Source organism: Solea senegalensis, linkage group LG14 (assembly GCF_019176455.1).
Source record: "Solea senegalensis isolate Sse05_10M linkage group LG14, IFAPA_SoseM_1, whole genome shotgun sequence".
In the NCBI taxonomy this organism is placed as follows: domain Eukaryota; kingdom Metazoa; phylum Chordata; class Actinopteri; order Pleuronectiformes; family Soleidae; genus Solea; species Solea senegalensis.
Genome location: NC_058034.1, coordinates 8571176 through 8715354, shown reverse-complemented (window position 1 = coordinate 8715354; position 144179 = coordinate 8571176). Strand labels below are relative to the sequence as shown.

The window sequence follows — 144179 nt, the reverse complement described above, 5'->3', positions numbered from 1 at the left end:
TGTGCAAGTGGATCACTTTTTACGACATTGTGCCAGAGCACATGTATCCACGAACCTCTTTATAGATGTAAACGCACAATATGTTATTAAGGACTGATATACCAACAGCAATGAGTGAGAAGTGCCAAAGCTAGTGGGTCCTCAAAGGTATAAAAAACAGCAGCAGTATAAATAATACACAAGGATAATGTTCAGTGTTGCATGTTGTTTCTATTGCACTGACCATTTCATTGTTCAATGTACAATGTAGATTGAATTCTATGATGATTATATCAAATTTATTTCAGTGCCCATATCCATGTCATGTCATCCAATTCACTGTTGTGTGAATTTTGTGAATCAGTGGAGTGCACTGGTGCTTTTAGTCTTTTCATGAGGCAATTGTTAGAACGATGAGTGTTACCTTCCTTATCCTATGACCCGACCGTATCTTTGAAAGACGGGCAGAGATGTGAAGATGGACAGGAACACAGTACACCAATATTTTTTTTTTCCTGCTCACCTCCATCCTAAGTCTTGAGTCTTATGTAGTCATGAGTCGAACAATAAAGAGCAGTGACAGCCCGTGTCCTCAGCCCAACGCAAACACTTCAGTATACACACATACATACACACATAAACAAAACACTGCCCAGCACCAAACATCACACCCTTTTCCCCTCTCCTTGCTCCCTCACCCATCCGGGGCCCACGTTCTTGCTCCTCTCTCACTGCCATGAGGCTGACACTAATGTGACACTCTGGAAAATAATTACCAACAAACGCACTGCTGACTGCAAACAGCTCGCTCCCCTCAGTGGACTGTCACTAGTCATTAGTCTGAATCCTGGGAGAGGACAGGGCCACAGAGCGGGGGGCGGGGGGTGAGGAGGGCTATACCATGTGTAGACGGAGGAAATTAAAGTACGGAGGAAGGGAGACCTGACAGGTGCAACACAAATAATCTGCTTAGCAGTTGTAAAACATGTAAAACAGTGTTGTGAGCTTGTATGTGTAGGTGTGTTGACTTGTCTTGGGCCAGTCTACATCATTGGCCCCCTCTGGTGGTTTACATTATATTGACTGTGGTACAGCGGTAACACCTGGCCCTTTGTCCAGGAACCAATATGCTGATAGTGCTACTGTGTTAGCACAATATTGGTCCCCTAGTATGGGAAGTGCCCCTCTGATTTCCCTTATAAGCAGCTCAGTTGAAGGATTTAAAGTAGAAGAGGAGGTGGAGTGTGGCTGGAGAGGACACAGCGCTCTGTGGTCCAGGTAATCAAAGACATAAAAAAAAAGAAAGGGTGCTTAGCCTGAAAACTGCTCAAAGTGGCAGCAATTCCAACACAATTATCCAAATGCCACAGGGTACATCAATTCTTTGGACACCAGCCCCCCTCCTGAAGACTATTATTTCAGTTGCCTTGGGGTGCAGCCGCGCCGGTAAGAGATTAACATTTTTTAGAGCTCTCACAATAGCCAATATTAAAATGTCTGAATACATCTGCGTGGCTATTTTGATTGGTAACTTAACCCCTGACTCCTCAGCAAAAAAAAAGTGCCTGTTCTCTGAGCTACTGTCAGCAGGCAGGAGTATAATTCATGTATGATTCAGGCTAATGAGCCGTTAATAGGTCCTGTGTGCGTGTGTGTGTGTGTGTGTTTGAGAGAGTGTGTGAATATATGTATGTATGAGGAGGAAATTACAGTGTAATAGCGAGAAGAAAAGGAGGGCACTTGTGGAGAGGGGGTGGAGGTTTCTTATTGTTCAATAAAAGGAGGCTGCGAGCGAGAAACTCTTCCCTTTGTTTAAATACACAGCTTTCATTTAATTGATGACCATCTCCCACATACAGTAACTCGGCCAATGTGATTGAAATAAGTGTTCATGCTTCTCACTCTCAAGTCGAGACAGTAACAGAGAGCGTGAGACAGGGAGTTAGAGAGAGAGAGAGAGAGAGAGTGAAAAGTCTTTCTGTCTGTGTCATCCCGCCAATGGCTTTATCCAGCCTTATCCTGAACCATGAAACCATAGTGCATGACACCCTTCTATGCTCTGCACAGATATGGCTATTCACTGTTAGCACAGAGATTTGACAAGCCAGGCTGCTCTAACTCAACAGCCTGGGTCAAATGGATGACTGTCACCATCTTTTTTTATCTTTCTCTCTTCCTCTCTCCCTATCTCTCTGTACACCCTCTTTTTACTCCAACTTGCTGCCAATCTCCCAACTTTGCTTGTTCAAATTGACTAATTCACCCAGCTACAAAAGAATAAATGAAAGAGAGCGCTCTGGGGGATAATATTTGCGGAGGGAGAGATCTGGTTGGCTGGGAGATGGACAGGTGAACACATCCATCTGCTATTAACAAGGCTCTGCAATTCACAAACATTTGGATGTTCTTCAGAAGCAGAAATGTGTTCAATTTAAACATATTCAGCAATTATACAATACAAACTCATGGAATGCCAGCAGAATAAGCAACAAGTATTGAAAATTCCAAACTTTAACAAACCCAAAAAGCCTTGGTGTCCCTCTTAAAAACGTCGCGACCAGAGAAGAAGAAAAGGGAGGGTCTGTAGTGACAACTGAAAGTTGAGGCGATTGACAAACCAAAGACAATGCTAGGGTAGACACTCTCACTGTCAGTTAATGTATATCATGTTTTTACAGTCTGTTATAGTCCCTGTTGTCTCCGCTCATCATGAGACAGTTCTACACTGCTGCTCGCTGCTTTCAATCTCTGCCTATTGCTAACACATTATAATTAACCAAATAGGTTCAATGTTTATCAAAAATGGTGGGATGTATGTAGATGTGTACAGCATGTGCATGAACACAATGTGGTTTTTGTATTTCTGCAAATCTGGCAACCTACTTGAACCACACTCATGCCATGTTTTGAAAAGGATTGCAGCAACCGCTGCCACGCTAAATGTCACTGTTGTACATATTTTACATGTGTCACCTTTAAACATAATGACCCATAATTGGTTGCTCTTATTTCTGAAATTAGTACAGGGCTTTCTAAGGCTATAGGGACCCACTAATATATAACATGTGACTGAAACTACTTATTTTTCCGTGGTGGTATTGTGTTCATCATTCAAATCCATGCCGAGCAAATGATGTTCTCTGTTTCCCTTGTCTTCCCCTCCTCTGCTGCGGTGTGTCACCTCTGTGTATGTCTATCCACCTCTAAGCCCCATGAGGCCCTTGCATGCAGCCTGTGGTTTTGTGTGTGTCAAAATCCTAATCACCACATAGTCGTCAACCCCTCCACACACACACACACACACACACAAAGAGGGAGAGACAGAAACACACACTTGTGCACACACAGTCTATCGGTGTTCAGTCAGGTAAAGGTCTCTCAGTCGTGCTCTGTGAGTGGCCTCTACTCAAACAGATCAATAGACACTGGCACGTCCCTCCACCAACCAAGAGAAAACAATTAAAAGCCATCGATCCTATGCCAGGCTCCTCCATGAATATGCATGTGTCCTTGACCTTCCCTTGGAGAGGAGAAGAGAGCGACAGACACACTGATAGACAAGTGCAAGTGCTCTCTTTTTTTCCTCTCAGTAGTAACATTAACTGGTTTCTGATTTCCCTTTGTGTGGCCTTGTGTTGCACTATTCTCCACAAATCCACTTGCATCAAATCTCGTACATGCCTCTCAAGCTCAAATCGGGGCACATCGTCGCATTAAGGCCTGTGAAACCGGTTGCTCTTTTATAAGCCTGTTTAGAGGCACACATTGCTCTTTTCCGAGCTGCGTCGCATACAGAGATCAAGTGGTCCCACAACAACTGTCCCCTCTAGCTCTCCCGCTGCAGCTGCCTCTTTTCCCTCTTTTCTAATTACAGATGTGTGACATGCACATGGGCACGTCTCCGTGTTAGCACATCACTGTGCCTGTCCTGACACATCCTATGGTCACAACAGTCGGGGGCTGCAGGGGACAGCCCTGTCCTGTCCCCCGTCACCGGGGATTAGCATTAGCATGCTAAAAGGACGCCCAGGGGAGCTGTGCTAAGGGTCATGGTGACAACTGTCAACAGCCTGCTTTAATTAGCTGAGCCTGGTAATCAAGGAGCTACTGCGTCGCGGGGCTGACTTTATATTCAAAATTATGTTTATTAAGAACATATTGTGCAAAACTGTTTGCACAATCCCTTTAATCAGTTAAATTGGTGGTAGCACGATACAAGTGGTTCCAGTCTGTGCTTCAGCACATGACTGTTCTATATCCTCTGATCAGTCATTCATCATCGAGCCCCGTTCCCTTTGACCTTGTCCTTTTCGTGATTGTTTTAATATTGTACATCACCTGTGTGAGTGCTGGCGTGTCACACTTGCCAGCTCCTAACCTGACAGTATCAAGACGGTGTTGTCACAGGCCCGGAGACGAGGTGAGAAGCAGAGTGTGTGAGAGGTAGAGTGTATCGTCAGTCAGACAGTGCATTATCCAGCTGTTCTGTGGCTGTCTACCTTTTTCTGTGGTGGGGTAATGGGAGTGTCACACACTAGTAGACAGTTGGAGTCTCACTGTTCAGCTGAGAGGCCACATCCATATACACTGCCTGCTAACTGACTGCCAACGCTGCCGAGGCTGTCCTGTCTGCCCCACAATGACTGTCAGCAGCTGGCTGGCGTGACTGTCAGTGGCTGGTCACAAAGCATTTACCTGCTGACAGAATTGCAATTAGTCGAGGGAATGTTGTTACTGGGAGAAAGAAAAAGAGAGACAGAGGGGAACCAGAGAGGAAGGAGGCAGGATGGACAGGTATAGGAAGAAAGTGAAGGAAAGGGTGGATGGGTAGAGAGTGAGAGGTGGGTAGATAAAGAGGATGGTTTTGGGAGACGTGGGGGTGGGAAGACATGTGGAGACAGCAGTGATGGAGAGTGAGAGGTGAGATAGAGGGAGGTAAAAAAGAAATGTGAGCATAGACAAGTTTGATCTCTGAAGACTGTGTGTGTGTGTGTGTGTGTGTGTGTCTGTATGTGTGTATATATATATATATATATATATATATAACAGGGGAACTTCGCAACATAAATCAATTCAAATTAATTTGATTTGTGTAGCACAAAGTCACAAATGATAGCCTTCTTTAAAGGGCTTTACAATCTATACATGAAATGATATCCTCTTGGTTCCAGTAAGACCCTCCAAAAAAAAAACACACAAAAATTGACAGAAGAAAATGGTAGCAAACCCAGAGACATGAGAGATCCCTCTGTGCAAGAGAGAGAGAGAAGAAAGAAAGAAAGAAAGAAAGAAAGGAAAAAAGAAAACTTGTGTTGTGTTTTTCAGCACCATGGACAGTTCTATGTCTTTTCTGAAATTTGCCCAAAATACAACACATCCTCACTTTCCTGGCACAACGATTCCCACAGCAGCAAAACACACTGCTAGCTTGAGCTAAACCCGTGTCATTCTGCTTTCTCTCAAACTCTGGAGCTCATCACCATCCACTAATGACCTCTCTCCCTTTCTCTGCAAGCTAGTAACGCTCCCCTCCCTCCGTTCATTCCCCTTCTCTCTCAATTGTACACACTCTTGGTGTGTGTGCTCTCTGCTTGATAAGAGAGTGGCAGGGGCTCCTCCCTGACCCCTAAGGGAGAGACAGAGCGTGACCGAAACCGTAGTCCCAAACCAAACACAAGGGGAAATTGGTCTATGGGATAGGATCAATAGTGAATTAGCCAGTGTGCTGGTTCTATGGAGGCTTGCTCAGCTCTGATCTGATGATCCATACTAAAAGGCCATGAGTGGATACTTGAGACAAGTGCAGAGGCAAAGAGGACTTTGCGGTTGTAATGGGGGCATCCAGTATCCAGTGGTGACCTACTCAAATTGAAGTATCTCCTACAGAAAATGTTGTGCGTTGAGGACCATGAATATCATCCACAAGAAAAATCATCAATGTTTGAAGTGACTTGAATGCTTACATCGTGATATTGTCTGTCTGTGGTGAAACAGAGAAACCTCTGTGGTGCAGCATTTTGTCTCTGGAGGTAGTCTTTGATAGGTTCTCTGAAGTCATGGTCGTGTCCACAGGTGTGTTGTGTCACCTGGCACCGGTGACATGCTTTCTGTGGTGCAGCCACGAGAGATTTTCTAAACCAACCCCACTGCCTGCCCTGATCCTAAAGGTGTGACTGTGTGCGTTTGACCGTGTGTGAAGGTGCATGTGTGTCTGTCTGGTGATTAATGAGCAGCAAGTCCTGATGGATTGTCCTGATCACAGAAGGGACACCATGTTGAGGAGACACACAATAAGTGGGGATAGGTACCAGTTCAACACACACACACACACATGCATAGACATATAATATACACACACGCACCCACACACATTCACATACACGCCGTGTCAGGCTTTGTGCCAACATCTGTCAGACTCACTATCATTGATGTACATCCTACACCATTACTTTTTAAATTTAACCGATGTGAATACCATGTTATTTTGTGTTGAGAAGAGTGGATTATTGTTTGCCATATTTTGAGGTGATGATATGTTGATGTGATGTGTGACACCCAGTGATGCTTTTACACAAATGAAATTCCTAATGAATTAATTCATTTCAATTAAATTGAATACATATACAGTACATATACATTATATACAGTGTGTATGTTCTCACATTGTCAACTCACTGCCTCACATAGTAAATCTCCATCAGTCCATTGACTCAGAAAGAGCCAGCTCTAATACGTCCCTCTATCTGTCGCCCCGTACACACACACACACACACACCTGCACCTGGCCAAGCTGACAGAGCAGAGATGTTTTCAGGGTGAACATGTGACCTAAATGGGCAGGCACCATCACCACCTGCACCATCACCACCTCATGTCTCTTGTGATGTGGCCATAAGATGAAAGGATTTTTTTTTTGTACAAGAGCAACTGAGACACAGAAAACAATAGAACACACAGAATCAAGCAGGTAGCTTTGCTTAAGTCTCAGCCAGGCTGTTTCTTTGCCCAGTAAAGTGGGTTATTGGGTCTGACTCCCCTTTTGTGACGCTTACCGTCTGACTGAGTTCTAAAGGTGATTTACATTGTGTGAGTAGGGCTTAGTGCGGTCCAGTGAATCACATTTGGTAGATCCTGTTTTGCAACACAAACACATGCAAAAGTGTGGACACATGCACGCACACACACACATACATATTCTCCCCCAAGCAGTCTGATAAGGTTGTCTTATCAGAGTAGAAAAGGGAGGGAGGAAGAAGCAGGGTTGCCGTGTGATAATGGCTTTCACCAAATCCCTCCTCTGTCACAGATTAAAATGCCTGCTTGGAGAGCATTAGCAATCTTTCTTTTCATCTGTCTCCTCTTTTTTTTTCTTCTCCCCACTGTCAGATTGTGCCATCGGATTTCTGGGCCAATCTATTGTCACAGGCCTGCCACGCATACAAGGAGAAGTCAACCTCAATCTGATAGGCCATTGTCTTATTCTCCCCATCGCTGATTCCTGCTCATGGTATTGATCGCAAAGCTGTCCCCCCTCACATCTCATCACATTGCTGTGTGTGTGTGTGTGTGTGTGTGTGTGTGTGTGTGGGGGGGGGTTATATATGTGTGTGTTTGTGCCTGTGTCAGTCAGTCTGATGGAAGATGTGGTCAGTGTCCCATTTGAAGAATCTTGCCCCATTGGGAGAAAGTGCCCAAATTAGAAGTCTTTTCTGTAATTGCACAGATCTATAGGTGTCGGGATCACCATGCTGGAACAGTGTAGAATTGAACCCACTGGACTCCCACTTAATCAGGTCACTCCAGGTACAAGAGATCACAGAAGTGGAGAGAAGAAGAAGCCACTTGAAGCTGACAGCCACCTCAGACACCGACACAGAACCAGCACCCCCCCACCTCCACCTCCAACACCTTCACCTCCTCCACCTCCTCCTCCTCGTCACTCTTGCGCCTCCTCCACCATGCCTCACAGGCCCGTCTGTCACCCCTCTATAATTATGAGGAGTGAGAGTAATGTGTTTCAGTATGAATAGGATTGTCGGCCTGATTGTGATGTATAGGCTTTCATTACCATGTCCAGGCCTGTGCCCTTCGCCATGTAGGAAATCCTATTTAGGCCCTAATTTGGGAGCCTCCCCGACCGTCCCGCCTGATAGCAATCACACACAGTAATTGTGTGCTGGGGCAACTGACAAGAGTGGAAGCTCAGACATGGAGAGGGAAAGAAGGAAGGATAGGAGGAGGAGGGAGGAAGAGGTCCTGACAATGATATATCTGCATAGTTTGGTTTTATTACTAAAGCCATCCTCTGCAGAATATGTACGTTTTTGTGTAAGTCTGATTATTTTAAGGTGTTTTTGTTTTTTTTGTTTTTTTTGGAATGACAATTATTTAGCCGCAGTTAAAGTAAAACTGGAGAAATTCTTGTGCAGGATTTGATGTAATTTTATAATAAGCAATTGAGCTCCCCTCGTTCCCCTCTCTCATTCGACTTCAACAATGCTACATAGCTAATTGGGAGGCGAGATCATGCTAACTCAATAATTTTGATTTATGAGATAATCTCCACTGGATATCACACGTTCTCACTGATTTGACGAGAACATGTAACCAGCCCTCTAGCAACAAATATTTGTACATTTTCCATGTCTTAGTTGTGAACTTTTTTTTATATTTCATTAGTTACTTTCTAGATGGAGTGATTCTCTGCACCAACATTTATGTAGATCTGACTCCACTTATAGGCTTGTAGATAATGAATGTCTAATTGACTCATTTAAATACTGTTTGCCTGCAGGAGAGCCTTTGCATTAAATGTTTGATTGCCCTCATATTAACTGTCATTAATCCCCTCTGCTCTTAATAAGGACTTTATGAGGCTTTCTTAAAACTTCTCAGCTACCTCACTATTCCCTTTGCATAATTAAGTAGCATATTCAAAAATATGGAAATGAAGGAGCTCTGAAAGATTTGACTAATGGTCCTTGTGCCACACAATTCTAATTATAGGCAAACCTTTGCATTTTCTGTTCTGCATTGGGTCATAGTTCATTATCCTGGGTCGCTGTGGGTCGATGCAGTTAACTCTTTTGTCTATTGTTTAACTCGAGACCACTTTTCACTCCGCACACAGGGTTTCATCAATGTAAAGAACCTCCAAAAACCTGCTGTGTTTGCTGACACGAGAAGTACGACACATTCGGGCAGTGTGGTGTCTTTTAAAGGAAGATGTACAACACACAAGGAACTTTTGACAGCCATTACAGACTGTCACTGCGCCAGAGTGGGTGAGAGAAGTTTGTACTTGTCTGTGTTTATAGCTTAACTGATCCTCTTATTCCTGCTACTCCTCCAGTGTCTCTGCTCTGCCCTAATCTCTCTGGGGGTCTTACTGGCCCAGGATGACAAATGGGAAGGAGAGGCCAGCCAAGCGTGGGCTCTGTGGAGAGGCTCAGGTCGGGGGCCTCGCTAAGCCCCCTCAGCTCTGCCCTGGATCATCTGTGACATGGCCTGCACTAACCCCAGGAGCGAAGACGCCACACACACCACACACAAACTCAGGTACATGATGTACACAGGACCACAAATATATAGTTCCATTGCATCCACACAAAAGAGGAAATAAACCTCTGATCAGAGCACCAGATTGATTCATCTCATGGACACTCTATAGCTACCTCACGTTTGAGTGCACCATACACCTACAACACTTCAACAATCCAGGGCAGGTATGTGAGTGTCAGCTCAGAGCTATTGTCAACAGATAAAAACCAGGCCAGCTCTATTTTAGTATACACAGTCGAGCTCAATAAGAGCATGTACTAAATGGCTGCAATGTAATGAGTGGCTGTGTGGCTGCTCAGAGCTGTGACACTGACAGCGCATGAGAATGTAATGCATTGAAGCTTCCTTCTCTTCCCCCTTCTCTCACTCGCTCCATGCTCCTCTGCGCCCCACTGCCTCTCAGCCACGGGATCAGCTGCAGGCGCTAATGAAACGTCAGTCAGGTAATTGAGGCTCTGGTGGTGGCAGGCCAGCCAGGCAAGCAGTCAGCATGTGTGGGTGATGACACCAGGACGCTAGCAGCTACAGGATCCCTGCAACCCCCTATGGAGCATCACAGGAACTGCTCCAGGACCCAGTGGGTTGGAAAAGATTGCATTTATACTGACAATTCCCCATGTCTTCCTTTTTGTGTTAGGAAAATGTTTGAGTGATGAGTTGCAAGGTGTGTCCTGTGAGTTGAGTCGTCAACTCAAGCAAAGATTATTAACTAGCTGGTGAAAGCTGGTGTTGGTGAGGACAATCTGCCAGCAGCCCACGTGATGGAGTCAGAGGTTAAAATCCTTTGTTATTACACCCCAGAGTGATGTTACCATCCTTGCCATCCACTGACCTGCTCAGCACCCCTAGTGAGTTATGGGTAATGTTTAATTCCCTTGCCGTGACAGCTGTGGATCCGCATGGTAAATTGGATTTCTTTCGCTCTTTTTGTTAGAATTGCGCTTGGGCAGGTAAAGAGAGAGCGAGAAAGACCGTCACAGTTTGGCGAGGCAAGTCTACCACATATCAGAGGCTTCTCTAGCTCCCACTGACCAATCAAATCAAAGTGGTTTGTTTCTGAGAGGTTGATGGTGTGAGGCTGACCTGTCCAGCCCGGTCTTGTCAACATGCAATTACTGTACTGACCTAAGCAGGCCACGGTCTAACAGGGTCACTGCTTATCTCAGTGTGTCCCTTTGTTCATCGTGCACACAAGAGAGAACATTATAGGGTAAAAGTCAATTTAAGGTACAATTTAATTACTGTGTCCTTGACCTTCATTTTATACTCTTTGTGGTATTGTATTGTCTGTGTTAAATGTTAGTTTAGTACAAAGTGGTCTGTATGGATCAAATTATTTATAAATAAATAATTTAAAAATCTCTTATAAATTCAGCGTGTATCAGAAAAGTAGTACTCCTCAAATGACTTTTTCTCTTCGGTCACTACCAGCCGCGTTCCTTCCCTTCAAGGTAGGACACCTTGAAAGACAACAACACCTGACCGAGGAGATGTTCCAGAGAGCAGCACAGTCCTTGGAATAGGAAGTCTAGATTTAGTCCCACACTCTCTGCTCTACTCCACTCCACTCCCCTCTACCTCCCCGGGGCTTTAATGTGGAGAGTGGACAGTGGGGTTAATGCCTAGCTGTAAGCACTGCTTAGCACCAGTGATTGGGTCTCTCTTGTAGCAAGCTTTCCCCCACTAGCAAAAAAAATCCAGTGGAAATGACTTCCACTGTCCAACCCTGTGGGCATTTGTGATTTTCCAACCTTCGGTTTCAACTCCCCTGCTCTTTGTTGCAGCTCGCTGTCCCAGAGGGCACAGGTGAATTTGATGTGGACAAATGATTAAAAGTTTTCTCCCTCAAGGTGACCTGAATGCTGGGAGAGGTGAAAGTCAAAGTGAGAAACATGGAGATGAGAGAGGGTCGTGGAGGCGGAGCTCTGCTTTAGACCTTTGTTATGGTCCATGTAGAAGGCGCTCAATCCAGAGCCCAGTCTTTGCACTGCTTTTGCAACATCCCTGCCTCTTTCCCTTACAGCAATCAGTGATTGTATGTGACATGATGGGTATAAAGCGCTGTGCCACAGAAAGGAGGCATTGACAATCTAATCATTGTCACATCAGCGATTACCTCAAGGTGTGATGTATTTGAAGAAGACTCTATCACATCTGCTATTACCTGCCTCTTTCTGCCTTATGTCCGTCAGTACACACACATCCCTTCCCTTAACTGTGTGTTCAATCACCAACACCAGCTTCGGCTGTTGGTGCAGCCAGGCGACCCCTCGACAGTGACGTATGCCAGCGATTAGCCTGGATACAGTTCAATTATGATAAACAGCCAGTGCACCTCTTAGGTTGTGATTAAAGCCTCAGCCTGGCCTTGATAAAGAGATCCCATCTCAATGCCATCACAACCACATTATAAGACACTCTGCTGTGGTGTTCTGCTTCATGCTTTTCACATCAGTGTTGCAGAACGTACACTGTGGCCCGGATGAAGCTCGTGGTAGATGGATGTAGATGGTGGCTCCTGGGGGTCTTTTTCATTCACACATGGCTAGTGATGCATCACCGCCAACCCATTTTCAATTTAGACTACTATTTATTAATAACCTCCACCTTCTTGAAAGCTATCTTACAACATACCTGCCAAATAACTTAAGACTGGCTTAGATACAGAAAGAGATAGAGAGAGAGAGGGAAACTCCAGTTTTGATAAATGGTTGAGCGGTGATGAAAAGAAGATATCGGAGGAGCATGAAAGGAGAGAGGGGGAAGAGAGCAGAGCATTAATCCTACACCAGGCTGGTAAAGAGGGAGCGAGAATGAGAGACAGAGACCATGGGGAGAGAGAGGGAGAGAGGGGAGGAGGAAACGAAAGAAAGATAGCCTCTCGGCTGTGTTCTGTCAAGGGAGAAATTACACATTTACGGAGGTTTTTTCAAGCAACGACGGGTTCCATAGATCAAACCACTGGATTTATGAGCCAATTTTCAACATGAAATATAGACACAGAGAATCCATTTTACCCATGTTTACTTGCCTTCTCTCACTCTTTCTCTCCCTCTCAATCAAACAGCGTATAGTGGGACTCCTAACCTTAGCGGTGCTAATTTGGTCTGATAATAATGGTGTTTTGATTTTGGTGATGCTGCTTTCAGTGGCTGTTATTGTGCTCTCATATGTGCCAGTTAAGTTAGGAACCTGCTGAGGTTGGAGAGGATCAAGACTAAAATAAAGATGAGGGAGTTTAGTTGAGTGTAGCTCCCCTGTCTTCATATAGGACCTCTGCGCCTCAGCCAGCTCAGGAAATCTGAAATGCAGAGATTTTTTTTTTTTTTCAGAGACAGTTCTGCACATTGACATCCTTAGACCTCATGGCTTGTTTGTTTTGCTCTGAAGTGCACTGTCAACCTTATGTAACCTCGTCTTCTTTTAGAAATCAAGTGAAGTCAACTGAGTTCATCACACATGTAAACATTACAGAGTGAAGTGTTGAGTGTAATACAGCAAGTACATATTCAAAGCTATGGAACAAACTTGCAAAAATTATACAATATAATCCAGTTTTTGATTTGTCCTAATTCATCATTTCATAATGATGTTTTTTTTTATAAAATACTAACAAGGGCTATATTAAAAAGAATAAAACTTATAAAAAGACAGAAGTCAAACTGAAATATATTAGTAAGCAGATTTTTGAACCTGAAATCTTTATATTATTTTTCTTAATATCTTTATAGCTATATCTATTCAGATACCATATATAAATATTACACACATTGTGTGTCCAGATAACGCAACCTCTTTTGGGCAAACGTTTTCAAAATTTGCATACAAATTAACGTATAAGTAGGCTAAACTCTATAACTGACACGCAATTAGCAATATTATGGGAACGGGACCTAATGAAGTTTCATTGGCTGAGCCAAACGGAGAATGATTAATACTTAATTATCATATTAATGAAGTCATTAGTTGTCACTTAACTTAAATGACAGGTAAGACAAGAATGCCATGATCCTACAATTTCCTCAGTAAATGTGTATTCAACACTAATTACCTCCACGTTAAGATCTGATCTGAGAAAGGGCTTGCAATGTAAAAGGGATAATCACCGTGGAAGAAAGACGCATAAAACAAAGCGAGAAAACAAAGTCAGTGAGGTTTATTGAATCATTGACGAAAGCATATTCAAGGTCACCTGAGGACAAACGAAACAAATCAGCCTCACAAGTCCGACATAAAACACAGGCAGTAGATAGAAATGGCATCTCTTTCCTCAGTGGAGATGGAGTCAATTCTGCAGACTACAACAAAAACACATTTCCAGTAAACACTAAGGCGTGATTAGGCTACAAAAACCCCTCAGATGGGTCAAATGAGCATTGAGGCTGGAGGTCCTCCCACTCACATAGTCTCTTCTTTCATTCCAATTCATTTCAATTACCCTGTAACTCCCACCTTCTTGCCGATGTCCTGATTAGCTCAGCCTGGCAATTTACAGTTGATTTTGCCTCATCTATGGCCGAGCAATGGTGGAGGCAGGAAGACGAGCAGTAATGGAATGAAATGTCACTCAGTTGTTGCCTTTGTCACAAAAATGCTGGGCAATCCAGATGGGGATGGGGTGGAGAGGTCTTGTTTAGAAGGTGAAAAGTTGTGTGTGTGTGTGTGGAGTCAGTGGTGCTTCTCCACTGTGACTAGAGTAACTCCACTATGCACCAGCTGGTGCTCTCATCTTCATCATGGCTTCTTCATCTTCTTCACCGATGATGAGCTAGATGCAGATTCTCTCCGTTTGCGCTGCAGCGGGATGTACAAGATCACATGAGTGTTTAGTGAAGCAGTAATGTTTTTGTAGTTCGAAGTTCTGCATGTTTCCAAACCACGGACCATTGTTATGAAAAAAGCAAGTCACTAGGACAGCAAAAAGGAGTGAAATTGTAGAATCAAATTAAAATCGAAAATCAAATAAATTGAATTTCTCAAAGTCCCAGTGAATGTGATTGGTAGTCAAATAACTACTGCATGTATACCTTCAGTTGGACCAGAGTCTAAGTCAAGCTGGCCTGGGTGCTCTGTGCGTACACCATAGTTCCCACCCCAGATTTTAACCCGCAAATAATGGAGGAAGACAGTGACAAAAAATCCTGGCTTTTTTGGACTGAATTCCATCAGCTTAAATCAGTTTAAGCAGTTTATTACAAATACACTGGAAACCGCTTGATACTAACAAGCTGAAAACTAAGCATGGAAAATGTCTGATGGCGCTGAGCTGGTGCAGACCTTACCGAGTTAGGGGTTAGCGGTGCTCCTACAACATCAATGATCTGCTCCTTGGCTTCCACTTTGATGTCATCTACACAGGGCCAGTTCTGAACATCGCCCCCTGGGGTGGATGTTGCAGTGCTGTTGGTGGTGTTGAGCTCACCGCCTTGTGGTAAAGCGAGTAGTCCTGCCCCTGCAGTTCCACACCCGGCTCCACTGCCGACCTTTAGGAGAGCTTCATAACGGTGACGCAGCATCTGTTGCTCATATTCACAATTGCTGTGGGCCTGCTTCAGCTCGTAGAGCAGTACCAGGTCACTACGTAACTCATTGAACATCTGTACGATTTCTTCTGTAGGCATGGGGTTGAGATCTAAACACACAGAGGTGAAGATGATTAGACATGAGGTTTGACATTTGTCATTTTAACCCAGCAGATGTAGAACACATATACATTGTGTGTTATGATACATTACGTTGACTGACAACTTTTAAAATGTTAAACTTTTGCATATTATTCACACTCACCCACTCCTTGCTCTACGAGAATCTGTTCAATGGCCTTGATCTTCTTCTGGCCAACAGAGCTTGGCAGTTTCATCTGCATTGTGCACGCACACACACACACACACACACACACACACACACACACACACACACACACACAGTGAGATATACACACACGTCAACACATTCAAGTGTGTAATTTCAGGTGCTGGAGATATTAGGATAAACAGCTCCACCTCAGGGTTTTTAATTCCTATGAAATGCACTTCAGTGAGCCAGATCAAAATGTCTTTATCCACTGAACTCTGTCTGACTGATTAGCTGGAGGGGCACTCCACTTCTTTAGCAGTGCTAATGCATTTTCCATAGAGAGCGGCAGCTCCTCATCAGTCTTGAAGATGAATAAGAGTTCCCTTGCTAGATCTTACAGATATGAGATCATCACTAACAGAATTAATCATCACAGTGCTAATGAGAGATGGCCAGCTGAAGTCAGACTTTTTGGTTCCTCACATACATCAACTGCAGGTTCAAGCGTCACTAAAATTTGTTTTGATATTAATAGTGGTTCAATTAAATTTTACTTTAGTTGATTTTCTTAAAAAAAGGTGTAACAATCCAAGCATTTTAAAAGTTTGATATGCATTTCATGACACACCCTGACGCATTGGCAATACTTTTCCTGATAGCACTCTTAATTACTCTAGCTTCAGTTTCATTGTTTTGAATTAGTATTATAGGTTCCACACTAGTGTGGGACAGCCAAAAAGTTGTGTGTGTGTAAAATACTATTTTTAACACCTAAGAAGGATCTACATATACTCACCCTCTGACTGCGTAGCGTAACTCCGGCTGATTTGAAATCGGGAAACTTGATGCCTGCCATCTCTGGAACAGCCTGAAGGAAAATAAATGAACAATAAGAATAATAACCAAAACTAGAGAAGGCAATTTCTCAAGACAACGCAGTGGGATTGCTGCCTTCTGTCTGAGCTGAAGCCTCTCTGACATGCTGCATTGAATTGATATGAATGAGAGGCTGAAATGATGAATTCAAGTTTCTACTTCAGTCACTGAATGTTTAAAAAGAAGTTGAAAATTTGTGAAAACAATCTTAATATGTCGACTGGGGCTGTCACAGTCATCACAAAAATGAAATACCACAGTATGAACAAGACAATCACAGAGGAACACAAGATTATACAACTACACCTGACATCACCTCGTATTGAGGCTGCAGAAACAATGGGCCATTGCACCGGTGGCTAAACAGGAGCCGTGTCCCTTTAAGAGCACCATCGATGAAGAGTTGACATGCTGTGACAATGTATTGTGTCACTCTGTGATAGGCGTTGTACTCTGTCTTTTACCGATCTTTATGACAACTGACTTTTGCTTTTAACTACTGTGACTATCTAGTGTGGGAATTTTTGTGTTCAAAAGTGGGGAGGTCAGTTTATATTGAGCTCGATGGAGAAGCTGGATAGGCTAATTTCAATAGATTTGAATGAGAAATTGAAATTGAATAATATCCTAATTGAGCTGGAAAGGTGTAGATTTGAATAAAGTTTCTAGATTCAAGTATACGGAATATGAAAATGTGTGTTTTGAACAATCCAATTAATTTTAATAGGGGAAAATGTGCAACAAAACGTTGTACATTTCGGAAATTATGAATTAAAATGTACAATTTTACTATGTTTATTTTTTGTGACTTAATCAGTGGGTAAACAATTGTCGTGTATCGACGGTTGCCTCATGGCTTCTTTGCTCTTTTTGTGGGAGTGCATGTCGTACCGGTTTTTCTGTTTCTCTTTTCTGTGGGAGTTTCTTCTTGGACACCCTCTTTTCAGCCCGCCTTAACTCTGTGGTTGTGTCAGCTGCTTTAATGAGTTTCTGCAAATCCTGAGCCTTCTTCTCCCGCTCCTTCTTTCTAGTTTCAATCTTCCTTTGCTCCTGAATTAGGTATTCCTCTTCTGCCACCTGCAGGAAAAATGAGAGTGGTGCAATCTTATTATTTAAAACGTTGAAAAACAATTTAAAGGTTTGATAAATATTTCTAGCATTTATTAATAAAGGTTTCCTTTCACAAAAAGCACAACTACACTACTAGTTGCAGTTTTATTTGGCTTATGAAACAACCGAGTTAGATGCCAAATAAAAAGACAAAGTTACTAACTTGTTCAGGTGTGCGATTAAAAAGCTTCTCCAGTTGTTCTTTACGACGTCTTTCATGGCCAGCATCAAAGATGTAGATCTTGGGCTCTGTCCCTGAAGCTGCACGGACCTTTGTCAGCTTACCACAAATATTGTAATACCGTTCTTTAAGGTCCTCCACTGAACGCTTCTGAAGAAAACATGGAAGAAATGTTCATTCATGTTAAGTCACGGGGAGTTAGATTAAAGAAAATGTGGGTACTGTGGGTCAGTAACAGTGATTACTCTGTATTGCTGGTGGTCGTAGCGGTCATGGACAACTGTGAAACGCAGGTCAAAGCGCTTGCTCAGGTCGAACAGATGGTCTGTCTCTGCTTTAGTCCAACCATCGTCATGGAGATGCATCTGATACTCCTGCTCTGAATACACTGGTACCTGTACTGTCTATGAAAGCAGGCAGAAGGAAAGACTGAATTAGGACAAGTATTTAAAAAAAATAAATCAAGCATACCTGGAGGAGAGGATGTGACAGGGGATGGGCAGCTTTAAAACACATGTGTTGTTTGTGATTGGACTGAAATGAAGACACTAGAAAACCCTACCTTATTGAAACGGGCAAAAGGGTAGTCCTTGCCTTCCTCTGCTACACGTCTCCAGTGGTGGAAGATAGCCCCATCCCTGCGAGCGGGATTAGTAAAGGGCATCCACTTCCAGGGACGCACCTTTTTACAGCCCAACTTGGCTTTTACTGTCCTGTAGCCCTGAGTAGTATCACTAGGCAACAGAGGGGGTGCATCTCTGGGGGACAACAGGAAACACATGTCTTTGTTAATATGATCATTTAATGAAAATCTGTTTTGTTAAAAAATGATCTACCTGGATCAATTAGAACATTCAGTACACACACAAAAAAGTGACAAAAGTGAACATTAAAGTGAACATGTGTGAAAGATCAGACAGCTAGAGGCAGCATGTAAGAATACAGTATAAGAACTCTTCTTGTCTGAATTCTCAAGTGAAAAACATTACCAGTTGTCGCTGCACTGATGCCCTGGTAATGCAACTGAAATGCTTTAAGAGTAACTAAATCCTGGAACATGTTACAGAAAACTTTGAAACAAAAAGAGTTGGTCTCATTGAACACTTTTAAGGGGATGACCTGGAGGCAGAAACATCTGGCTGTAGATGTTTTGCCTGAGGCTTTTTATTACTGTAGCTGACCTTGAAATGTTTGTCATTTGGGATGCTTAGTGATTTTAATGTTTATGTCCACCTTGTGTTTGCATGTATGTATGACTATGCTGTCATCACACACATTTTAAACCATAACACAACAATTCAAGATAAATGATTTAAAAAAGGACTCCATACTTCTTATCTGAGTAGAGCAGAGCATAGACCTCTCTGTGCATTCCCTCCGGTCTCTTGAAGGTCAAAGTTTCTGTTGATTTCTTCGATTTTTTCTGAAAATGTGATGGAGAAATAGATTATTTTAAATCATTCATTTGTGACATTGTCAAGCACAATTTTTTGAACTAGAATTAAAAAACAAAACAAAAAAACATATAGATATATATACAAATAGTTGTGTGAGGATAATTACTGGTGACAGGTTTAAATTATCGTCAGCGTTGTTGTTTTGGGTTATCATTTCTAAATAGATGCAGAAATGATACATACAGTTCTAGTTGAAGGCAGACAGATTGTAATGTGTGATTTATCTGCTGCACTCTTATCATGTCTGTTTTGCAGAGCTTGGCAAGGCTTTTTCTGAAGAGGTTTTAATGACAAATGTGACAATTAATCCTTATGAGAAAAACACCTGACCTACATTTATAATAATGTTGTATCTATGATACTGGAAGTGCGTTGGTGTGTATATCAGCAGTAATAGATATATTGTATCATTTATTAATATAGTTATTATCTTCTTGTAGTCTCATTATAAGTAAACAGCATTAAGTACATTATACATTCAGTAAACAGTACTGTGACGGTTTACTTAAGATACAAAGTAAATTATGACATTTAAAATGTATTCTTTATTACATTATTCTGACAGCCTCTTTTCAGTCATATATCAGCGTATCATGGGATAACTGTGGTCCCCCAAGTTAACTTTAAGTTACTAATCAAACAGTTAGTCATGTTTCGACCAGTGTGGACGGACTGAAATGCATCACTGAGGATATTTTCAGTTTGTTTCTCACCTTGTCGGAGTTGATGAGGTCTTTCTTGCTGATAGGTCCATCATTATCTCCACCAGTCAATTCCAGTATATCCCTTACATCAGCGCCTGTAGTCATTGTTTACTATGATGTGATTTAACGCTTCTCTTCAGAATGTCAAGCGTAAGTAGTCTTCAGTCATTTACTGGCGCTAGTACAATACAATATTGTCAGCTAAATGCGCTTCTATGTAGAGGCTAACGCTAACAACATCATTTTTAAACTACACTAAACTGATGAGAGTCGAGAACCGACGAAACGCAGTTTTAAGAGGTTTGTTTACTAATATTTTGCGAACGCGTCTAATCTACGTCAAGCAAAATAGAAAATTAATGAAGAATAATAAAAGCTATTGTGGGAAAGAAGGATAGACGAGTAGCCAGCAGCAACCGGGAGAGCAGACACTACTTCCGCTAACTGCTATCGTCTCTGGGGAAATTTGATTGAGATACTCAAATATTCACTGTCGCCTCCGCGTGGTCTGGGGATGAACTGAAGTTTTTTTTTTCCTTTTTTATCTTCGCTAAGAAGTCATGTTTTTGGATATGATTGTTTGAAAATATGACATTTTCTCGGGATGTAGGTTATGACCAAAGGCAGAAATGCTCGGATTAATGGTTACCATCAGATTAGATTGAGTTCATTGACAATGAGGGACCTTGAATTGCCTTACCAGAAATGTGTGTTCTGTGAGTGTTTCCTCTAGTTCAGATTTGATTAGATTTAACTTTATTGTCATTTATAAAACAAACACTTAGACAATGGAATGCAGTTTGGCATGTAACCAGAAGTGCAAATAGCAGTGTATTAAAGGGCAAAACAGAGTAATACAGTAATGGCTATGGAGGTATGTACATAGCAATGACCTGTGTGATACTGATCGTATTTACAGTATGAAGTGTATATTGTTTAATGTCCAGTCCAGGCACCTGTCTGTCTGTGAGGTGGGGTTGAGTTGGTTGTGTGTGTGATTATCTGTGTGTGTGTGTGTGTGTGTGTGTGTGTGTGTGTGTGTGAAAGAAGCTGTTCTTCAGTTTGTTTCTATAGCAGAGATTCCTGAATCTCCTTCTGGAGGTGAGGATTGTGAACAAATAAAATAGACGCAAGAAATGCAACTGAACATGATACACCACCAACAGAGTAGACTAATTACTGTCCATCTGTCTGCCTGGTAATTGCATAACTGTTCGATGGCTCACTTGTGAGGCAATTCAAACTTGGCAAGGGACTTATTAAGTGCACCAGTGTGTGCAGTGCTGACTTTGTTTAGCATTCAAAATAACTCAACAATTCATGTATCAATAGTCAACAAAGTTAGAGGGTTAAAACTATAATATGATGTGATATGTTATGATATGATATGCTATGAGGAGAAATGCAAAGCAGTTGTGTATAAGTATAATTACTTATGACCTTATACTAGGCGATGAATTTATGTTAATTCCAACAGGACGACATTATGCGCAACCTCCCAGGAAGACAAACCGATTCTCCAAGTCATTTTTTCCTTCTGCTGTCATGTTGTTGAACACAGAGCCAGCTTAACTTAAAGGGTTAAGTGCAATACACCTATGGGCTTTATTTATTGAATTTATTTATGTATTTATGTATTATGTATTTTTCACTATTTTTTATCCTGTGCAGTTTTTATTCCCTGTATTTTTTTTTTATTTTTTTTTTTAACCTTGTTTTTAGCCCAGTTTGGCTCTACATTGTTGGATCTTGTATTGTGTTTAGAATACAGTGCGTTCTCTAACATATGCCATGTAATGTTTCCTCATGCACTCTGGATTTGTGTTTTGGTTGTGTGTGGAGTGGTGAGACAAACAATTATTCACTCTCACATTCACACCTGAGGTCCATTTAACCTTATCATCAAACTGCATATTTTTGGAAAGTGGGAGGAAGCCAGAGTATCTGGAGAAACCCCACTAGCACATGCAGAACATGCAAACCACACAGAAAGGCCCTTGGTCTAACTAGCATTCAAACTGGTAAACAAACAAAAATACTACCTCAGCCAACAATAGAATCTGTAAAAGCAGAAACATGTTTATTTAAATAAATATGTAGTGCAAGCTTATATGAAGACTGTTCTATGTGAAATGTGTGTACATAGACAAAATGGACTTTCCTGCTTTTAATATGTCGTCTTCATTCATTTTCTTCAGGAGAAACAATGCAGGAAAATGTTTAATATCCCAAAAGTATAAAAAAACACACAGACACAAACAAAGACACAACAAAAACGAAAATAAAACAACACACATTCTTTAAACAAACACAACAACAAATAAGCAAAGCTCAAACCCTTGAACACAACATTTGTTGAAGTGAAATAAACATGAATCATACATAAATTAACTACCCCCACAACTTCACCACCTGTAATTTCATAATGTACCACATGTAAATAAAACAATCATAAATAAATAAAAGAGCAAATAAGCACACAACTATTTTTTTTGCTTTCTATAGTCAACTCTGAACAAATGTATGTAGATGCACTCTGATTATATCAGGCTGATTATATCAGCCTCTATAACACAAATTGTTGAAATAGATATCTTCAAAACGTGTCTGAAACTTGAAACTAAATACTGCCACAGCTTATACAACAACAACGTGGAGGTGACGCAACTCTACAGTAGGTGGCGGTAATGCGCCATTTGCTAAAAATCCGCCATCAAAAATAAAAGAAGAAGAATTCCGTCGCTGCCTTTGATCTTCCCAGCATTCTTTGGGGTAGACTCGAACGCTCTCACCGCCATTTTCAGTAGCTGGTGTCGCAGGAGTGGTCTCTGAAGTCCCCCAGCTAGCCGTGCTATTTGTTGCTGATATCAATCGTGAAAACCCTCGTTTTCGTTATTATTTGTGATAGTGTTTTTTTTTAAAGAAATAATCAAACTAGCGAGAGAAGATGTCCAACGAACAGGGCGAAAACGCGACTGAGAAAGTAGGCCAGCAGCAGCCGCCGCCGCAACAGCAACCGCAACAGCAGCAGCAGCAGCAGCAGCCGGGGTAAGTCCATTCATCCAGATTCCTTTGTTGACTCTTAGGAACTAGTTTATGGTTATGATTATATACACGAGGAATACATTTTATTGGCTCTTATGTGTTGAGAATCGTTTGGTTTAGTGCGTCCCCTTAAAAGGCTTTATTCACAACAATTTCACGACAAAGTGTTACATTTCGTCTGTTATGGCGCGTGCTCGAGGCCGTGTTTTTTCAAAGCTAATCGGCCCATGTGGTCATTGTAAGTGGACCGATTGCAAAAGTAGTGTTTTTAAATGTGGCGTTAGCAACTTAAACGGATAATATGGTACATTACTGTACGATCAGTCAGTCCAACTACGCTCTCAGAGCGGCCTTGCCACGCCACATTAACCTAATCGTCCGATTTGCTAGCATGCAGTAACATGTAGCAAATGTATCGGTACTCCTTTTAAGTCGTCATTACTCCATAAAATTTGATCCAGTTTGAAGCAGTTATTCTTTCTGGGATCCTTAAGTAAAGTATTATAAAAAATAGCTCTTATTCGTGTTAAATGTACAACATACAATACACATTTCTTAGAATATATGCTCTAATAACAAGTGAACGGTAGATGATTAAACATAGAATTTTATTACCGATTTTTCGTTAAGGTAGTATAGGTTAGTTAACTTCTGGTTCGTGTTTAATTATTAGGTCCTAAATGGCGCCTACTTAAGCTGCGTTCCATTTGCATGATAGTCGGAGGTCCGAATTGGGCCTGACATCACCTCCGACCATTTTCCAGTTAAGTCGAAAGACAATATGGACGCATTGTTAGCAATACCACTCAAAGACAATTTTGCCCATGTTACCCACATGGGTTCTCAATTTCATGTTCAATTCCAGTACTCACCAGGAAATTGTTATGCGATGTCTTGTATTCTTGGAGCCCTAAGTTGTAAATATAACATATTTAATTTCTTACATAAGTAAAACTAAGGACCGTCAATATTACATTACAAAATACATTCATAGCATTACGTATCAGTGTAAGATTTGTTTGGTACAAGTGCGTGCTTATTTATTTTTTGTGGCTTTTACAAATTCATAATTTACACATCCCATCTCATTCTTAAGGGTTGTTTTTAATTTATATTTTCACAGAGAAATCAATGGGAAAGTCAAGCATGAGCCCAATGTCAGCAGGAAAGAGAGGCCCCAGAAGAGAGGTGGAACCGGACGCTATGAACCCTATGGGAATGTGAACAAGAGATACCGCGTGTTTGTCAGCAACATCCCATATGACGTGAAATGGCAAGCCCTCAAAGACCTAATGAAAGAAAAAGGTAAGGTGTCTGGAAAATGGCTAGACACAGTCTGCTGTGGACATGGTTAAAATAACCAGGGTCATTTTGTTTGACCACTGCAGTTTTGAAGGACTGTGGGGTTTTTTTGCACAAACTTTTAGGTGTACAATGTTTGTGGGAGTTTTTTGGAAACAAGATATGGGGTCTTTTTACTTGTGTGTCAAAGGAATTCCTGCAGACTTGCACAAGTGCTGTGAACCTGGGTGTTTGTCAGAACATTCATTTGTTCTTGTGACTATTACAACCTTTTGTGGTTTTTGTGAAGTGAAAGAAAGTTGGTGCACTAATGTGAAAGTCTAGTGGCCTGGAATCATAAGGGGCATAAAGAGATGGGTTTCTCAAGAAATGCATGAACAAATATGCACTACTTTGCTGTAGTGTAATTATTTTTGCCCTGAAACGAGGAACCAGTTGTTCCCAGTTACATGTCAACAAACAGTAAGACCTCTGCTCTTTTGATAAATTGGTCAACATTTTTTGACACGGTTAAAAAGAAATCACTTATGCAGCAACTATGAATTTAAAGGGTATTAACTTTTAAGTTTTTTGTTAAAGGTACCAAATGGATCTAATATTTTGTTATTCATGAGAAACTAGCTTTTAAGGGCTACTGGAAAGCTTTTGATGAGTCATAAGTAATGCACTAAATTGGCATTTACTCCTGTTAGAGCAAGTGTCAAGATGGGTAAAATCCTCTTTCAGAAGGAGTGCTTGGTATTTGTTGTATGACAACTGACTGTAGTTAAATTGCATTTTCTTTTTTAGGTATGACCTTGACAAGCAAATGTTTTCTCAGCAGATCTCCATGTTGTGCCAAACACAGCTATGCGTTGGGGATTTCTTGGGGTACAGGTCTACAAAATGAAGCAACTTCTTTAGCACTGTCCTTGTATTTGGAGGTTCTGGTTCATGATATGATTTGTTTTAACAAACAAACCTGAAATTAAAAGTGGCTGTGGCCAACATTGAATCAAAATTATTATATTGTGCATCCTAAAATGGGTGAATTTTCTGTCCCTTCTGAAACAAATATTATGGTTAGCTTTCTCACTGTAGGTTTCATCTTAGGCTCAGCTGATGGCAAATATCAGTGCATTAGTTTGATGTTCAAATTGTGATAGACACAGTATGTGCAGGTTTGCAGTGACATGGGTTGAGGCACTGAAGGGGTTTTGATGAGTTGAAATTCATTGGTTAAATATTGAAGGTGGTGTGCACTGCATTATATTCAAATGGGAATGCTGATGGCGATTTTAGTAGTTGTTGTCCTCGGTTCGATTGCTTTTGGTGCCTCAGGAGAATTCCAACAAGGACAGGCTAAGAAGTCTATTTTTTTGTCAAAACAAATTAAGCTTGCTTTTTGTCGACCTGTACCATATTGTGCTGCTGCGGTGTTGGGGGAATGCTCAGGACTGGCAGTCTGAGCTCACTGTCAACGGCCGCCCTACTTGTGTTTCTGCTCTAAACCCCAAATGTTCTCTCGGCTTCTCTCCCCTTGGTGTGTGTCGTCTCTGGAATCTGATTTGTAGTGGGTGAGGTAACGTACGTGGAACACTTAATGGACGCAGAAGGCAAATCGAGGGTAAGTGCAAATACATACAAATAAAAAAATCAACAATAAAGGCAAACCTGTGTTTGTCAGCTTTGGTTTTATTTTCATTGTTGGAAACTGTTCAGATTCAGAAACCTGGTGGAGTGTGTGAAATGGTGGCATGCCAGAGGCATGTTTCATTGGTGTCGTCTGTGGCACTACCTTGAGGCCATCCAGAGTTGATGCTAGTATAACAGGTCTTCAGCTTTCTTTGTAGACAATCATGTGGGATTGCAGTAGTTGACAATGTCCCTTTTGGTTGCTGGATTTGCATATGAACTTAAGTCTGCAAGTGGTTGTTACAAGGCTTTAGATGGTTGTTAAATATAACTCATTCTGTAGAACTGCTTTAATGGAAAAGACACCTCCAGTATCTCAGTAGTTGGGAATCTTATTCCACTATGGATTTTCTGCCCTTTGGATGTTGGAAAATACTCTTTATATTCTTCAGACTTGACTGCATTGTCTAAGAGAATGGGGAAAATCCTGATATAATGTAACTTTATTTGGAAGCACGGGGCTGTGGCCAAGGCCATAGGCTTGTGTGGTGTTGAACTTCTGTGCATGAAATTCTCATTTTGGTTAGATTGTATGACAATTTAACATCTATAATAACTGTTGCTTTTACTAATTTGAACTGTTTTTACATCTTTTGGTGTGGACCATTCTTCAATCAACAAAGGGTTGTGCGTAAGTATTCTGACTTGATTTATCATACTACATACTAGACATACACATTCATGAACCAGTGTGCATTCAGGACTGCTAATTAGTGCTGGGCGGTATACTGGTTCACACCGAAGACTTCATATTTATTGATATTAATTTTCATATTCCACAAGACCGCTATACGAGTTGTGTCCACACTCAATACAGGATACAACGGTCTCTCTCGCTGGAGCACTTCTCCATGCTCATGCATAAAAATAAATAAAAGAACTGTGATATACATTATTGGTCATAGTGCCCAGCACTAATTGTTCCTATTGTTTGTCAGTGTTGTTGAGTTTAGGACTGAAGAGCTAATGAAGAAAGCAGTTGAGAAGGTTAACAAGCACAATCTTAATGGACGACCCCTGAAAGTGAAGGAGGTAGGCTATGACAACAAAGAACTAACATTTATAAACTTTTCTCTTCAGACCAGTGTGTGACTTGTCATATTATCATGTGCTGTGTTAGGACCCTGATGGTGTCATATGTCAGAGGGAAATCAACAAGTCTCAAGGTGGAGGCCCTCAAGGAGGACATGGAGGGATGGGAGGAATGGGCGGAATGGGGGGAATGGACCGCATGAACAACATGAACAACATGAACAATATGAACAACATGGAGCGTATGGGACCTGGACCAAATGGCCCCATGGTCAACATTCCTCCCAGCCTGATGAACAACCCCAACATCCCTAATGAAGTCATCCATGGTCTCCAGGCTGGCAGAATTGGCAGCACTATCTTTGTTGTTAATGTAAGGTTTCTACAATCATGTTATTGTTTGGTATTTAGTTTTATCTGAATAATTAATTGATATCAGAAGTTAGAAATAAATGTAAATTGGTCAAATAATAAAAGATGTTTGTTGTAGCTAAAATAACTTGACAAATAAATGTTCTAATGTTTTTCTATCGAACTTAAGTGTGACTTTGCTTATGCAATAACCCTTTAAATTGTTCTTTATGCATTTAGCTTGATTACAAAGTGGGCTGGAAGAAGCTAAAAGAGGTGTTCAGCATGGCTGGTGTGGTGTTGAGGGCTGACATTCTGGAGGACAAGGAAGGGAAGAGCCGAGGCATGGGCACAGTAACATTCGAAATGCCTATTGAAGCAGTCCAAGCTGTCTGTATCCTTTTATAAAACACGTTGACTGGGGTTAACATGTAATGTTCATTCAGTAAAGCTACGTTGTTTCCAGGTGCCTTTTGTACAATTTCCTTAACAGACTTGCAGCTATGCTCAATGGACAACTGCTGTTCAACAGGGTCATGCATGTCAAGCTGGTAAGTTGCCTGAACATTTCTATAAATCAGATTGTATCTGGGGGGCATAGACTGAATTTTCTTTTTTTCTCCTTTTTTTTCCCTCAGGATGAGAAGTCCCTGCCCAAAGATTTTGGACAACCTGATAGAGCTTCTGCTCTTCCACGTACGTTTACTGTGTTTTCCTCACTTGGATAACCAGTTAAATGTCCATTGCACTGTAAACTAATATGCTTTGTTAGCCAAGTAAATGTTGCTGTTATGCTTTACATGCAGAGGGTGCTCTGCCATAAGAATATTCATGGATTTCACAGTGATCTCCTTGATGCTTGAGTTGGTAATGCTGTGAATAAATTGATTTATTTGTTCAAGTAATGTTTATATTGTAATCATTTTTTCCAGGTGGTCTAAGTGGTGTTGGTATGGGTCTGGGGCCTGGTGGCCAGCCTATTGATGCTAACCAGCTTAACAGAGGTGGTGGTGGAGGAGGAGGAGGAGGAGGAATGGGCAACATGGGTCCTGGTGGTAATTTGACTCATTGTTTTTATTATTTAAAAAAGGAAAAAAGAGTGAATTGAAGTAGCTCATCATTATTCTCACTTGCAGGAATGGATGGAATGGGCTTTGGCAACAACATGGGAGGCCGTATGGGAGGTGGTACGTACCGAACCTTAATTAACTTTTTACTAATGTATACAGCCATACATTTGAAAATCCTCTGAACAATTTCCTCACATCAATGGCATAATCTCACCACACAAACATTTGCCTTCATTTTAATTCTATCACACATTTCTAACAGTGATAAATCTTTTCCACAATTGTTGAGACTTTCTGTTTTCTGTTACAGGAATGGACAACTTTGGAGGAATGAACAACATGGATCGCTTTGGTTCTTCAGGAATGGGCAGAATGAATGGTAAGAAGATATTTGAGCTGTGCCATGCACACCAAAGCAAACGTGGATTACTTTCACGTTTGCTGGGCATTTCTAATGGTTTAATCTCTTGCATTGTCAGAGATGGACCGTGGAATTGGTGGTGCTTTTGACAGGGAGTTTGGGCGAAATGAAATGGGAATGTCTCGCAATAATTTTGGGGACTCCTTTGAAAGAGGAATGGGTTCGTATTTTCAGGATTTTGCTTGAAGCGGCTCTCATAAGTCCTGCAATAAGCCTCTTAAGATAAACCCTTGTTTTAGCTTAGACCATTGATAATGTTTATTATTTTACTTTGCCCTTACAGGAAACAACATGGGTGGTATGGACCGCATGAACTCTGGAATGGACCGACTGGGAAGCAACATGGAACGCATGTCCGGAATGGACCGCATGGGCATGGACCGGATGGAACGTGGGTCTGACCTGGACAGGCTGGGTTCTGGGTTTGATCGAATTGGCTCAGGTATGGACCGGCTGGGGCCCAGTATGGACAGGCTTGGACCTAGCCTGGACCGTATGAGCTCCAGCATGGACCGCCTTGGCCCCTCTGGGTTCGATCGCTTGGGTCCCTCTGGTATAGATCGCATGGGATCTGGTCTGGACTTTGGCTCCCCAATGAATATGGATCGCATGGGCAACACTGGCCTTGACAGAATGGCCGGCAGCTTCGACCGCATGGGCTCCAGTGGAGGACTGGATCGCTTCCCCACAGGTGGCCTTGACCGCATGAGCTCTGGCATGGACCGGATGGGATCTGGAGGAGTTGGTGGTGGCCAGTTCGATCGCTCTGCTGACCTGGATCGCGGATTTGGCGGTAATTCCTTTGGAGGAGTTGGTGCTGGAGGAACTGGAACTGGGGGTGGCAATGTCAGGAAGGGTTGCCAAATCTTTGTCAGAAATGTAAGTCTTGTATAATTGTGCAGAAAAATAGTAGACTATGATTTTTTTGACTTGTAATTTTAATAAACTTCCTCAATTTTGTTTAGCTGCCATTTGACTTCACCTGGAAGATGCTGAAAGACACCTTCAATACATGTGGTAAGTATTTTTAGTTGTGTAAATATAAAATAAACAATCACAATATGTACTTGCTTACACGCATGTAACTTCTAACACCTCTGCAGGCATGGTCCAGTATGCAGATATTAAGATGGAGAATGGCAAGTCCAAGGGTTGTGGTGTCGTCCGCTTTGACAACCCTGAAACTGCTGAGCGCGCCTGCCGGACGATGAATGGCTACCGGCTGAATGGAAGGGAGATTGATGTTAGAATTGATAGGAATGCATAAATTATGTGCCTGAGTTGTGGCATTTCATTTAGTCTTTCATTGTCCAAACACTCTTTTGATCTGATTCACCCCTCAGCAAATATGAATACACTTTGCTTGTTTAGATATGTGTAACTGCAAATGTTATTTTAGTTAGTACTTTGTATCAGTGAAAGTGTTTTGTTTTAGTTGTCTGAAATTTTCGTATTTCCTTTTTTTTTAGAGACCAATCTTTTAATTTTTTTCTGTCATGTTCATCTTTCATTGCCTTTGTTGTATAAGGTGTTTTGATAAGTAAATCTCAACATTTGAAATTATCAGACTCTTGTGTTGCATTTTAATAACAAGACTGGTCATTACGGTGAAACTCCATCGTTCATAAACCATGGAGACCACTAAATAGTAGTTGCATTACATGTAGTTAAAGTCTACTTGAGGTACATGAACCTTCAGGGGTGTCACGTGACTCTGAATGTCCTCCCTTTACGGACATGGAAGGTTATCACCGGAAGGAGGTCATGGGAACATTCAAAATGGCGGCCCCCGTATGGCTGTCCTACCAGGTAAGCACTGGGAGCGTTTGTGTTGAATATTGTTCCTGGGACACGGCGCAACATTGTAACGAGGCGTTTATCTGTATTTGTAAAAAAAGTATGTTTAAACACAGGCGAAGAATGTCACGTAATCTGCTTACAGGGTGCAAAAGTGGCGTAAGCTAGCCGAGTTAGCTTTTTCGATGTGTTATTGAACTGGTGTTTGTATTTTGTAGCTCAACATCGGATAATTCAAGTTTTGCGAAGTACAAATTCTGCTTTGGTAGCAACACATTTCAGAAATGTTTTTCTTAAAAAACGAATTTAAAATACAAATTCTTTTCGTTCACGTGCCATTTTGAAAAGTGTATACAATGCGCATTTTAGCATTTCCTTGGCAGGAGTGTTCCATTCTGTGTATGTTTCCAGATCTGTGCGGGAAGAGGCTTGGTGTCATTCCCTTCCTCTTACCTACGTCTTCACTACAGATCCAATGTCTTCAGGATACGAGGTTTCCTCACATGTTCTTCAAAGGTACGAACACTTGACATAAGCTGTGTTTCAGTCCTGTCTGCTGTGTGACAGGACAGCAGACATTTGCGTTGTTTGCTTTGAGCGTCTTTCTGTACATGTGACACCTGCATGTGTCAGTCCTGTGGTTTATCCTGAGCTTTCTCCCGTTTTCTCCTCGTACAAGGTGTTTTATGGAGTTTCTAGAGGGTGAACTTGCTGAACAGACTGTAAAGCCCTTTGAGGCAAATTGTATTTGTGATGTTGGGTTTGAGAAATAAAATTGACTTTAATTTGCCTTCTCTTGAGGAGTAGACATTTTTTATGGTTTCATTTAACAGTACCTGTTTCACAGTCAGGATACCTGAAACACATAATTTCAATGTGATAAACTTTGACAACCACTGATTACAATAAAACAAAACTGGTTAAGATATCTTAGAAACTGCCTTTGTAATACATTTTTAAAATTGTAAAAAATACTTTATGGACACCCTGTACATACAATTTCCATCCTTTCCTACTTGCTCAATAAGCAACACAATAATGTTATGGCTACATCCACACTACTCAATTTTTCAAACTTTTCTGTTTTGGGAGCTCTAAAACTCTGACCTAATGTGAATGTAGCCCAAGTTTGAGTGAACTGTGGCTGGCATGCTTTGAATAAGTTTATCTTAATGTGATGTTTCTGTTTCAGACCACCCACATCAATCGGTTACCCCCTCTGCAAGTGAGGTATTTGTCAGGGGAGCGGGGTGGTGGCAGGAAAGGTTTTCTCGGGGAATTTTTGGACAACTTGAAGCAAGAACTAAACAAGAATAAAGAAATGAAAGACAACATTAAGAAGTTTCGGGAAGAGGCAAAAAAACTGGAGGAGTCAGACGCGTTAAAACAAGCTAGAAGGAAATATGTTAGTATAAGTCCACACTTAAGACTCAAAATTGTAGCATGCTCTGCAAAATAAGTTTAAGGGTATATGGTGTTGTCTTTCAACCAATTTCCTCCCATCTATTACACAGAAAACTATAGAGTCTGAAACAGCAAAAACATCTGAGATTCTAAAGAAGAAGCTGGGAAACATCTCTGAGACAGTTAAAGAGGTAAGTAGGATGTATTCCTCAATCAGACACAGCCTCCTCCTTGATGCCACAGAATAGATGTGCAACTCTGTCCTGTGTGTTTGTGGACAGGGGCTGGAAGAGGTCAGTCGGACAGAGATTGGCAAGAAAATCAAGGGAGGAATGGAGGAAGCAGCCAAAACAGCTAAGACCTCAGCAGAATCCGTCACAAAGGGTGGAGAGATTTTGGGGAAGACTGGTGCGTTTAAAGCAATATCTCAGGTATGGAGTATTACTCTTGGTTGAAGATGTATGTACAATGTATTTTACCATGAGGCAAAATTTTTATTGAATTGTGTCCAAATGATAATAAGTATGTACACATGAAAAATAAATCTCAGCCCTGTTATGTAAAGCATTGTGTACAAACATCAAATTTCAAGACTGGTGATGAATTCTAAGTAATAAAGGTGATATTGAATATAACTCACAAATGGTTGCTTTGAAAATGATAAATCAGCGATGCCCTGCCATTTTTTTTTAGGTAGATCACATACGTTGTTGCTCATGTCCTGTCCAACCTGGGCCATTTGCTGTATGTCACCACCCATCTCCCTCTGCCTTGTCTGTTTATCTCTACTATCACTATGAAGCACAATGTTATCTTATATATGACATGTCAAACCTTGACTACTACTTGTTAATTAAATTTCAGGGCATGGAGAGTGTAAAGAAAGAGATTGGTGACCTTGGTCACACTGGCCCTTATCGGCCTCCTGCCAGACTCCGAAAGAGAAGTGAGTTTTCATCCAAGGGTCAAGGAGATGATAACAAAGTCTTCAAAGCCAACGAGTACGTGAGTGCCCTCTGCTTTGCCCTGATCTTGAGAGACTAACAACTCTCTGGTTAGCTAGTACCACTTATGTAGATATAATCATTGTCTATGGTCTCACACCTGGTCAGCCAACAAGAGACTGACTTAAATGCCTAAAATCAGACCTCTTAGTAATATTGTAAGAGATGAGCAAGATGTTGTTGGATTCTGGCTACATCTGCAGTGTCCCTCAGTTTACAGAATAAGAAATGGATGCAGACCCTTATCTAACCTCATTAAGTACTTTTATTATAGTGAGTGGTGTAAAAGCATTCTTCACCAAAACTGCATAAATGCAAATGAATATCTTCAACCAATAAATATTTGAATTGTATTCCTTTATATTAATATATTGTGAAAATCTCATACTAAGCATGACGAGCAACCTGTGTGCAACATGCCACTAGTTTGTGATACCCATGTCTCTCTTCCTTCTGTTCAAAACCTCCCCCTTTGTGTTTTTTAGGGAAGCTATGGGTGTTGTGCTCCACAAGGACTCAAAATGGTACCAACAGTGGAAGGACTTCAAAGACAACAATGTTGTCTTTAACAGTAAGTAACTCACTGCATTATCTTAGCGTCCTTGGATATGCATTTACAACAAACTTTTATTATAAATCAATTAGAATGAAATTGAATGTTTCATGTTCATGTTAAACTGTCACTAACCAGAGCCATACTGCCATACTGGGGATAAAGTTGCACTTTGATAGCACTAGTAGTTAAACAGTTTGCAAAGATTCTGGAGAAATGATCTCACCCTGCACGTGGTCTACTGTTGTTGGGGATTACTTAGCTCTGGTCAGATAAATTCAAATATAGAATGTATATCTTAATTGGATGGAGACCAATTTACATATCCTAAAGCGTTATATTAGCGGCACTGATGAACATTTGCTGTATGCACTAATTAGTAGATTTTGCTGCTATAATGTTAGATCTAGACTGTGTAGAATTAGGGATTCCTGCAAGTGGTTGATTTAATTGATGATTTGATAGATATTATTAGTTAGGGAAACAACATTTGTCTTTGTCTATCTTTTGATAGGTAAAAAAAAAACATTGCCTCAGTTAGGACGTTGCTTAAAGTCAACATATTTGCAACTATGTAGATTTCCATAACTTGTCAGAACTGTTAGCATGTTTCCCCTCAAACTTTTAGTTTTTATTTATATTGTGATGGAACAATGAACCATCCATGCGAAAACATGTGGTTTAGGCCTTTTTCAGCTGATTGAAATGGGGAAAACGCAAGAACTGGAAATGTATGGCTTCATTCACTGATTACCTCACTCTTATCGCTGCAGGATACTTTGAGATGAAGATGAAGTATGATGAGAGCGACAATGCCTTTATCAGAGCATCACGTGCTGTCACTGACAAGATGACCGACCTTATTGGTGAGAGACTTCAGTCTGATAACTAATAAAACCAAGAAGTCAAATTAAGCTTTTACAAAGAAAGGTTTAACAAAGAAAATGTGTGCCTCATATCATCTGTCTCAGATTTTATGTTATCTATGGTAAATATCTGTATATATACAGTGCCTGTCTAGTCTCGATGACCACTCAAAACTGCTTTACGCGGCGGTTTTGGTACCATTCCCTCATACATTCGTACAGCACATGTATGTACAGAGCTTCCTTCTATCAGCCAGGATACATACAGAAACGAACAAGTGTTCAATTAACCTAATCTGCATGTTTTTGAACCTGCTGCAGAACCTGGAGTGAACCCACCCCAACAAATGTTCATCCATGTCCTGCTGTAAAATAGCTCTGCTCAAGCTGCTTTACTGTTTCCATTGTATTTATTTATGTTTCGCTATTTATTCATCTAAAGTGATTTTATGTTTAAACCATGCGTCTCCTGTCCACATGTGCGTAGGCGGACTATTTTCAAAGACGGAGATGTCCGAAGTCCTTACAGAGATTTTGAAGGTGGATCCTTCCTTTGACAAAGATTCCTTCCTCAAGCAGTGTGAACGAGATATCATTCCTAATATACTGGAGGTATGTTTGACTGCAGATGCTGCTAGTACTAGGTTCTCATTGTTCAAACCAGTGTCACTCGCAAGATTTTAAATTTATACTTATTTTCATGCATTTTGGATTTTGTTACAATTGAGAGGGAGAACACACCAGTACTGTGTGTGATAAGGTTTCCGTGTGTATTTATAAATGGTATGTCTTCACGCAGGCAATGATCAGAGGGGAGCTGGAGGTTCTGAAGGATTGGTGTTATGAAGCGGTATGACCTTTCTTGCATTCTGAGTCTGAACTTGAAGATATTAAAAAAGTGCTACTGGTCATAACTTAATCTCACCTTCTTTATCTCCTTCACTTGGGTGTGTAGACATACAGTCAGCTGGCACACCCACTACAGCAAGCTAAGGCCATGGGACTTCAGTTCCACTCTAAGATCCTGGACATTGACAATGTGGATGTAAGTTATAGTAGACTATACTACATTTTTTGTTTATTGTTATGGTTAAGGTGAGAAGACTTATAATGAAAACATTCATCATTAGATTCAACTTGTCCTTCTTTCCTTCTTATTAACATTAAAGCTGCTTTGTTTTTCCACAAGAGAATAGCACCAACGTTTTATTGCACAGTTGTTTTGCTTTGATTTGCTTTGAAGAGTTTGTGTTCACTATATACAGTATGTTGATCGGCAGGGACAAAGGTTGAAAAAAGAATTAACATAAAGTAAAAGGTATTGTCAAACATAGCATGTGTCTTTTTGTTAACTTTCAACACTGCTGTATTTTTGATGGGCTGTTATTGTTTTGAGTGTCTTTATCAACTCCAACTTCTAAATGTTTTAAAGCCATTAAACCACGATTAACAAAGTTTTAATATTAGAATTTCATCTGAAAATCACATTTGTTGTGTATGTAATATGTGTCTTCTCCAGTTGGCCATGGGGAAGATCATGGACCAGGGTCCAGTATTGATTATCACCTTCCAGGCTCAGGTAGTCATGGTGATCCGAAATGCCAAAGGAGAAGTTGTAGAGGGAGATCCTGTAAGTAAATTCAAAGACAAACACAAATACAACAATAAAAGTAAGTTATTTGGCAGTTTGCTCATCTGTGTTGGGTTATACTCGTATTAGAAAGCTTTGGATGCTATAGTAACAAAGCACCCGGGGAAGGTTATAAGACACTGTAGCCAGTTCTTAGTGTTTGGGCATGCTATCATTTATTTTCACCCAGGATCCAGACACAGCTTTATGGGCTGTAAAGCAGCCACGATGCCCACTCAGGGCTCCTCAGGGACACCTGTAATTGGTAAAAAATGTCCACTCAGTACCGTGCAGTTGGCACCTGCTCAGTGTTTAGAGTAGAAGACTATTTCCAGAGGATTAATGGTGGGTATACAGTTCTTTAGAGTTGTGTCTGGAAAGTCTGGACATTAATAATAGATGGACCTTGAACTAAGCATCTTTTTTCATGATTTTTCACATATTCTTTTTTTTTGGTAATAAATGGAGCCATTTCTCTATAAAACACAACATGGCTAAGATGAGGCTAACCATAAAGTGGATGTTAATATTTGGTTGCAGCTTTTGAAAAATGACCTGCTCTACAGCGATTAAGAGCAGTTCAAGTAAATGAATCCATCTGTTTTTGTTTCTCAAGGAGAAAGTGCTCAGGATGATGTATGTGTGGGCTCTTTGTCGAGACCAGGAGGAGCTTAACCCGTATGCTGCCTGGAGACTACTTGACATGTCGGCATCTAGCACCGAACAAATCCTCTAAGACTCTTTGACGTGCTCAAGACGCACTCATCCAGGAAGAAAACATACTGTACCTGAACAGGCCTCAGAGCTGGCTGGGAGGAGAGAGAGGAAGAGGCGAGAAAAAGAGGGACACACTGGTGGGACATGGGCTCACTGTATGACAGGAACATTGTAGAAAGATGCTGCTTAACACTTGGGTGCTTCAATGTATCTTGTCGTACTGCACTGGCACATTAGCGTCTTTGTATGCTTGACTCTATTCCTCTGAATCACACTAGGGGGCGGTACACTCAAAGAATTAAAAAACAACATTATCTGTTCTGTTTGAGATGCCTGTCTGGCCTTCCATTTATTGACTATGGTGCAGCACAGTTGTTCGATAAAGGAAGTTATTCAACTTGCATTCAGCTCTTTCATTTTGAGCATAAGAGATGAAAATGTAGAAAACAACGGCGTAAATTTGTACCTAAGCTCTTCCACCGTCCTGTTTAATCAGTCCCACTGAGGCATTGTTATCTTGGTGATGCACAGTGTTGTGGCCAATCATTCATCTCCTCAAACCTTGCTTGTATGATAATTGCCGAATGCAACTGTTGAACTGTAAAAGAGGCTATATTTATTATTAAAAAAACAAACATGTGCCACATTTTTGATGCTGGCAGATATTTTTTTTAAAATAAAACCCTATCAAAAATATTTTTGCCTTTTTAAATGGTTGAGTTTGCCTTCAGATCTGAGGGATGTTATGAGGACTGTTGCTAATTATTTATTTTAATTAAATTCTCAAATGGCATTTCTGTGTTTCAATCACATTTTCTTTGGGGAGAGGGCTGCTATGTATGAATGAGTGTTTACAGTTATATTTCCAGAAGCCTGAACACAATTATTTTTGGCATTTGTCTTGGACTAAAATGATTTGTTACAAGGCCTAAATGCTACATGTTTACCATTGGCTTTACATCTTATCAACATGGTTATTTTGTTATGCCTCCACACTGGTGATAATGTGTTGCCTGTCCCATGTTTGTGAATGCGATATCTCAAGAAAATCGTGAAGGGCTTTTCTTCAAATTTTGCACAATCATTCAATTCAGCTCAGCATGAACTAATTATATTTTTGTGGCCGAAAGTCAAGGTCACTGTGACCTACCAGAATGGCTTCAGAAATCCTTCCAAATGTATGGCTCTACATTCCCAAGCCAAACCTCCTCTTTTAGATATTTCCAACACAGGCTGAATGACGCCCATCTTTCCACCAAATCACACCAACAAACTCTCACACGTGTGAGGATATGTGGTCGTTTTTGTCATGACCAGCATGTCTTTAAGAAAAGTCTGAGTAGGCTGTGTGGGCAAACAGTATATCCACATACTGTACGTCACTGGAACATATTTAACATGAATGTGAACTATGCAAAGCTATATGGATTGATGATGCATCATTACACCTCATTACACGTCTGTAATATGTAAATATGTCTTCCCTAATTAGTTGCAGGCAATAGTTAGACACATGTCAGAATGTAAATCTCACACAAAGTTGCATCATATGTGTCAAACCAACAGGAAACTGCCACATACAGTATTTGTTCCATCCTTTATTGCAGTTGGCCCAGTTCTGAGAGATGTCCACCTTACTTGAAATTTGTAAGCAATGCCTACTTGTTTTGTTTTGACCTGATCTGTATTCTCTTTTTTTCTCTTTCAGAAATGACCTTTAATGTCCCAACCACTGTGGCTGTATTAAGTGAAAGGTGAATAGAATTGGGTAGAGGGTGCAAGGGAAAGGATGTTGTTCATCTATGGCAGGACTGGGGTAGCATAGTACAACTGGAGCGGTTTGGCGCAGCATCCATTGTCATGTGAATTTGGAGTGACCTGAACAGCAGGATTGATTGCAGTGGCCTTGGTTGAGAGGGTAGAGGGTGGCTTTAAAAAAAAAACTCCTGGCTGGTTGTGTATATGTCTGCATAGTGTACCGTGTGTCTGTCTCTACACGAGGACCAGTGGGTCCTCAGTCCCTACGTTGTCCTGGATGATGGATTCTCTTTTGCTGAGCTGTGCTGAGGTTGCATCTCCCCAATGTAGCAGTCATTGCTCATGATGCAACCCCGCAATACACACTGTTCTACACACAGCTATTCAGAGGAGCCATCCAGGATGAATTCACTGCAGGGGCTGATGGTCACATGGACCCTGACAGACTGACCGAGAGAGGATTTGACACGCTTGTGAGTTTGCACCACAGGCTTTTACACTGATTTAAATACCCCAAAGCAGTCTCAGTGGTGAGCTCCTTTAAATGAGATTTTTGAAAAGTAATCCATCACACTAAACATTTAGTACAGTTACACTTTAAATTTGCCTAGCTGTGTATTCTATAGAAGTTGTTTTTTAGAAAAAAACAAAACATTTCTTATTAATGCTTATATAAATCATTGCATGTGGATAAGTAATCACTGTTGCAAACCAGAATACTTCAAGTGTCCATAAAACACTTTATTACTATTGTAAAATCAATTTTATTTCACCTTTATTTTCACAGATAGTCTCACCGAGGCATGAGGTCTCATTTTTAAGAGAGACCTGTTAATATTAAGTGTTTGTGTCGATAGTGTTGGTGGATATTTAAAATGTCATTTGACAAATTATATCTCTGCAATCACAAATCTATAAGCACAGTTCATACAAGTGCTCAAAGTCCTCAACAGTACTTAAATTTAAATGCTGTGTTTGAGGTTCAGTAAAGGTTTGGATAAAGTGCTTGAAAATGCTCTCATTAAAGACTATTCCATTAACAACAAATAGCTTATTGACTGAATTGTTTGCTTGGGAGGAGTGTCAAGAAGTGTCAGAATTAAAACGGACGTCCTGGACAGTGTGACCGTGACTATTTTATACCACAATATTTGGCTGTTTATAAGATAATGTCTCTATAGCAATAACTATTTTTGAGTACTATGTACATGTATTCAGATAACTTTGCTACGTTGTTACTTTGACCTTGAAAGTGCTTGAAATGTGCTTGAATTTGACCTTGGCAAAGGTGTATGAACCCTGTATAAGGTTATGGATTGGGAAGTTGTTGCTAATGCTGTAATGTATACGTTAATTTGAACCAAGCTTTAACCTTAAGACTCATTTTAATTCCAAATTGGTTTGACTTAACTGACCTGGCCTTAAACCGCTTTGAACAAATCCCACTTTGAGGCTTTTTAACTGATTTTACTAAGGATGTTTGGCACCTGTATGAAATCATGAGTTACAGTCACTGACTTAAGAGCAAAAAAAGTAGCAGTCATGCAGCTGGCTGACCGGGGGCTGTTCTCACATGCGTGTCATTTTTAAGACACACACACACTGAAGTGGTGCGAGGTCAAGTCCCAAGGAAGTGGGGCAGAAGTGTCACATGGACTCTCTGACTTGACGGGTGAATGCTGACATCCCACTGTAGCCTGGGATTCAGGTTGGCAGCCGCAGCAGGACTAACAAGCAGGGTGACAAGCAGAGCTTAAGAAGGAAGAACTTGCACAATAGACAAATCTCACACATAATAACATGAATATGGAAGCAGCTATTATTAAAGGTCCAGTATGTATGATTTAAGTGAAATTATCTCCATTTAGCAAAAATGAAATACTTAAACTGATGTTTTTTGTTGTCTTCCCTGCAGACGTCGATGTCTTTAGTGGACCAACTAAACAGGTTTAAGGTTTATTTGAGGTTTAATGACAACTGAATGCAACATATGTTCTACTTCATGCCTGTAAGGGAAGAGTGAGGTGAGAAGATATTTAGCTGCAACGTCATCAATCAAAGTTACTAAATCCTATATTCTACCTTTATTTTATTTTTGAAATTACACCAGAACAATGTACAATAGTACAATATTATTCCAAATATACGCAACCAAAAAACAAACAAACATAATAGTAGTGCAAGGGCATATATTATGAGCTCCCTGTTGCTATTAAAGTAACCGAATTGAAGACTTCAATTTTTGCTCCTTTGCTGATGGCAATGATCCCCATAACCGTTCTACATTATGGTTAAAGAATGAAGGCTGCATTATTCTATAACCATAACATTAACTATTCATCTACAGTATATATCACAGAAATTTTCCAACATATGCCAAGTGTTTCTTGCCTGTCAGACATTCTTTTATTTAACATCCTCCCCATTTCCTTTCTTTGCTGTCATCTGATGCCCCATTAACTATGCTGTCCTTGAGCTCCCCTGGCACACTATGTCCTTAAGGAAAATTTAACCATCATTGTCATTTTCCCTAGTCCTTACATCTAATTATCTTTTAGAAATAGATTTGCTGTTGAGGCAAAACTGTGCATATTAACAATAGGACATCATTTTTGCCTGTATTTTATCATATAAAATAACAAGATAGTGGCAGACAGCTATACCGTTCTTACTCCTCTGTGTCACACAAAGGGCTCTTGGATATTTCCAGATGAGCGTAATGTAACATGACATTGTCCTTTCTTGATGTAGAGTCGAGCATTGACACTACAACAGTCTTCTGATGTGCCCAAAAGCTCCGTGGCACACGGGACACGGGACACGCACTGCATTTTGAAAAGAACCAAAAATGAAGGTCACCAAAGATTGTCAGTGTGTGTGTGTGTGTGTAAATGTATGGGTGCTCATACCTGACCCAAATGAATTGGGCACTGTGCCAACATGCCAGTTCCTGGGCACACAAAGCACACTCTCACATTCGTACAGGTTGTTAGACAAAAGTGTAAAAACGGAGGATGCAAGATGGTTGTGTTATTAAAAAGCTGTTGCAGCACCGTGTTTGAACAGGATATGAACACTTCCCCTCTTGTATAGTGCTGAAGGTGTTAAGGTGCAAGTGTTACTCCTTTGTTAATCCATGTATTTCTTTATTTATCTCTTCCTGTTTCCAAATCAGGCTCAACATCTTGGTGCCAAGGCAACCTGCTAATCACCAGAGGATTGCGGCGTGGCTGTATTCTTGTCGAGACTTGTGACTTCCCCACAGACACATTTCCGTACCCTCTCACCCATGTTGCTACTTTCCTGGCTCTGACTTTGACACCATTTGTACATGGTGTAATGTAGGTTAAGTATTTGCAGTTTAAATGAAAGCACTTTTTTAGCCTGTGACCCCTTTACAGTGAGTGGGTAAAGGAGCAGTTAAACCAAAAGTACCTCAATTAAGCCCTGAATAAATAAAAGCATCCCAAATTTTACAGGCTATAAAGAGACAAATATATACATAAATCCTCTTTTGAACCTCCAGATTAGCGACCAATGCTTTAGTGTTATCTAGCAATAAGATACAGTATAGTTGTAGTTATACATGGCTGTTGTGGAGGTAAATTAAGTTATTACTATTTTGGTTGTATTTGACGGCAAGGAACTATCCCTAAGGGCACACTATTTCTGCACACTAATTTACTGGTTTTATTGTTTTATGCCTTACAAACACATTTCAGATAAATAAACCTGTTTTCTTTAATCTCTATTTGGAGGTAAGTCACCTGAAGCGTCAGTAGTATGCTGTAACAGTCATGTTTTCTATTCCTCTGATACCAAACAACACAACAAAGGGCTGTGTTTGTGCCTTTGGTTCAAAAATGGACTGTCGGGTGTTTGTTTGGGGATATTGCCTTGCATTAAAATGACATTTTTCTTTTAAAGGTTATCCTCTTCATCTTTTCATAAAGCTCGACTTGTTATGACGTTGCTAACAGCATTCAGGATCTAATATAGTGTAGCTTTGTATCATCCTATGAAAGTCAGCGGTCCATACATCCTTATCTCATTTTCATATACTGCTGCAGTCCCGTTAGATCAGACAGCAATAACAGAGATGGTGTGCCAACACTGGACATGTGTTATGAAAGAAATCCTTTAATAAAAACAAAAGAGAGGGAGATAGAGACCCATAGTCGGTAAGAAGCCTCTCTTGATGAGGGAGAGCGACTGACAGGCGATACTTGCTTAGCATTGTAAATGAGTGGCAAAGCAAGAGGCTAATCTGCAAAGGGTCAGGTGTGCCTGATCAACAGTAATAGACAGTGTGAGTGCTCTAACCAGCCCTGTCAAATCCAGCCATACACTTCCTGAGACCAGCAGAACGTGCTAGAAATCCCAGAACCTGAATTACTGCAGAGACGTGGGATAATGGCTCTTATGGCCCGGCCATATCAGACATAGCTCTGTGTGTCTGCATGTGTTAGTGCTAATAAATGCTCAGAGTAGGCACACACAGGTGGTCTTGAAAGGATTCCTCTCTGAAATATTTAATTCCTGCACGATGCTTCTTTCCCCCCATCACAAAATCAATTTGATCGGATACATTTGCTGATTTTGCAAGCATCTCCAATATAATAAAAATGTATATAGACACAGGCCTCTTTCCCTTGTTTTGCACAGTTCATTATATTGAAATTAGCTTTTGGCATCAGCCAAAGAAACGCAGCATAGCCAACTTTTATTGAAGGAGACCAATTCTTGGCTCCTGCCGTTACATATATTTAAAAGTCAAGTAAACTCCAATCAGTAGACTTAATCACTAATCAGCATTGTCTTCATTAGTCAATTAACTGTGTGAGTGTGGTGTGTGTGTGTGTAGTGCACTAAATGCTCTTTGTGAGGCTGATGCTGTCTGACCACCAGTATCATGGCATTGATCGCTGGTGTCAACCTCTGCCAAAAAAAACCCAACAACCCTGTTTTGTTTTTACTGAACAGTTTTTTAAAACTTAAATGTTAAATATGAATAGAAATTTCATTATATGTTACTTTAAATAAAGAGTCATTATATAACATTGGCACCACTGTACATACATACATATACATCTATATATAGATGTACATATATATATATATATGTATATATATATATATATGTATATACATGGACATGGGTGGATGGGAGGGGGGTATTAGCTTCTGCTTTTTCACAGTGCACATTTCCATAAATTTCTTTTTCTTTTTCTTTTCCCTCTTCAGTCTCATGCATTAGCCAGTTTCCAACTATTTAAATTCCATTATCACCTTCCTCCCCCTCCTTTTTTTTTTCTTTTTTTCTTTTTTAAATCTAATCTCTAAGAGAGTTCACCCAAGACACCATCAGTAAGCCCATTCTAATTGCTGGAAGCAGGTTCTTTATGAGAATAACAAATCTGCTGAGAGGAGGGAAAACAATGGAAGCAAATGCTGTTTCTATTGATCAGCAGTGTCTCCGTCCTCTCTCCAGCCAGCTTTTCTAGTCCAGAGGTCTGACATGTCAGAGTTTGGGCGAGCCACATTAGCCTCTGCCGAGAGTATTTCTGTAGATGAGTAGAGGGAAGCGTCGTTCTAAATACAGACTGTTCTCCTAACCAGACAGACACAGCTTCACAAGCTGCCTGCAGCCTCAAACATAGCCATTAACCTCTGACTCATACGTTCTCAACAGCACAGACAGGTGGAAGACAGTCATTACTTTTAAACATGTACAAAAAAAAAGAATCACTTAAGAAACACTCCAGAGTATATCATAGGGTTTAGCCTAACGTGTTTGGTGATAGATCAACAAGTAGAGGAAATGAGGTGCAGTATGCAGTAACTGCAACGTAATACTCCATATATAACTAACTCCATACATACATACAATTTTGGATAAATGTCTAATTGTGATTATTTTGACTGAACCTGCGATTATGATATGATTTGTGATATCAGAGGAAATTATAATTTTTCCATAATTATTCTCATTTTCATTTGAATGACATATTTTAAATGATTACTGTGTGATATTTGTGCAGATCTGTGAGAAACAATAGACATTTGAAAATTGCAGCTGGATCTAAACAATGTGGGGGAAATATTATATTATTGTAATTGCAGATTTTCTGACAGACATTTCGATTGCAATGTGATTTGAGAGTCAAGCTTCGGGTTAATTCACTCTGAGATAGATAAGTAAAAAGTGATGAAGCTTTACCACATGGCACTGTAAAATATTACCTACTACTGTAGTTTAATGCGATATCAGAACTTGATACACATTCACACCTATGGTCAACTAAGAGCGTCTAATTAACCCCAATTTTGCATGTGTTTGGTCTGCACATACAGATAAAACATGCAAACTCCACATAGAGAGACCCTCGCTCAAACAAACTGGTGACGTTCTTGCTGTGACGCAACAATTGAAGCCACTTTTCCACCGTGTGACCCCTAAAGTAATAAAATGGCTGTACCATGAGTCACATGTCCCTCTTTATACCCTCTCTTTTTCTTGGGCCCATTGGCAAACAGACACTGATACAGATCATCTCACCTTTGACAGTTAATCTATACTAGTAATAAGAATGATGCTCTGGTCTCAGAGCACCTGGGGTCGGGCTACAGGTACAGCCCGACTCGTGTGTTTGCCCTCGTTGATCTGCACCACATATCAATATCTCTAATGAGGATGGAGGCCTGGTTAGATTAACTTTCCACTGTTGCCATGTCCTATCAGTCATAGAGGCCAGTGAGCTGGGGAAATAAATGTTGGCTTTGTCAAAGGCTTTTATTAGCATAAGGGATATTACAGACTGTTAATCATTAAAAGTAAGGATTTTATAGCTGTCCTCAGATCAGAGGTCAATCCGGGATAGGGAGGTCTAATCCACCCACCAGTGGATGTAAGATGCAGAGCTAGTGTTTGTCGTTTCCTCCTCTCTCTGCCTCGAAATGTGTCTGTGTGTGTTTGTGTGTCCAGCCTGCAGCACACTATGGTTGGTTTGCTCTTTTCTCTCCATCAGCGTGACAGGTAGATGAGGTTGAGGAAAAAAAAAGAAAAGAAAAAGAGTTCCATCCGCTCATCAATAGTTATCAAGGTCAGGGTCAGAGCGACAGACAGGTAAGGTGATTTATTATTGGAGGCAGAAGGTAGAACGTAAAAAAAAAAAGGGGGAAAGTGGAGAAGATGGAGGACATGAAACGCAGAAAAAAAGCTCATCGAGGAACTTAAGACATCAGTGCAAACTGACACAGTGGAAAAGATGCAGATGCATGTGAAACTGGAGAATACTGAATCAGCTAAGAATCAAAGGTTTGGGGCAGGTTTGTGTATTCAGAGCATGCTTTTAACCTCGGCTGTGAGTGAATCGCTGATGAGCTGAGTTGCAGAGAGGTAGCTGTGGATGATGTGAGTAGCATAGTCAAGAATGTCCGACATGTACAACATGCACAGATGATTATCGCACCAATTATCAAACTGCAGGATTAGTGATGTTGAAGGAGTGAGGATTTGCGACTCGGACGACCTGTGATAAGACACTGCCAGTAATCTTTTTTTGTTTTGTTTTTAATGTAGCTTTTTTAAATTGCATGACTGTTTTTAATTAATTCATGCACTGAAGATTTATAATTAGCCTAAAGTACATTACATTTAGAGTCACATTAACATATTCTAACTTGTTTCTTAGGGTGCACTTCCTCCTTGCAGTCCCCTGCCAAATTACATGACAGGGTTAATCCACCATGCTGTCCTCAAGAGAATCCCCCTAAGGCTAATCATGCTTGAAATAATAATTGCAGTCATTTAAAAGCAATGTATGAACGGTAATTGATAATGAGTTCATTTTCCCCACAGACTTCTGACTCTGTAGGCTCCTGTATATGATTGCTTGTGAATATTAACTATTACTAGCTACAGCTATAACGTTGGGGTCCTGTCACACTGATGAGGAGAATTCTGTTGTTTTTGTTTGAACACTGAGACGTTGCCAAATAAAAGGTAATTCATATTTAAGCCAACACTGTATTCTGTTATATCCATCATTTTTAAAATAACCTTTCATGTACCAATGATTTAATTGAATACCTCACTGACAGTTTAAATACATCAGACTCCTCTGTTAAATATTGAGATTTTAGACATTTCCTTGCTAAATCTTGGATATTAACGCATGCTTTCAGGATTTTGAAGTCCTTTTAACGGATCTACAGTTCGGCATTGTTCGGCTTGATTCTTCTGTTGATTCTTCTGTTGATTCTTCTGTTGATTCTTCTGTTGATTCTTCTGTTGATTCTTCTGTTGGCCGTCGCGCTCATGATGCTTCCAGTGCAGGCACTCTGCAAATCAGTGGCCGGCAGCCTGTTGACGTCACACATAGTAACGGCTCAGCTCACTTTGAACCTCGTCAGTGCAGTTACGAAAAAATGTACCAGGTATTATCACAAAAACCAAAAACGTGCCGAGTCGTGCCATTTCACTCTTTACAAGCATTCATGTGCATGATGTAAGTCTGCTGACAACCATAGTCACACTGGATTCACACAGTGAAGAGAGCTAAATGCAAAATGAAGGAAATATGAGATGTCGCTTCAGGTTATGTTCATATTACCAGCCACATTGTTTACTTATGATAAAGTAAAGATCAGATTTGATGGTTCACATACATGCATTCTCCGGCATTGTTTAATTTTGCTGTGCTGCCACAGCGCAGGCAGATCTTTGCATCCATCTGTCCATCCATCTTCACAAAAGGCCATTTGGGCGACTTTAGGAAGATGTATGAAAACAACTCATGGCTCCATGAAACATTGTCAAGGTAGTCAAGCCTGTGGTGACGGATTGTACCAGGTCTGCTTGGCAGAATAAATAGAGGCATAAGCAGCTCTGCAGCTGGCACATTGTAGTTGCTGGAGCTCACTGGCCTATGAAATGTGCAGCATAGCACTGTCCTGGTCCTCGCCCCCATGTGATGGATGGTTTATATTCTTCTGTAATGCATATTAAAGTCCGACTGTGTGATTGATCATGGGCATAAGACACCAGGAAAGGAGAAGAAGGGGGTAGAAAAAGGAAGTGGGGGAGAGAGGTTTTGATCAAGTATGCAGCGAGAGGAAATTAAATCCTGGATAAAAATATCCAAAGTGTCCCCTCCCTCCTTCTCACATCTACCTTAGATTTCTAGTAACTGATGATGAGAGCAGGGCCACTTTTACATTTTTAATGAGTCCCCTTTAGGCCCCAGAGTGATTTCTGATTTTTAAACACCTTTTAGCCTCAACAGAAAGGCCATTGTGCACTTCACACAGATAGGGTGTGCTCCCAAGGGCAATATTCAAGTTTTACCCATGACCCATCATTCTCTGAATGGCTGCTTCTTGTTCACAGTGTTCCCCAGGTAACCATGCACCGTCCTTTTGGTTGCATGAAACTACAAGATGTTGTATAATTATGCACCATGTGCACTGATGGGACTTATCAAACAAACTGTTGAATATGAAAATATTGAAATCAGACATTTCCGAGTTGGGTGAAAAGATCAAAAGCATTTTCACTATAAATATAAAAGTAGATATTTTGTGAAAAAAGGGACGATACACTTAATTGTTTCATTGAACTTCTCCTACACATGTGAACAGTAGATCCAAACCACTGTGTGGTTTGGATCTTGTGGTCATGCATGCACATAGGAAGAAATATGTTTCATATTCTATAAGAAAGCAAGACAGGTTGGAATATGAATAACCAACAAACAAAATAACCCACAAAATGTTTCAGAAATGAGTAGATTTGCTCAAAACACATGTACATACGCCAGTATGTACACACATGCTTCCTCAGTCATGTCTGATAGTGATGCAGCGTGTTTACTGTTGAAGGACGTGGCATACACATTATGTTTGTATGCTTGTTTCTCCTCTTAAGAGTCATCACGTCAACAACAACAAAAAGAAAAACCACAAAACGTTACGCACTGCAGCTTCAAATCATTAAGACTTTTAGATTTCACCCGAGCTGTCCTAAGACTCTGTGTGAGGCATCAAGAGACCAGGAGGCAACTGTGTCTCTCTTAGATCAGAGAACATCTTTCTGTATCTTTTGTATATTTTTTATATTCAGTATTGGTAAAACATCTTCTGGAATACGGATGAGCCTGGTGCTGTAAAGTGTTTCAGTTTTTTCATTTGGAGAAAGGATGCATTGATTTATCGCTACTTTTTTTCTGCTTGTCATACAATGGTTGATGACGATGATGATAATGGTAAAAACGATCCCACCAAATGCCAACCAGACCCAGATGAAAAAGCCTTTACATTTGTGGCCATTGCTATTAGTGTGCAATTGAATTTGTTTCCTTTGACTTCAACCCCTTCAGAATGTCAATATTTCATTCTCTTTTATTTTTCAGTGTTAGGACCAAACAGCCTGAAAATTTAGAAAAAAAGTTCTGTAAAATAACCATAATGATGTGAAGGACACATGAATTGATTGCATAATTACCAAAAATGATTGCGTTATTTTTCATTCTCACCACATCAGCATAAAATGTCACCCTTAATTAGTTATCTGTCTTCAGCTCAGTCCACTAATTGCGTTTTCAGTGTGCAGATTTCATGCGGCGTGGTACTGACGCTGACGCACACCTGATACTGTAACTGCTTTAGTCACTTTCATATGGATGTTCACTCCAGTGTCAGTGTTGATACACGGATTGATTGACAGACGGGCTCAACAACTAGATAATCAAAGCCTGATCTCTTCATTGGCATGAGAGAAGCCTCTGTATGGTATTTCAGCTCCAATGATTCAAACTGTGCCGTGGAGCAGAGGAGATCGATCTTTGACCTTGCCTATTTAATCACAGGTAGAGAGGGGGTATTGATTTATTGGCTGTGAGGTGAGAAAGTGAGCGGTTAAACAGGCCAGTGACCCCAGAGTGTTGAGTGAGTATAGTGAAAATACCCATGAGCATACAGTATGTGTGTGTTAGTGCACGACCCTGGATGTGTAAGAAAAAAAGAAAATGCAGATACCAAATTTGAAAGTCATCCATTATGGCAGCGTGGCTGGATGAATTTGTGGCAGGGCTTATCCCTCATTTGTTATTAATATTTGTACTATTTGGTTTCATTAATTCATAGAAATAATCAATCACTTTAAATGTGGCCAGAATTAATTATGTGGCGATGCTAATCGTGTGGAGAAAATTTGAAACGGCGCATCATCAGTCAACTGGCTACATCAGAATCTGTTATCTGAACCAAATGTCCCCTCATTTTAATTGAATGCTCCCCAACAAGCAAAATGACTTGTACACCACTAGAAGTACAATAGTGACGCCCTCCTCCCCCTGATAATCTCCTCTCACCTCTCGTCTTCTTCTTTAGCATGATCACACTTTCACCGCTTTACCCTCATTTTCCAAAGCAGTTATCCAGTAGCCATCTGTCACTTTGCTTTATGTTTTGAAGTAATAAATAAAAGCCTCTCACTGAGTACTTGTTTACTCACGCTACACATTAGATTGTTTACTACTCTAGAGCAGCTATGTATAATTAAAGTTCTTATGAATAATAACTAAGACTCTGCATTTTACCATACCACACTCTCCCCTAGGAGAGGAATATAAATCTTCAAACTGCTCTTACCAAGGTCAGGGGTTGAGCTAATGTCTCATTAGAAAGTGTTCTCCCATCAGTAAATGAGGGAGTGATGGATTGTCTCAAGGTTTTGTTAGGTTAGGTTTTTAAAATGAGTGGAAATGGACATCGGCGGACGTGATGTGACAACATCACAGCATGCAAACACACACAAATCGATAAGCACACACAGGATCACACAATGGTGTGTTTTTGTGTCACATCTCCCGGTCAAAATAATGCAAGCTTGCACACACACACACACACACACACACAAAGAGAGGGAGATAGAGAGATAGAGATAGACCTGACTCATCACTGCATGTGTGTGTGTGTGTGTGTCTGAGTGGCACTTAGACAATCCGGGGTGAAGTTGTGTAAGACCGTATGATGAATGTTGTTTCTTTGCCACAACTGAGGTGAAATGAAACTTTTTCATCGATCACCTCGCCTGCAGCCTGGATCAAACCATGTGGGAAACACAGCCTCTACTGTATACCCTCAGCAATCGCTGCCAGCAGAGGACACAGAAAGAGAAACATGTAAACACACACGTCCAAAAAGTCGTTTTTTTGCAGCTGCAGATGGGTGTTAAATATCAAATATTTATCCATGTTAGTGATCGGAGCGAGCCAATTTTTACGGTGTTAGAATAATCTTTGTGTTAATAGCTATATGTAAATATACATCCAGTCCTTTTTCTGATTACAAAATATGTCCATGCACAGGAGAAAATGTGCTGATGTCGTGCTATGTTTCAGCCAGAGAAGCATCGTTGCTGAATTTTATTCATGTTTGTGCATTTAGTTGACTTATTCAACAGCTTATGATGGATGAGCATGAAAACGCTAAATGTTTTTACAGCACACAGCCTCTGGAGCACCCACAGTGTCTCATTCAGTTAAATGCAGTTTAGCCAAGTTCCTTATAGTCACAGTCAAACCTCTGCACTAATTCTCTCTCTCTCACACACACACACACACGCACACACACATACACACACATGCACACACCAGGGGAACTGACATCAAGGTCAGCGGCTACAAAGCAGCTCTGATTCCCAGTGGTTTTAATGACTTTCACACTCTCCGTTCACTTTTCCACTTTCACTTTGAAAGCAGAAGTCACTGGGTTTTTGTTTTCCGCATATAATTGTGATAATGCATGAGCTGGTGTCCACCATGGGGGGATAACTGTCATTTGGGACGGCAGGCTTCAGTGGGGGGTGTTTATCATCGTAAACACTTTTTCTGCAGTTGATGAAAAGCCTATCATTTCAACTCGATGATGGATGTGTGATGGAACAATTGTAGAGATTATCCAGGGACATTTCCAGAAGGTTATTCCCTTTAATAACTACAATGGCCCTCAGTAGAGGGGATTCCCTTCATGAAGAGTTACTGTAGCTGGCAGTGTTTAACAAAGTGAACATCTTGTATCCGTCCTCTTATCAGACCTGCACCACAATGTATGGTTTCTTCTCAGTTTTGTTAAAATCCATTGAATAGTAGTAGCAGCAGGTGAAGGTTTGTTCATTAAATTGATCAAATGAACAGTTTTTTACACACATATTAGCTCAAAGTTCCCTTTTTATTTTCTATATCACACATTTTATCTTGCATTTCCTGTTAAGTTTTGATACTCAGGTATTTTTTCATTTCAGATGCTCCTCACCTGTGTTTCCCACGTTTTTAATGACCTGGAGCTGCTCAGGTCTCACCTGGATCTCATTGTCTCCTCTACCTCCCCTAACTGCCGCGACATCACTACACTTAAGTAGATAAAGTTGTTTAAACCTTTTGAGAAATTACTCAAAAAAGAGAAAATAGATTGTGAAAATAAACAAGAGAACATGTCGGGCAAATTTAAACGGCGTCTGGCTTGTGTTGTCTTGGCTCAAAAGGTTAATGAGGTGTATGTCCACTCAGAGGAGAGGAGACAATGATGCTCTTTACGGAAGAGGAGGCGTTACATGCCCGAGGGGCCACAATAATGGCACCCCTCAGATCTCATTATCAGCATTATTGATTGGTCATGGACACCTGGCCCGTCCACCCACACAAACAGAACCAGACGGACTCACAATCACACACAACTGCAGCACACACAAGATCAGACACAAGTCATTATTCTCTTTCAAACATGTTATTCCTTGTAAACATGTGGTCTTTTGTTTTATTCAGAGTCTCTCTCTCACACACACACACACACACCTGTAAAAGTGACCCACTCCAAGTTAGCAAAGTACTTATACACGACCACAGCCTTTCCACAGTACAGTTAAAACAAGTTGACATTTCAGCCAATATTATAGAACTTCTGTTTGCTTTAGTAATACAAGAAGGAATTACTAAGCTGAACAGGGAGGCTGGCCTGAATTTTTTTATAATGAATCAATCCAAGGAATGTGAAGAATGATAAATGAAAAAACAAACAAACAACTCCAGCAGCAGAATCAGTTTTAAAACGAAGGGGTGAGATAGAATGTGGTACATAACACCAATACAAAAACATCTTGGCCCTGACTGTATAATAACTGTCAAGTCCTGCACTTGTGTTTGAATGTAAGATAGTGTATCTGAATGTGTTATGTATACAAAGATGAGGTGTCTGTATATATACTGAGTACAGACACTGTTTGCATGCAAAGTTGTGTCTTGAGCCATAAAAATATTGAATGTATGTGCAAATAACCTTTTTGCAGACAATATTTGCAACATCCCTTTGTGTGTGTGTGTGTGTGTGTGTGTGTGTGTGTGTGTGGGGGTTCTGGTTCTCTGGTTTCCTCCCACAGTCCAAAAACCTGCAGATTTGGGGATTCGATAAATTGGGCACTCTAAATTGACTGCAGGTGTGAGTGTGAGAGTAGATGGTTGTTTGCCTCTGTGTGTGTGGCCCTGTGATGGACTGGCGACCTGTCCACGGCATACCCTGCCTTTCACCCTATGTCAGCTGGGTTTGGCACCACCAGCGCCCTCCGTGACCCTCATGTGGAGGATAAAGCGGTAGAAGATGAATGGATGAATATTTGCAACAAGTCTGGAACACAAACACACTGTGTGTGTGACACTAAAACAACAAGCTGAACTGAACTGAACTACAGAGGGACAATTAAGTTCTCCCCTACAAATATTCTATATTCTATAAAGTATTTGCTTGCATCTGTTCATGGGACTGATTCATATAGCTGTGTAGTCACCTCATCTCCTGCTGCTACTAAGGTGGTCAGTGTTTGCGAGCTGCCTCCTCCCTGCAATCATTTTTAGCCATGCTGCACCACAGGAGCAATGATTTTGGTTGTTTTTAGAAAGAAGAGCACATGCAGCATTCAGAAAGAAGCAGTCTTTCCTGGAAAAATTAGTTCAGCAAAGCAGGCTGGCCAGTTCCCCCATCAATTATATAACCACCTCACAGGTAAACCCCTATGGACCAAAAGAACGACACTAATAAATCTAATTAAGGTCCCTTTCTACACTGGACCTCTCTGCTGGATCTTTCTCACCACAGTCTCCCACCTGCCACAACCCAGCAGCTTGACCCGTGGGTCCAGCAGCAGACAACTGACCACGGCAGCACTTGGCAGTGAGATGGAGGGATGACAGCAGATGGCACAGATAGCACAGATGCCACCACGTTTTCCCTTTCCCCGCATGGAAAACTCATATGAGTGTAGAAAGAAAAAGGATGGAGAGGCCTGGGTGGGTTGTGTAGGAAACGAAATAGAGGAGGAAAGCAATGAGGCATGAAGACATGGAGCAGACTAGTGAAGTGAAAACACCGAAAGGATGTGGAGCAAGCTTTTACATTTCCATTCAAGATATTTGGATAAACTGACAGGAAATGCCATACGACAATCTGCACAAGCAATTGAATCCATTTGAATGTGATATTCTGGTTGTCTAATGGAAAGACTTTGGGAGAAAAGAAACTACTTTCAGAAACAAAACTAGGAGAAGAGAAAAGTGGAAGGTCCACTTTAGCTGTGCATGTATGGGAGTCTGACTCTTCCCGCTGCACAGTGTGTGTAACAGACTGTCAACAAACTCCTTTTTACTTTCTCTCCATTTTTGGTGAGGATTGCTGTTTTTAGATTTTTTCCTGCTCTGGGTTTTGTTTCGAACATAGGAACGCTGTACACAGTTCAGCCACAATATTATAGCAAAACCACTTTCAGCTTCTTTCATTAGGGGTGTCCTATCTCCTGTGTCCTCTTCTGTTCCAACCATCTGTCTTCATCTCCTCTTTCACAACATCCATGATCCTCTGTCCTCTGGACCGGCAGCTCCATCTTCACCATCCTTTGTCTAATACAGGGGTGTCAAACATACGGCCCGGGGGCCAGAACCGGCCCGCCAGAGGGTCCAATCCGGCCCACAGGATGAATTTGTTAAAATTTCACACTAATCTAAACGTAATGTCAAATGCTCCAGATACCCGTGACTAAATGTTTGTGCCTTTATAGATCCAGTGTGCTGTGTAAATAGTAAATTTAGGCATGATATTGTTGAAATTGCACTTATATTTCTCAAGAAATTTCATTATCCTTCATTAAATGTAAAACAAAGGAGAAAAAACAAAGGGGTTCTTGTTGTTCATAGGTTATTATGCTATTATTTTACTTGACACCCCTGGTCTAATATATTCACTCTTCCTCCTCTGCATGTGGCCATCTAAACCTCGCCTCCCTTACTTTATTTCCAAACCATTCAACATGTGAGCTGTCCCTCAAATGTGCTCATTTCTAATCCTGTCCGTCCTGGTCACTCCCACTCACTCCCTCTCTTCAGCTCTCCACCACAGTCTCTAAGCCATACATCATAGCTGGTCTCACTACCATCTTGAAGACCTCCAAACACTCCACCCTGTCTGCCCTCTGTTCTTCACCCCTCTTGTTCACTGCCCATTGCTTTGGATGTTTGACCCCAGGTATTTAAATTCATCCACTTTCTCAACCACCTGTCGCACATCATCATGTTCTTGAAGATTGGAGAAACTACCTGGCTTCCCTTCTGCCTGCTCTTGCACGCACCACACATCTACCTTCCTTCTCGCCACTAAATCAACCAGCTATCTCCCTTTACCAGTCATTATCCCTATAGTCTGTGTACTATCATCTAAAGAATACATCAAGACTTAAAGGACTTATGGAAAAACTGGTCCATGCCTTGCTGCAATGCTGCAATGCTGTTCTCACCGGCCTCCTAAAAATCTGATGTCCTTACACTAGCTTCCTGCTAAACAAATGATTTTAAAATATTGCTATTAGTCTATAAAGCACTGGATAGTTTTGACCTGCTGGCTCACTATGAAACATCCAGACCACAAAGGTCATCTGAGTCAGGTTTGCTCTGTGTCCCCAGAACCAGGACTAAACATGGGGGAGCTGCTTTCAAGTTTTTATGCCCTGAATATCTGGAACAAACTCCCAGAAGAGTGCAGGTCTGTTAAATCAATGAATTATTTTAAATCTAACCTGAAAACCTACCTGTTTGCCACTGTGTTTCATTACTGCTTCACCTCAGCCGTAACTGCAACTTTAAATTTCTTTTTAATGCTTTCATTCTTTTCCCCCTCTTTCTTTCACCTCCCTATTGAAATGTTTTTATTGTGTTTTATTATGCCCTTTATATGTTTTATGCTGCTGCTGTATTTCTCTTTCTTGTTTTTATTGTAAAGCACTTAGGAATGCCTTGTTGTTGAAAAGTGCTATATAAATAAACTTCTAAGGTTTCCACTCTCACTTCCACACTCCTATCCTTCCTTTGTGCCACTGCCTCCTAACACGCCCTCCTCCTCTTCTCTTCCTTTGTCTCCAGCCAACAGTTGCACAGTTTCCGTCGGCACCCTGCTGGTCAACAGCACCGATGGCAGTCGGGCCTTGACCAATCTGGTATGCCAGTGTTGTTTTGGCAAAGGTTTTGCAACCGTATTTTGTATAATGTTGTGGTTCAGTGTTATTGTCTGTTGCAAAAATAGTCAGTGCAATTGTGAATATCCTATTTCGAAAGGAATTTTATGTCAGATTAGTGTTTTTCTTGGTCAGTTATTTGTCTACGACTATACTCTAAGGGAGAAGTTCTCACTTTCTTTCCAGCCAAGGCCCCCCTACTAGATAGAAAATTCTATGAGTCACATGATGAGACACTGGTTAGCATTGATGCACCACGGCAAGCAATTGCCCCATGTGACAGATAAAGCGGTAGACAATGAGTGCAAAAACTGTACATTTGTTCACATTATAAAATAATTGTATCTGCTTTTCCACACTGAGCTGTCCTATGTAACCAAAATATACACTCATATAATGTATAATATCATCATCATTTTCATGTTGGAGCCTGTGCCAGTGTCACATAGACCCCCAATGGTCCCTCCACCTGCATTTGAGAACCCCCTGTAAGGTGCACTTAATGATATGAAGACAAAAGAGAGGAAAACTGAGAGATAATTACTGCCAAATATTTGCTTCAAATCCTGCTTAGGGCACACTATTGTCTCACATTCCACATTCAAGTCAAGTCCATGTGTTTGTCTGATTATAAATAGTTGTGATTTGTATCAATAATTTAGTATTGAATTGAGACTACATTTGTGATTGGCTGTGTGCGCTGGAGGAGGCCGGAGTGGGTGGGGAGTTTAAGAGTCTCTGCCTGCCTCCAGTCTCGTCTCCGGTCATAGCGACAAGCTGAGCAGCAGCAGCAGCAGCAGCAGCATCAGTACCATCGTCTGCATCAGCAGCAGCAGCAGCAGCGGAGGAGGAGGAGGAGGAGGAGCAGTAGGACACACAGAGAAGGAGATCCGAGCGCATCCCAAAGTTTGAGGCTGCAGCTGGTCCGGGAACAGAAGACACAGTTGGACCAGATTATGGAGAATCAGGTTTGTACATTTCAAAATATATTTACAAACACATTCATAGTGCATGCATTGTTTTTAAAAAAAAAATCAGCGCAAATGTGACGAACATGGATTTAGAGAAGTGCGATATGACAACACGTTCTTTTTTTCTTTTTTTTTTAAAGATGCTCTGTTGTAAAGTTTCAGCGTCGTCGATTCCTTTTATTTGTGTCAAACTTTAGAAAGTCGTCCTCTCACTACAGATGCTCTATTCTCTTTCAGACAAGTCAAGTCTGCCAAACCTCTATTAGCTGATCACAACAGCACCACTGCCAAAAAGCAGCAGTAAACGCTTCTGTTGTTTTGGAAATGAACATGAGAAATGTTTGATATGTGGCCTTGATGAGACAAAGTTCCACATAAAAATGTCAGAGCAACATCTTGCATTTTTTGCAGACTACCCCCCCCATATGATCCCTATATCAATTGCATGGATACGCGCCTCTTGTGCCATCTCAATAATTGGTATATTATGGTCATTGATACCTCTTTGGACAAATGTGATTATTGATCTACTTGATTGATTTGTCAAGATTAGAGCAGGACTTGGCTTATAACTGGAGGGTTGCTGGTTTGAATCACAACGAGCAAGGTGCCCGAACTCCATTGCTACCAATTGACTGGGTTAATAAGACACAAAGAAATTGACCCCAGCGAGTCGGTACGCCTTGTGATTGTCCCAAGCCTGGATATGGGATGGGCAGGCTTGCGTCCGGACGGACATCCTGTGTAAAAATATCTGCCAAATCAAATATGCAGATCACTGAAAAAGCAGGTGATAGTCTGTGGCAGCCGCTAGAGAGGGAAGAGCCGAAATAAAGAAGTAAATCGGGAGCATAGAGGAGCACTACCGCGAACAGGGGTGTCTATTTGAACCAAACCTTATTTTTTTGATTAATTGAAACATAAAACCCACCAGGTCCCCACATCATCCACCGATTTGCCATGAAATGACAGTGCTTTCACTGCCTTTGTTCACCTCCATCAGTGCTTTCACTGCCTTTGTTCATCCTTGAAATACCTCAGAATGTTTTCACCTGGACCTGAACTGGACGTTAACCATCCAAAAATCAAAATGTCATTTACCTTGCTGTTATCATTGTTAGGTGCATAAAAGAATATAAATGAAGTAACGCTATCTTTAAAGATTATAGATGTGCTTTCAGTTGAACTTAATGTTTCCATGATGAAATATCATCTCATTTGACTGTTTCTAATTTCTGATTGTTCCCCCGTTGGTAGTTTAGATGAAGTTGTGTAAGAGTAAGTAGTGGAAAGATGAAAAATTCAGCTGTTTCCGCTCTCGCCACATTTTAAAGAACGCAATTTTTCCTCCTTAATGATATAAAATGTCATCAGCCGTGATTCATCTGCTAAGTTAATGTTGTGTGTAGATTTTCATGAACCAATCCACAGATTAAAGTGTGCACTTGCAGAAATCAGTGTGATCCCTATTGTCCTTGTGCAAGCTGTTCACTAAAGGGTTAAAGCTTAGAATGTATAACAAAAAGACCACAATTCTACATTAAAATCATCTAATTAGGTCAGAGCTCAGGGGTTCCTGAATCAGGCTGTAAAAAGCTGTAAGAAGCAAGTCAACTGAATTGTGTTTTGTATAATCTTTCTCCCGTTTTACATATCACAACGGAATTTATACATGTGTGTGTGTTTTTTTATACCGTGGTTGATGTATGATTTTACTGTCCTTTACTTATGTTGACGACTTAAGTAGTTGACAGTGTCTGTACATTTAGCAAACAAAGACCAGGGTTTGGAGGCCTACTTTTAATGAAGCTGATGCAGTGACCTCTCTTGGTTGGACATGTGTTTGAGGTTTTACTAGCAAGCTTGTGCTGGTCTGCTGGAACATGTCAGGTTTTGCCCTGAGTTACAGTTATATCCTCATTAACAGCTTTAGAAAATGTGCTCACTTAAAGTCACTGATGAGTTTTGCCATTTGCTAAAGAACAACAACAATATAAAAGTAGATAAAGTCCCCTCTAGACCCAATCATATTTTATGTCCCCCTGAGGACGGGGCACCGTTGCTCCTCTTCAATTTGTGTAATTCTCTGCAGCAGGACCGAATTACCCCTGAAAGGTGTATTTCTTTTCCTCTGAAAGCCTCGTAGAACCACAGGGTAGGTCAGATGCACACGTCCTAAAACAGTCTGTACCGTGTTGCCACTGCATTTATCTTATCTGTGATCTGCTGTCACTCGGTTTGTGTAATTTGATCCCGTTTGTGAATAGAGGTGTGTGTTTTGGCCTGTCCTGCACCCTATCATTTACCCACCAGGACTCTGAAATCTGTGCCAAGCTTTGGATGCACCATGGCCTTCCTGGACGCCCACATCCGTATTGTCTCGCGTTACGGTGACAACTGCTGAATAATTAAATGTGCCTTCTTAACAGTAATGAGTAATGTGAGTTTGTGTTTGTATGTGGGATCTGACAGAGGTGTAGTGCTGCTCGAAAACCAGGTAGAGGGTTCAGATTAAAGCCTTGAAGGTCACTCTGTCATTCAGTGAGACTGTAAAGGTGTTGCCAAATAAATACTTTTGAAGGTATCACAGTCCTCTGTAATGCACTTGGCCCATACTCAGAAACTGTACATTTAAAAGTTTCTGATGCCTCATCTGTGCAGTTGCTGCCCTGAGCAATAACCTCAACCCGACAATGTTGCTGTTGTTTTCATTTATTAATAACTCAATACCAAGTGTTCATTCAGTTGCTGAGCTGGCAAGATGCAAGAAATCTCAAGAAAAGAATCACATATCAGCATTGTTAGACCAGTGGAGTTACAGAGACGTTCATAAGAAACTTAAGACATTTAAACCTTTCTTATCACTTTTGCTATCCAAAACCACAGGGCCCCTTTCTTAGTGATAGCAACATGCAAATGAAAACCCCAGAAAAGTGAACACTCAACAATCAAGGAAAGGTCAGTGTTCTACAAAGAGCTGAATTTCTATAAGGTTAAGCAGCTTTGAACTTTAAGAGGTTTTACTTTAATCAACAGTAGAGGCAGACACATTTTACTTAAGTGTCTGATAACTATTGATTTTTTCTTTTGTTACCAAACACTCCACAGACTGTGGAAAGGCAATATTTAAAAATTGTTCATTCAGACATTTTTTGTCAATAGAGAGTAAAATGTACTTTATTAACTGCTGAACACTGGGGTAAAGCGGATAGGCAGGACGCTGTCAGTGTCATCATGTAATGAACTGTAATGAGAGGAGAGATGGAAAGGAAAGAGTAAACCAGGTGGATTTACCTCCTCAGCCTCACACTATACAGTATTACATTAAGCACATTAGCAAATCAGGCTCTCCAGCACACAGCCGCCTCGCTCTGTGTCACTGCCAATGTCTGCGATAACGCTTAATATCTTATATCATTTATTCTCCGTTGCTCACCAAAGTGGTTGTTTTATGAAATTGTTCAGGCTTCGTGTAAAAGCAGTGGCCCCTGCACCGTCGCTGTGATGCCATCGTTGAAATTCCAGCCTGTAGAACAGTTCAGTGGTAGAACGGATTTTTCATGTGGAACCACCAAACAAGAAATCACCCGTACATTTTGTATCAGCACTGTGTTGACATGTGGCAACCTAGCACATGGGGCCACGCAAAGAGGGGGCCCCCCTCCTGCTCATGTGATCACAGAACCAGTATGGAGGTGGACGACACATGGCAAAGTCATCCATGACAGGAGAGAGGGAGAGAGACGATCCTCCAAGATGTATGTGGTTTTGATTTCCATTGAACATCCCTTGACAAATATTCATCAACCTCATGATCTATTGCACTGTGATAACTGACACTGGCCGCAGGATTTATTGTCTCTCTCCTCAGCTCAGAGATAAACCCCCGGAGACTCAGCTCCAAGCACAAGTCTATTAACTCATGTGGGAACACTGGAGGAGGGAACGAGATGAGACCTATTCACTTATTGGAATGAAATCTGCTGATGGACCATGAAATAAAGTGTGCCGATAAGCTCTCCTTTCTTCTGCCCGAGATGTGTTTGGCATTGCTTTTTTTTGGGGGGGGTCTGTGAGGCTTTAGGGCCTCCTCTGCTCCCCACTGTAAGCCCAGTAATCAAATCACCTGAACAGACTACCTTCACCTTCACTCCAGCGAGACGGAACGTCCGTGTCTTTGTGATGACTTTTCTTTTGTGTATAATCCGTGCTTAGGAGTTCAACTGGTGGCTTCTATTTCAGTGTGGATCAGAGGCGTCCTCCGCTCCCCGCTGAGCACTTCTTTCAGCCTCACTGTTTGAATCAGCACTTTGCCATTGTTGAGAATTTAAAGCTTCTGTCTCCGATATGGACTCACTGAGAATTGCACCCAGGAGTGCGTGTCATCACTTCCATGGGTGGAAGTCGTCTGGTATGGTTTTTTTTTTTGTTTTTTTTTTTGCATTGCTGAGTGAAAAGCATTGTTTTACATCCTGGTTTATGGTTTCTCTGATGTCTCCGTTTCCTTTCACGGTCGACTAAGTTTCTGATTTTTTTTTTTAATGCTGACTCCCAAAGTCCTGCCACCTTGGATTTGAGCAAGTGTTGTGTGGGCAGGGCATGTAATATATATATATATACATATATACATATATGTATATATATGTATATATATGTATATATATATGTATATATATATATATATATATATATATGTATATATATATATATATATATATATATATATATATATATATATATACACATACTGTATAAATATAGCCTTCATCAAGGGTCGGTTGACTGGCTGGCACAGGCTCTGTTCTGTTCCAGTGGATTTGACAGAATGGCTGCCTGATGGAAGGGAAGTGCTGTCTTCTAACTTAAGATTTGCTGACATCTCCATATTACTTTACCCCACACACACACACACACACACACACATCTTCCACACACACTTCCATCCTCTCTAATCCACATTTTCCTTTTTCTTTTACACTCCTCCCCAATGTATTTTTTCCTCTTGCTCTTTCCATGTATCTGATTGATGTTACCTGACCCTCTGCATTCCCTGGGCAGCGACAGACCTCTGCTCTGCCCGAACACAGGTGTAAATCATTGGGATTACCGTTCCACTCTTCACCTTTGCTCCGTGCTTCTACCATTTCTCTGTCTCTCTGTCTCCACTTCTTTTGTGCACCTTCAACTCTTACCTCATCTGATCACATCTTACCTCATCACTGGGTTTTTCCACACTGCCATGTTGCACAGTGGTGATCTTTTGAGGTGAACTGTCGGGATTAAAGCACAACCTCACATTTGCCCTTGTTGTCTTGTTCCATACCAAACAATCCATTCCATTTCACAAACTCATCCACACACATTTGTGAATTAGGATGAAGTTGACCAGACATTCATTGACCCTGAATGTGGAAAAGTAGGTGGCAGTCTGAAGAAGTCCATTTTAAACAGAGACCGAGGGCTGAGTGTTGTGAGGACTCTCATAAAATAATGGTCATATACAGCGGCATTGATTGAGGTGGTGGTGGGGGACAGGAGAGAAAGTCATGTTTGCCAGTAACCCAGCATCTGTGAGGGAGGTGGCTGGAAGCAAGAAATATGTTTCTGAAGTCTGTGGTGCCTTTGAGTCAGACCCCAGGAGCTTTAGAACAGTAAAAAAAAAGAATCGCATTTAGAGCCAAGAGAGTCATGACTGTGTAAAATAAAAAATAAAAAATCACAAATAGGTTCACTGTGTGTGCTTGCATTGGTTATTTTATAGCGGATACTATTTTCTATTAACAGCAGAGTTTCTGCATACAGTGAGGGCCTATTTGATGATTAAGTGTCATGTGATTTTTTTGTGAAAATAAAACATCTCGTGGCAGTTTAATGCCTGTAAAGTAAAAAGTAAAACATATCCTTTTGAAGGCTGTGTAGCTGTTCGAAGGTACACATTTTGAGCCCAAGTAGTCCATGTTCTGTAGCCTCTTCCAGTCGTCAGATGAGGTTAAACAGTGCTAATTAAGCCGATCAGCTCCACACAACAGTAGAGTGGTATTTAGATCTCATGTTGCCCAGAAACATATCTGCACTGCGCACAGGAAGTGATTCGTTTAAGTCAAGACAAACGGCGACAACAGTAAATCTGTGCGAGTAAAGTGAGGCGACAAGTTGGAGTATGAATGAAAAACTCCCAAGAAGCATCCATGACAAAAAGTTTTAGAAGTGAATTCTCCAAAAAACCTGGTGGTTCAGCAGTTTGACAGGACAAAAGCTTCTTCTTCCTCGATGCTGCCACTGTGTTCACACAACCGCTCCCTCAGTCAGGTCTGATAGTTTTGCTTGACAGAGCTAATTTTAATATGACGGATGCAAGAAACATATATTGCTACGTTTGTTGGCACGTGACGGGCTTATGTCGCTGCATCTATGTGTGTTTTGCTCACCAGCAGAAAGTGATTTTTCTGTGTCCATATATGGCATCCTGCTGTCATCACTGACAGTTAATACATTTACAGTTTTGAAGGATCTTGATCAGTAGCAGCCTCCAGTTTCTCCAAAGATGTACAGGAATATTCCCCAGTGTTCAGTCAGACATACAGTACTGACCCTTCAGGTTGTCATTCAGAGTGACACAGAACAACTGGGAAAAGGGATGAGCCCTAATAATTGGAAACTAATTAAGATGGAATTCCCTATACGCAACCTTCCTGATGAGCGGACCTAGTTTGGAGCTACGTGCAGTCTGCCATGCAGCAGTTGTCCCTGTCAGGGCAGAACCACAGCTGTATCTTAATCAGGCTGTGTTGCATTTAGGTAAAACAGGAAGCTTCTCCTGTTCAAAATGAATACTGATCAGAAAATCATGAATATTTCGAATATTGATGGAGGAGTGACCTTGAAATTCTCTAAATATGCTGATGGGGAAAAAAGATTGCGTGTTCATCTGGGCTTGTGATAAAATGATAGATGGCAGGCGGCCATGGATGTTGGACGTTGGAATTTTTCTTTTTTCTTTTTTCTTCCCCTTTTCCCCTCCATTTGTCTTCTCCTCTCTTATCTCCACCACATGTTCATTTCTCCTGGTTCTCTTCTGTGTGCTGATGTGAACACTTTTGTGTGTTACAGTGTTAACGTTAGCAGTGAGCTATTGTCTTTCCTCTTTGTAAACATTTTGACAGTGAGATCTGACTACGAGTGATGGACACGTCCTTAAAGGACGCATTAATGCTTAATGTAATGCCCTCTGTGTTGTGTCACTGTCCCTTTTTAGATTTAAAAGGTCAGCATTCTAGATTGCGTTCCACTCTCGTGGCGTTGTGTCCTTATTTGCATGTACACTCTGTAAAAGAACAGGTTGCTCTCTCTGTCTCTCTCAGTGTGTTTTTATGTCTGTCTCTCACTTTGAAATACACACGTTTTTGTCCAAAAACCTCGTGTCTATGCAGATCCAAATGACTGGCTGTGTTTGAACCACAGCATATTCAATTGCCCAGCTTTATCACCATTATTGTAACCGCTCACTGTCTGCCAGCCTAATTATGACAGGCTTTCCAATGAGTTGGCAGGTTGTGTAAAGAGAAATGACTCCGCAGACGCTGTCTCTTTCAGATGCTAAAAATACCTGTGAAGTAATGTCTGTAGATATGAGTTTGCATACACACACGTGTGTGTGTGTGTGTGTGTGTGTGTCTCCCTCAGAAGATAGCAAAGTGTCTATGAAGTGCAGGTTAAACTGCACGTGTTAATAGTATAAGGTTGCTAGTTGGAGAGTGTTTGTTGTTGTGCACAGCTGAAGGTGACCTGGGCCTTCATTGATCTCATTAGCCACAGATACGCTGCAAGACGGCAACTCCCAGAGGTGACGAATGAACCCGCACAAAGCAACCCAGTGTCACCACGAAAAGAAAATCAAACGTATCGATAAGTGATTGATGGATGGTATCGGTGTTAAGTATCTTCCAGAGGCCTCCCACTATCTGACAGTATATATAATGCTGCTTACGATGTGCTGTGTCTGTTTTGTAAACAAAGCGTTGTGAGGACACACACACACACACACACACACACACCTGAGCATGTGCATCTCATGCAGCTGCTCTCTGCATTTTCTTCAGGTCCACTTTATCTTTATAAGCAGCAAATTGGAAAGGGTTCATCCAATTCAAGCAGGCCGTGGCTGTGGCTGGGAACATTAACTCTCTCCTTCTCTCCCGTTCTCTCTCTCTCTTGCTGCTCTTTCCTTTTGCTCTCTCTTACTCTTTTTCTTCCCCTTCTCTTTGTTACCGATGGCTAATTACTTTTAGAGAGTGGCTTCACACAGGCTATATATAATGACAAATCAGGCCTGCCTTTGCACTGAATCTTGTGGAGTCTGAGGAGCGGTGCGGTCAGAGGACAGCGGTGGACTGTGGCCCCTTCTTTTGAAAAGACAGAACTTTGCCTTGTGTTGGTGAAACTGATGGAACAGCCAAACTTGAGCCCTGGTTGTAATGCCACACGTTAATGGGAATAACTACAAAAATCAGCAGAACTGTGTGATTTACTTTTATATATGTGTACTGTGCAGTATGTGCATGAAAATGTGATACTGTGGCAGTCAGCATAGCTTGACCAATGGTTCTGTGAGGAAAGCCCTACAGAGTGTGACTGTGTTTAATTGCATCTTTCATCTACAATACGTGAACTGTGTGTGTGCTTGTGTGAGAAGAAGTGGCTGTTTAAGGGCTTTTCGATGAAGACTAAGCAGCGTCTGCTTCACTTCCCGCCATCTCAGGGGTCTTGTCTACGCTTTGCAAGACTGTTGTGGAGAGGAAATGGAGTGGGCAAAGAACTAATGCGTGTCGACTGAGACAAGGCTGATGGACGACACAGTGTGAGTGAGAGAGGACGACGCCGACGGTGGGGAGAGACTTAACGAGGAGGAAAATAAGCTGAGCAATCTCTGTCTGTCCTCCCTCTCCCTCCCAATGACCTATTCACACACATGCAGACACACACGTTTGCACAGCTGTTCTTCTTAGGACACTGCATTGACCTCCATTCATTCAGACAGCCTAAGCAAAGTGTTGTCCCTAACCTTAAACATTAGCAGTCAGTGCCTAACCCTAACCTTAACTAACCACAATTCACATCACACACACTTGGGGAACCATAACTGAACTACATGACCATTCTCCCCCTCTCTCTCTCTCTCTCTCTCCCTCCCCCTCTCTCTCTCTCAGATGATGAGTTAATGAGACATAATGGAGAAAGGCTGCCACTAGATAATTACAGGTTGGATAGGATCGGATGGGGAGGTTATGTTTGTAGCTTTTAGCTGCTCCGCCCGCATTCACAATGGAAATGATCACACTGTGTGGGTTTCATCAGCAATGTTCTATTTTCTGTGAGTTTGCTGCTCGTACTTGAGTTTCAAGTACCTCTCTATCTACATGTACTCTCCCTCTCTCTCTCTCTGTCTTTCTGTAGCCAACTAGCCATGATGATGCCAATGTAAGTTGTCATTGCAGGGAAAAACCAGGCTTGGGTATGTGGGATTACTGTTGTTGCTTAATTAGGCATCTTTGATGGAATTGAGTTTCTCAAGTTTCTCCCGTGTTCTCCTATTGTTGTCATGTCTTGTTTCATATCATTCCTGAAAGAATGCTCGTGAAAAACATGTTAATCTACTATTTTATATCATTTTCTTTTATTTCCTTCTGATTTAGTGATAGCTGCGCCCAAAGCCAGTGTATCATAATAATGTAAATGTTAAAAGTGTGAGAATTTGGTTTTAAAGTTGGGTTTTAAGAAAAAGTATCAACAGTGTTGACGAATGGACTTCCTGATTGAATGGAGTTGATATTGTCCTTGAAAGCACTTTCAAGGTTTCTGACCTATTTTGGGAGTTTTGCAAGTTTCATCAGTCAGAGGGCAAACAGAGGGAGAGAGAGAGAGAGGGAGAGAGAGAGAGAGAGAGAGAGGGAAAGAGAGGGAGAGAGAGAGCAGATCTGTTTGTACATTTACAAAAGTGCACAATCATTCACAGTGCTTCCTCCCAGGTGCGTCATCCTGCTACCAGCCTGAGTCCAGTGCACCCCCAGAGTCACTGACTGATAAAGTAACAGATAGAAGACTTTTGAAAGGAAGAGAAGAGAAAAAGGGAGGTGATAACATGTATGGAAAAGACATGCTGCCATAGTCATGCAGTGGATAGTATGAGTTGTTGTGCACTGTTGTATGTTGTGCTCGTCTTTCTTCATTAATACAATGCATTCAAATGGACTTTTAATCTCTTCACAATAAAAATAAAGTAGTTGCTATCAACACCTCTTGCACAGGCACACACACACACATAGAGAATAATCTCCATATCTCATGTATCGTGTTTGTCTAAGCAAAGCACACTTCAGACAGGCGAGCAGGTAAAATGGTTTGCATATCATGTTTCCTAAATGATTTGAAACCTGGTCTGCAATGGGAGAACATGGTCTTTTATTAATGAGGCTCCAACACACTCGGTCTTGCCCTCCATCATGTGAGCAGATGATTGAAGGGGTCAACAATTGAACAAATGGCCCGGTGTTACACGGCACTGACAAATGAGGGTGATGTCATGTGGTATCTGCTTTTATAATCATGCATCCATTACTGCTAATGTGGCTGTAATGACACCATAATCAGCTCACTCACTGTGCGTCGTTGCAGAGGACGTTGTGTTCTCCTGCAGATGGATCATGTCACTCTCACTTACTGAGCAGAGAGTCATAACGTTCATTTACATCAAATGATGAAAACAGGAAGGAATGACTTAATCCTGTCCTCATGGTCCACATTAGGAACATCTGTCTGGCTGATGTTATATTAGAGATTATAGGTAGGGTATATGTTTGTAATCCGGTCCATTCTGTTTGTGCTAAACATGTTTACATATGCAGAGTGTTGTGTTAGTTGTTAGTAGTGGTGTCTTTGCTAAAGAAGAACAACAAAATGACTGTGCACGACACATTAAGCAAACAAGCGACGTAAAAGTGCTTAGTTAAGTTAAAAACTTAACGGCAACACTTCTTCAACACAACACGATACCAGACGTCAGCAAAAAGGGGCTATAATGTTGTGCACAGGACAGGGCAAGAAGAAGAAAGGGGCATTGGGAATATAAGAGTCTCTAACTGTACGCATTTCCTGGAGCAAATCATAAACATCAGCATTTGTGACTCAGATGAGACAATGTAATCATTATCCTGCCTTCTACTATTGACTGATGGGAGGAAACTTTGAAAAACTGCTTCTAAGTGTTTCTAAAAGAGACATTTTGAAATAGTTCATGTAATTTCCTCTCTAACCATGTGCTGCCTTTATTTTCAGGTGGTGATTTAGAAGAAGCCCCAGAGACTCTGCGGCTCAACCAGCAATATCTGACGATAAGAAGTCACATCGTTAACATCCTTCTGTCATGTCGAGACAGCTGGAGGAGCTGCGTGGACAGATTCTGCCTTCACTGGACTAAAGGTTGAACTGGATGGAGCCACTTTTCTTTTGACTGACACCAAACACAGAAAACCTTTAGCTTCCCATTCATTTCCTACCTCTTGCTGCTTGAAGGGAGAGAGGTTGTTTTTTGAGGAGATCATCCCAAAGGGAAACAGTGAAAGTAACTCATAACAACACCTGACAGCTCTCTGACCCACTTATCACGCTTCAGCTATCGGCACTGAAGGAGAAGAACTTTGGGTATTTAGCAGGAAACTTCAGCGAAGGTGATGCGCTGCTTAATATTCAGAGCCATTGATCCGCTGACCTCGTGTTCTAATTAGCCACACACTTACACCTATACATGTGCGCTCACAGATAAACACCTGCCAGCCTCTGCAGATGCTTTAAATAGCCTTGTGGGTTTTTTTTTAACACTTGTGTCACTTGGCTCGTGGTTCACTGACATAACACCCAGTCACACGGATCAACCGCAATACACATGGTGTTAGGAGCCCACGTGTACACCATTAGCTCCCGCATGGAACACTGACCTTGACTGTGATCAGAAGTGTTTGTGTTTGGATTAGCACGAGGTAGTGTCACATCCTGTCTGCTCAGATTAAGAGTGAGAACTGACGTGGCAGAGAAACAAAAACATTACTGTCAGGTGGGCTGCTCAAGCTAGAAGCCATAGATTTCCAAATAATGTGACACTAAAAGTTAGTCAATATTGTGTGAAATTGTGTGTGTGTGTATATATGCATGTGTCTGTCACAGTGTCAGAGCACATTAAGGCCAGACATGTTTGAGTCATGTCACGCTGACTGACCTTGATTTGACAAAATAAACTGGCCACCAGAGGAAACTGTTCTTGTTAATTATCTGCTGAATTAGGCTGTTAAACTTCATCACCCAACAAACAGGGTCTACAATATAAAAGCATCTTCTTTTTTTTCTGCCTCTCAATCAAACTCCCCGTCTCCAGTTTGGCATTTTCACTGCACTGACCCTCATGAGCACCTTCACTTCTTTCTCATCAACTCCTCCCAACACACCAACCATCCAGTCCGTGTGTAAGCCCTGCCTTCGGGTCCCGTGGAGGATGAATGATGTGCCCACTCTTGACTATGAGTTGCTGCTGTCCCCGGCCAGCTCCTCTCTCCCCGGCAGTCCTGGTGGTGGCAGCAGCAGCCCCCCTTTGGCCCTGGTGGGTGTGGACGCTGAGCAGCGTACTGCCTTGGCCTTTGTCGGCCTCCTCATGCTTTTCCTGGTCTTCCTGCTGGTCAGGTGCTTCAGGATCCTGCTGGACCCCTACAGCCGCATGCCTGCATCATCCTGGACTGACCACAAGGAGGGGCTGGAGAGGGGTCAGTTTGATTATGCATTGGTGTAGGGTGATGTTTCAACAGGGTGTTGATATTTCACGGTACACAGACAGGGTAGCATACATAGTGGAACTTAGAATTGGACATGGAAAGTAACGTGAATGCTCTGTAAGGGGGAGGTTTGCCTGATGTAACTGCAGTCTGTGTAAATATGAGGCTGCAGTATCTCATCCAACTATAACAAGTCTGATTCAATATGAGCCACACCCTGCAAGGCAAGCACTCACCCAAACCCAGGTGTTTGAACATGGAGAAAAAAAACAACAAAAACCCCTGAAATAATAAGCTGCACAGCTGCCTTAACCTGAACTAATGTATGAGGCTAACATTACAACATCACTTTAGGGCTAGGTTTTACGAATTCCAGTGCTTTTCGATCACAACGTAGTTTAACGCCTCATTTGTGATGAAAACACAGGAGTTTACACGGAAGCAGATGCCCCTTTAACTAATCAAGTCCATTACAAAGTGTCTATAACATAGATTCTGTGTCAGTGCTGATTAAGTTGCACAAAGCCTCAACGTGTTTCGACGTTAGATATCGATCCCGCAGTTTACGTCTCAAAGAAATCCTGTCCGTGTATGTTTCGTGTTACCGTCTATAACCAAGAAGCCATACTGAAAATATATAATCTCTTATTACTGCAAGTAGAATATTTCCTGTTACTTGGTTGTGTCCTTTGCTTTAGTTAGCCTGCCAAGTGTGGTGATGAAGCGAACAACTTTTAGGCAAAAAAGCTTTATTTTTCTATTCCTGACTCAGGTTTGGGAGTCTCCTTTTTGCTATTTTCCTCTCTCTGAAGCGATCCTTAGACAGTAGGTTTTTGAAGTAGCCATGCAGTCATGCGAGAAGGAAGCAAAGCAGGTAGCTTTGCTTGCTTGTGTTTTGTAATCACGTCTTTTTCTGACTGTCTGCTTTGGTTTTTGATACCCTTCAATACGTCAGTGAAATTAAAGATCCGATTTCCACTGAGAGAGACGCACTCTATGGAGGGTCCTCACTTTTCAATGTTGGAGATGAAATAAAGTCATTATTATTTCTCATCACGTGTCACATTTGTCAGCCATGAACAAAGACAAAAAAGGAAAAACTCAGGCACACTGGACTTAAAAATATAACCCACAATACTTTATTGCCATTTATGTCATTGGACAAAAGTGTTCAATTTTATATGAATTGCTGTAATCTTACAGACTGCCAGATGGTTTCGTAAATCTTTGGTGTTTGTCTTGCACAAAGATGATCATATTAAAAGAAATTCCACAATGCCTGAATGATTTATTACTCCCTAACTCATAGATGTGCATCTGGATGATTGTCATTTCAGCTTTCAGCTGGACTTTGGTAAAGCAGATGTCAGGCTTGTGCTGGACATTTCAACTGCAGACTCCTTTTTGAATATAAAGCACAAGATATTCCAATGCAAGCAGACAATGACAATATTGTTTCAAGTTTGTCACTGACACTGAGATACAGTAAGCACACGCAGCACACTGCATTTTCTTTTAAACATAGTGGCAAATAGGAGAAAAATTACAAACTGACAATAAAGACACAAAGTATACAAAGGTTCCCAGGTTAGAAAAATGGTTATGTGTTATAAACATTGCCTAGGCTGTGGGACAGTGCAGCAACCGTTATTGTAAAGAGAATAAAATATTAATTAGCACCAAAAATCCTTCTTGGGGATGGTTTTGTTGGCTTTAATGGTATTGTACAGACAGTGTACGCTTTTATAATAACAATATTGATTCCTTTCTTTTCTGACATGACTGGTGCCAGGGGTTTTAAATGATTCAGTCAATGATCAACAAGTAGGATGCTGCATTTGCCAAGTTTTGAAACTAAAGCCTTCAGTTGGTTTTACTGTGAGTATTTGGTATGGCAGCCTTGACATAAAAAAAAAAAACATTTCATTTAAAAATATACAATTTAATTTTCAAGAAGCAAGTTTGATAATATTGTTTTTTTTTTCAGCACTGAGACAATACAAAAGACAGACAAACACAAAAATAAAACCTAGCAAAAAGAAGTGTCACGTTTGCAATCCAAATTCAAGACTGCACTTTGTTTGTACATCGTAAGAGAGATGGTATCATTATCTAGCACCGTTTTTTTCTCTTTGAGAGAAATGAAAGATGACCTGACAAATGTTTGCTTTTTTTTCTGTGAGGTTTCGTGTTCACCTGTGCGTGTCCTTACACTGCGAAGCACTACCGTTAGTTACAGCTTAGGTAATGTTAACATGTCATGTACCTTTTAGACCGTCATTGTATTCAGCTGTGTGTCTCTTTTTTTGTGTTGTAAACGAGACCTCAGACATCAACACTCACTGTAAAGTCAAAGAAGTCAGCTAAAGTCAGCTTATTGTCAATTTCAGCCAGTGGGCTACAGCACCATTCCTCTGAAGCTTTTACAATTCAGGTCGCTATCAGGTCCAAACTCAGTGCACCTGAAGTCTTAATCCCTTAAAGGATAAAATACAATGACCTGATCTATCTTCTTTAAAGTCTACAAGCTAACTGATGTGATCCCTGCGTATGGTGGATGCTGAGGGACACTAGCACCCTCTCTTGTTTTACAGTCAGCATCACAGCATGGTGTCCATACCCGACAAGAGGTACTGAGGTAACCAAACATGACAGCACACACATGCAAACACGTCGATCCCTGCTTGCCACAGCCTGCAGGCAGGGCAGAAAGTCAGTCACATCAGAGGAGAACAGAGCAGTTGCTGTTTTCTCATCTGGAAATTGGTTGGCATCCATAAAAGCTATAAAACAGACTGCTACAGACAGAAGAACCTGAAATGCTGTGTAAATGTTGCAGTCCTTCGTGTTAACATTTTTAAAACAGCACAAACACATTAAATGACACACTACAATACTGAGAGGGGCAGACGTGACAATCCTTGTTCCCCAGTGTTGTGATTTTTTTTTTTTTTCTCCAAGATTACAGAGAGGTGAAAGAGTCCTCAGACCACTATGATAGCACCTGATCCCCGATCTCTACACTTAATATTACTTTTATATTGTTTTTAATAAAAAATAAATCACTTCAGCCTTCCTGCACAGTGATTTAAATACCAACGTTTTGGCCACTTTGTTTCTGTTGATTTTTGTTTTGCTTGTCTACAAAAGTGTTTCATGGACTTGTGGGCCATCTGTCTGCTGTTTTGTTTTTACTCAGCGCTGTGGTCCAAGCACAAAGACACCTCTCTGCCATCTATTCCACTGGACAACTCAGTGGAAAAAGAGTGCTAGGTCAGGTCGAAGTGGAGGGGCACTAGAAGGAGTGTAGTCAAGAAAAAAAACCAAAAAAAACATGAACATATAATTACATGAACAGTAACAAAGTGGTAGTGAGTTGGGCTGATTGACTCAGTTTTTCATTGCCCTTGATAACCCCCCCTGATGGTGGGGATGGTCCCGCGGGGGGAGGAGGGGGAAGCTGAGAGATGGAATTATTGAATAAAAGGTCAGAATAAAACTCAAAGGCTTTAAAAAAAAAAAAAAAATCAGTCCAGGGACACATTATGAGCTCAGTGCAGGTGGATGTGAAGTTTGATGCGCAGGGCGTTTCCTATTTCTGCTTGTAGGTAGTCACTGTCATGCTGCTTCTCCATCTGGTGTAGTCTTCGGGGCCCAAACAGCGGCAGGCTGGCGATCTCCAGCCGGTAGGATCCTGGTGGAGGCTGCCTCTTGCCAAGTCGGAGCACGCTCTTTCCGTCGCGGCGTTCCAGCAGGCGGAAGTGTTCGTTAGCATTGCCGTGTGTGATGACATAGCGTACGTGGTGTTCCAGAGGCTGCAGGGCAGGCAGGAGCTCAAGCAGAGGCTCCCTGTTGACCAGCGTGGCCAAAGAGAGGTTCATGGGGATGGAGCCCTGAGTGTCCATACTGGCCATGCTCACGTCTGGCTCCTATAGTGAGGACAAGCACAGAAGGAGGAATTGGTTAATCAGTCAGAAATGAAGCATTCTTGACCCTGGAACTGTCAGGAGGAGCATGAGGTGAGCAGGAAGTGTGTTGACACATGTACCTGGTTTATGTCATTTTCATCAGTGTTGCGCCTGTGTCTTCCATTCTTTCCACCTCCATTGATCTTGCACTCATAGCAGGCCTCAGGAGACAGACTGTCATCATCCTCACCCTCCACAAACTCGCCTGAGAAACCTGAGCCTGTTATACAGTGACTGTGGATGGAGACAGAGAATGAAAGGTCAGTAAACTGAGCATGAGGAGTGTGTGTTTGCCACCCGCAATACTAGTAAACAAGTTCCCTCACCCCTGTCCAGCTCTGTAGAAACCACCAGGACATCCACACAGGTAGCCTCCATCAGTGTTGGAGCAGCCGTAGATACAGGGGTTGCCGCCTGCGGAACATTCATTCACGTCTTGGCAGCCTCCGCTGTTCTGCTCAAAGTCAAAGCCAGAAGGACACACACACTTGAAGCTTCCCAGTGTGTTGTAGCAGGAGGCGGAGCCACACACAGATCCTCCCTGACACTCGTTCTCATCTGCAGGCGGAAGGAAAACAAGGTAAACATAAGGAAACATACTAACCCTAACACATACAATTTGGTATTTCTATGATGTGTAAATGTATACATATACAACTGCACACTTTCAGTAAGGCCATAGATTCTAACATGAAACTTGTTTGACGACCATTTAATTAAGGTCAACAGCATGAACACCTTATTATATTCATCAATATGAGCAGGTGTACAATGTGATAAGAAATGGAGCAACAATAAACTGTGAAATGATAACATCCGACTGGATAAGAAACGACTATACAGACTAGAGCTTTAAGAAACTAATTTATAATGATGAATGAAGTAAGAACGAACAGTCTCACAGAGAGACTTTCAAAAACTTTTTTTTGTTCATTACTGTCATGAAACTCTGAGTCGGAGTAACTCACCCACACACTGGTTCCACTGGTAGTGCTGCACATAGCCCTGAGGACAGCCACAGCGAAAGCCTCCCAGCATGTTCTGACAGCCGTGCTGACAGCGATGGTTACTGCTACATTCATCCACATCTGATGAGAAGGAAAATAGAGAGGGTTCTTTTTTTTTTTCCTCTACAACTTTTGTGTCTCCAGCGTCGAGCGCTGACACCTCAGCAGAACTCTCTTTATCCGGCAAAATATCGCATGGCGCTCACCTTCACACTCGATGCCAGTGGTGTCCAAGGAGAACCCTTTAGAGCATTCACAATTAAAGCTTCCCGCCGTGTTAATGCAAGAGGCCCGAGAGCCGCACGCACTGTTCTGAGCTGCACACTCATTATTGTCTGCAAAAAAAGAATTTTTCGTTTTTGTTTTTTTTTTTCATTTCTGTCTTTCTTACAATTTCTCAGCAGAAAAACTACAGCTCTTCTTCTGTCATGTACTCACCGATGCAGGCAGTCTGGTGCTGGGAGAAGCCGGGAGGACACTTGCAGGTGAAGCCTCCGATGGTGTTGACACAGAGGAACTGGCAATTATGCTGCTTTGTCGAACACTCATCCAGATCTTAGAGGGGGAGGACACACGAAAACCAAACTTCAACTTACTAAAGTAATAATGTAAGTAATGTCTCAACATTATATTTTTTATATTCACTGTATATGTATATATATATATATATACATATATATATATATATATATATATGTATATATATACACACATACATATATATGTATGTGTATATATGTATGTATATATATATATATATATATATATATATATGTGTATACATATATAGTGAATCAATTAACAGAAACCAGAATGCTGGTGTGTTGAAATGAACAATATTAACAGAAAGTAAAACATGTAGGAGGATTTATTAGCAGATCTTTTGGTTTTTATTGCTTACGAATATGTCTTTTATATGTTATATTATATCTTTAGGCAACAGGATTTCCTGTTTCTGGAGACAGAGCCTGTCATCTTGTACAGACTGAAAAGTTTACTATACTATGCAAACAAAGAAGAACATCTCCACCCACACAAATCTGATGCATAATAATCTTAATCTTTGTTGCATGCAATTAATTACTACACACTGGACCTTTAAATGACATTCTACATGATTTAACGTTCTCCACTGACAAATTAATGTTCAGGCACATTAACAAGTGAATCCGTGTACCTTTGCATGTCTTTCCATCTGGCTGTAAGATGTATCCTCTGGGGCAGGAGCAGAGGTAACTGCCCTCTGAGTTTTTGCACAGGAAGTTACACGGCTTCGGAGACAGAGCACATTCATCCAAATCTGAAATTTACACACAAGGAGATTAAGAATACACAGGACAGCAGTTTACACCTTATTGTAAACAAATTGATACCGGTGTTATTCAATGTGTAAGATCAAGAATAACTGGTAACAAGAGAGGATATAGATCAGTCTTACCGATGCAGGAAGTTGCGGTGAAGTCCGTCTTGTATCCCATGTTGCAGTGACAGCGGAAGGATCCAATTGTGTTGATGCACTGCCCATTTTGACACAGATCTGGCATCACCTGGCACTCGTTGATGTCTGGAAGTGCAGACACATAACTCAGTAAAGAGCTTCTAGTCTGAGTGTGTCACTAATTATAGAATATATAACCCCTGTTATTGTCGTGCTGCTCACCTCTTCCATCAGTGGTGTAGCCTGGTCCGAGTGGACACATCCTCTTGTACTGCACGGTACCAGGCAGCGGGCAGAGCTCACATTGTGAACCCCAGCCTCGGCCCATGTTACAGCAGCACTCAGACTTAGTCACACTGTTCCTGTTGGTGGACGACTGCTGGCACATCGTCTGCAAAACCTCGGTGTAACAGTAGCCCTTTCTGTTGTCTGAAGGAAAACACACATGGAAAAAAAAACCCAAATTAACTGTCTGACGCTCTAACAGCTGAATTTAAAAACTTAAGTTATAACATCAGCACCACCACCACCACACTCTGTGGTGAACTTACCGATACATTCAGTTCCAGTGGAGCTTGGCTCAAAACCGTCATTGCACTCGCAGCGGTAACTTCCTACTGTGTTGGTGCAGCGTCCATTCTTACAGATGCCAGGCTTGGCGCGACACTCGTTCAGGTCTGCCAGTACATCAGAGCAAAGGGTGAGAGGGTGAAGAGAGTGCAGAGAAGGAAAAAAACAACAACACAGTAACAACAGCAGCTGTTGTGGACTGAGATAAAACACTGACACTGGCTGAATGGTTTTACTCACCCATACATCCTTCTCCATCTGGTCGGCGCTGCATGCCGGGAGGGCAGATACACATGAAGGTACCAATTAAGTTTTTACAGGTCATGCCCTTGGAGTCACAGTCATCCAGACCCTCTGAGCATTCGTCCTGGTCTGGAGGGGGAGAGAATAAATCATTCAGATTAAATTTAAAGTCTTAGGCTGGGTGTATGCAGTGTGTGACCGCTGTAGCACTGATCTACTTCCTGTTTTTCCACATTTGGAGCATGTTTAAAATAGGCTTTGTCATTGAAAATTAAATGTCTGGAATGCAAAGTGGTGAAAAATCTTTTGCTGTGAGACGCACGTGGCCGACGGTGCAAGACTTTCTATTTTCAAAAACAGCCACACAGTCCCGTCATGTGAGGGCAGTGACGCTGCTGGTGTTCGAGAATGACAGTAGTGTTAAATCAAAGTGTTCTCTCACCTCTACACATGCGTTGGTCATCTCGCAGCACATAGCCCGCAGGACACATACACTCATAGGAACCAAAAGTGTTGACACACCGGAAAGCACAAAGCAGAGGATTCTGGGAGCACTCGTTGATGTCTGATAAGAAGAAGAAGAGAAATCACAGGTTTTTGTCAGTTTTGTCATGTAAAACAACCTTGTGCACATTCTGCTGAGTGTGTGGAGTGTTGATGTGTGAAGGACTGACCTTCACAAGTCATCATGGGTCCAGGTTCAAATCCCTCATGGCATGAACACTCAAAACCTCCCACCACATTGGTGCAGGTTCCATTTCCACACGGGTTTCCTATGGAGCACTCATCAGTGTCTGGAAAAGAAGAAGATCAGGGACAGAGGCAATTAAAAACTGTAATCAATCAATTTTAAAAACACTTTGGTGCTTAGAAAACAATGTCAGTCCTGGCTGATAAAACTGATGTCAGTGAGAGCGTCTTTAACACAGTCTGCAGCAATAAAGCTTTCAAAATCCTAAAACTAACTATTTAGTCTTTTTAACTGCTGCTGTTTAAGAATAAAACTTCTTATGTGAGTCATGGATTAATGAAAATGATGCATTACATCTGCAGGTGATAATAAATGCAGAGAGCAACGCACCAACACAGTTGACTCCGGTGTAATCCAGGTTGTATCCGAAGGGGCATTCACAGCGGAAGGAGCCGTCTGTGTTGATGCAGATACCATTCTGGCAGATGCCTGGGTTATCCAGACACTCATTCATATCTGAAGAGAAGAAAACAAAACGCACATTTGCACGCTTTCAGAATACACCCCACATCTCCACCACAACCATAACGACTTTTTGCTTAGAGCAGCACTCACCTTCACGTGCATCGCCCGGTCCAGGCAGGACTCCATGGCCGAAGGGGCACAGAGTGTTGAAAGCAGCTGGAGATGAACAGGAAAAGGTCTTAGTGTGATCATGAGAAAGAACTCAGAGAGAGCAAATCTCCACCAAGGCCTCCCAGTTTCCCACTAAGTCAATACACTCCCTATCTCACACCACCAACATGTAATTACATTTTCCTTGATTCCTGTGTTACTCACCGTCAGTCTCTCGTGGACACAGCTCACAGGGCAGTCCCCAGCCCTCTCCAGGCATCTTGCTGCAGCAGCACTTGGCCTTGGTGGTGTTGAAGGCCTTGGGGACGGAGCATTTGCCCGCATCGAATTTGGTGAAACAGAAGCTTTCTCTGGTATCTGTTCAAGAGAAAACAAGCTCCAGTAAGCAGTAGTCTATCTGTTATCCATCTTCAGCACTGTCCGCTGTGCCCTTATGTTAACTAACAGCCTCTCCTCTCACCGTAGCAGCGGCGTTTGTTGTCAGAGAGCACGAAGCCTGGCTGGCATGAGCACTGAAAGCTGCCTGGGGTGTTGGTGCAGGTGCCAAACTGACAGATGTTGGACTCCTCACACTCGTTGATATCTGGGAAGAGAGTGGAAAACGGCACAGAGGAAGGTGAGGAGGGGGAGGGCGGATGGAGGGCGGTTGGAGCAGATGGTCCGATCATGAATATCCCTCATGTTTAATTGCAGTGTTTATCAGGATTGATTTTTGATTTATTGGATGTTAACGCTGTATGTGTGTGTGTGTGTGTGTGTGTGTGTGTCTTACCAATGCACTGGTCATTTTGCACCTCATATCCAGGAGGACAGATACATCTGAAGGAACCATCAAGATTCTGACATGTTCCTGGAGAACACGTTCCAGGCAGACTCACGCACTCGTTGATATCTACGAAAGAAACAGGTGAAAGATTCAAGAGAGAGAGTGTGTTTGCTGGTGTTTGTGAGACACTTCTCTATTTTGACTCTTACCAATGCAATTCTTCCCATCTTGAGTGTTCTCATAACCCTCATGGCAGAGACACTGGAAGGAACCAAGTGCGTTGATACACTGTCCATTCCTGCACACTTGGCCCTGGAGAGCACTGCACTCGTCTATGTCTGTAGGAACAGGGACATTGGAAAGATCAGGACTCTCTCTGATGTTGTATGTTTATCCAGGCATCACGGCTGTAGCCACAGTTAAAGTTGAATTAAAATGACATTTGATTATATACACTCACATTTTTCTCTAGAAAGTCAAAGAACAGTTAGACATCACTGTATGTCCGTCAAAATACACTGCTACAGAAAAAGGGCAGTGTGTTTTTTATTAGAATTTACAGGTGTAGGTATGTTAAGGCTTTAAGAGAAAGAGGAGTAAAGGATCCATACCCATGCAGTCATTGTTGTGTGTGAGCTCAAAACCAGGGAAGCAGAGACAGTTGTAGGATCCCACCGTATTTTTACAGGTACCATTGCCACACGGCTGTCGGTCACACTCATCAATGTCTAAAAAAGAACAAGCACAAAAAAATATTAAAATTACTACACAAATGGATACTACATGTATTATGACGTACAAGATTTAAATTTAACATTTAACACTTTTATCCAAAGTCTGATTATAAAATATAATGTCTGATGTGTTAATGATGTGGTGACTCTTGACACTGGAGTGTCCTTCTCACCCATGCACATGGTCTGGTCAGCAGAAACCTTGAAACCATTGTGGCAGAGACAGCGGTAACTGCCCTCCGTGTCGATGCACTCGCCGTGGCTGCACACGTTAGGAATCTCCTGGCATTCATTACGATCTGAGAGAAAAAAATAAACACATTGAAAAGTAGATTTACCGCGTTGCCATGGTATAGTCTGTAAACAAATCCCGTCAGATCAGCAGCTTTGACGGTCAGTCACACTTTTATAAATAAACACGGGAAACAAACTGCGTCCCAACTAATACATCTAGCACTACTATTGAGCGAGTGAGATTGAAAATGCATCATCTTTCCTGCTCTTCAGTATTTTAAGAACAGAAAACTTCATGAGGCCGGACAGACCGGATGGACTCACCCACACAGGCCCCACTGGGGGACAATTTGAAACCTGGCGAGCACTCGCAGCGGTAGCTTCCTGGAATATTGATGCACTTGGCGTTACGTTGGCACAGGTTATCCCCACTGTTACACTCATCAATATCTGTGAGGGAGGAGGAAACAGAGCGAGAGTGCTCATCAATCACAGGCCCTATAACTGTCTGGTCAGGGCAGGCTGTCTGCTTGTGGACAGCAGGAGAGTAAACACAAGGGCGCCATTTTGGAGCTGATACAGTTGAGACAGTCACTGGCAGGTCCTGGATGATTTAAAGTCGTGGCATGTGCTCCCATTCAGAGCCACTATACTTCTCTTTACAAGGACATAATTCATGCACTGCAGTTCCGCCGCTGAGTAGACTGCTTGTGCCTTTCGGTCAGTGATTGAGGCGGAATGTAGTGTTTAAAATGGTAGTGTTCCTGCCAGCAGCGAGTATATACTGCATGTTGTATAAGTGACACTTTAAGCACACAGTAATTCAGAAGCACCGTCCAAAGGTGAAGGTGTCTGATTGTGCCCGCGAGCATTTGTGTGTGCAGAAAAAGAGAGACAGGGAGCAGGATTTAATAATAAAAGGACAGGAACTCATACAAGTGTGTGGATAAAAAGGACTTTGTTTTTGTTCACAAGTGATTATCGTTACCTTAGATGTAAAGAACAAAGAGGGGGAGTGAGAGAGAAGAAGAATGTTTTACCTTCACAAATGAGCAGTATGTTGTTGTAACTGAAGCCCATGGGACATTCACAGCGGAAGCTTCCAATCTGGTTTATGCACACTCCACTGGCACAGATACCCGGGATCTCTCGACACTCGTCAATGTCTGCAAGAAGACAACACAAACAACGCTTGCTGTGAAATCTGATTACACTCTTCACCACTACCAATGTTGACCATGTAATGTAAGACTCTTACCAATGGGTTTGCCAGTGTGGATGTCAATGATGAAGCCGGGCGCTTGGTTTCCACACAGTAACTGGTACTCCGCTGAAAGAGTCAGGGCAGAGGAGACTGTAGTCAGAAGTAGTCGTACACTGACGAGTCGTGTGAGTGTATATTAGCGTCTGTGTTTTCTTAATAGTGAAGAGGTGCTAATGGTGCTCACAGGTAGCAGGGGTAGGACAGGACTCGCATGGCTTATTCCAGGCCTTCCCCACGTTGTAGGCACAGCAGCACATCTTCTTGGTCATGTTGAAGGACAGCTCGTTCTCACACGTGTCGTTGAAGTTGCGGTAACACACACTCTTCCTCATGTCTGAATTAAAAGATGGACAGTTGACAGTCAGTTTAATGTTTAATGTTTAATGTTTAGTCTATAAATCACTGCAGAGTGACTTTCCTCTTTATTTACCATCATCTTTTTTTATTCAGTCATTTTTATTATAAATAATTCATGTAAACATTTATTTAACTTTGGGTATGAGGGTGCATGTGTGTCATTTTTAATATGTTAAAAAGGCATAAGTATTAACAGTTCTTTCTTTATGTTATAAGTATTATTATTATTTTCTGCCTGTCTTTTCTTTAAAATATTTGAACTATACTGTTGTGAATTCGGCCATAGTGCTCACTTTTACAAGTGATAATGAGAGTAAAGAGAAGCCTCTCAGTCTGCACTCACCCATGCAGTTGTTTCCTCCATTGACTTGCATGTATTCAGGTGGACACACACAGGTGTAGTTGCCCAGAGTGTTGTAGCAGGTACCAGGTCCACAGATCCCAATGTGCGCTGTGCACTCATCAATATCTGCACATGAGGAAAGGTGGCGAATACAAAAGAAGTCAAGGCATTACATACGTTTGAATCAATACACATAAATCATTTGTCTTTCAGTCCTTACCCTCACAGATCCGAGTCTGCTCATTGAGATAGTAGCCCACTGGACATTCACACTGGAAACTGCCAAAGGTGTTGACACAGTTTCCTCCCTGACAGAGCCCTGGCAGCTCCTGGCACTCGTCAATATCTGTAAAAGAATTCAAAGGGTTAAATCACTACATGTCTATTTGTGTAACATCTTGGTAGTAATATAAAATATTCCCTTTTTAACAAAATAAGGAACAGGTGAACAGAGAAAACTTGATGGTTTACCTTCCAAGATAACAGTGATGGGGTTGGGTCTGAATCCCTCTCCTCCAGGACAGAGAGTCTTATACTCGGCTACAAACACAGCAAGTTAGAGGAGATGCATAATCATTGAAAAGCAAATGTTATCAATTTTAATTCTAGCATATGGCAGTGTTTTTTGTGGCATACTAGAGTTGGGGGCGGGGCACAGTTCACAGGGGTTTCCCCAGGCTCCTCCCAAGGAGCAGCAACAGGACGCTCTCGTCACTCCAACGCCAATCTCCACGCTGCAGGAGATTCCTCCGTCACCGCGTGGATTGATTTCCAGGAAGCAGTTGCCAACGCGAGTATCTGACAGACACACATTTACTCATTAAGACAGACTCATGCAGCAGAATGCTGTGAGACCACAAGTGAAATTAACCTCAACAATAGTTTTTGTAACATTATTTTAAATTTGTCGTGCATTATGACAACCTCAGTCAAGGCCATGGTATTTTTCATGGAGTTCTTCACATGTGCACTGAGGAGGACAGCATGCGATTTTTGTTTATAGCTGAAGAAATATGTATTTGACTAACAGATTCATCATGTGTCAAAATTACCAAATTAATTTTAATGCCGTTAAACCACTGGATCTGACATAATTTCTAATACTGCTCAGTGCAATGAAAAAAACGTTGAACTCCTTTGAACTCTCCAGCTCCACCCTACTTCCCACTGTTGAACTGCATGTTTTTCAAACATAAGAATATTCTCTCTTCACACACATTCTTTTCGATCACAAAGGTCCAGTGTGGTCCAATAGTTTGTCCTTCACTGTGTGACTTCCTTGTGAAAAGTTTTCTACACTCACCTACACAGCCGACTCCTGTGGGGTTGAGCTCAAAGTCAGCCGGGCAGTTGCACTGATATCCTCCCGGAGTGTTCACACACAGTCCGTTGATACAGTTCACCGGGTCTGCACACTCGTTTATATCTGCCATACGCATTGACACACACAAGCTCAGACAAAACCACAACACCAGACATCTTTCAGAATGTGAAAAAAACTAAAAATCCTTTTTTTTTGGTAGATAAATCTTTGGTCTAAGAATTTGAAAGGGTCACATTGTTAACCTTCATTCTATTATTGACTGAAACATTCAAGTCCTTGAGTCTGTTTTCTTGTTTTTAGAACACTGACCAGTGCAGTTTCCTCCACTGCGGTCCAGCTCGTAACCATCATCGCACACACAGCGGAACATCCCGGGGAGGTTCTGGCACGTTCCAAACACACAGATGTTCTGGAAGTTACATTCGTCGATGTCTGTGACAAAGGTAACACAGAGAGAACACTTCTCTTAGTACCAACAACGCCCAAATGATTGTAAGACATGTGGCAAGAATGAGTTCAGTACCTTGACAGGCTTTGCTGTCTTCTGTGGGCGTGAAACCCATTTCACACTCGCAGCGGTATCCACCCGGAGCGTTCAGACACTGGCCGTTCTCACACAGGTTCACATTGTCTGCACACTCATCCATGTCTAAAAACAGATCCGATCAATGCGTCAGAAATATCTGCAACTAGCTCGTTACCGGGATAGCAACTGAATTGAATTTCTCTCAGCCTTTAGTCAGAGATATCATTTTGTCTGCCTTACCAGAGCAGGAAAAGCCGTCTCCATTAAAGCCCTCTTTGCACGTGCACCTGTAGGATCCTGGTGTGTTGACACAGTCCGCGTTGGGGTTACAGTTGTGGTCCTCAAGAGAGCACTCATCCTGATCTACACAATTGAAAAAAAAAAAAAAAATGATGATTACAAAATCATCGCATGCAAAACATTTCTTAAATTCACATTACAGTAATATTGTGCAGCATATTGTGAAAATGCACTCACCAACACACTTGATGCCATCTCCCACCCAGCCGTCCCGGCAGCGGCATTTAAAGCTTCCAGGAACATTGATGCAGGCAGCGTGCATGTCACAGTTATGAGCCCCGATCTCGCACTCATCCACATCTGGAAGGTTGTGCATATAAATTGGTCGATAAACACTGAGTGAAACAGATTTTTCATTCGAGTTCTCCTCTTGTAAACGTTTAATGATAACATAAAACAAATAAAAGAGCACGTTGGTCTCAAACCTCAGAGACAGCTCAGCCTCTCATCACATATGTGTGTGTGTGTGTGTGTGTATACCTGTGCAGCCTGTCGATCCCTTCTTGACAAAGTACCCCAGCTGACAGTGGCAGATGAAGGAGCCCTTGGTGTTCTCACAGTCACCGTGGAGACAGATGTTTGCGTTCAGATCACACTCGTTCACATCTGCGTAGACAGGGACGCACAGAGGGACAGTATGTGAATGCTCTGACCTTAGAGGACAGATATATAAAAAACAAAATACAAAAAAAGGGGAGAGACGTTTCTTCTCTCACCAATACAGGTCCTCATGTCCATGGACGCCATGAAGCCATCGTAACACAGACAGCGGTATTCCCCAGGTATGTTGGTGCACTGGCCTCCATCACAGATGTCTGGTGTCTCCTCACACTCGTCAATATCTGACAGAAATAGATGATATTAATGTCAGTGTGATAAAGGTAGCAAACACCATGTAGGTGGCTGTGTATGTTTTTGTGGGTTTTTTTTTTCCACCTGCACACGTCCTGAGATCAGGCATGAGGGCGTAGCCTTCACTGCAGCTGCACTCGTAGCTGCCTTCTGAGTTGGTGCAGTGGGTCTCACAGCCTCCATTCATAATGGTGCATTCATCAATGTCTGCAAAATGTGGTCACAGTTTCAGCTGAGACAGAATGGAGATAGAACTCCAACTATTCAAAGTGCTTAAATACAATCTCCAGAGGTTTGCTGTCTTGCACGACGTAATCAAATGTCATTATCATCCAAAGTCAGGGTGTATCTATCTTTTTTAGAATAAATTTGCTTGACTCACCAACGCAGCCCTGTCGGTCCGGCGTGGCTTGGTAACCAGTGTCACAGGTGCACTGGTATGTTCCTTGCAAGTTCACACACTGTCCGTTCCTACACAAGTTCTCACTCAGCTGGCATTCATTCACATCTGATGCGGAAAAAAAAAAATGATAAAAGGAAAAACATTACTCAAACTGTGTTGTACATTACATAAAAATAAAACTGTGCACTCCATCCTTACATCCTTTTCTGTGAGTGTGAAAATGACTCCACAGTGGCTATTTAAATAGACTTGGATGGGAAGTGAATTATATATTATAAGATCCATTGTGTGTGTGTGTGTGTTTGTGCTCCATGATATATGACCAACCTTCACAGGCAGAGCCATCATTGCTGAGCGAGTGTCCTGGGGGACATTCACACTCATAACTCCCCTCTGTGTTCAAACAGGTTCCTCCACGGCACAGCAGGGGGTTTCTCTCACACTCATCGATGTCTGTCAACAGAGAGGACGAAATTAAAAGAGTCACAAAGAGGGGAATAAGGAGGAAAAGATGAGTTGAAATGGAAAACAGGGAGGGAAGTCTGGCATTGTGAGTGTTTTATATTTGAAGTTGTGTCTCTGTGTGCAGCAAATGTGCTCACTGCTCACCCATGCAGTTCTTCATCATCATGAAGCCACTCTCGTAGCCCTCAAAGCACTCGCACTCAAAGCTGCCAGGTGTGTTGACGCAGGTGCCATGACCACACAAGTCAGGGGAGATGCGGCACTCGTCGATGTCTGAAACACAGTGAGTGATACGAGGAAAACTTTCTGAGTAAGTTTTGCTATTTTTTTTTTTTGTTTATTAACTAAAAGTAAATCTATGTCACTCCTTCTCTCATACCTGTGCAGTTCCTCTCCTCAGCCGTGAGAGCAAAACCGTTGTTGCAGCGACACTTGAAACTGCCGATGGTGTTTCGGCAGGTTCCATACGTACAGAGGCCGTTGAACACCTTGCATTCATTCACATCTGAGGAAAACAACAGTGTTATTAACACACGCAACTCTTAAATGTTCAAAGCATCAATTTGACAGCACTATCCAAAACCACTCAAGTGAACTGGCCTTACAAAGTGTGTATGACTTCCAGTATGATGAAAATTCCAGTATGATTATAAGACCTCAGCCTCAGCTTCAATAATAATTCAAGAAATATTTTAAAAAATGACATTTAATTGAGTATGGCGATTGTAGAAGCTTGACCCTGTGTCCTGTTTATTCCCTAATAGGAAATACATGTATTCAGTAAAATAAATTGATATGTCCATGTTCTGTAAAATGAGAATTTGTGTACCTTTGTAAAACGGTCTGCCGGTCAGAATATCTCCTCTGTTGGCAAAGCCCGGCCCTCTGGGGCAAATGGCTTTGTACTCCAGTGTGTCTGTTTTGGGACACTCGTCGCAGTCAATTCCCCAGGCAGCGCCCACTGAACAGCAGCACATGTCCAGACGATATCTGCCAGGCAGGGGCTCGCCACACTCGTCCTCATGCCACTTCAAGAAGCACTGCTCACTGCGCGTGTCTACAAAGAGTGGTTATGACATTGTAAAACACCTCAAGTGTCAAATGAAAGAACAAAAACCCCTAAAATGCTGTGTACTCTTTCTGTTGTTGCAGTTTTCTTACCCACGCATGTGCGTCCAGTGCTGTCCAAGGTGAGACCCGCCGCACACTCACAGCGGAAAGAGCCCTGGGTGTTGACACACCGGCCGTTGGTACACACTCCGGGGAAAACCTCACACTCATTGATGTCTACAGGGAAGAGGACACAGTACATACAGTGACTACAAGGTGAAACACACCCAACAAACACATTCACTAATAATTAGTTTTTTAAAAGACAAATCTGCAGGGAGCACATTACGGCACATTAGAAGGTCAAAAATGTCAAAATTGTTATTAAGTTATCAGACGCTCTCACCTTCACACACTAGGCCCTTCATACGCGCAAATCCCCGAGAACAGGCGGTGTCTGAGGAACAGAAGAAGGAACATGTTTTATACCAGAATCCTCCCCTAGTTTGATGACTTCTGCATATTTGATAAACAAATCTGAGCTGACCGATTTCACAGGGTTCACAGGGGCTGCCCCAGGCGGCTCCCAGCGTGGAGCAGCACTCAGACTTCAGCGTGGCTCCGTTGATGTTGACTTCACAGCGGTTGTCCTGTATTGTCAACCAGCAGGTGCTCTTCATGCTATCTGTGGAGTCGAGGAAACGGGAGAGAATTGATGCCGATTCATTGTGTAACTGTGGAGTTTTCTTTCAAGCAAACGTTGTGTATCCTTCAGGTCTAACACATTATTCCCCCTTACTGTCTCAATAGAGCCCAACTTGTGGTGAAAAGCTGTAGCCATGGCAACCAAAGACAATCGCTGGCTGTGTGTGTGTGTCTGTGGCCGCAGAATGAGATGATTCAGGCCCATGCATCGTTAGACTGAATCCTATGCTAGTGCATTTCAAATGAACTGAAGGACTGTGATCCAAACCATCCAACACAAATGACCCAAAACCAGAGAAATGTGAAGAACTCTAACAGAGCCAGCTCATGCAATATGTATGAGTATCGTTAACGACCCATTCTGCCAGTCAGATACAATAACATCTGTATTTCGTACTAACATGTGGCTTTCCCAGTATCCTTTCTCAAAAACAACAAACCTCCAAACACGGAAATATTTGACCTCAGCGGAGTCTTACATACCACACGTCATTGTGAATCTGTGGCAGAGCTCTTCAAAGTAAAGCAATCTCCAAGCATGCAGTTATTTATATAATAAATCTGTGTGTGCCATCTGAGGATGATAATGTCTCTGGACGGCTCCGTGAAACCTCATAACCCCACTGTTTGTTTACAAGAGCGGAGAGTAAACTTTTATTAAAATGTAAACAGACAAAAAGAATCTTGCACCAATTATGTCCCTTTGACACTCGTGTGAGACAGGCTGTTTCCAAACCCTGTGGTGCTGCTCCAATTTTCTAACAAGCTTTTTGGAGGAGCGGATGTCTTACCCACGCAGATGGTGTTGGTGGAGTCCAGTTTGCTGCCATGGGCGCACTCGCAGTTGAAGGACCCGGCCACGTTGCGACACGCTCCATTGATGCATGGGCTGGACTCGCATTCATTGATATCTGGAACGTGAGAAAACAAGCGCCTGAGGTCAGCGGCCCAGAGGCTAAATCAAACAAATCGTCACCATGCCGGCACTTCATCATCCTCTGAGTTAAACTTCCTGCGTGTGTACGCGCTCACCCTCGCAGGTCTCTGAGTCAGGTTTGAAGACAAACCCTTTGGGACAGGAGCAGGAGTAGGAGCCAGGCGTGTTTCTGCAGAGACCGTTGTCACAAAGCAGCCGGTTCACCAGACACTCATTGATGTCTGAAAGGGAAAAGAGGTCAAAATCGTCATTGTTTCATACAAAAGAACAACATACGAATTTTATATCTTATCTAAATCTTATCTAAACCAGTATTGTGATAAACCAAGCGCTTTAACTTGTAAACAATAATGCACACAGACATTGAGGACTGTGGATGCTCTTTATTTAGTTTATTATAAAGAGCACACATGCTTAATTCCGTCCACTTGCTTTTGTTCCTCTATTGCTAAAGCTGTAGAAATAGAAATAGAAATGATTTGGTCTTTGTGAAGAGAAACAGTGCAACATTATTTGTATGCTGTGTCCCTTCAGTTGAAAACAGGCTTGGTCAATCAATACTATCAGACCTGAGTGAGCGAGCGCATGTGTGTATACACCAGCAGCACAGGGAGAGTCAGGGTAAAAAAAAGAAAAGCATTTATCCCATTAAACCGATGAATGACTGTATGTGTAGAATATTGATGCATATATTAGATGGAAGATGGGTGGCTGTTTGTATATTGACTTTTCCCCTTAACCTACGCTGTCATTAAAACCATGAACACATTCCAGTCCACTCCGACTCACCGACGCAATTCTTGCCACTGGTGTCGGACTCGTAGCCAATGTTGCAGATGCAGCGGTAGCTCCCTCTCAGGTTCTCACAGATGCCATTCTGACAAATGTCTGGGTCAAGAGCGCACTCGTTGATGTCTAAGAGGAGAGAAACATTATCCAGCAGACGTAGATAAATGCTAGTAGGAGTGCTTCGTAACAACACTGTGGGAAACACACTCACCTCTGCCATCGGCCGTGATGCCGATGCCGCTGCTGCACACAGCCTGGAACTCAGCTGACAGATGAGAAGACAACATATGTGAGGAGTTGAATATACATGTTTTTGTTTATTCACACTTTAATAACATGAAAAACAAAACAAAAGACCTAAGCCTTGAAATTACCTGAGTTTCTGGAGGGGCAGGGTTGGCAAGGCTCTCCAAAACCGTGTTCAGGATTGGCACAGCAGCACTCGGACTTTGTCACGGCACCAGGAAACGGACGCGAGCATGTGCCCATCTTTATGGCACCGTAGCAGGTGGTCCTCATGTGTGTGTCCACACACACTCTCCCATCTACATCGATAGCCAGGCCGGGTGGACACTCGCAGCGGAAGGAGCCCTCGGAGTTGATGCAGCGGCCATTCATACAAATGCCTGATGTCTGACACTCATCGATGTCTGATTAAGAGAGGACGGATTAGTCTTCAGGCATCATAACACAGAGCGTTCAAGGCAAGAAAGTGGGAGTAAAATGACATTTCAAACACCTTGATTTATGTTTTAAATGATATTTTTTTCTGATCACTGATCACACTTTCAAAAATAAAAGTCACACAAACGTACGCCCTTAAAATTAGCCCGACTTCAAAATGACCTTCAGCATTTGAAAGCTAAATTGAAATGAAAAATGATTCAGGTCACAGAGTTCTCCATGAGAACATCAGGTCATGTGGAGTTTAGACACATACTTCTGTCTGATAGATAGACAGCTACTCTTGAAGCATCCAGAAATCTCTCGCCGGAGACTCCGAAAATGTATATATTTAAATCTAAATAATCAACACGTGTCTTTTTCTGGTTAGATCATGCTGGCGATGTTTGAAAGTCTGACATGTGGGATTTCAGGGAGCACCAAATCTGTCAGCACTGCAGTGAAGCAGACTGTTTGAGTCTGGCCCAAGTCTTGAGGCCCGTGTCTGTACGTCATAAATCTTACATACCAGTACAGTAGCGTCCGTTCGGTGCTAGTGCAAAGCCCGGCTTACAGAGGCACTTAAAGCTGCCATCCTCGTTGATGCACATGCCGTTGAGACACATATTGGTGGTGGCACATTCATCGTGATCTGGAGCAGTGAGAGAGATGTAATTAGGTTGACTTAATTGAGGTTCATGTGAAGTTCAAGCTGATTTGCTGTTGCGCTCGTACCTATGCAGTTCTTCCCATCAGGAGTGAGCTCAAAGCCGGCGTTGCAGATACACTGAAAGCTTCCCTCGGTGTTGACACAGCGGCCATTGCGACACATCACCCCATTCATGATACACTCATCTATATCTAAAGAAAGGAGAGGAGAGTCAGACCACTACATTAGTATTGAAGATCACTCTTAGGTTATAATAAAACACACTTAGATCGGACATACCAATACAGGCTTGTTTGGTAGATGTCCCGGTGTAGCCCTCATGGCACTTGCAGTGGTATGATCCAGGTGTGTTGACACAATCTCCATTGATGCATGGATTACTTACACACTCGTCCACATCTGGAGAGAGAAAAATGACAAACGTGAACTATCCTGACACAAAACACACAAAGCAAATTTCTCCTGCATGCATCAACATTCACTTGTATTAAGTTCCCTCCATCAGCAGGAGATGGCAGTGCAGTGCATACTATCAACCTTCAGCACTTCATGTTTGCCCATATGGCTGAGAGAGTGAGGTGAAGACTGAGCCATACATATAGAGTGTCTATATACTGTATCTATATATATATATATATATATATATATATATATATATATATATATATATATATATATGTATATGATCATGTCTTTTACCGATACACTCCCCGCGAACATCCTGCTTGTAGCCCATGTTGCATTCACAGCGGTAGCTTATAGGCGTGGGAATGCAGCGTCCATTTAGACAGAGGTTGGTAAAATGTTTGCAGACGTCAATGGACTCGTTTACAGAAACGGTGCCTGGGAACACACAAAAAGAGGGAGTTTATCAACACTATAAATAAATAATTTAAAAAAAAATCCATTTCTAGACACGATTATCATCTTCAGATCCACAGCAAGACACACCTATATGCTGGTGGTTGAAACGTCCGCCTCCATTTCCTCCAACGCCTCCGCCGTTTCCTCCATTGCCTCCAAAGCTCCCACCATTCCCTCCAAAGCTTCCTCCACCGTTGCCACCGATGCCGCCGTTACCGTTCCCATTAGGTCCATTGGGGAACTGGGGACCATAGTTGAAACCGTTGCCATTGCTAGGGAAGTGTCCATTGGGGTAACCGTGAGGAAAACCATGTACCTGAGGAACACCCACGATACACAGACGCCTGAACTCATCTATAAGGAAAAAACAGAAATCACAGGGAACATGATCATTAGATTGAGGCAAATCTGGTGTAGATTACATTCTCTGTTACCAGTTGTACTAACAAAGAGTTTCTGTTTGAGCAGAGTTTGAGGATTAAAACACTAATTCAGATTAAATCACTTCAAATCAGCCAAAGCACTGGAAATTCTAACACTGTGTGTTTGCTAAATGTGTTCCAGGTTTTACAAATGTCATTACACTTTATGACATGCACTTTGTGTCATTTTTTTTTTCCCAAGTTTGTTACAAAGCTGAGTGTCTAGTGTCTAGTGTAAGACTTGCACCAGATCCAGTTTTGCTTTTACTGGAACGAAGCCTGACAGAGTAGTAAGAGGAAAAATGTGGGCACACAGCAGATGACGATCTGTTCAGTTCTACATGTGCATGTAATGACAGCAGATATATTGTGTATTTTTGGATGTTTGCACATATGACTAATATGAGTATGCAGGTATGTTTATGTAGGTATTCATGTTAGTCTGGCAGTCACAATAAATCAAACACACCCGTTTTATTCCGGTGCAGTAAAAAAACAAAACAATCAAAAGCAAAAAGATCAGTGATGGATCACACAATGTCACGCAGAGGAGCAAATGCGGATGGACCATTATCTCCGCACAAATCCTTTCCATCTTTCTCTGTTTAGTTTGTGCTTATGACATCATGCTCATCACTTTGGGTGAATGCGCTGACCCCGCCCATCTCAGAATACATACATACACAAACTCAAAGCAGCTTCTCTTTGACAAAGTCAGTCTTGTCTGGTTTAACATTACTGTGTTGAATTTCCATTTGGCTTGAACACCATTTACAACAGACGTGTCATCATTTTCCACATGTGCTCGTGCCAAAATCATCAACCTTTCCATTGAGGGTAACACCAATTTGTGTCAACAGAGGACGACAGTGATGGGTGTGTGTTGTGTCTTATATCTATTCATTTATTTATATTCGGTTTGCGACAACACAGATGTCGGTTGGTCCTTTGTGGTTTTTCTACAAATGAAAGATTGGATTTGCGTGTGTTTATTATGTTGATTTTGTGTGTACTTACCAGTGCCCCTGACAGGACACATCTCAGGGATCTGTGCCATAGCCCAGCAGCGTCCCGTGTCACAGCAGCACTGCATCTTGGTGTGCTGACCACTCAGCTCCGCAGCGCAGCGGCCATTAGCCAGAGCAGAGAAACAGGTGCCCACTCGCTGGTCTGAATGACGGGGAGAGACACATGGACATCATGAGAGGACTGGACAAGCAACAAATGTATGCTTTACATATCTCATTATTAAGTTTGCATATACAAGTTTGCACTGACTTCATGACAAAGATCCATTTCAGTTACAAACTTTAGGTTTAAGGAAGAAGAAGAGATGAGTTGGAACATGGACCGAGAGTATAATTATTTTCTACTGTACGTGAGATTATGCATTATATTGTAGTTTATACTATTTAGGAGGAGGAGCTGAAAACCAGACAACAGGATGTCTGGAATGAGCTATTCTGTCGGCTGCGACCCGACTTGATAAGTCGAAGAAAATTCACATATAAATCAAACATTAATACAACAATACTTTCTAATATTTTTATATTGGAGGATGTTATTTATATTTGGCAACTAGTTTTGCTACACCGTGACCTGAGACCAAATGATATCAAATAATATCAAAAATTACTATTTTACTGATATGCAATATAATTTATTTAGGTCTAGCTTCAGTTTATTGATTGAATCAGAATCAAAATATGTCATATTGCCAATACTATATTAATATATAATTAATATACAATGAATTTACTTAGGATATACTGTGTTACAGTGTTATACAGTTTCTAATAACAGATAACTGATGAGAAACAATTAAAAAAATAAATATGTAAATGTTAAATAAATGGTTACAAATACAAATAATTCCAATAATAAAATAATTGCAGCCTGAATACTGTTAAGTCCAACTATTATCTTAACAAATCTACAACAGTAATTTAATAAGCCAGAACTTTGATGCAGTGATGTCTGAGTTTACATTACGACATCACCAGTGACTGTGGTTAGACGGGCAACAGATATGAAACTTTCAGCCAGACAGACTTCAGGTTACACCGTCTGTAACATTTCCAGAGCTAACGCTGTATTATACGTGGGAAAAGGTAACATGTAATAAAAGCTCCTTTCAAATCAGCAGTGCAGTTAGAAGTCTGGCTTGTCTTTTTCATGGTGGTGGGAGAGAGGAAGCGTCCTAATGGGCTAGCGGTGGGAGAGGTTGGCTCGGGTCTCGACTGACTACAGGCATCTGAAGGGCCTCCAAAAAGGGGGGTCTTATTTGTTACAGTTTGCCAGATCAGGGTCACTGGGGCAGGAGAGAGAGGCCTGAGCTTCAATGAGTGTGTGTATGGAGTAAATGGAATGGAAAACAGAGAGCGAGCGGAGAAGAGAGAGCCAATGCACGTGTATTATTTTAGAAAGCAGACAACATATGCAAGAGAGGCTTTTAAGTTCATTTACAGAAAAAAAAAAGTGGGAGAAAAAGGAAACGCAAAGTAAAGGGGGCAAAAGTCGATTAACTCACTAATGAGCAAGCAGTCTGGAATTAATTAGTTTCATGTGGAGCAATTCTTGCCAATTACAAAGAATATGAGGCTGCTGTGCTGACTGAGATCACCAAGTACAGTACACACACACACACACACACATATTTGGGCTTGTATGTCCTTACAACGGGAGATACACCTTCCACTACTTATCCACTCAAACACACACGCACACACACATAAATGCCCAGAAACTCGACCCAAAAATTCCCCACTAGAGCGACCGTGCTGGAGGTATGGTGGAGGAGAAGGGGGTTGGGTGGGTGGGGTTTTGCTGATGAGGATGACGACGACTTAAATTGGATCCAGACGGCGGTTTGCTCGCTGGTATTGCTCCTCTACATGAGCATATGCTTTCATTTGGCGAGGTGTTTTTACAGACTGACTGACTGGACAGTTCTTTTTTTGTTCCGAGCCTTTCACTGTGTGACAGAGCATTAGGCTCTTATTACAGTCAGCCCCCCCAACACCTCCCGCTGGCTGACTACACCATGATCCAGTGCATCTCACACAGCACAGGACGAAACACCTGGTTGCATAGTATAGCTTCAAGTCCAGAAAATATGCATTTATAGAATGAGGCACAGCAATAATCATCACTTATGATCTTGTTTGACTTTGGATTACTGGTTTGAAATATCCAAAAGATGGCTTGGATCTTGCCTGACTGAGTCTGGACTTGTATTTACATATCTCTGCCCCTGTCTCCAACAAATCCAGTTCACTTTGGAAGAGGGTCAGAGATGGAGGAAGGATATATGGGAGTTGTGTCTGGCACCTGTTTTATTTGCTCTCCCTTTTCTCTCTTTCCCTTCAGCCAGCTGCAGAAGAGCAACTGGAAACCACTACTAAGGGAAGCAAGGTGCAGGATCCAGATGTGAGGGACTGGGAGAGAAAAAAAGGGGCCAAGAGGAAACAGTAAGATAGATAAGGATGACAAAGAGTGAAAGAATGCCTCAGTTTCAGAGATAAAGAGTTGTATAAAAAAAACAGCCAGCGGAGATGGAACAAGAGAAAATGTCCAAATGGAAACAGAAATGAGCACAGTTCCAAAGTAAACGGAGACTTTTCTTGTAAATCACTGAGGTGCTGCTGAACATGATCCTTGCTTTCTACTGAGAAACACAGTGAAAGAATGATTAATCAGTCCAGAAAATCAAAGAAGAGCAGGGATGACAGTGGAGTAAGGAAAGACAAACTATGGACAAGATCTGTCTTTATGCGTGACCATATTTTTTTTGTGTGATGAAAACCCTGATTCAATGTATGATTCATGTTCTATAGCACAAAAATAGACCCAAAAGACGCAACCCCATCGCCAACGCACTACAGTATGATTAGGGAAACATATTATTTCCAATAGTTTCCATCAGCTCTTTATTTTACCACATAAGTTTTTGTTTTTCTCAGTTGCTAGTTTCAGGTTTTCTTCAATAGAACATAATGTCGATTTTGAAAATCTAGTTCCCATTTAACACAAACTAGACGATAAAACAAGGCACATACGAGTGGACAGCAGTGTGCCTGACAGCTATTATCTTAGCTAATAGGTACCTGGTTGCAGGCAACATCTGTGAACTTCCAGTTTCATCAGTCAATTTGCCTTCACCCTGTTTCTGTGTGTGCATGTGTGGAAAAAGCCAATCTGGCATTTTGGGATGAGGAAGTTCTGCACCCTCAACCAATTTCCTTGTGCATTTATTTTTGCAAAACAAGCTGCTCATGTTGAGATTAAATCTCTGAATAACACAATAGCATAGCATAATAAAAGATCATACTCAGAGGAAACATTTGGAGCAGTCCAGCGGTTTCATTTTTCTACAATAGTTTTTTCTTTACTGGGGCAATGAAACATAGAAGGGAACAGAGAGTTTAATTTTTGTGTTAAATCTTGAAATAATATATTAACACCTGGTTGTGTTTGATTGATTGTGGCTGTCATGAGGTTGTGAGGATTTCAGGATTACATTTACACCTGGTAGTGTTTTATGGGACATGTCCGTTAGGTATGGGCAGTGTGTGTGTGTGTGTGTGTGTGTGTGTGTGTGAGTCAGTGGTGCACAATCATTAGGGCAGATTAATGCAGTCATGGCCAAACAGTGCGTGCAAGTGTGTTTGACTGCACATGGTGACCACGGGTCTACAAGCCAGCCTGAGTCATCAGGACTCCAATCACAGGAAGCAGTGATGGAGAGAGGGAAGTTACAGGCCAGATGTGAAGCCAGGGGGTAAGAGAAATCAGAAATGAGAGAGGGGAGAGGGGGGATGCCTGATAATGTGTGTAATACTCACCCACACATCTGGAGCCATCTGTGCTGGAGATGTAGCCTCGTGGACAGGTGCAGACGTAGCTACCAGCAGTGTTGGTGCATTCTCCCCCATCACACACACCGGGGATGGTGCTGCATTCGTCCACATCTGGAACACACATACACACACACACAGTTATCAGAAATGACATCACATCACAAGACACATCTGTGACTAATGCTGCCAGAAAAGGTTTCAAAGCTGCTATTTTCTTTGTTTGGAGAGATGCAGTAGTGCACTGCAGTAAAAGTTTATTTCACTCAATTTCCTCTGCGGAAATTAAACAAAGTAATTAGATCCACTGTGTGCGGCTATTTTTATACCTGAGCAAACACGTTAGGTATAAACATCTGCACTAAAAGCTCCAATGTGTAACTTCTGTCACCGAAATACCGCTTGCGTCACCCCACTTCGCAGAGCTTTCTGGAAGGACGACCAGTCTAATCGAGCCTTTGATTCATAATCTCACTAACTCACTCATGCTTCAGAGATTCTGGGATAATAATAAATAAAAAAAAAACCGCATCATTCTGTGTCACCAAAAACATACGTACTGCCGGTCACCACGTGAAACGAGATCTAAACACGTTCATGTGGAGCTGATGGGCTAAATCAGCATTGTATGAACTCGTACGTCAGTTATTTGTTTTTATATTAAAAATATGTACACTACACTTTCTAATGTACTGTATGTGCTGGCAAATGAGTTAAAGGGAGCCTTATGTCCTCAATATTAGAAGTGCCAACCGTAAAGTAGATGAGCAAAACATCCTGTTTAAGTGAATAAATTGGCTTAATCGCATTAACACATGTCTCTGAAATGCCTACAACACGTGAGAGTGCCCGGCCATGATGTTTGGCAGGGCCAGCCTCAGTGTGGTGCACGTTTATGACGTTTTTATGTTGGAATATTCACAGAGAGGGCGCCTCACTGCTGCATGACGGGGGGAACTCAAAGTTCCAGAAGGTGTTGAGTTTTTATGACGTGACACTTATTTATACACATACGTAATTACAACACCACTGTGGGGCATAATTAGAGAATACGTTCAGACTTGGTGAACTGTGTGTGTGTGTGTGTGTCCCTTCACATTTGCCTGGAAAAGTGAAGAATGTGCTAGTGTTTGTCTTCCTCTGAGTAAAGAGTGTGTTTCTTTATATCCATGTATCATCGTGACATAGAGTATATATGTGCCTGCACCTTAGAGTGGATATGTGGTGGGAAGCTTTGAGCTGGTCCTTCCTCTGCTGACTGTGTGTCTGACACCAGTGGCAGAGAGCCTAGTTAAAGCTGTAAAAGCACGCAGCCAAATGAACCTGGTGTCAGCACCAACAACAGCATGCCAGACATTACACTCCACACAGACATTACACTGTGAGACTGACTGTGTGTGTACAAAGGGAAATGTTTGTCACCTGGATAAATGTCATCTATGTGATAAAGCCAAACTAAATCTGCTAATCTACTGTAGGCTATGCGTGTCATTTAGTATATTTCTTTCCATCTAAATTCTGATGTGTGAAAGTGTCATATTTGTGCAGTGTGAGTGCGTGAGAGGTGTCAGGGCAACAGGGAGGTCTGCGTGCATCATGAGAAAGTCTCCCAGTTGAGTCAGTGTTTCTTTGTTCAGCGTAAACAGCTGGTTTTCAGCCGAAGGGCTGTATTTATGGGAGGAAAATGGAAGGAGAAGCACAAGAAGCAGAAATAGGAGGAGGAGGAGGAGGAGGAGCAGGGGGAAAAGAGAGACACTTGAGCACAGGCAGGGCTAAAAGCCGGGCTATAAAACCAGGTGCCTTGTTGTGCCCCAAAACAGAACTGAGGACATATTAACCACACTTTATCTAAACTACTACCAAGCCTCACTAATTTCACAGTGAAAGCACTGGGTGAGGCTGTGTGTGCATGAGGTAGAAGGGCATGTCAATTAAATCTTCCCCCTAAAGACCTGTGCTGGTTTTTGAGAGATTTCACTAAACATCGGTTTCCTGCAGATCCATGACTTAAGACACGCATCTTCACACAAGCGACGTATTGTTTTAAAACGCTTCACCAACACTGAACTGTTCCTCTTCTCAAAGTGAAATAGCTCGATAAAGCCTAAAAACAACAAATCGGTACCAGAGCTGAAATTTACAAGAGTACATTGTTCAAACGAAGGATACTTTCACACGAGCATTTTCAGATTTAAAAACAACAAAAACAAAAAAAAAAACCATCCATACTAACACACCTAAAAACATATGTCATATCACTGGAGATGTGCATGCCTGTGTAAACAAGAAGCGAAATTTTACCCCCCTGCCATGTGCTTGATTAGAGAACGCTCTACTAATGAGAAACAACAGTGATGAAAAGTAAGAGCCACAACTTCTGTTATGAAACCAACGACGAGGAGAAACTGAAAGAGCAAGTGTTTCAAAAGAGCTTTTCATTCACAGCCGATAATCAGGCTGATAGCCAATGAAAACCAATCAGGAAACAAATGACTGTCACTCCATCGTCGTTTTTTTTTTTAAGGTTTGAATGTTAAAACCAAACCTGCAAGTATTTAACAAACTTCTTCCTTTCTGGGGCTTTAAACCACTGCAGTAACATCTGGAGCAAAATGTATGCGTTTTCATTTGAAAACCTTGTGTGTGGCCGTTTTCTGAGAAAACTAAGCAGCGGCAGTATGTATGCCAATCTTTGTAAAAGATATTATAGCATTAATTGGCATCATATTTATCCTTTGCCAGTGTAAAGTAGTAAAGAGTAGAGGCTAGGTTGAAAAATAGTGACCATGGATGTGTGAGCACTTCCATGAAATCCTGATTAAGTTCCGTATCCTGTGTTTCTAGCTTTTCTTTCGTGTTGTCCTTGTTTCACATGCAGTATAATTGCTCAGTATCAACACCCAAACCTCTCTGGCAGTGCCCGCCTTCTCTGGAAGTGCTCATTCTCTCCTTACAGTAAGTCCTGACATGACGAGGCAGTCACCCAAAACCACAACTGAAAACCTTGACTTGGTGAATTAGTGAAGTCAGACTTTCAGTTTCCTCTTTCCTTCACCGAGACATAAATCATTTTTTGTACACACGTCACAATAACTGCTTCTCATGAATCTGAAGGCGGAGGCACCACTTGCCAATTAATCATTTTTTTGTTTTTGTTTTTTTTTTAAAGTATGTGGTACAGGTCTTAGCCATGATACAAATGAATACAAGGAGAATTTACTTACAATATGCTTTGATAGCTAGTGCAACATTTTAACAGCTTTCTGTAATCGTGTAAAAAAGCTTCAGGCCAAGAGAAACAAAATCAGCCTGACTAACTGTCGGATTGTTTAACCTCACCTTTGTATAAAATTCTATCCAGTCAACGCGTATGTTGTTTCTTAAAAAGGCCCTCAGAGGTTTGTCACATTATATTAGCAACCCTAAAGTTATCATAAAGTGCACAGTCCATGACTCTTACCAACTCAACGTTTCACTTTTTAAATTCAAGTTAAAATATTTAATAGTTTTTAAATCATTTCCACTGTAAAACTTGCTAAAAGAAAACCAAAGGGTATTTAATATTTGGCCGTACACACTAAATTATGAATAATTCAATAGTAAGAAGGATTTCTTCATGTTTGGTGGATCGACAGCAGAGCAGGAAGACTGTGTCTTGCTCAAGGACACCTCAGCAGATGGGAAGGGGGGAAATTGTAATGGCTTGGCTTAGAATTGTGTGTAATAATCCAACTCTTTTTCCATACAAGACATTGTGTGAAAGTCACCTCACACTGTCACTGCTTTAACTACTTCACTCATATTCCCCTGCAACTGACATCGGACAATTTAAATCAAGATGGCCGTGAGACGTCGTTTTCCATGACACATTTTTTAATTTGCTGAACAAGTAATTGTGTTAAATCAACTATTACAGCACCGCTACGTGTGTTACAGACTCACCTTCGCATTTGTGGCTGGTTTCACTTTGACGGTGACCAGCGGGACATTTACATTCATAAGATCCCACAGTATTGATGCAGGTACCTCCCGCACACATGCCTGGCACAGCTTGGCACTCGTCCACATCTAAGAGAAGGAAGATGTAAACACAGAAGTCAATGTACAGTTACAGAAACAGATAAGAACAAACGTTTGAGTGTATCTACACCCATGCATAAAATAATAAGCAATATTTCCTCCTTGGTCAAGACAATGGCAGAAAAAATGTTCAGACTATATATAAATATGTGGCAATTTATACAGATGGAATTTCCCCTTGAGGATCAATAGAGTTTTTTGAATTGAATTGAATTGAGATGCCGCAGCAGCAATGACAGGCTGAAAGTGGAGTTACCTCATAATTTATCTTGCAATGGGCAGGAATTTACATCCAAAGACCAAAATCCCAAATTTTGACCCATGATTTAGAGCATGTTCCTGACACAGATCTTCATTTGGGCAACATTAAACTCCAAGTAACTTGGGACAGACAGATGTCTAATACCACTTCCAGAAAGACCCACTTTAATTCTTGTTTCAACAGGAAATGACTTTTTAAATGTACGCTTTTCCCAGCATTCAACGTGAGTCACTTTTCCCAGTATTGAGGATATGCAGTTGGCTGATTCCTATAAAATTGCACGCACACACACCGAGGAATTATGAAGGCTATTCTCGAGAAAAACCCAAAAGCCTCTGAACATGTGTGCACACCTGCATGCTCATGTAGACAGCCTGTTTGTAATCATCCATAAAGCATTCAATCTGTAATCCGTGTACTGAAGAAATTATGAAAACTAGTGATGAGGAACTTTCCCTCTGCCAAAGTGTGTGAGAGAGAAAAAAAGCTGGCCAACATTCTGATGTGGAGCCTTACATTTGGATTCATGGTCATGTGTGCTTTGTGTTCCTGCCAGTGAGACGCTGCTCTAGGTTCTCTGGCAACCAGCTTTTTTAGTGTATGTGTGTAAGAAACAGAGATTCATGAAAGAAGAAAAAGAAGTAAGAGTAAGAGAGAAGAATGTCAGCAACAGAGAGATGAGGGATCTCTGGCTCCACACTGACATACTTCTAACATAAGAACAGCCTGGTCAGAGCCGCGTCCAAAGAAAAGGTCAGTGCGGTCGAGCTGAAACTCTACAGCTACACTTCTGAAGATGTGACAGGTGACCCTCCTCTGATCCTGTCTTTAAGCATCCACCCTGTCTACATAAAAATGTACATCCATATACTAACCAAGGCTACGTCTGCCCCACAGACTGGATATGAAAGGGGAAGTAGTTTTCTGGCTGCTTCAGTTGCTCATTGTTTTTGATTAAAATTAAAATCTTCGTCCCAATCTGCCTGGGGTGCTGCTGGGTGTGAGGGGAGGGGCAAAAACACAACCGAGCTGGCCTCATGTTGGACATACCATCCATATTTTGTCATATGGATATTGATGTAATCTTATTGCTTCATCTGAGCAGGGCCATAGGTTATTAGAGAGGTATGCACAGCGAGTCTGGCCTGGAACACTGTGAGCAGGAATGTTCATGGAAAAGGGGGAAAATCTGAGTTCACGTTTGCTTGGTTTTCTGAGCCTCAGTGGTTTGATTATATTATTATATTAAATCCATACATGTTGCGCTAGTAAAGACACGTGGACAGCAATTTCAATTTACATTTCCACAAAGTCAGAGCAAACATGTAAGACTTGTAAGAAGACATTTAAAAAGAAATGGTCAAAAGGAACCACACTTATACTGGATTGTATTCTTCCATTAGATAACTCAGCTGTGGCTCTTAATAGACACAGTGCTCCTTGTAAATTGCATACCCCCAGTTTGTAATGCAGGCTTTGTGTTAAAAGCCGGAAACCTCCAAGCCAAAACTAAGATCACAGCGTAAGTCACTGTGTACTTGATGGTGTCCCTCAGAGGGCATTACACTTACATTTACAGCCTAAATTCAAGTCCTAATAGTCTAGTAAAGTGCAAAAGTATCTGAGTGTACTATTAACAAAACAGGACATCAAATTATAATTAGTCTTTATTGTAGTGGTACATCTCCTAAGATTCGAGATCACACGATCTGTCATTCAGGCTACATGTTTACTTCGAAAGACGATAAACCCAAACCTTAACGTTAGAAAGACATACTGTATGTAGCAGAGTGCATATATCACTCACAGTGACACCTACATACAACAAACAAGTGAACCTGTTTACTGTCTTGCAGTCGATATAGAAGCATGTACACGGCTTCTGCAGAATAATAGAAAAGTACAAGCTGGCATCCGGTCCATGACAACACCCTCCAACTATGTTAACACTGGACTGAGGATGTTATTGGTCGGATATGCAGCTTAGATGATGATGATGGATAAATGAATGGTTACAGTATTCACTATGGTGATGGTATGTAGTCTTACAGTATATCAGTACATGTCCTCCTTCATCACTGTTAACAACAAGTTAATAAGGAAACTAATCAGGTGTGTGTGTGCGAGAAAGAGAGGATTTTGTACGTGCACCACACTGACCTTGGCAGGCTCCGGTGCGGATGTTGGGAATGAAGCCTCTCCTGCAGGGATGTGGCTGCGCTGGACACTGCTCACAGGGATGACCCCATGCTCGGCCAATGGTGGCACAGCAGAGGGTCTTGGTGCAGACGATTCCGCTGAGCTGTCCCTGACACATCTGGTTGTTCACCTGCGTGAAACACGGTCCAGTCCGGTAGTCTGTGGTGGGAGAGAGGCACATGTCTTTTGTTAGTTAAGGACTATCTTTGCATTTAAAGTATTAGACGAACAAAAATGGTGATTCACTTCCTCCAACACATCTGGTGTAGCACTAAATGAAACCAGAACAAGCACACAAATGAGAGATTTCTTTGGGCAAAAGCCATATTTTCTGTAAGATCTCACTAAATGACTAAGTGATAAATAAATAATAAAAAAAAAAGAATGAACAGGAGGAATTTAGAGGGATGACTCACTGGGCTTCTTAACACATCGTCACAGTTTAATAGTTTCAAGTGTTTAGTCGTTTGATCAAAGTTCAGCTTACAATAAAGGAGCATTTACAAGTAGTGGGTTTAACCAGAGCTTAAGAGGAACATTATGAGCGTTGGTAGCAACATAGGGGATCACGCCGGAGCACGAGTTCACCGCCATTATCCTATTAAACCTGCTCAGATTAAACTGGGAAAAACATATCAATGCTGTCTCTTTCAGCAGGAATTTAGCAATAGGATTGGAATGACTGCTATGCATTTTGTCGATGTGATAATAAGTCAACCTAGTGAAGCACATTCCAGTGCTTTATCTATAACATCAGCTGAACAGTGGAGGTTTCTATTTTCACTGATTGTAAAATAGAGTAGGAGCAGCTACAGGCAATAACAGTCAGTTACTCGAGGTGTTTGACAGCAACACAACTTCAAAATATACAGTATTTGTGTATTAATAACAAAACATTAACGTAAATACTGTGTGAGAATTTACTAGTCTGTATTTGGGGAAATGACAGCAACAGAGAAAGTAAACAAGCAAATTCAATCATTGAAACAGATGCTACATGCATAACAAACTCTGAAGAAAGTGAGAATGAAATGTTCCAGGCTTCAGGGATCATCGAGCCTCCCTTTTGCTGCGCAGCTTTCCAGCAAAACCCAGGGTTAATCTTGTTAAATGCACTTTACAACGAATTCAGACACATTGACCTCACACTGAAATGATTTCAGGAATACAATATTCATCCTTTCAATCACATGCAGCGTAATGATGCCTTCCCTTGTGGAGGAAACTATTATTACATTCTCTGCAGTGGCGCCAAACTCACTATAGCCTTCATCTGAAACGTGGATTGTTACATTGTGTCAGTGGAGATGAAAGACACAGTGCACGGTTGGCCAAGGCAGGGAGATGTGAGGAGGAAGGAGAGTTCAGAGAGCTCTGAAGGACAGAACGGAACCGCTCTTATTGGTTCCTTGTCCGACATGAAAGGGAGAAAAGGGGAAATGAGTAGGAGACGGAGAAACAAAATGACAGCGAGTGAGAGGGAGGGAAAGTAAAGTAGGTCAAAGTGGGCATCCAGAGTGCAGGTTGGAGTTCACAGCAGTTCTCCCTTTCATCCATCTGTCTTTATTTCTCTATGCTCACTGAAGCTTTTCCTGTCTGTCTGTCTGTCTCCTGCTCTTTCCTTGCACGTCTATCAGACACTTTTTGAACTTTCATCTTCACAGTAGAACGCAGACTCATAAAGGCAATTGGTCACGTTCTCCGAAACTGTCGTTAAGAAGAAGCATGATACAGCGAATTTACATTGAGATCTTTTTTGAAGAATGGGAATCCTTATTTTTTATTTTCCTTTCTGTCAGTAAAAGCTAAAAAAATACTCACCTCAGCTCAAGAAAGATATAAGTCTTTATATTTGCAACCCAAATATAATAATAACATAATAAACAACTCTATGTCAACACAAGCAAATTGCGCAGTTAGAAAATGAATAACACAGCGTTTCCAGCATGAGTGCTTTGATTTTATGACACAGAGGACATGAGTGGACTCACACACTGGTCATCCAGCAACACTGTGGCCACACACAACAGCCAAGTCTCAAACATTGCCCTATTCTCTCTGTTTCCTAAACACATGTGTATACACAAGATGGAAATACTTGTCTCTGTGGATACACACATCTGAACAACAACACATCATCCATCTGAGCGCCAGCGTCAAGCCAAACAAAAGACTGGAGCAGGTTTCTTTGAAAGCACACAATAACAAACAATGCAGAAAAGTCTGGCTGTCTCACTGTGTCCAGAAAAAACATGTGCACTTCATGTTTCAGGGTTTTTTCTTGTTTGTTTGTTTTGTATTGTTTTTTTAATTGTCTTGTGCATAAATATTTTTATGACTGGTCTGAATCAAGAGGTTAGTGTGACAGGGACACAGTGGTATGCACATCTATATGTTATGCATGCAGATTCAGAGGACACATGTGATGAGGGGCGTGGGCACTTGAGGACAGGAGCTTAATCAAGCATCCTGACTCAGTCCTGCTGACGACATTGGGAAAGAACTTTGTCTAATTAGTGTTCAAATGACTTAGTAGATCAAGAACATTCACCATGCCTTACTCCTAACTCCACCATGAGCTGTCTCACTGAGACATCTCTGCTTTCATTCTTCATTCTTCTCCATCCAGTGTACTTCACAGTAAAGGAAGAAATTTCCCACTTTGCCTTAGACTAAATGCAGTATTCTGTCATACATTAGGCAATTTCCAATAAAAATCTTCAATGAATTACTTCCAGTAGTCAAGTTTAACTTTAACACATTCATGATCCTTAACAATTGGGATGAGCTGATTTGATGCCCAGTATCAGTACAGGTGTGATACTGACCCAAATCACGAGAACACATATAGATAAAGGAAAAAAATCTGACTGTCATGTGAGTGCTGCAAACGTCTTCCACCCAGAATTATATTATTTTAAATTGGCTGGTTGTAGTTAGGTGGTAAATGCATCAACACAAATGTCTTAGCAAGAGCCAAACTGTTTAAAAGAGATAATACCAGAGCCGATACCAGTGTTTAACACTGTATTCTGGATTAGGATTAGTGATACCAACAGATCCTGTCAATTCTCCTCTCTGATTTAAAAACTAAAGGTGACAAGGCTTTCCATGGTTTTTATCACTATTGATGTTGCTTCAAACTGCGTTTCATCACTGCTTTAATGTGTTATTTGGACTTTCTATTATTGGCTCTCATTTTGCCTTTTCTCTTTTGACTCTTGTGCTACTCTATGTGCTCTGTAAATTCACTCAACAAGTTGTAACCACAATTTGCCTTAAGCCACTGCTGCACTTATAACCTTTAACCCAGATCAGTCCACACAGATTAGAACGTCGTTCAAATCAGGCAATTTGACCATGATCTGACCTTTCACATGTGATAATGTTTTTGTAGTCAAGTCAGCCATATCTGATAAGAGAACGTGGCCACTCATTCAAGCAGAATACTACTTGCTCTAATGAGAGATGGATTAAAGGAAGATGAAATACCGTTAAAAAAATGCTTAAATCTGTCTGGAACGCAAAAAAAAACAACAAAAAACTTTCCCATCAACCATGTCCAACGGTGCTATCTTGGATTTGAGGCAGGGCAGTGAGCGGACCACTAAGCAGAAAGAGACATTGTATGAGAAAAGAGGAAAAACTCAATTATAGCCGCTTAACTATTTATAAAACTCCCATGAGGGAAAGGTTGGTGAAGAGAGACACTGTTGAAAATATGAGGTGATTACACTGATTGATTACACTCTGACAAGAGGTCATCAAGTCAAATCAATTAAGTGTAGAAATATATTCATACACAACCTCTGCATATTTGTGTGTGTGTGTTTGTGTCTGGTTAGTGTGTACAGGTTGAGCATATGTTTGGCCAATCTTGTGTAATTTCTGATTCCAGTGTGGTGTTTGTGTCCCTTAGTCCCCACTAATGTTGATATAAATAAATCATTCGAATGTGTGGGCTTTTTGTTTGCATTTGTGTGTGTGTGTGTGTCAGTGTGTGTCCTTGTGTTTGGGAGGTTAGCCTCCATCTTGGCCAACTGTAGCAGACTGTTAGTCTTATCAGCGCCATTATCAACAGGCTTGAAATCTCCCTTTTCCTTTCGACCTAATCGTTCCTCAAGGAGTCTGCTCCTTTCATTTCGTTTTCTTCCACACCAACAGCAGCCAGTCGAACATGACCAAATGTTTAACACACACACACACACACACACTTATGAGGGCCAAAAACTGTGGGAGAATGGAAATTGGAGAGATAAGCCTACTGCAATCTACCATGATCTAAAAGCCTGAAACCTCTTGCAAATTGCTGTGTGGGGGTGACTACACACACACACACACATAACACACATTACTGCTTTTGAAGCGCTTTCACCGTGTTCATTTTGAATATCTATACTTAGATGGCATCAGATCGCTTGATACAGTTCCTCTGTCATTGTTCCTATATTTCACCCACTTTATGTAAAAGCTATCTTGACTTACACAGTTTTTGTGTGTCTGTTTTGGGAAACTTTCTGACACAGTGCTGCAGGAGTGGCACAATAACGCAGACGTTTTTAAATGACGCCGCCAGGAAAAAACACTGGTGGGCAAGTGGGCTCTTGGCTCCATCAACAACAGCCACTCATGAGACGTGTTATTTATTCTGCACACGGGAATGTTTTTGTAACAGCAGTGAGAGTAAACGGCTTCATATTTCATCTTGCTCGATCAAACACTGCCTTCATCACCGTCCTGTGAACCCAGTTCAATTCCGACTAGGACAAACTACAGCTTCCAAGTTTGACCTGGTACTGGTAAAAAAAACAACCTCAATTTGCATTTACAAGATAGCTCTTTAAAATTAAGTGCTGCCATGAAAACAGAAAATAAAACACAGCGGGGGAAAACGGGATTACACATGATTCAAAGCATGATGTTTCAAATCAGAACATACAATTATTTTAGTTGAATGTACCAGGCTCATTATAATAGCAACACATTTTCAGATGCAAATTAAAACACACTGTTGCTATGTTTGTTTGAAAATACCATCAGCTCGTTCTGATGTCTAGATGTTTGCCCGTTTATGGTTAAATGGAATTCATTGTGAATCTAATGGAAAAGAGAAATATGGGTTGACATAATTTAAAGACTTGCTGTAGACCAAATTTAGCAAATTCCAAAGTTCCTTATCTTGAAAGTAAGCCTTGTTTCCTCTTGCTTTTACACAGATTCAGAGAAATATCACGACTTCCTTCACCTCTAAAACCTTAAAATGCCCCTGACATCATCGCCTGCTGGGGACAAAATTGCTCTTCTGCAATTATCGATTTATTTGGTCTGGCCTGGTCTGGAATTGGGGCTGGCGACAGAGGAACTATATAGGTCCACTGGGACACAATGGACCGGGTATTACTGGAGCAGAGCTGACTTAACTGGGCCAAAACTAATGTCATTATTTTTCCAACTATGTCGTTTCAAACCAATGCAGTAGACCAATTAAGAAATAAAAAAAAAAAATAATAAAAAAAAGTCATTGACACATTTCAACTAAGTCTAAAGGCCGGTTATTAAAGTCAATGGGATTCATCTTCACACAAACACATCCATTAATGGTAAATATATGTCAGCTTGAAGATAAGTGGTTAATTAAAAGCATTTCCAGAGATTTGGGTCCTGACATTCTCTAAGAAGCACATACTTATGAGCAGGAGAATCTCCGCAGGATCACCGCAAGGTGACCTTGAGGTTCTCCAGCAGCGTTCTCACATAATTATGCTCGGACGGAGAAGTAGGGATGACTCGGGCGTTAACATATTATAGAGATTATATTTGGGAGCTGACAGGACACTCTGCTCTTGCCGATACATCTGCTCCACACAGAGTTATCTGTTCGTAGACAGGGATCATGACATCGTCCATAAAAACATGAACTTGACATCATGTGCTATTGAAAACTAGCGATAGAGACCTTCAACAAAATGTTGATTACTCAATGAGAAGTACATGTAGACTCAATTTCCCCATACAATTATTTTTATTTTTACAACCAGAGGCATTGCCCCCTGGTGGCGACTCAATATACATTCACTTCCTGTATTTCTTCACTGTGGCAAATGAAAGCTTCGGTCCATTTGTTTAAATACACGTCCATGCAACATACCACCACTATCATTCCTTGACATACACTGCTACCAAGGCTAAAAAATACATGTTTGTACATCACGTACACATAGACAGACAAAAAACTGTGTCAAGGTTATTCTGAAACACATCATTTATGATAAGTTACGGTAGAGACTGTGGTAAATGGTTTTGATAATGCTAAGTATCTCATGTTAACCATAACTGAAGCCTTAGACACACATACTGTATGAGCTGTTAGCACTTTGCTCCACATGCGCACACACACACACACACACACACGAGACACACAAACACACAGGAGTTTCCCATGACTCCATTCCACATTCCCAGTTCTCTGAAAGTGAGGGACTCTCACTGCCCTCATAATTGCAGTGCAGTCCCCTCACTGAATCACACAATAAATCTGTTGACTCATGGCCGCAGTTACACTGACTCTAAAAACACCACGATATATAATACTCGTAAGAGTTTACACCAGGGAATCTCCAGCCTTCCTCGGGATGAACCCAATACTAACAAAATGTATTAGTCATTTACCAGATTTTATGAGTTTGGGCTTTTTTCCTTGGTGACCTAAAGACCTATTGTCTAAAAATGTATTGCAAGTTGTCATTTTTATAATTTATACAAAGTGACCAAGATCATTTTCATGTCTGTTAGTGATTCTTCATAAATATGTCTGTTTGTAAAATTACATCATCTCTCTTTTCTCTGGAGAATATTTTGCAACGAAAACAGACAAGTTAATTGTCTATGCAACCTGCAGCTCCGGGATTCTACTCAATCTTACAACATGGAGATTAATTCTATGTCTCCTCTAAAGACTGTGTGTACACAGCTGGGGAGTCTATTTTCATTTTCACCCAATTCCTCCCCTTTCCCTCATCTCCTCCCCTCCATCTCTCTCTTTCGCTCTGTCTCCTCTCCTCATCAGGAAATGTCCATGACTACTCCACAAAGAAAGTCTATTCTGTCAGTCCTGTGGGGATGTTGAGGAGCGGGACGGGGGATAGTATTTGTTGCCAGATGTCTTTTGAGCTGCCTCTGACAAACTCAACCCCTCAGATGTTGTTTTGTCCAAGAAAACAAAGACACTTGAGTTTCACGGAGAGTGGAAGAAATGCTAGGAAAGTGACAATTGCTACAGTAAAGAGGAAAGGAGGACAGGAGAGAGGGATATGAGAAAGTAAAAGTGGAATGCCAAAAAGATAAATGAGGTGTGTGCAATTAAGGGCCAAGCCATTGTCCTGCCTCAGTTCAGGTAACAGTGGGGGGGCAGGAAGAGGGAGGTACAAAAAGGTGAGGGTCACAGTAAGGTCACACATGAAGGCATAAACATCTCTCTCCTTCTCTGAAAAGGTGAACTGAGGTGAGCAGAGTCTAAAAGTAGCCATCAATTCAGACGGGGTTTTTTTTCTTCTGCCACAGAAATGTGCTACCTTCTTCCAAATGCTTCCCACCACACACACACACACACACATATTACAGGCCTCTGTTTAATGCCCAGGAGATACACACCAACTGTCTGTCTGACGCTGCATAAAGAAGAGCCTGCTCACTCAGCGCTGAAGTAATGCAGTAGCACATCTGATGGGAACAGCACTCCTGACTGCATGACCACGTCAAAGCTTTCCTGGTACGATATTTATCTGACCAGTTTAGTGTGCGTTGTAGGGAATGTATTGACAAAACGCAGGGTCACATGGTCTACCACCTCACCAATCAGGCAGTTTGGCCAATCAAATGATGCCGTTTTTTCCACTACATAGTACCAGCTCCCCTCGCCCCGCCTCTACACAGTTTGGTTGGTTTTCCATTACAATATAGTACCTCCTCAACATGGGCGGGGTCATCACAGCACGGCTGCATGAAATTGCTGCAACCTTGTTTTATTCACGACACACACAAACTAGTGACTAGTGACTTGTAAAGCAGTTGTTTTTGATGGCCAACTAAATCCTTAGAATCAGTTCATTAAAAAAGATTTGCTAAGCACTTCCTCCATGACCGGAGCACAGACTCTGACACAGTCACTGAATACAGCGGCTTGGATTTGTGATGTAGCTCGCCACTGGCGATCGCAGGCTTTCAGCAGTGCTGTCACTAAATACACCACACTGCTCTGTTAAATGATGAGATTTTAGACATTTCTTTGCAAAATTTTTCAGGATTGTTGATTCTTTTTAACTGATCTACAGTTGGGCATTGTTCGCTTTGATTCTTGTGCTCTTCTTCCAGTGACCACACTCTGACCAATCAGTGGCCGGCAGTCTGATGAAGTCACTCATAATATCGGCTCAGCTCGCTTGGAACGGCACCTGAGCAGGAACTAAAAAAAAAGCACCAGGTACCAGGTACTATCACTAATGGAGAAGCATAATAACCACGATGTGCCGAGGCGACAAAAAAGAAACAAATCCCATCCTGAGCAATGACAAACGGAAAGGAGGATGAGCTCTCACCTCTCTCGCACTGTGGACCGGTGAAACCATAAACACAGGCGCATCTGTTGGGCCCGATGCAGCGTCCACCATTCTGACAGCCTTTCTCACACACAGCTACAGGAGACACGGGAGACAGAGACAGAGAGTGAATCACAGAGAAGCTACAAATTAACACACTCTTTTCTTGTCACAGACACAAACACTGGTCTTTCATTTAGCTTCAAATGACTTCACTGTTGAATAACTTGCTTCACTAACGCATAAACACACGCTGCATTGTATATTTGTATTACAAACATATGTGAAGATTGTCACGGATGACATCAGTCCTTTGGCCAGTGATGTTAACCCTCCTCACGTCATGTCTCACTTAACTCCAAAAACATGTCTAACCTTTCAAAAGGATTAGACTAGTCTAAAAACAGGTCTTAATTGACTAACAAGGTCTAAATAAGAAACGAAGCAAAAAGTCTGCAGAGCTGCAGCAGCTTCCACTCACGCTGGCCACAGTGGCTGCCTGTGTAGCCATTCGGGCAGGAGCACGAATCCTCGGCGCAGCTGCCTCCATTCATACACCTGATGTTGCAGGACTGAACTGTAGGAGACAAGAAACAGAGAGGGACATGAGGGTGATGAGAAGGACTGAGATGCACTTCAAAAATCAACATTAGAAACTTCACTCTTCTCGTTCTATCAAGAAAAATAAGCTATGTTTAGTGTCAAATAATATAATTTAGCTGACTGACTGGTTACAGTAAGGTTTTTGTTTTTTATTCTAACCCACTCTAAGAGTTGTTTAAGAACATCTTCACATTTTCTGTTAGTTCTGTTTTATCAGACAAAGCTCAAAGGCCCCCAGGCCACAAAACCAAAAAAAAATCAAGCCGACTGGGATCAGGCAATAAGTCAAGCCAGCTGTGTGCTACAGTCTGTCATTCAGGAATTTGCTGAGAGGAGAGGGAAGAGGGAAACTGGGTAAGGGGTGTAAGTCAAACGTAGCAGGATGCACAAAGAAAGAAAGCATGCCATTTTGAGTAAACAGACAAGTAGAGCTACTGTGACACTGGCTGTTCTAATCTGAAACAGGACCTTCCGGCGGGCAGACTGCTTTGTCAAAGTGTGAGCTGGTCTTAAACACGTAGCTGCAGCTTCCATAAGAGAAACTAATTGGTCCTCTTGGCCGACAGCTCAGCATCTTTCAGCTGAGCCAGCCTTTTACCACACACAAGAGGAGAGCAGACACCTACAGTGCTGGATGTCAGCAGACTGCATTCTCTGACTGTTTTCTCACATCCTGTTTTACTTCATCCTTCAGGCTCGACCCGGGTGGATGTCTTACTGTCTTTTACCTTGTGCTCTTATTGTTCTTCCTTCATCCACTTTCCCTTATTCCCCCAGTGCCTTTCATGCTCATCTGTCTATCTCTTAAATGCAAGTTTAACATCAATTTCCTTTCCCTCTTTCCGCTTCGCTTTCCACTATGTCTCTCTCCCTCTGTAAGTTGCGCGCAGCAGAAGAAGGGAAATGACTGGGCTTCCCCTTAGGTGACTCTTTCTAATGACAAATTCTGTGTATGCACACTTGCCAACAAGGGACATTTCAGCTGCGACAATCCATCCACTTATTCTGACTGTGCCCAAGCACACTAAATACTTGTGTGAGTCATGATGAGCCACTCTCAGGTAGTTCCTCATCATAACGACCGTCGCTTACTTACATGCATAGACTTCAGTTACATGAGTCAAAGTCAATAGTACATATCTTGGACCCTGCGGAGTTTCAGTAAATGCAAGGCAGAGATTGTCAACAAAGCGTTCATGTCTCCATGTACTTAATGCATCTTAAGTCTGGAAGAATCTTTTTCATATGCAACACTTGGCAGACTCTATGCACAGATTTGGCAGAAAACGTCATGGCAACATATGGTCATCAATTAAAGCAAATAGTTTGGGGCTCTGGGGCAATCCAGGTTTTTATGTTAGTGTAGACTGCTGGCTCTCTCTCTCTCTCTCTCTCCCTCACTTTCCATCATTCGCTTTCACTCTCATGGGAGTTCAGTCAAGTCGTCCTATCAGGTTTCACCTTAAGCTCTGTAAAGCCACAGTGTGCTCATTTGACTCTGTTGTCTTCACTCGGGCCAATGCAAAGTGGCAGTGATGTGAAACTTTCTAAGAATAAGAATAATTATTGCAGTAAATAATTGCTGTTTTCCCAACTGTGGAGCAAACCGTGGCGGAAACCATTCTAGTGAGCTGTAACCTAGACTCACACAAAACAAAGGGCATCTTGGGTAAGCTCATGCATTTTTCAACAAGTCCCCCTCCCCATGAAAACATATTTTCAAATAGGTCAAGGCAGGGGAAAGTATTGGGAAAGTATTTGGCAGAGTGAGGTGGATGGGGAAAGAGACTCTGCAGCAAGAGTCTTTCTGTCCACTTGTAGTCACTGATGTTTCTGCCTTCAGGAATAAAGGATGATGGGATAAGTGCTGATAGGATGGAAAGAGACTGAAGGTATATAAGTAACAGATATTCAGCTCATGTGTTTTATCTGTTACAGGAACTAGATAGGAGGAAAAGGAGGAGAAGGAAGCAAACAAGCCTATTTGGAGGCAGAAGACGATGATCTCACTGGCTGACTTTGCAGCTCACTCCCCCTTTTCATGGCACTCCATCCCCCACAGGTGAAGAGGCATGGTTTGCCCCAATAGCCTGTGTCTGAACAGCTACACGTGCAGAGCAACAGGATGTGTGCGCACGCGCGCATCTATGTGTGAGTCTTCCACGCATACGGAGCAAAACGAGTTGGGTGTAGCTTTGAGGCACCACAATGCACCTCTGTATTCTGGTAGTGTCGTCGGTGAGCCGCTCACATCTGGGTGTTTTTTACGAGAGGCTGCGAAACACAGGAAGTCCAGCTTTCTGTGTGTGTGTGTGTGTGTGTGTGTGTGTGTTCGTGCACACGCACATGTGTATGTGTGTGTGTGTTTGGGTGCATGGCCACACATGTCTGATGGAAAGCTGAGGAACTTTACAGCTGTGTTTTGTCCTGATTTACTCAGACGCCAGGGACCAGAGACTGGTCAGCTGCAGTTTCAGTGTTGGGCAAAGTAATGAAATGAAATGGAAGGCTATATGAGATGCCGTCACAGCAGGCTGATTTTTGGAAAATCTGAGGCCTTCACCTTTTTATTTGTGGAGACAGTAACTCACGTCTCTAGCCTAAGCTGGCAGACCAATTGATTTGCTTCCATACATCATAACAAGACCAAGCAACATTTGCATTAACAGTCCAGTACTGTATGTAACATTAAGGAGGATTTATTGGCAGACATTTAAGATACTACCCTGTCATGGTATTATGTTGTCTTGTCCAACCTTTATTGTCTGTGGTGCCTCTCTTTCTCTCCTGTCTTCCCCTCCCCTGATCCGTCTAACATGCATCCACCCCCACATTCAACCCTACAATAGAAGTCAGTTTAAAGACAGGTGTTTCTCAGCAATTGGGGTGGAGAATAACCATGGTCATAATTTCATAATTATGGTTATAGGAAGTCACAAGGTAATAAAGATGACCCTGTATGGTTCTGTGCACAGCTGCTCTGCTGTAAGAATGTCTGGTTTTCTTTAAGGCCGACTTACTAGCCCTTGTTGTCTGGGAAGTGACGTATATCTCCAGGTTATCAGTAAACACGTTTCATGCAACTCCAAGACCGCCCTGGCTTTTCCTTTCACTGTTTCTGAACATGTGTACATTTCTGACCATCTGCTGATCTATCCACATAAACACATGGTGTGGCTCCAGTAGAAAATCACAAATCTGTTTCTGATTTATTTGAATGTCTGCATTCCACAGGCAAGACGCAAGGCATAGAGATGCTATCTATAACCCATTGGAGCAGGGTGCTAGAATCAGGCTGTATAATTAAGGCCGAGGAAATTGGCGTTTCCAAACGGATCTCCATTGAGTTGCAGCTTGTTTCCAACTGCACTAAATGATCCTATTGAACGGAAAGAGGAGCAGTACAATGCATAGTGTTTGCCACTACAATAGTCCAATTACAAGGCTTTGTAACGTTGATAAAAACCAATAAATTAAAACCAAGTGTTTAAACACACAGCATTCATTTCTACAGTTTGGGGTCTCTCAACCAAAACCACTTAGTTTGATGACACTGGGAAGTAGCATTGGCTGTTGGGTATTGTTGGCTTGTCTCATTTAGATCCCCTGTGTTTTTTCACTTTATTGAGAGAGCTTCAGCAGCAGAACACATAGAAAATGACAATGGGTAGGTGTAACTAGCACTACCCAATATTTCCTTCCTTACTCTGGCCTTTCATGCGGGCTTTAGCTCAGAAATGAGTGCACAGAAGGGTAAAGCAGATGAAGTCATTAAAAGGCAATCAAAATTAGACGGTCCATTAGTTAGAAATATAGATTTTTATGTATTTGGAGCGTTGAAAACGTTTTGGGTGATGTATGTACACTAATCAACATCTGGCATGGCAAAAATTAACAATGTATTTAACAGATCATAGAGCAACTCGTTATAGAGCTGAGGAAAAAATCACCATAAATCCCAGCTGAGAGAAACTGAGAATCACCAAGTGTGACAATCAATTAGTTCCCTCTTCTGCAAAGCTCTCGCAGTTACTTCACTTTCAAGTGTCATTCCGGTCTCTGAGGGACACGAGTCTTGCCAAAGCACTGACTCTGCAGGAGAAATGTGTGTATGCTGCCATATAGGTCAGAGACTGTTTTTGTCCACCCAATCCTCTGCGTCCTTCCTCTAAGGGTCATCCTTACTTGTACTTGGAACAGATCCCACTTTACACGTCTGGGTCATAACATACATGTACGGTATTCTATCTGTCTGCAGTCTACCTGTGTGTACAGCTACGTGTGTGTAATGGAATGTGAGCATGTGAAAAGTGTCTGACTTCAGGAATGAACCGACGAGCTGACTCAGGACAATTGAAGCAATAAAGCTGAACTACACTTTGCTTGCTCCCCGAGTGCTGCTTTCCAGCGTGTGCTGTACATAATAATTTCATACTTAAACCCTGCACACAATGCACTGATCTCACAAAGACAAATGTGATTTCACACACTCTGCATGTGTGTGTGCTCACACACGTGCAGACTGAGCTGGAGTGGCCACACTCTCTACTTTAATCCTGATAAAAACCTGGTGACCTGCAGTCTCTAGTGCAAACCTGGGACTCTACATGCTACAATTACACTGGCTGCATAACTATTCTGGGGTGGAACCACTACCTCTGTAAAATTATAGAGCAATTGAATGAGTAGAAGATGAAACTGCACAGTGTAACTGGCTACATCAGGAGTCTGAGCTGCTTGGCTGGTTCAGAAGTTCATTATTTCTATACTTAAACTTGCAACAATGATCTATGGTTCTGTTCTGCTAATCACTTTGTTCAATAAATGATGAGATAAGGCGCTGAAAAGGCCAAAGGCTATAATAAGTAGAGCGTAAGCTCAGCTTAGCACAAAGACTGGAAACAGCGGGAACAATTAACTATTTTTTGGACTCTGCAAGACAAAGTAAACTGACTGCAGCCTCATTCTAACTGTAATGACAGATGAGTGAACTCTCCAACAGAAAGAGAATAGGCACATTTTCCAAAATGTCAAACAAATCCTTTAATCATAGTTTATGGCTGAATGCAATGCTATTTTTTTTTTAATTAGCATTTCGGTTCCTTTCTTCCCTGATAAAACATTTGGTCCATAAAATATATATATATATAATAAAAGTTGTTTGGGAATAAATGTAAATTGCTCTGGACAAACGTGTCAGCTTGAATGCAGATAGAATTTGATTCTGTTTATCCCATTATGATGAAGTTTGATGTTAGAAGAACATGTTATTGAATATCTATACTGTGTGTGCGTGTGTTTGATTAGAAGCATTACTGACCTCCTCCTCCTGCTCCTGCTCCACAGCTGGGAGAGAGCTGACCATTCGAGCAGGTACACATGTTGGGTCTGGAACAGAAGCCATCGCCACAGGAATTCCTGCAAATTGCTGAAGAGGAGGAGAGGGGAGAGGGTAAGACAGGAGAGAATTTGCTCTTTCACTTGTTTTCCAATAGTGGCATTTTTTGTTTTTTATCTTTTCCACTGGGCATTGTTGTATCAAAAGTTTAAGGATTACTTACGAACAATACACTGGTTCCCGCCGGGCAGTGTCTTCCATCCTGGACAGCAATATGAATGAAAGCGAGAGCCACACACATTGGGCCTGACGGAGACAAAGAGATAGAACAAACAAACTCACTACTCACCCAGACCTCCCAAATATATTTTAGCAAAAATCCCTAAACAAATACACACAGTTTTGAGTAATCTTCTGAGCTGGCCAAGACCTGCACAGCTCTGCTTTCAGAATAAACAAAACAACCTTTGATACGAAGCCTCCTCGAGTGATGGATGGAGGTAGAATGGAGGGAAGAATGAGGCGTAGGATTTTCATTTTCGTTTAAGGCTAAATTTAACATTTGAAGGACAATAAGGTTCCGCCATTTCCTCAAATCACAGACTTGGCTGTCCTGTCCTCTGGCAAGTATCCAGTCATCCTCCGCCTTGCTGCCCACCCCCCTCATACAGCTCTGATTCTTCCTGTTCTAGGGAGCCTGCAGTGAACTTTGACCCAGTTTGACAGATGTAGGAGTCATAACAGTGCATATAGTGCTTGACTGGCCTGACAGGTTAGCCACAAAGTTTTATGCCGAGGAAATGGCTAAACCACATCTAGAGATGACAAGCTCATACACACATAAACGTGCAGTGGTGCTTAAGTGTGCAGCTGCCTTACAATCTAATGCAAAGTACACTTCCCTTTCACTTTTATCATCCATGAATAATTACACTCCTTTGCCTGTAGCTCAGTTTATTTAGAACTGGACCCAAAATACCAACATGCATCAATCCCAAAGCCCAACTCCACATGCACATACTATAAGGAAGTGTGAGTCACTGTGTGCACTCAAGTGAAATACCCTGCATAAATCGGTTTAACAAGCTGAAGGGATTTCAACCATGTGGTTGTAGTAATGATATCCTTGGTGACCTCTCAGAGTGTGTAATGGCAATAATAATAATAATAATGATGATGTGTATATCTGTGCTGGTGGTTTCTTGTTTGCAGGACCATAGCGTGGTAAATTGTGAAAAAGCCTTATCCAGATGCTCATAGTAGAGTCATTTGCCTCAGGGATCACATCACATCTCACTTTAGTCCATTTCTGCCCCCTGGACACGATTTATGACTGTTTAAAATTACGCTACATCACTCTGTGTTTGCTGACAGAGACCAAGGACTAGTAAAATTGGAGAATAATTTAACAAGCCTTTAACAAGGGATACCCTAGCGGTTTGATATACTTTTATAAAGTTGAGGCACGTTTAAGGGAGCAGTTAAAATAATGTAAAGGGTCTAAAGTGGTACTGCAGTGGCTATGATATTCTAGTTTTAGCAGCCTAGAATGAATCAAGTTTAAAAAGTTGACCTGACTATTGGCTTTTTCTCTCATAAAAATGTAGATGAGATGGAACATGCAGTTAAAACGTGGGGACTGCAAGACTAGAGCTAAAGGTGAAGTGTTTGCTCTGATGAACTTTGCAAGTTCCTCCAGCATGAAACAGATGACCCTCCTTCCTACTCACTAGACAGCATCCATAGTAACCCGGGGCTGTCACCAGGCAGATGACAGCTGGGGTTTGAATCTCTGATGCATAGATAGCAGGGTACACCTCCAACCACATTACCAGATGGTATGTGGGGGACAGAGAGACAGACAAACAGGTGGGCAAACAGACAAGATATATTTATGTAGGCAGAATTAGTGGTCAGACAAAAAGGGGGAAACTAAAACAGACGCGGGAGAAAAGACAAAAGCAGAGAGGGCTGAGGCGAAAACGTGACGACTGGCTTTGCAGGGAAAGTGGAAGAGGAACGGCAGTGGGGAGAAGGGAAAACAGGACGGTGGGAAAGGAACAGGAGAACAGTGGGAGGGAAAGCAAAACAAGTTTCTGTTGAGAAGAGGAAGAAGCAGGAGGAGGAGTGGGAGCAGAAAGCAGGAGATATGGAAACGAAAGGAGACAGCAGAAGCTTGGTGAGGGTCGAACTTCTGGGGGAAAAAAACACACACAAAAAAGTTCAGAAATGCATCGATCGAGACATCGGCATTCCGTCAATTAATGAGCAGGGAACCACATTTCCTCCTGATCTAATTTGCTAGAAAACGTTCAAGAATTTCCACTGTTTTAGAACTGGAGGATGGCAGTATATGGAGGATTATGCAGGCCTGATTTTGAGGTGCTATGGTTTGTTATTCTTCATCTCTCTTTCCCTTCTTCTATCGCAAAGAGGGGGCTTTTGAGGGAGAAGTAAAACAGACTGAAAGACTGTCATAAAAAGGAGTTTAAGCCCCAGGGGTTTATCCTCAATTTTGAAATGTCCTACTGTTCTCTGGATTCAATCTAAAGAAGATTAACTCTTCAGTGGCCATGTCAAAGCCTTTGAAGTTCCCTCCTGCTCTGTGGACGGCTCATTAACTTCTATTAATAGCAATAAAGAGAAAATAGGTGTTGAATGGAGTTAAAACAAACACAGTAGTGAGGGTTCAAAGTTTAAAAGAGGAGACAGTATCAACATCCATAATAATCAGAAATCTATTCGCTTGTATTCGCATATCATTTATCATCATGGAACTTAGATAAAAGTCTTTTTGACATTTTCAATAAATTACATGTTCCACAATTAACACAATTATTTTGTTAAGTATTGAGTGTATATGGTATCCTTTAGTTACCAGAGAGTTATATAAAGTTATACTATTCGAAAACGCTCAATCACCAGTGCTGTTATGAGGCCGTAGCCTGAGGGTCCTGCTCCTTTGCAGGAATCCAAGGGGTCAAATGTTAAGGCAGTTTAGAGCAGCAGCCTCCACTAAGCTCCAAAGAAGGGCAGAGCTGGGCAGGCACTGAAAATGACTGCAGACAATCTGTTTTCATAAAGACACAGACCATAAGTTCACAGTTGCCAGGGCTCCAGGTCAGGAGTCTGTGTCCATGTGTACTGGTCATAGGTCAAAGGTCGTCTGCCTGGCATCTGAACCACCTCAGCAAAACTCTTCCATGTAGCTGCCTGTAGCAACATCAAGACTTGTTGGTCAAACCATGGAGATCATACAAAATGGAGTGTGTAGTCGTTTTGATGGCAGAAATTGAATTTTGGAAGGTGTATCATTACTTAAAAGTAAAAATGCTTGGTTTTCCGAGACTGCATATTTCAAGTTCTCACCAGGAATTTGGCCTAATTTGTACTTCCTTGTATTCTTTGAGTGCGGAATAGTACATGTGTACAAGTCAGTGATCTTCCTCACATAACCTCAAGCAAGTTTCCATGGTTTCGGTCTTCTTCGTTGAGTCTTTTGCCCAAAACAAGAGTGCGCTATAAACTCACAAAATGTTCATCACGTGGAGCCTAAGTCCTCCGTCTCTTACAATCAGCAGTCAGATGTCACTAATTCTGACACGCATGACCTTTTAGTCTGGTTTTAAAGCAAGACCACGGTCTGAAGTATACATAGGAGGCTGAGGTTTTTTTAAGGCAATTATACACTTATACAAACATACTTATGGCTGGTATATTCAGTATCTGATAATAAAAACCTCCTTAATGTTACACACTGGACTTAACCACAGGTGGTGATAAATGATAGATGAGTAGTTAGTGTACCTTGTGTTTTAGTTTAAGTAGAATGGAACATGAATACAAATTATTAACATATTAAAATGTCTCATTGTAATGAAAAGCACAATTTAACTTCACTCAGATGGCAGATAAAAGCTGTCTGCAGTTTGAAAGCTTTTCATGATCGCTCAGAAGAAAGGAAGGAAAAAAGAAAGCAGTTTGTGATTTTTGCTTAAACTGTAAAAGTCACCAGACTTAAGCAGCTGTGATTATTATGGAGACAAGAAAACAATGGGTCCTTTTTTCTTGGAAATATTGTCCTGCTAAACCCATGCCATTAAAAAAAAGTGAATTCAATTAAGAGAAAAATCAGAGTGAGAGACTGTTAGCAGTGCAGCCAAGAAGGGACTTGGCCATGTTTGTTGTGAAGACTCTTCTGGCTGAGAGACAAGAGATTAAGCTCTATATTAAATTAACTTAAACTGTGGTCTACCCTATAAACCCCAGAGAAGATATTTGATTATTCTTCTGTGCCATGACAACAAAATGTATCAAATGCCAACATCTTTCTTAACTTGGATGATTCGTGGCTAAACTAATACTGTTTGTGATCAGCTATAAAAATAACTTAACTGTAAATCAAACACAGCTCTGCACAGAAATATGCTCACAAGGAGCCTTTATGCACGAGAATGCACTTTTGTTTTATTTATTGTGAGTCAGTGTGTGTGGCAGTGTGGAATGTGGGAAGCAGACTGATGGCTAAATCTTTTTACACTGCCTGACATTAAACAGAAACGGCTTTATTCACAGACCACATGCCAATCAGCCGTCCCAGATAATCCTCCCTCTCTCTCTCTCTCTCTCTCAGTCTTACTCTGTATGTACAGTAAATATAGAAGGTAGACACATAAAAACCTAAAATGCTCCCTGAAGCACATAAAACACAAAGAGAGAAGTTGGCAGATGTTCAGTTATCGCAAATACCTCGTGGAGGTGTTTCATGAGTCTTCATTATGCTCCTTGTCCTCATATCACTTATTTCTGGTGTGACGAAGCCATCGGAAACAGGAAAATGCTTTTATTCTCCATTCAACGTCTACGTAGTAGAGGCAGAGTATAAATAGAGGATACTAACCAGACCATTGAGGTGGTATGGACATACTAGAAGGGACTTGAGTGTCCGCCAAGTTAGCCAGCATCCAGAATGACGCTTTTCAGCAGAACTGGGTACAACAGAGCCAAGTTAATAGGATGAGTGGCTACACCAAAAATACTCCCAACGGATATTTTAACACCAGAGACTGCATTCATCTATAAATATTCAACTTTTTGGGGGCATTAAAAAGAAAGTGAGAGAAACCCTCCATCTCTGCCTCACACTTTCCTTCTCTATTCAACCAACCAGACAGTTAATCACTCATCTAGTAAAGCAGACAAGCCAGGCAGCCACCCGGGCTAAAGTCTGATCAGATGCCGCCCCTTGAGTGGACCAGTGCCAGCCTTTAGTGTGGGAGCCAATAAATCAGAGTCAGTCAGCATAAGACCGGGCACTACCAGAGACAGACCAGGGGATATGGAGCTCCAGCCAGCAAATAAACACTACACCTCAGCTCAAGGCCAGTGTAATGACCATCATTAAACTAACCTCCCTCCATCTCCCACAAAGAGAATCTGTGAAGCCCGTACTGAGTTACTGACAGACAGTTCACTGTGGTGCAACTATTGGATGAAAGCATTATGGTACGACACAAGCATGGGTTTGCATGTATTTTGGGTTGTCGGCGTGAATGAAGAAGGTCGTTGCGTACACTCCATTAAGGAATATCCAGCCGGTGTTTATCTCTGGTTGCCATAGCACCGAGTGACTTGGACGGTGTTGGCACCAAAGATTTGTCGTAAAATTCACTGATTTCTGAATAAAACACACTTGGCTCACACTATCAGACATATCAACACATTAGTCATCACAAGTGTGGTTAGATGACGACGAATTATCTCGAATGATTTCAGATGATCTGTAATTGTTTCAGCCAGTGACACTGAAACAGTTATACGGCAGAATAATTCAACACATTAAGCGTGTTTGCTTTGGCCAGATTGCATCAGAACATGGGAGCTGGTTTCAAATCTGGGGATAATTCCAGTGAGTAATAATTCCAGTGACAGTTACCAGGCAACACCTAGTATTACAATAAAAATAATCAAAAAGATGTTGAACTATTTTGTCAAAGAAAAAATGGTTTTTTGTTTGTTACACTGGATGCTGTGTAAATTTGTCACCTATTTATTTCAGTACACAAAGCTCATTGTATGAGCAATTCATTCCTAACACAGTGGTGTTTCCAGAACTTAACAATGCAATGGAAAAAGTCTTCGGGCTTTTGTTACTTGTTTTCATGAAACCACACTATTTGACGGGAATAAAAATGCTATTGTGCAAGGTCTCCTGGTTTCTCTTTTCTCTTCGCTGGCCTTCACTCTCTGTTAATGTGAATTGTAGCTGCAGACAAAACATAAAACATCAAACTCAATCCCAATCATCTCAGTTTATCAGTGAACACATGATGGAGCAGACAGGATAAAGAACATTGAATTAAAAGTGAAATAACTCCATATAAACCATAAATGCAAACATAGGAATTGACTTCAAAATGAACCATAATAAAATAAAAGTTGAATTCTATTTCTATTATGCAGCTGGAACCTGTGCAGAACATGTTTTTCTAAAAGAAAAAAAACACCAGTTCCAGACTGCATGTAGGCTTAGCCACACGCTATTAATGAGCCTCAACTGAACTCAATTTACAAAGTTTTGTTTTTTTGTCCGTTTCACTGTTGATCTTCTTTTTCATGTCTTTCATCTAATTTCCTTAAGTGCTCTGCTTTCTTTTCTTGTGTGCCTCTCCTGACCTCTGTTATTCCTTCGGCTGTTTTGTCACCTACAGCAATGAAACAAATGCCCCCTTTCATATCCCCCCTTGGGTGATACGAATACCTCATTTCCTGTGGCTTGGCACTGGGGGGGGAACCATAAGCTGGGACAGATGGGAGAATGATTGGAATAACTGACGCTGACACCAAAAAACGGGCCCCGACAAAACATCTTTTGTTTTGTGGGCTCAATATACAGTAAGAACGTTTTTATTTGCTACACTGACATACATCCCACACCTAGATCTGGGGTGTTTGGTTGGCTTGAGGGGTCGCAGCTGGTGAGAGGTGATGTGATCCCTGTAGTCCGTTTCACTGGATACTCCCCACATACAGGCACTCAAATAAACAACACCTTTAAAAACACACACATGTATGTGTGTCACATGTTACACACCATTCTCCCCACTGCTTGCCTCAAGGTAAAACACCGGGGGCGGCGATCACACCCCAGCAGCCCTGAACCACTTTCTCCAGATCAACTAATACACTCAAGGGAATTTGGGTCATGCTTTTCTCTCATTATTCTCCATGAGATGTAAGGAAAGCTGCATTTCCCCTCTCTTTCCCACGAAAATGTCAATTTGCTGTAAACACACTGTGGGAATCCAGTGTGGCAAGCTGCCTGTTAAGGTTGAACATGTGCTGTTTTTGTGAAAACAATGTGGTAGTATTCAGCAGCATAATTTGGTATAAGGCGATCTTGGCTTCTGCCCAGAAAGCACAGCAGTAGAAAGAGAGCTGCCAGGAAAGCAGCGAGGGGAAAGTCATTTCTTTTTTTGAAACCTTCTCCAGATAGAGCTGCAAATATTCTGAGCTGTGTATGCAAAACCAAACTTAACGCAACTCAGTGGATACTTCTACACTGTAATGTGAACAAAATCAGTACCAGACTGTATCGTGCACTGCTGATTATTTGGCTTTGACAAAGACAGTGACACTCACACACAGACGCAGACTCTCATCCTTACCCTCTCAGTGTCTCCTGGCCACGGCGTCGAACCCGCTGCGCCCCTCTGTGGTCCACAGCACTGGTTAAGCGGCTCGCCTCAAACGGTGCATTTCCAGTTTGACTACATGCCACATTGACCGCTGCAAGACACACCGCTGCCCATCCCAGCAGCATCTGTGCCAGATTCCCTGATCCCATTGGTTCTGTCTGGCTGTTCCTCCAAGTGCAGCACCCCGTCGTTACCACTCACTTACTTGACTGTCCGTTCACCGTGGTGGACCCAGGGTGAACAGGAAGATCTAGACCTGGATCCAGTCTTGGTGTGCACACCAGTGTAGGGGCTAGACAGAGGACGAGAGGAGATAAAGGTTATGGAATCTTTGCCCCTTATCCATAATTGTAATGCGCTCATTTTCTGGATTGGAAATCACTGATCCAACAGATCAAGTTTATTCACCCTTTTCCGACCTTACCAACCTTGTGAAATGGATATACTGTTGTTGGATATGTTGAAGAAAGAGAAGACATACAGTATGAGAAGAACAACACACACCAAATACTGTATGTATTGACAGTAGACAGGAAAATGTCTTTCCGTGACTACACAGACACAAATATTTCATAGTTGTTAATTGTTATTAAAATGCTGCTCATCGTGATTGTAATCATATTAAAGACATAGAAAAACAGGAGGCTTCTAAAACTGTGACACATCTCAGTGGCGAGGTAGTTTTTTGGCCTGTGAATCACTGCATGCAGAGCAACCTCCACCCATCAGTTTATCCATTGCACTGTATTATTTCAAGTCGTTTGTAGACATTGTTTGGATTTAAAGGGAGACATGGCGTATAAGTTGGAAATCCCTGCCCTAAACCATAGCCATGTGCCTGGAGGCAGCCAAAGAGACAGACCAGAGGGAGGACTGATGAAAGGACAGGGGTCAAAGTTGAGTAAGAGTTAAATGGTGATGCAATGACGATCAATTAGCTCAATATTAGATCAATTAATGCACTTCCAAAAACCTCAAATTAAATGACTTTAAATTTCATTTATTGTACAGTACTGGATTTCCATATCTTATCATTTCACATTTCCTTGCCCCATACAGAGTACACGATAACAGTCTTCGAAGCCTGTCCTGACTTTATTAAATTGGAAAACACCCAGAGTGCAGCTGGACCGCACAGCCAGGAGGTTTATTTTCTCTTCTATACCTCAACATACACCACAGGTCTGAGAGTGAACTGCGGGCCCCTGGTGATATATAACCTGAGCAGATCCAGCCTGCAGCCCTCAACTTATGAGTCCAACCACATTATCAGGCCTGACAAAGTAAGAAAAAGAAACAGAAACATGGCCTCCACACATCCCAGTGACTCAGATCAATTTAAATGGAAAATGGAAGCTTGGGTAGATGAGCTGTGCACTCGCTAAAGCACAAAGAGAAAGAGATGAATGTGAAGAAGTACTGATGTGAATGTAGCTGTACCTAATTTATGCATAAATAACATTACCCCACATAACATTAAACACACATAACTGTATTATAATGTAAGCCCTATTTATCTCCTATATCACACGATTTTTCATGGTGCATAAAATAAATTCCCAAACCACATAATCCCACACTGATAAACCAAAGATATTCAGTTTACTGCCATAGAAGAGTCAATAAACCACATCATATTCACAGACAAGAGGCTCAAATCAGACAACTTTCCACCTTTCCAATAAAATAAATAAATAATTAATAAATAAATAAACACATCAGTTCATTGATTCATTTACTAATCAATTGGTAATTGATTCTTACAGTTTTGCTTTTCTTTTTTTCCCCATTAAACACGACAAAAGTAGCTGTGGTTGTAGTTGCATGCAGAGAGAGACGTTAGATGGGGGCGGGATCAATGGTGAACAAAAGAAATGCCTGATCGATTATCGAGAGGAAGCTGCGCTGAGGATCTCTGCTGTCAAAATGAAAACAGGTTCCTACACAATCAATTAAACACCACAGTCAACCCACAAGGCATTAGAGCAGAGGAATCTCCAGAGCAATGTCAAACACAAAGTCATAAATAAATAAATAAATAAAAGTACAGTAGCGTTAACCACACACACACACACACACACACACATATATATAGTGTGTGTGAAGAAACTAAATGTGGTTTTTTTTTCCCACTATATTGCAGCACAAACCTCTGTCTGTGTGACACCACAACTTTATGAATGAAGACAAACGCAACAGCGGCGTGTGTCCTCTGAAATACGAGTGGAGACGTTCTTTTAACAATGAACATAAATAGTTGCACTTTTCCCACACTATGACAACTTCTGCAAGGCGAGAAATTAATCTGTAATATGTTTCCCCTATTTAAAAAAAAAGCCGGTTTTAAAATGCAGCTGTCGCGATTCACACACTCTTTACAACAAATGTAAAAATGTAAAAAAAATAAATAATAATAATAATAATTTAAAAATGTATCATCCACCTTTGCGCATCTTAAACTTGCACAACTCGCATCAATTCCGCAGACGCGCATTGCGGGATAATGTCCCGTGAAACAACGCGCTTGTAAAACAATAGTCACCATCAGCGCTATTGATATGTTGATTGTCAGAGATCACTAATGCACACAATACCTTGCAACAACTGGAGAGCCTTTGGCGTCGAGGAGCCCAGAGTCGGAATTTGAGACAGGATATGCGCTCCAGAATGGAATATTTAACTATAGCCTTGTGAGAAAAAGAGAAAAGTTAGGGAATTGCCCTGTTAGGGAGAGGGGAGGGGACACAGAGTGAGGCAGAGACACAGAGAGAGAGAGAGAGAGGGAGAGGGAGAGAGGGGGTAGTCACGGACTGCAGGACAAACCCACATTCCTCAAGACTCCTAGAGTCATTATAAAAGGGGCCAAGCAGCTAAACCTTCACACTGTGGCCAACATATCTTCACTATCTTCACTCCTTCAGGCCACGTGAGTGATGACACCAGCGTGAGGATCTTTGATGGTTGCTAAGCAGCATTTGCATTAACACCAAGCAGTAAGCCAACAGTGGTAATTAACATTATCCATTAAAAGGTGAGGAAGTTGTGTCATAGGGCTTCATCTGAGTTGACATTCAACAGTTTCTCATGTGGCTCAAAAAAAAACAAACCCATCGCAGTTTGTCAAATTTACGCTCGCTGCTCAAATCATCCGGCTATTTACTGCCTCAGACCACTGCTGCCTGTGATTGACACATCCTTGTGCTTTGTTGCCACAAGTGCTGATAGGAAGTTAACATTGACAGAGTTGCCATCTGGGTGGTATATTGGCGAGGACAGCTGAGCACATCTCAGATGTTTCTACCTACTGTGCTGATTTCACCACTCTCGACAGGAATGGTTCAGTGTGGTTCAGCTGGCCTGAGTGATGGTGCAAATGTATTGTTACACCCACAGCATGAATAACCACAATCAAATTGCTCGTGTCAGCGGTAAAGACATTTCACATTTAACAGAGTTTTACATACTATTGGTTGTACTGATAAGAGAAACATCCACTTCATACGCTGTTGTTTATGTGTGCGCGCTGTTCAAGCATGAACGCATGAACGTGAGGCCCATCATGTTGTCCATAAACCTCATGGGTGCAGCACCGTTGGCTCTTGTCACCATGAGCAGCTCTGTGGGTGGCTTTGACAACACCAGCGCACTTACACTCTACCTCCCAGATGTCATCCAAGTTGAATTTGTTGTGCGACGAAGAGTCCATCTGTGTGTGTGACGACTGAGTGCAAAGACAGACAATTCCACTTTCCCTTTTTTAAATGACAAATACAGATTAATGCCACCTTCTAATAAGGAAGTAAGTCTCACACAGGCACAGAAACTATTTTTATTTTGTCTGGATTTTCTCCAGGTGCTTCTGTTTCCTCCCACAGTCCAAAAACATGCAATTTGGGGATTAGGTAAATTGGACACTCTGAATTGACCGGAGGTGTGAGAGTGAATGGTTGTTTGTCTCTCTATATGTGGCCCTGTGATGGACTGGCGAGCTGTCCAGGTTATACCTTCTCTATCGTCCTATGTCAGCTGAGATTGGTGACTGTAGTGACATCTTTTGTCCCACTTGTACCTGCTGTTTGGATTCTTTGGTCCACCAGTTGATTCCAGATCACTATACTAGTATTGTTGGTCAAACTGATTGTTAAACCAGTACACCACCAGCCCGTGCTTTAACGCGCTGCCGTACATACTTTGGGGAAATGGTTTTAAGAGCAAAAACACAATTTGGCTGCAAAAGGAACCATCAGTCAATTGTGGTAAAGAGGCTTCTCAATGTTCAAGTGGTTCTTCAGTCAGTAATCCGCTCATAAAGCTTCAGAAAGAACTCTGAAGAGTTATCGTTTGTTTGTCAGAGTGGAAACCTCTTTTGGGGACAACAAGCAGAGCGGACAGGGACAGGATACACACACACACACACACACACAGGGTTTGTAAGGGTCATTACCTGGATGTTGTGTTCTCTCCCTGACATTATTTGGTGAGCTTTACAAAGGGCAGGCGTTTTCTTGTTGTTCTTCTTCCAGTATTCAAAGCAAAGATTAAAAAAGTTGGGTAATTACAACCATGTGCAAAATGCATTTTGTCTTTGCAGAACTTGGGCATGCCTTAAATTTAACAAACTGAGGGGGACTGACTTCCAGAAAAGATGATGTAAAGCCACTTTTAATTATCAAGGGATGTGTTCGACTTTTACTTGAAAGCATGAACATTTCCACATTGTCCTCCACTGTTAAGTGAGCGCTCGGCATTGTTGCCAACTTGAACTGCTCAGTGAAAATAACCAGGGCATGTCCCGTTACATCAGAGTTAAGAATTCAAACACGGTACCTCTATCATGTACATACACATAAAAAAAACACCACCAAACACTCTCTCAGATCATCCTATTGAAAAGGGCATTTCACTCTAATGGGGAACATGCTGTAGGACCAGCGTTGAACATGCTGCAGAGTCATGCGGGATGATTTGTGGTGTGGTGCAGAAGCCTTGAAGGAGTCTCACGGGCTCACACTGACACCATGAAAGACAGGGATAGATGGGAACAAAGATTTAGACCCTAAAGGAGTTTCAAGCTCATTGCAAGTATGTGTGTGTGTCCCTTCTCTCTCTTTTTTCCTTCTCTCTCTCCCCCAGCAGACCCTCCCTCTCCCCTCTAAACAGAACCATATTTTGCCAAGCAGTGATCTGGCTACAGAGGAAAAACACACCACTGTCTGTCTGTATGTTCTGTGCTTCCAGAGCCCACAGAAATACTTTTAGTAGCTGTCCCTTCCCCTCCTTTTCCTTGTCCCCCTCTCCTTCCCTTTATCTATGTATTTTTCTCACTTGTCTCCCATCGCTTTTCAGTAAGTACCTCTGTGTACACATATGGAAACACCCACATAAACACACCATACGTTGACCTACAGTAAATACACACACTCGCACTTCTGACGTCACACATTTTTCCCGTTCGCTGAAGTACAAGAGATTTCTGTTGGTTTGTTTGGTTTTTCGTGTTTAGACGATTGCAAACATGAGCATGTGTTTTCAAGATAAAAAAAAAAAAGAAGTTCCATTGTCAGGTTTAATACTTGTTATGCCGTGAAACAAAAAAAATGGCTCTGGTTGGACTTGTGGTGACTGTTGTGGTGACTACTCGGGCTCACATTGACAAAAGCAAGCCATTTGTTTTGCACGAACCAGACTAGAATATTATTACATGTGCCAGGCATAGTGGGGGCAGGAATGTGGGGGATTCGTTGAGCATGTGGGTCCCTCTTGTTGCTCACTTGGTATAATAAGCCAGAAACCAGTTAAGGATTAGATTGTCCTCATATGAACACGTAAGCCAAATTTCCATCAAACGGTACAGTGAGGTTCAGCCTGCCATGGTGTGGTTTGGAATGGTACACCCTAATCTGCCTTGCACTTCCACCGTGGGGTGTGTGGGCCAGATGGTGGTATCTGTGTCAGCTACGTAAATAATGTGATGTCATACCAGCTTGACACAGGGTAGCTTGCCAATAAATTCCATGAAGAGGGAAAAACGGAACGCAGTAAACAAAGGATTACAATGGAGAAAGTCCAGCATTTCACGTTCTGTCTTCTTGGCATGTGGCTGTTAATCACAAGAAGAGGACAAGCTTTGTTTGAAAGAAGGCACGCTGCGAAGAAAACTGTGTTTTGTGTTTTTTTCCTATTCTCCTGATTCCTCTAAAGTGATGATTCTGTCAACAAATCATCAAACTGTGGTATTTCTAAGTCCACCCTTTAAGAGTTAGACGACTGTTGGGTACCCTGCACAAATTTGGTAAATAATCGTAAAATACGTCAAACTGAACCAAATAGAACTGTTTGTTGGAACTGGGGCTGTAGCTACACACTTTGATATTCACGTACACCGGCTAATCTTTATATCCCATGTCTAACTGGGATTCCTTGTGTGCCAAAATGTTACTATCAGCATCTTTATCTGATGGGAAAAGTGTCTCCATGTCTTAACTGTTTGTGTGAGTGTATGTACACAGCAGTGATCTACACTTGGGTTGCTTGCGCAGTGTTTGACTTTAATGCTTGATCTCCTCTGACGCAGACAGTAAGAACCAGGAGATCCCACCAGAGCCTGGAGGGGGTTTTCAGGCTGTCTAGTCCTGTCAGCAGAGACATCGTTGAGCCAAATCACTTCCACGACAGCTTCACAGCAGGGAGAGACTAATGGCCGGATTTAGTCATATTGTGCCACTGCCCACAGCAGTGAACCATCACACATGTGTCTCTGAAGGCAGGACTGGACCTGAGAAGGATCACAATTTGTTTCATATATATATAAGTAACCATATGAATATGAATGTCATATGAACGTCCGAAACATTTGAAAATCACAAAACAAAACTCGATAACCTACATTGAAATGTGTCTCAGATGGACTAAAGTTTTCATTGGTAAACATTTCATAAAAGGAAGAATCATTCACCCATCCAGCCACATGTTTAATGTAAAACGAGAAGAGAAACAGCAATATACGTCAAAATGTGGAAAATTAAAAAGAAAGGTTTCACACCGTGGATAAAGGATAACTGAACCTCTAATAAGAGATAGCATGAAGTTAAATAAAGCAGTTAAGTAGTTCACTGAAGCTTTAGCAATAAGCGGAAGGAAGAAAACCAGAAACCCCGTCGTTTGTGCATCAGTAACATTTCCCGCTCTCCACACTGACGTCACTCACATGCTGTGTCTTCAGCTTTTACAGCAGAGAGCAGCGCTAAGGTCATGGGAGCATGGAGGTGTGTGCGTACATAGCGTGTGCACTGTATATCGTAAGGCGGGGCTGAGGGATTAGTGGTTGGTTTCGGAGTGTCATCATGGTCTTGGGGTTTGTGGTTGGAGCCTGTGGGGTCAGGGTGGAGTGTGGCTGGGGCTAGAGATGGTCTCAGTTGGAAATCTTGTGGTCAGCTGTTGGGTTTTTGGTTTTTTTTTCCCTGTGTGAATAAAAATGTGATCAGTGCTCCGTGCACATACACATACAAACAAATGAAAAGATGATCTCTGAATGCCTAAAACTGGAACTATAACTGGCATAGACATACAGACAGACAGATGGATGGATAGACACCCTATTTTTATAACTTAAAAAAAAAATAGTAGTACTGAGAACTGTTTCTGAAATTAAAATAAAAGTGTCACACTATATAAATCTTACCTTTGGCACTATCTAGAAAAGGAGATAGATAGATAGATAGATAGATAGATAGATAGATAGACAGACAGACAGACAGACAGACAGACAGACAGACATGTCCTCACGTGCAGGGCAATAGAACAACCCTCTGACCTCCTGTTTTTTCCCCCCAGGCTCCTGTTCCAGATTTTCCTTTTATTCAACCCAGTCTCATTTCCTAACCCTCCCTCACCACTCCCCTCCGTACCTCTTCTTCCATCCTTCTTTCCATCACTTGCTTACAAGGCGAAGCATTTCTCGCCTCACCTTACCTGTTGCTGTTTTGGTCTCCCGTAAAGACCTGGCCTTGTGCAGCTGTGCTGCCCCAGTGATGCAGTGGGAGAGGAATGCAGAACTTCAAAGTATAACGCGAGTCAAGACAAAGAATGGCAGTGTTCGTCGGGGATGAGAATATGTGATCTCATAAAATAGCACACAAACACATTGGTCCTTTCATGCAAGGTTAGACTGCAGAGGATGAGAGGGAGGGAGGAGGGAAGACCTGCCTCACATGTCTCCTGCCTGTTTTGTGGGAACCAGAGGAGGAAGAGGCGGACTCATGTACACGTGATGCTGCTCTCCAGTGATAGAGCACATTGTAACTCCGCACAGCTCGTTTGGCCATGGTTTAATGACTGTTAAAACATACAGTGGGGAAGTGGGATGGAGAGAGGTTTATGGCTGAAGTTTGGAAGACTCGGGTTTTAGTGGGCCATGGAGCAAAAGCTTCTGGATGAGAGTTTTGAAATTCCGTTACCCTTGTAACTGCAAAAGGCAAGGGCAGGAGACGCTGCAAAAGAAAGAGCTGAAAAATCAAAAGAGGCAAGGAGAGAAATGTAGCAAGATTCCAAGAGAGCGGAAAGAATCCTCAGACTGCTTGGTAACAGTTTGAGGGGCTAATGGCTTTCAGATGTGTGCAGCGTCTTTTGTATTTTTAAAGGAGCATAAAACATTCTCTCTCAGAGGAATCCAAACAACGGTTGGAATTCACAGACTGAAAATTCACAACAGCAGTTAGAGCTAAATGTTTATTTCATGATCGCACTGGTTACAAGTATTATGTGTTTTACACTCACAAACACGCTTGTTGTTGTTTTTTAATCATCTCTGAGATTAGGTGCCATACTTTTCTTTTGTGTTGTTTTCTCTTTGGGAGTGTTGTAATGAGGGAAAGCAAGGGGCTCGGTGGGGGTGGTGTTCCCCTCCGTTTCCTGTTCAGACCTTGAGCTGGGACTTGGACGAGAGTAGGTCATTTCTTGCTCCAACTGTAAAGTTGAAACTCCAACGACTGCAGTCATTTCCACGTCCGCTCTCAGCCCCGGGCAAATCATGGCTAGATTGTGGCAGACCAGGGGCTGAATTGTCAGATATTATGTTGTCACTTCAGTCATTTATTGAAAAAAAATATATATTTTGTTCTATGAATGTGTGGTACTTAAATCAAAAGCAATAAAATGTTGAACTACTACTTAAAAGACAGATATTAACTCAGTGAAACAGAGGCTGTGATATTATTTATATGGAAATAAATCTCCACAGTACTTATTCAAGAAAAAAGACATTTAAAGTATATATATATATAGTATATTCCCTGAAAGCCTGTGTTGTTTTCAACAGTAAATACTTCATACACTGACCATAGTCCAGCATATTCATTCAGTCAAAGCCAGACACTGTATATTATTTGAGATCAGTTTTCAGTTGTTTGTTGTTTGTCACTACACAATATCTATATCTTTTCCTACTGTTACAAGACCCGTGACTTCACCAGCGTATAACCAACTTCACTGTAATCCTTTTCAATAACTAACGTCATTTAATAATACCCACCAAGAATTTTCCCCCAACCCTAGCCTCTGCGGTGAGTTTGAGGCTGCCCCTACTGAGGTGTGGTCCTCTAAAATGATTTACACTGCTGAGAATAAAAGGAAAAGGGTGAAAAATGATTGCACTGGCTGTTGAATGAGGGGGATGGGCAGCATGGCGTCCGGATTTTGGAACAATCTGTCAACCAGAAAGTAGAACAACTTTGATATGTCTTTCCTCCCCTCTGATTTTTTTTGCTCTTCAGCATACCATAAACTTTTCATCTCCATTTCAGTGAAACCATACTTTGACCGATGCTGAGGCTCATGCATATGCTGTATCTACCATGGTCTTGTTTAAATGACATTACATTTATGTTTTCACTTTGAAAAAGCCAAGCCTTAATTAATGAGGAGCCTGTAAGACTTTAAGAAAACATATATTGTCCAGTAATGTGTTCTCTCATGACTCAACGTCACCCTGCCTATAACAAGGTCTTGGATTTCACAGTGTAGCTTTTGGCTCAAGTTTATTCCAAACCACTCAAACCTTGAGCCCTGGTTCTTCATGACCTCAGCTGTGGGTGATACTAGGACGACACACACTCATTGCTTGCTATTTTGTGATTACGGCTTTAACAAACATTGCCCCAAATGACTGATTCATTAAGTTTACAGGATGCTACAGGAAGAGTACATTGTAACATCTGCAAAATCTTCAGTTCGAGAAAAACACAATGTATGACATGTGGGTGAGTTACTGTAAAGGAGTTTTGGGAGGCATCCAAATTGTTGAGCGTCACAACACAGACAGACGAATTCCAGTTGATCCTCAGCTACGTAGGAAGTGCAAAAATGGCTTGTTTAAATCGTAATTGGAACGGTGAAGCCTAAAGTCAATTCTTGACATAAATCTGTGTGCTTTTCACTCGCAGACACATGGTTTGAGTGCATGGATCCAAAGGCCCAGTTAACACGTCTGAGGGGTACAGGCTGTGTGCAAAGATTTCTAAACCCAGAGCCTACACTTTAACACATGGATCTCTGGTTCCAGCACCAGAATCTGTACTTGCCTCCTCCTCTGGTAGATTTCTGACACAGGTAATGTGTCTGTTGTTGCCAATACTGCTCTTGAGAGAGATGCAAGCGCTGCACTACTTGGACGAGTCTTTGTCCGTCTGCAGAACAGATGAAGATAGCTATGAGGTTTTTGGGCATCAAAGCCAAAGGATTGAACCTAATATGATTTCCTTCAAGCACAGTTTCAACCACATTCTCCTTGTTTGTGTCATTCCAATCCACTGAGCCAATTTACAATAAGTCAAAAGAGCATGAACATTGTGTTCACCTCACTTTACCTTAACACATCCACTCACATGGCATCTGTGAGTCCACCTGTGCACATGTAAGTAAGCGTGTGCATGTGCATGTTTATGCGTGCACAAGTGTGTCATTTTGTTGTGAGTGTATGGAATTGGAAAAGCCACAGAAACCTTTATGTGAGTGTAAAACTCGAGCAAAGGAGGTGAACTTGGGACAAATAGAACAACAGGACATCCAGTCTGCTGCTGTTATAATATGATCATTAGAGGTTTGGACAACAGATGCTAAGATACCTGGAACCTCCTCCTTACCCACCTGTCTATCAGCATTCCTTCCACCGTTCATCCATCCCTCTGGTCCTTCCTGCTGTTGTCTTGAGTCTTGTCTTGTTACAGCTGTTTTTCCAGGGAATCACGGAGGTGAGGGATGTGTGCGTACAGAAACAACAACAAAAACAATAAGGAGGAAATATCTCTGTTCGTCTTCTTCCGCTTTATCCTCCTCATGTGCCCGTTACTTACAAAATAAAAAATGAACTATTTAAAGAAATGATCACTCTCTGTGTGCTAATGTCCAATAAAACAAACGTATTCACCGTATGAGCACTTGAAGTCATGCCCCGACACTAACAGATGCTGTTGTTTCCTGTGACTATCAGTGACACGTTTGTTTAGGGTCAAACCTCAGTTGCGTGTCTTACAGCAGTAGAGGCTTGTATCAATGGACCACCCAGGAGTTTTACACAAACCAACAAAAGGAAAGGGGGGAGTGTTTAGTCTGGAAGCACATAACAGAGCATATGTAGTGACAAGTGAGGAGATCTAAAGGGATGATGAGTTAATTTTCACGCTGCAAACTGTGAACATATACAAATGGTCCCATCGAGGCTGCACAGTCATAACGGTCACAGAGGATTTTCTGAAGGTCAGTTTGGACAGAAGATCGACTCCATTCCTAACTGCTCCCATTTGTATGCAAAGCTATGATGGCATCACATTTAACAGTCTCATTGATCTTACAATTGAATTCTAACTACAGTATATATCAATAAATGTCTTTTTGAGGAAGCTTTTCATCATTTCAATTTGCATTCAAGACATTTGCACTTTCTACAATTTCTACAGACATTGAGATAAAACTTCCACTTTCAGAGATTATGAATAAGGTCTCAGACTGCTGCTCTAAACTTTACTTCCTGTTTTCAGTCAGACTCAAACCTGTTTGCTTTACTAGCTCAAAGTTGCTGTTGCCTCCATCTGTCTTCATATAAAACAAATCACTTCCTGTGTGCAGCGAGGGAACGTAGGCGCGTGACAGGAGATCTAAACACCGCTGTAATGAGAAACACAGACAAGAGTTACTGTATGTGACGCTTATTCAGTGCAGCATACATTTGTTTACATTTAAAAGTAACACAGTACCGTTTTTAAACGATAAGGCATTTCTCTGTGTATGAAAAAGCACCGTAAATCAAAGTAGGTTGCACACACCGTCTACAGCATGTGTCTGTTTGACATTGACAAGTGCGATGCTGCAACGCTCTGCTTGTCACCCCACTGGAGAACACACACACACACACACACACACACATGCCGAGAAAGCAATCGTGTAGGTTTACAGACAGACAGAGGCCTTGGAGTGGGAGGGGGTTTTCTCGGGGATGAAAGGCGCTGCTATAGCAGTCCAGCTGTTTGCTCTGCCAGCCCAACACCAAAGAAAGACACAAGGTCTGAAAGAATCAATATTTGTTCCTGTGTGTGAGTGGCTGAGTTGGTGATAGACTCAGTGAACTCTCACTTGAAGAGCCTGTGAGCTCACAGAGTTAGTTGCCAGTTCATTATTCTGTGGTTCTCTAGTTACTGTCCTAAATCCATCTCCAAAACTGTGATAATCACTTAAAAAGGCCATCCGATACCGAGTATACTTGGACATTCATTTCCTTCTGTATGCTGCACAGGAAAATAGCTGAAATGTGACTGGGGAGTTGTGTGGTCTCACTGAGGAAGTGAGTGTAAGCCTTTCTACAGCGTGGTCTCAGCATCTGGTCCTAGTTGAAGGCTCGTGGTTTGATTGTGCTCTGCATAGTTTGAAAGCTGCTGCATCAGTGCAGCGAAACTTGGTCAGCATACCTTACACTGTGTTGCCACATAAAAAGGCACATCACAGATATTGCATAGTGACACTGTAGTATGCTGTGGAAGAGGAAGGGATATGTTTAAGACTGAGTAAGGCGTGTGAACAATTCACTTGGGAATAATGGTATTGTAGAATATGTTGAAGGTCAGCGGTGACGTGATATAGGTAATACACGAATGCATAGATATGTGCACAATCACTATAATCTAAGGAGTAGTTTGAGGAATGCGACTCCCACTGTCCCGCTCTCTCCCCAGCCTGTCCATCTCCATTATGGTCATCCCCGCATGCTGGTCATGTGATTTACAGCCACTGGCCCCAATCTCCATTGATATAGGGCAAATTCCTGGCCAGGATCAGCCATGTTTCATACACACAGCAGGGGTGAGGAGCTTGGACGTGAGGAGGGATAGTGACGAGGGAAAGGGGAGAGGAGACGAGACGCTGGGACTGGAGCAAACAAAGGGAAAGGGCAGGGAATTGTCCAGATTTTTTTAATGATGCTGTTTGAATGAGGTTTAATAAAGTAAGACAAGATTCTTTTTTTTTCTTTTTTAAGTGATAACAATCACAGATGATGAAAGAGTAAAAACAGGTGCCATTTAAGAAAGAGACAAAAAAAAACATACACACTGGAGTCATTTTCAAGTCCAGGGTTTTCTCTGAGAGGTGTGAAGTTTTACAGTGTTTAAAATCTCCAGAGTCTTGTTGACATAAGACCTCAGCACAGATTGCCGGCCAGTTCATGGAGCGAGTGCACTAAACACCTCTGCTGTATGAGGCGGTGGTGATTAGACTGAAATATAACACATGTCGTCCATGTTTGCAGTTTGGCTTTTAACCTGCAGTGGCTTATTGTTGAGTGTTCACCATGAGACGCAACACCAAACACTTTTACAACAGACGGTGAATAAATCAAACAACAGATTATTAATGCAAGGGCTTGAATAAACAGTAAATATTTACGTGGGCATATAGCGAGCGGAAAGCAGGAGTGGCCCCACCCTTCTGCTCAAATGTAGCAGGGTCATGAAAACAATGTCGCAGGTTTGTGACCGCGACAACACATTCCTGGCTGTCGTTGCTGACGCGAGATAAGAATGCAGCGGTGGCGTGACCGTTCCTCTCATTGTGCACAAGCCATTGTAAAGAAAAAAAAAGTCAATGTTTTTTTCCGATATGCAAGCGCGTAAATGCTAACGCAAATGTATAAGATAGCAAATGAAGTGCCCGCAAAGAAATGTCAGACATCAGGCAAAACAAAATGTGCAGAACAAACAAATAGAGTTGCATACTCGAAAAGGAGTGAGAAGATGTATAACTTATTAGCTCATTATCATTATCTGTTTCCTCTCAATTACGGCTTATTTGCCAAGTAAATGTGTAACTTGGAACATTCACTCAATTTCCTTTAAACCGTTTCAAACAAAAACAACACAGTCATAAGTTTTGGGTTTGTAACTCATGCGATAAAGTTAAAGAAGTTGCATGCAAGTACTCCGACCACTTCATACCCAGAGGGCAGTGGGAGGATGAATCAAAGCAGCAACTGGAGATCAGAGGTGGCAATAAAGTGATGTGTCCACTGTGAGAATGTTGACAAAAGCTCATGAGACTAAGATAAAGTTCAAGTTGAAGCTGCAGTGCATTACTGTGCATGTTTTACTTATTTTTATGGCCACAAATGAGAGTTTTTTGGCTTTTTTTGTGGTGCTGATAGGCTTAATCGACACACTCTGAACTCATATAACAATGTTGTTTGAATGTGACAGACGTTTGTTTATATTTAAAAGTTACACACGACAGCTTTAACTACAGGTGATGATACTGATAATACAACTGACCAGTGTTTAGGTGACATATGCAGCTTCTTAGACTGAGACATCTTCTCCATCCACCGCACCCGAACCTGTCCTTTTCTCCGCAACCTTCCCCTGACATCACCAAACGTGATGCAGAGAGAGACACTCGGTGGTATGATAATGACAATCATTACCGAAATAATGATGAAAGAAGGGTTCCCTGTTAGTAATTCAATGATGTCACAGGAAGACAATGAGAAGCTGAGGTGAGGAGACGCAGATGTGCACGTCCCAACCTGTAAAAAGGGAGCAAGACTGAGGGCAGCTGCGATGGAGGAAACAAAAGTGCGGTGAAGATCATTTTAAAATATTTATCCCATGACATTAGTATGAAGTCTGTTATCTATTAAAGGACATGTTGGAAGAATGTCTGGTGAAAAGGTGGAAGTCTCTGGGAGAGCACTGGATGCTGTCTGAGAATGTGAACACATTTTTATATTTAGACACAGACAAATATCCAGCAAAATCGTGCTCATTAGGTATCTAGAGCTAAGAGGAACAGTGTGTGCAAATGTAAAATCATAAACAGTCATGTTTTGCTTTAGAGACTTGGGGTTGAGCACACAGGGACACAGGAATTGTTACCGAATAATTATGCAAATATATTCATTATCTCTTAAAGAAAACAGATCCCGTGCAAAGATCTAAACCAGGAGTGATCTGGTCCTGATACTCATTACTTCGTGGCACTGTTGTCTCAAATACTAAAGCAAACCAGTGCGCTGCACGGCGTTCTCAGAATTAACACGGACACTGGCGGTTGTTTTCTGTAAGTTATTCATACCTGAATCTAATCCCCAGCAGGTGTAGTATTTGTCAACATCTGTGCAGTTGCTTAGAGACATTCAAGATCTTTAAAAACTGTCTATATGAAATAACAGTTGGTGCCAAAGACAGCATAGAAATAATGGCCCAGTGGAAACATCTGTGATTTCGGTCTTTTTATGTGCAGCCATATGTCATTTAGGCAGAAGCTGCAAATGCATTTTTACATTTCTGACCTAATTCCAGGTTGACTAAAAGAAGTCTGCATTACTTTTGTCTAAAAATGAAGAAATGGGACGAGGAATGCTGAGGAATGCCACGAAACAGACACGGATATCTGCGACCTTTACCCTGAACACCAGCTGTACATAATAGCGGGTCATTAGGGAGGTGTACCGTTAACTGGGGAAAGAGGCAATGGCTGATAGCAATAATTTTACTGCTCAGCTTCACCTGGTTTCTCTCTGCAGAAACTTTAAAACTGCGGGCCAGGGACAGGTGAAGAATGAAGATGAGACGTGGGCCTCCTCTGTTATTGCCTCAAAGTCATTATCTCACGCCCAAATGTAAAATCACATACACCCAAGTCAACTCTCGTCTGTGACAACACAGCAAGGGGCAGCCATGGCCAAGGGAACTTGGCTTGTAACCGGAGGGTTGCAGCTTCAAGTCCCTACCAGGTCAAAGGGCTGGGATACCCCTGAGCAAGGCACCAAACCCCATTGCTCCCACATCTTACCTCTGTTGGATAATGGTTGAATTTGCTGTTCATGAATGCTCTTGAACAGTATCTAAAAAAAGGTTGGACCATTGTGCTTTACACTTTATTACTGGAGATGGAAATCACACACATCACTGCACTCTATGCCATTGCTCAATGGCCGTCCCTGCATATACACTATACCTTTATGTCTATTTTTGGCCTGGTTCCTCCTTATCTGTCTGTCTACATGTGTAGAGACCAAACGTATTCCACAGATGATGGCACCCAGAGTATGAAAACAGTTTTTAACATTCTGCTCCCTGAACAAGGAATAACTTGCAGAGTGATCTCTGAGGGAGAACTTAAGTCGATTTTGAAAAGAAAGTCGATGTAACTGCTTCGTATTTGTTGGCAAGCCCATTTTGAGAAGCTGCATCTGCATCATAATTGGTTTTGTCCTTGATCTTGTATTGGTCAAATGCACTGCCTTTACATATTTGTTGTTACATTTGTAAAAGTTGAATATGTATAAAAAAACAAATGTTTAACTGGTTAAAAAATGGGGAAAAAAACACATATATATAGTAAATAAGCACATAAAGAAGTCATTGTATAGTATAAAGTTGGCTAAAATAGCAACCCCAGTTACTTCACAACATCAATTTTTTAAGATGTGTTTTCAGCAATAGTAACAATAAATTAAGTAAATTAAGTAATTAACTACTAATTACTAACATTTAACCAAATTACTTGCTGACAGTACAGAACACTGAATATGTATATGTGTTGATCTCTGACTCAGTTTTATTAGACATTCCCATCACGCTACATGTTTTATTTATTTACTTGTCCTTGAATAATGATTCAAATTAAAAAAGAATATTTGGAGATTTGGAGTCATGTTGAACGCTGCATTTTACATTCCCATTGCCTTTGATTCCCCGCAGCAGGTTCCACTTCAGTTTAGCATGACGGATTCACACGCTAACACAATGAAAAAGAACAAGATGACCTTTACACAGTTTTTAATCATTTTCTTTTATCAAACTGGCATGTTGAGTTTCTTTGCAAACAACAATCAGCTTCTTAAACTGTGTCCCATTACCTTTAGCCAGCGACGCCAATACTCTGCAGTGTTTGGTTTAGTGGATAAGATTTTGTCTCATGACTTCAGCGTCTCCAGGCTTCTGTGTCTCTTAAATACTTGTGGAGTGAGGTTATGAGACACTGACCCCCAGCCTGACACGGCAGATGACATAGCCTCCATCTGACTTGGTGTTTGCCTGCTAATTAAGCCTGTAAACAGGTGGGTGAGAGAGGCTTTGTAGGCGGCTTTATGCTTGACAATCAAGCGTCCTCACATGAAGTTGAAGGATGTTTACCTCCTTATGTCCGTCCCCTTGAAGAATGGAAATGCACCTTTGACCAAACACATACACAGTACACAGACGCACACAAGCATATGGGATGTGAGGAATACACAGCGGAGGTGGAATGTTTTGTTTTCTGTTGTTTCCACAGCAGAAATAAATATCGAGTATTATGTTGGCATCCAAAATGTACCGAAGGATTGTACAGTTACTGAGGAGGACACAAACACTGAGGCTTGCAATAAACTCTTAAATCATTGTTAAATAGAGCTGTTCAGGGTGTACCCAGCATTTCACTCTATGTCAGCTGGGATTGGCACCGGAGGATAGATCAGTAGAAGATGAATGCATGAATGAATGAATGTGAAATGTAAGTATAGCTGACTGGAGATCTATTTTCCAGTTTCTCTTAAAATAAAAAGGCAATTTTGTAAGACATAATAAGATCCTGGTTTTTAATATGTAACGTTTTTGTCATGATTGTGATTTTTATTCAAAAATGATTGTATTGCTTTTATTGTTTTATCCAGTTCTGTGTTATGTTCTTATTGTTATGCATGTTTTAATTGCCCACGTTTTCCTTCTATTGTGTGTCCTGTAAAGCCCTTTGCACCTTTGTTTTGAAAAGTAACCAGGTATAGTCTATAATCTATAGTCTATCAAGTCTATAATCTATAACTCCAGAAGTCCATATTTATAATTATTACACTTTGCCATTTCTCACCTCATGATATCCTTATGGAAAAGCCTCACCATTACTTTTTTAAATAAGGTTTTAATGTAATAATAAAAAGTGATAGTGTATCAAAATAGTTAAGTGAGGTCTGGACGACAAGAAACAAATAAATAAATAAATGTGCCTTTAAAACTGTCGCACTATTTAGAAGGGTGGGTGCTGGATATCACCCACATATGGATTATAAAACTTTTGGTCATCTGAAAAGGCTTCAATATCTGGCGCCCTCTGCCTGTATAAAGTGGTATCACCTTTTAATCCTGCAGTGGAATTAGGTCAAACCTGGTCCAGAAGAGAGAACTCTT

General features: G+C 41.7%; 5 protein-coding genes across 8 annotated transcripts; 3 read left to right on the top strand and 2 right to left on the bottom strand.

Moving 5' to 3' along the window:
• Positions 1–13674: 13674 nt before the first annotated feature.
• Positions 13675–20109, bottom strand: dmap1 (DNA methyltransferase 1 associated protein 1). The gene is made up of 10 exons (XM_044044134.1): positions 19674–20109; positions 18835–18926; positions 18066–18261; positions 17749–17907; positions 17486–17653; positions 17104–17289; positions 16133–16204; positions 15328–15400; positions 14823–15172; positions 13675–14334 (listed from the first exon to the last, which is right to left on the bottom strand). Exons 1-10 carry the CDS (start codon positions 19767–19769, stop codon positions 14275–14277), a joined length of 1452 nt encoding a protein of 483 aa, XP_043900069.1. The 5' UTR covers positions 19770–20109; the 3' UTR covers positions 13675–14274.
• Positions 20110–22437: 2328 nt separating this feature from the next.
• hnrnpm (heterogeneous nuclear ribonucleoprotein M) lies at positions 22438–30122 on the top strand. Of its 3 annotated transcripts, XM_044044123.1 has the most exons (16): positions 22440–22712; positions 23833–24014; positions 25565–25617; positions 26309–26316; positions 26624–26717; positions 26806–27090; positions 27309–27462; positions 27570–27619; positions 27707–27764; positions 28001–28123; positions 28205–28255; positions 28449–28517; positions 28618–28719; positions 28843–29438; positions 29525–29576; positions 29663–30122. In XM_044044123.1, exons 1-16 carry the CDS (start codon positions 22612–22614, stop codon positions 29824–29826), a joined length of 2142 nt encoding a protein of 713 aa, XP_043900058.1. In that variant the 5' UTR covers positions 22440–22611; the 3' UTR covers positions 29827–30122. The 3 variants fall into 3 exon arrangements, with proteins under 3 accessions (XP_043900059.1, XP_043900058.1, XP_043900060.1); XM_044044124.1 differs by lacking the exon at positions 28618–28719 and having other exon boundaries at positions 22438–22712; XM_044044125.1 differs by lacking the exons at positions 22440–22712; positions 25565–25617.
• Positions 30123–30281: 159 nt separating this feature from the next.
• On the top strand, positions 30282–36858 carry timm44 (translocase of inner mitochondrial membrane 44 homolog (yeast)). The gene is made up of 13 exons (XM_044044135.1): positions 30282–30368; positions 30768–30872; positions 31549–31761; positions 31871–31951; positions 32042–32191; positions 32625–32761; positions 33250–33335; positions 34091–34183; positions 34671–34795; positions 34983–35033; positions 35139–35228; positions 35703–35813; positions 36430–36858. The coding sequence occupies exons 1-13, from the start codon at positions 30297–30299 to the stop codon at positions 36547–36549; spliced, it is 1434 nt and encodes a 477-aa protein (XP_043900070.1). The 5' UTR covers positions 30282–30296; the 3' UTR covers positions 36550–36858.
• Positions 36859–56625: 19767 nt separating this feature from the next.
• Positions 56626–70903, top strand: LOC122780821 (cortexin-1-like). Of its 2 annotated transcripts, XM_044044150.1 has the most exons (3): positions 56681–56807; positions 65569–65667; positions 68142–70903. In XM_044044150.1, exon 3 carries the CDS (start codon positions 69262–69264, stop codon positions 69640–69642), a length of 381 nt encoding a protein of 126 aa, XP_043900085.1. In that variant the 5' UTR covers positions 56681–56807; positions 65569–65667; positions 68142–69261; the 3' UTR covers positions 69643–70903. The 2 variants fall into 2 exon arrangements, with proteins under 2 accessions (XP_043900084.1, XP_043900085.1); XM_044044149.1 differs by lacking the exon at positions 65569–65667 and having other exon boundaries at positions 56626–56807.
• On the bottom strand, positions 70742–128209 carry fbn2b (fibrillin 2b). Its single transcript, XM_044044082.1, has 65 exons — positions 128070–128209; positions 125446–125767; positions 118002–118084; positions 117761–117868; positions 112319–112414; positions 111838–111933; positions 103205–103402; positions 100645–100770; positions 96691–96816; positions 92864–93016; positions 91512–91778; positions 91260–91403; positions 90840–90959; positions 90626–90751; positions 90420–90542; positions 89602–89877; positions 89439–89492; positions 89228–89353; positions 88534–88659; positions 88293–88412; positions 87344–87481; positions 87203–87253; positions 86908–87033; positions 86576–86803; positions 86126–86251; positions 85891–86019; positions 85609–85734; positions 85261–85386; positions 84963–85085; positions 84743–84868; positions 84507–84632; positions 84204–84326; positions 83967–84089; positions 83724–83849; positions 83510–83632; positions 83180–83302; positions 82513–82674; positions 82348–82416; positions 82097–82222; positions 81877–82002; positions 81361–81510; positions 81171–81242; positions 80953–81078; positions 80237–80362; positions 79852–79977; positions 79556–79672; positions 79154–79282; positions 78951–79070; positions 78639–78761; positions 78383–78535; positions 78158–78223; positions 77933–78058; positions 77526–77645; positions 77294–77416; positions 76849–76980; positions 76590–76715; positions 76261–76467; positions 76039–76164; positions 75778–75900; positions 75039–75155; positions 74807–74935; positions 74562–74681; positions 73920–74151; positions 73674–73827; positions 70742–73554 (listed from the first exon to the last, which is right to left on the bottom strand). Exons 2-65 carry the CDS (start codon positions 125622–125624, stop codon positions 73177–73179), a joined length of 8694 nt encoding a protein of 2897 aa, XP_043900017.1. The 5' UTR covers positions 125625–125767; positions 128070–128209; the 3' UTR covers positions 70742–73176.
• Positions 128210–144179: the final 15970 nt, after the last annotated feature.

Excerpts from the sequence above, each read along its gene's own strand:
- dmap1 (XM_044044134.1), bottom strand. The coding sequence starts at position 19,769 with ATGACTACAGGCGCTGATGTAAGGGATATACTGGAATTGACTGGTGGA. Across the intron at positions 17,654-17,748 it reads ACGACCACCAGCAATACAGA|AAGCGTTCAGTGGAGGACCT; the intron begins GTAATCACTGTT and ends TGTTTTCTTCAG. Across the intron at positions 17,290-17,485 it reads TTAATCGCACACCTGAACAA|GTGGCAGAAGAGGAATACCT; the intron begins GTTAGTAACTTT and ends TTTTTCCTGCAG.
- hnrnpm (XM_044044123.1), top strand. The coding sequence starts at position 22,612 with ATGTCCAACGAACAGGGCGAAAACGCGACTGAGAAAGTAGGCCAGCAG. Across the intron at positions 26,718-26,805 it reads GACCCCTGAAAGTGAAGGAG|GACCCTGATGGTGTCATATG; the intron begins GTAGGCTATGAC and ends GTGCTGTGTTAG. Across the intron at positions 27,091-27,308 it reads GCACTATCTTTGTTGTTAAT|CTTGATTACAAAGTGGGCTG; the intron begins GTAAGGTTTCTA and ends TTATGCATTTAG.
- timm44 (XM_044044135.1), top strand. The coding sequence starts at position 30,297 with ATGGAAGGTTATCACCGGAAGGAGGTCATGGGAACATTCAAAATGGCG. Across the intron at positions 30,369-30,767 it reads CCGTATGGCTGTCCTACCAG|ATCTGTGCGGGAAGAGGCTT; the intron begins GTAAGCACTGGG and ends GTATGTTTCCAG. Across the intron at positions 35,034-35,138 it reads AGGATTGGTGTTATGAAGCG|ACATACAGTCAGCTGGCACA; the intron begins GTATGACCTTTC and ends TTGGGTGTGTAG.
- LOC122780821 (XM_044044149.1), top strand. The coding sequence starts at position 69,262 with ATGAGCACCTTCACTTCTTTCTCATCAACTCCTCCCAACACACCAACC.
- fbn2b (XM_044044082.1), bottom strand. The coding sequence starts at position 125,624 with ATGGGATCAGGGAATCTGGCACAGATGCTGCTGGGATGGGCAGCGGTG. Across the intron at positions 103,403-111,837 it reads CGGTCCACAGTGCGAGAGAG|ACTACCGGACTGGACCGTGT; the intron begins GTGAGAGCTCAT and ends CTCCCACCACAG. Across the intron at positions 83,850-83,966 it reads AGACGGCTTTTCCTGCTCTG|ACATGGATGAGTGTGCAGAC; the intron begins GTAAGGCAGACA and ends ATCTGTTTTTAG.